This window comes from Morchella sextelata (assembly GCF_020137385.1).
Source record: "Morchella sextelata strain SCLS chromosome Unknown scls_4, whole genome shotgun sequence".
In the NCBI taxonomy this organism is placed as follows: domain Eukaryota; kingdom Fungi; phylum Ascomycota; class Pezizomycetes; order Pezizales; family Morchellaceae; genus Morchella; species Morchella sextelata.
In genome coordinates, this window is record NW_025408619.1 from 5,174 (window position 1) to 118,134 (window position 112,961).

The 112,961-nt window shown below is 47.0% G+C and overlaps 25 protein-coding genes across 25 annotated transcripts; 15 read left to right on the plus strand and 10 right to left on the minus strand.

Annotated features, from left to right (window-relative positions):
- Positions 1–3,604: 3,604 nt before the first annotated feature.
- H6S33_009930 (uncharacterized protein) lies at positions 3,605–7,191 on the plus strand (the record flags this gene model as incomplete). Its single annotated transcript, XM_044841368.1, has 1 exon — positions 3,605–7,191. A coding segment is annotated over one exon (3,587 nt), but the record flags the coding sequence as incomplete, so codon positions are not given.
- A 528-nt stretch (positions 7,192–7,719) lies between these two features.
- Positions 7,720–8,199, plus strand: H6S33_009931 (uncharacterized protein; the record flags this gene model as incomplete). Its single annotated transcript, XM_044841479.1, has 1 exon — positions 7,720–8,199. The coding sequence occupies one exon, from the start codon at positions 7,720–7,722 to the stop codon at positions 8,197–8,199; it is 480 nt and encodes a 159-aa protein (XP_044697074.1).
- A 30-nt stretch (positions 8,200–8,229) lies between these two features.
- H6S33_009932 (uncharacterized protein) lies at positions 8,230–9,284 on the plus strand (the record flags this gene model as incomplete). Its single annotated transcript, XM_044841590.1, has 1 exon — positions 8,230–9,284. A coding segment is annotated over one exon (1,055 nt), but the record flags the coding sequence as incomplete, so codon positions are not given.
- An 85-nt stretch (positions 9,285–9,369) lies between these two features.
- H6S33_009933 (uncharacterized protein) lies at positions 9,370–12,436 on the plus strand (the record flags this gene model as incomplete). Its single annotated transcript, XM_044841701.1, has 1 exon — positions 9,370–12,436. A coding segment is annotated over one exon (3,067 nt), but the record flags the coding sequence as incomplete, so codon positions are not given.
- A 1,288-nt stretch (positions 12,437–13,724) lies between these two features.
- On the plus strand, positions 13,725–14,099 carry H6S33_009934 (uncharacterized protein; the record flags this gene model as incomplete). The annotated part of the gene is made up of 1 exon (XM_044841812.1): positions 13,725–14,099. A coding segment is annotated over one exon (375 nt), but the record flags the coding sequence as incomplete, so codon positions are not given.
- A 1,107-nt stretch (positions 14,100–15,206) lies between these two features.
- On the plus strand, positions 15,207–15,485 carry H6S33_009935 (uncharacterized protein; the record flags this gene model as incomplete). The annotated part of the gene is made up of 1 exon (XM_044841903.1): positions 15,207–15,485. A coding segment is annotated over one exon (279 nt), but the record flags the coding sequence as incomplete, so codon positions are not given.
- Positions 15,486–18,442: 2,957 nt separating this feature from the next.
- On the plus strand, positions 18,443–22,608 carry H6S33_009936 (uncharacterized protein; the record flags this gene model as incomplete). Its single annotated transcript, XM_044841914.1, has 10 exons — positions 18,443–18,502; positions 18,584–18,711; positions 18,769–18,831; positions 18,892–19,120; positions 19,183–19,242; positions 19,311–19,622; positions 19,690–19,894; positions 19,974–20,648; positions 20,716–21,042; positions 21,119–22,608. The coding sequence occupies 10 exons, from the start codon at positions 18,443–18,445 to the stop codon at positions 22,606–22,608; spliced, it is 3,549 nt and encodes a 1,182-aa protein (XP_044697079.1).
- Positions 22,609–23,376: 768 nt separating this feature from the next.
- On the plus strand, positions 23,377–24,909 carry H6S33_009937 (uncharacterized protein; the record flags this gene model as incomplete). The annotated part of the gene is made up of 4 exons (XM_044841925.1): positions 23,377–23,801; positions 23,935–24,501; positions 24,569–24,630; positions 24,683–24,909. The coding sequence occupies 4 exons, from the start codon at positions 23,377–23,379 to the stop codon at positions 24,907–24,909; spliced, it is 1,281 nt and encodes a 426-aa protein (XP_044697080.1).
- Positions 24,910–29,076: 4,167 nt separating this feature from the next.
- Positions 29,077–31,205, minus strand: H6S33_009938 (uncharacterized protein; the record flags this gene model as incomplete). The annotated part of the gene is made up of 3 exons (XM_044841936.1): positions 29,077–30,857; positions 30,958–31,089; positions 31,187–31,205. The coding sequence occupies 3 exons, from the start codon at positions 31,203–31,205 to the stop codon at positions 29,077–29,079; spliced, it is 1,932 nt and encodes a 643-aa protein (XP_044697081.1).
- A 1,967-nt stretch (positions 31,206–33,172) lies between these two features.
- On the plus strand, positions 33,173–34,078 carry H6S33_009939 (uncharacterized protein; the record flags this gene model as incomplete). Its single annotated transcript, XM_044841369.1, has 1 exon — positions 33,173–34,078. The coding sequence occupies one exon, from the start codon at positions 33,173–33,175 to the stop codon at positions 34,076–34,078; it is 906 nt and encodes a 301-aa protein (XP_044697082.1).
- Positions 34,079–37,398: 3,320 nt separating this feature from the next.
- Positions 37,399–38,213, minus strand: H6S33_009940 (uncharacterized protein; the record flags this gene model as incomplete). Its single annotated transcript, XM_044841380.1, has 2 exons — positions 37,399–37,844; positions 38,165–38,213. 2 exons carry the CDS (start codon positions 38,211–38,213, stop codon positions 37,399–37,401), a joined length of 495 nt encoding a protein of 164 aa, XP_044697083.1.
- A 1,473-nt stretch (positions 38,214–39,686) lies between these two features.
- On the plus strand, positions 39,687–42,833 carry H6S33_009941 (uncharacterized protein; the record flags this gene model as incomplete). Its single annotated transcript, XM_044841391.1, has 4 exons — positions 39,687–39,973; positions 40,005–40,242; positions 40,394–41,691; positions 41,786–42,833. 4 exons carry the CDS (start codon positions 39,687–39,689, stop codon positions 42,831–42,833), a joined length of 2,871 nt encoding a protein of 956 aa, XP_044697084.1.
- A 30-nt stretch (positions 42,834–42,863) lies between these two features.
- On the plus strand, positions 42,864–43,683 carry H6S33_009942 (uncharacterized protein; the record flags this gene model as incomplete). Its single annotated transcript, XM_044841402.1, has 2 exons — positions 42,864–43,589; positions 43,663–43,683. The coding sequence occupies 2 exons, from the start codon at positions 42,864–42,866 to the stop codon at positions 43,681–43,683; spliced, it is 747 nt and encodes a 248-aa protein (XP_044697085.1).
- A 27-nt stretch (positions 43,684–43,710) lies between these two features.
- H6S33_009943 (uncharacterized protein) lies at positions 43,711–43,999 on the plus strand (the record flags this gene model as incomplete). The annotated part of the gene is made up of 2 exons (XM_044841413.1): positions 43,711–43,752; positions 43,814–43,999. 2 exons carry the CDS (start codon positions 43,711–43,713, stop codon positions 43,997–43,999), a joined length of 228 nt encoding a protein of 75 aa, XP_044697086.1.
- Positions 44,000–55,452: 11,453 nt separating this feature from the next.
- On the plus strand, positions 55,453–55,752 carry H6S33_009944 (uncharacterized protein; the record flags this gene model as incomplete). Its single annotated transcript, XM_044841424.1, has 1 exon — positions 55,453–55,752. The coding sequence occupies one exon, from the start codon at positions 55,453–55,455 to the stop codon at positions 55,750–55,752; it is 300 nt and encodes a 99-aa protein (XP_044697087.1).
- Positions 55,753–55,823: 71 nt separating this feature from the next.
- Positions 55,824–56,288, plus strand: H6S33_009945 (uncharacterized protein; the record flags this gene model as incomplete). The annotated part of the gene is made up of 1 exon (XM_044841435.1): positions 55,824–56,288. The coding sequence occupies one exon, from the start codon at positions 55,824–55,826 to the stop codon at positions 56,286–56,288; it is 465 nt and encodes a 154-aa protein (XP_044697088.1).
- Positions 56,289–59,085: 2,797 nt separating this feature from the next.
- H6S33_009946 (uncharacterized protein) lies at positions 59,086–60,527 on the minus strand (the record flags this gene model as incomplete). The annotated part of the gene is made up of 9 exons (XM_044841446.1): positions 59,086–59,375; positions 59,427–59,560; positions 59,616–59,813; positions 59,869–59,997; positions 60,050–60,063; positions 60,134–60,158; positions 60,215–60,298; positions 60,348–60,394; positions 60,489–60,527. 9 exons carry the CDS (start codon positions 60,525–60,527, stop codon positions 59,086–59,088), a joined length of 960 nt encoding a protein of 319 aa, XP_044697089.1.
- Positions 60,528–68,900: 8,373 nt separating this feature from the next.
- H6S33_009947 (uncharacterized protein) lies at positions 68,901–72,403 on the minus strand (the record flags this gene model as incomplete). The annotated part of the gene is made up of 5 exons (XM_044841457.1): positions 68,901–69,130; positions 69,212–69,827; positions 69,898–70,617; positions 70,676–70,741; positions 70,814–72,403. 5 exons carry the CDS (start codon positions 72,401–72,403, stop codon positions 68,901–68,903), a joined length of 3,222 nt encoding a protein of 1,073 aa, XP_044697090.1.
- A 1,976-nt stretch (positions 72,404–74,379) lies between these two features.
- H6S33_009948 (uncharacterized protein) lies at positions 74,380–76,083 on the minus strand (the record flags this gene model as incomplete). Its single annotated transcript, XM_044841468.1, has 3 exons — positions 74,380–75,067; positions 75,126–75,646; positions 75,724–76,083. The coding sequence occupies 3 exons, from the start codon at positions 76,081–76,083 to the stop codon at positions 74,380–74,382; spliced, it is 1,569 nt and encodes a 522-aa protein (XP_044697091.1).
- Positions 76,084–76,965: 882 nt separating this feature from the next.
- H6S33_009949 (uncharacterized protein) lies at positions 76,966–78,460 on the minus strand (the record flags this gene model as incomplete). The annotated part of the gene is made up of 5 exons (XM_044841480.1): positions 76,966–77,311; positions 77,376–77,704; positions 77,760–77,912; positions 77,989–78,209; positions 78,268–78,460. 5 exons carry the CDS (start codon positions 78,458–78,460, stop codon positions 76,966–76,968), a joined length of 1,242 nt encoding a protein of 413 aa, XP_044697092.1.
- A 4,882-nt stretch (positions 78,461–83,342) lies between these two features.
- H6S33_009950 (uncharacterized protein) lies at positions 83,343–85,252 on the minus strand (the record flags this gene model as incomplete). The annotated part of the gene is made up of 6 exons (XM_044841491.1): positions 83,343–83,563; positions 83,628–84,026; positions 84,084–84,506; positions 84,564–84,758; positions 84,826–84,906; positions 84,970–85,252. The coding sequence occupies 6 exons, from the start codon at positions 85,250–85,252 to the stop codon at positions 83,343–83,345; spliced, it is 1,602 nt and encodes a 533-aa protein (XP_044697093.1).
- Positions 85,253–86,886: 1,634 nt separating this feature from the next.
- H6S33_009951 (uncharacterized protein) lies at positions 86,887–87,542 on the minus strand (the record flags this gene model as incomplete). The annotated part of the gene is made up of 5 exons (XM_044841502.1): positions 86,887–86,902; positions 86,989–87,076; positions 87,151–87,305; positions 87,360–87,381; positions 87,527–87,542. The coding sequence occupies 5 exons, from the start codon at positions 87,540–87,542 to the stop codon at positions 86,887–86,889; spliced, it is 297 nt and encodes a 98-aa protein (XP_044697094.1).
- A 3,205-nt stretch (positions 87,543–90,747) lies between these two features.
- H6S33_009952 (uncharacterized protein) lies at positions 90,748–91,161 on the plus strand (the record flags this gene model as incomplete). The annotated part of the gene is made up of 2 exons (XM_044841513.1): positions 90,748–90,981; positions 91,042–91,161. The coding sequence occupies 2 exons, from the start codon at positions 90,748–90,750 to the stop codon at positions 91,159–91,161; spliced, it is 354 nt and encodes a 117-aa protein (XP_044697095.1).
- A 422-nt stretch (positions 91,162–91,583) lies between these two features.
- Positions 91,584–92,121, minus strand: H6S33_009953 (uncharacterized protein; the record flags this gene model as incomplete). Its single annotated transcript, XM_044841524.1, has 3 exons — positions 91,584–91,656; positions 91,743–92,051; positions 92,111–92,121. The coding sequence occupies 3 exons, from the start codon at positions 92,119–92,121 to the stop codon at positions 91,584–91,586; spliced, it is 393 nt and encodes a 130-aa protein (XP_044697096.1).
- Positions 92,122–95,314: 3,193 nt separating this feature from the next.
- Positions 95,315–99,769, minus strand: H6S33_009954 (uncharacterized protein; the record flags this gene model as incomplete). Its single annotated transcript, XM_044841535.1, has 3 exons — positions 95,315–97,290; positions 97,357–99,201; positions 99,310–99,769. 3 exons carry the CDS (start codon positions 99,767–99,769, stop codon positions 95,315–95,317), a joined length of 4,281 nt encoding a protein of 1,426 aa, XP_044697097.1.
- Positions 99,770–112,961: the final 13,192 nt, after the last annotated feature.

The window sequence follows — 112,961 nt, forward strand, 5'->3', positions numbered from 1 at the left end:
GGATTCACCCAATGCGGTAACCCGGGGTTCAGAATCCGAAATTCGTGTATTTCATCGAACCACAAGATGGGGAAACACGGCATGATTCAGTTTTGAACGCCGTCATGATTGTAGGATAGAGAAGGCACGCTCGGTACGGTGCAGTTGTCGATTGTTGTGAGCGTCGGTGATGGAGTGAACCAGGACGGGTTGCCAAGACTCACAGTGAGTTACCCTACTCAACAGCCTCCAACCACCACCTCCGCCCCCGCAATCACGACCACGACCCCCTGTACGCGTATACCTGATGATGGGAATGGACTCGGGTCGTCCTTTTCGACCTATAGCCACGGATCCCGGAATTGTGGGGCGACGGTTCCCGGGCAACCTCAAAATCCTGTCCGACATTCCACTACTAGAGACCCATGTAGGTCGGTTGGGGGTGGACATGGCGTATGGTGCGGATTACGACGCAACGTAATCCTAGGGAGTTGGGTAGCGAGTATTCCGCAGGGTACGGGAGATGGTCATAGGGGCTGGTAGGTTAATCAGCGAGAGGGGTTGGAGAAACTTACAGTAGTTTAGGTCTAGCGGTGGGAAGGTCGGAGAAGTGAGATGGCCTCCTTATAAAGGAAGAGAAAATAGTACTTGAATAGCAATAGCCAGCGTAGATTACCTAAGCCTTTGCGTACCAAAAGAAAGAGAAGAAAAGAGAGGTAAAAAGAATAGAATCGAGGGCAAAGCCCCTTAATACCGGAGAGCGAAGGGTACGATGTGATTATGGTAGTTGTTGACCGGTTAACCAAGATGCGACATCTCCTGCCCTGTAATACCATCGTCAACTCCGAAGACGTCGCCCAACTATATCTGCGAAATATCTAGAAGCTCCACGGGCTACCCACACGTGTCACCTCTGACTGCGGTACGCAATTTACAGCCAAATTCTGGAGGGCTCTTTGTAAACATCTCGACATCGAAGCAAGAATGTCCACCGCCTTTCACCCGGAGACCGACAGTCAAACCGAAAGGTTGAACGCCGTAATGGAACAATATATTCGTGAACTATGGTTTCCACCCCCGGTTCACAGTGACAATTAAATTGCTTGACAGGAGCTCACCAAGCCTCAATGCTAAAGATTTCGCCTCGAAGATGAAAGAACTCCATAAACACCCACGTTGCAATATCAGCACGGCGCAAGATCAACAAGAGCAGGACATTAATACCAAACGAACACCAGCTCCGCGGTATGATATCGGCGATATGGTGTTTGTTTCAGCAAAAAACATCCGAACTACCCGTAACTCTCGGAAGTTGGACTGGAAGAAACTGGGACCGTTCCCCGTCAAAGAAATCATCTCGCCATATGCGTACCGAGTCGACCTGCCTAGGAGTATGAAAATGAACCCCATCTTCCATGTATCGTTGGCAGACTCTGCCGTAAATGATCCTATCTCAGGGCAAATCCAAGCACCATCCCCACCTATTATCATTGAGCAGAAAGAGGAGTATGTAGTTGAGGAAATCTTGGACTCGCGGGAAACAAGAAACAACGGCCTGCAATATTTTGTCAAATGGACAGACTATACCGACCCTACCTGGGAACCCGCCACATAACACGATAATATCGCCGCCGTCGATATCTTTCATATACGTTACCCCGGGAAACCTGCACCGTTAGAAGGAAAGATTAAGGTTAAGGATTGCAGGAGCTCGCGCTTGAAGGGAGGGGCTACTTTCATGGATCGATTAGGGAATGTACAGGGTTACGAGGAATTGGATTGGTCAGGAAGGTTCTATTGGGTTCTACCGGGTTCTGTTGATCGTTAATGTATGAGTCACTTGGGATTTGTCAGCGCTGGGATTTCCTTGCGTATATTAGGGGGGTTCGTTCTTATTTCTTGTTCTTTTCTTTTTCTTTCTTTCCTTACGCAACGTCTTCTGTATCTACTCTGTCTATTGCTCTGCGCTATCTATTACTCTACAATACTAGCCTCCTCTTCTTTACTCGAGAAGACCACCGCTTCGCTGCCCCTTGTCCCGTTGTCCTTTAACGATACTAGAGTCCCTTAAAACCCCTCTTGGGAGTTCTCACACTGATCCCTACTGCACCCTTCTTACCCTGCGGAATATTCGCTACTCGCCCCCTTGAGAATTAGATTAGATTATTCTGTTTCGTAATTGCATTGCTTTTATTTCAAAGTCGAGTCAAACTCCTAGATTGATCTTAGAGCACTCGTTATTGCTTCAGAAAGTACAGTAAAACGAGTGATTACAAATGATATGGTTGAGCGGATCCCTGCCGTAGAAGGATTAGTCGTGCAAATTCTTCTTGATTAGCAGCGCAAATTTTCTCGCCAAGAATTCATTTCTAATCAAAGATACCGCCAATGCTCCTAGAGCACTGAGAATATTCCTACTAGCCATCAGGATTGCTCCCACAAAGCGCTCCTGTAACGGCAGCTAGGCGGGTTGGCTATGTGAGTTGTCTGGGTATAAGGGAGAAGGATTATGTAGTGTGGTTGGGTTTAGCGAAGCGGGTTTCTATTATGTTCTTTCTGTTTCTGTTATGCGAGGGTATGAGTCAGCATTGGGATAGGGTATGGATATATAAGGGGGGCGTTGTCTCGTGATTTCTTGTTTCTCTTTCTTTTCCTTTCCTCTTTACGCAACCTCTGTACTTCACAGTTACGAATACTATTTGGTTCGCGCCACGTCATAGGGTTTACCCGGTATCCTAGACCAGGTATAACCATCCATAGTCCACAGTCCTCGTTCTTGCCTTAGGTGTACCCTTCGGCCCCATAGTCTATAGTCCATAGTCCACGAACCTTCTACATCTACGTCTTCGCCTCGGTTGTATTCCTTGGCTTCATAGTTCCTACGCCCATAGTCCCCGTTACACTTAGGTTGCGTCCTCTACAGCCAACCAATACAATACCACCTCGCTTAGTTCTGGTCGTGACTATGTCCGACACTACCCAGGATACGCTGCTACAGCGTCTTTCAGAATTTCTGATCACCTATGGTCCCCTCCCAGCAGATATAGACTTCGGTGAAGAACTTACCGAGGCTCATGGTCTTATTGCTGAGTGTTTGGAGGCTCTCACCAAGCCTCTCGACACCCCCACGCCACCAGAACCCGTTATCGATACGGCCCAGGAAGAGGTTATTATTAGCTTCACCACAGAACTAGAAGCAGCCAACGAAAAGGCTGCCGATTTTTGGCAAACCTTGTGCGATAACCAGGAAGATTCTACTGAGATCATCCGAGGTCGCGACGAGGTTATCGTTGCTTTGAAGATTGAGTTGGAGGAATCGAAGGCTGAAGAAGAAGAGCTTCGGTTCCGTCTGGCACTACACCAGGGAAGTCTCGCCATTGCTGATGAGAATCTCGCTGATGCTGAGGATGAAATTCTTCACATCACCTCCGTTGCGAAGGCCTGGGAAGTCCAAGCCAACGCTACCATTGCCGATCTCCACTCTCGTATCTCCGTCTCCGCTACCACAGTCAAACCCCAATGCCGCCATGCCCCTACCAAGCCTCGTTACCTGACCCCTCGTTCTCAAGATCCCCGTACCATTAGCAATTAGCGAGAAAAGCCACTTGAAAATGGGTCCCCAAAGCCGGCGTTAAAAGGTCAGCCCCTTTGGTAAAAAATGGCAAACCAAAGGGGCCAGCCCCGCCACCTGTTTCTGTTCTTCCTGCTGCTGCTGTGTCTGAGGATAAGATGTCCGAAGACTCTCTTGTTGTCACCTGTTCCGTCTCCCAGAATCCCGACTCCTTCGTTCCCACCTATGCTCTCATCGATACGGGAGCATCAGGTTATGCGTTCATTGATCAAGGTTTTGTGAAAAAGCATGGACTCTCCTTGGAACCCCTGAAAACATCACGCCTACTCGAGGTAATCGATGGTAGGCCAGTCAAATCAGGAAAAATTACCCATGTTGCTCGCCTCTCGTTAGATATCCATGGCCATCAGGAAACTGCTTTGTTTTTCGTTACCCATCTAAGTCACTATCCGATAGTGATGGGAATGCCTTGGATGCGACAACATGATGTTACCATCCGACCAAAAGAAAATCTGCTTGTTTTCGATTCTCGGAACTGTTGTCAACACTGTTCACTTAGTGGAACGGCAGTTACTGTCCATGGCATTTCGATTCCCTTACCGGAATACCATACGGTTGTCGCTTCAGGAACGGATAAGCCTAATGTCAATGTCGAACAGTTAGTACCAAAGGAATTTCATCACCGTCTCCACATGTTTGAAGAGTATGATGCCTCAGTCCTACCACCGCACCGGCCATCCCACGATATCGAAATTGTTTTAGAAGAAGGAAAACGACCACCGTATGGACCAATATATGGCCTTTCCCAGGTGGAACTAAAAGCGCTACGGGAATACCTCGATGAAAATCTACCCAAGGGATTTATTCGAGCCAGTGAATCACCAGCGGGACCACCCATACTATTCGTAAAGAAAAGTGATGGGACTCTTCGGCTCTGCGTGGATTATCGAGGCCTCAATGCAATCACGGTCAAAAATCGGTATCCGTTACCACTTCTGAAGGAAACTCTGGCTAAACTATCAAAGGCACAGTATTATACCAAGTTGGATTTGCGATGGGGATACAATCAAATCAGGGTAGCAGAGGGGGATGAATGGAAAACAGCGTTTAGGACTCGTTATGGACATTTCGAGTATACTGTAATGCCATTTGGATTAGCGAATGCCCCTGCCACATTTCAGCATTGGATCAATGATATTCTACGCCCCTACCTCGACCAATTTGTAACGGCGTATTTGGACGATATCCTGATTTATTCCGAAACTCTATCAGAACACAAGGAACACATTCAAAAGGTTTTGAAAATACTTGATGAGAATCATGTCCATCTTAAACCTGAGAAGTGTGAGTTTATGGTTCAAGAAACGAAATATCTTGGTTTGATTCTCACCCCGGATGGGAATCGAATGGATCCAAAGAAAGTTGTCGATGTTCTGGAGTGGTCTACACCAAAGAATGTTCATGATGTTCAAGTATTTTTGGGATTTGCGAATTTTTATCGACGGTTTATTTTAGGATATTCAAGGATTGTTGCTCCGCTTACGGCTTTGACCAAGAAAAATATTAAATTCGAATGGACGGATGAAAGGGAGGAAGCATTCCAGACATTGAAAAAGATGTTCATAACGGCACCCATACTAATGCACTTTGATCCGGATCGAAAAATCGTGGTAGAAACCGATGCATCCGACTATGTTTCTGCTGGAATCCTGTCCCAACGTGACGACGAAGGAATTCTACATCCAGTCGCTTTCTTCTCTAAGAAACATTCCCCTGCGGAATGTAACTATGAGATCTATGACAAAGAACTTCTGGCAATTGTACGATGTTTTGAGGAATGGCGACATCATTTGGAAGGGGCACAATTCCCAATCGAAGTCCTCAGCGATCATAGAAACCTCGAATATTTCATGTCAACAAAGCTATTAAACCGTCGACAAGCCCGTTGGTCGGAATTTCTTTCACGTTTCGATTTTGTCATTCAATTTAGACCAGGGAAACAAGGGGCAAAGCCGGATGCATTGACTAGGAGGTCGGGTGACCTACCTAAGGAGGGGGATGAACGATTGACGCATCAAAGCCAGGTGGTTTTGAAGCGAAAAAATTTGGATTCAAAGCTAAGTTTGTTCGCGGGTTCTTTTTCAAATGAATCCGCTGAAGGAATGTCCACTGTAGAGGAGTTGTTTTTAAATGCTTACCAAGTTGACAGTTTCCCGAACAAAGTACTCGCGATGCTTCGGAACGGCGTCCGTCACTCGAATAAGATCTCGCTTGCCGAATGTACGGAAGACAATAACGGTCGGCTACTTTATCGTGGCGCACTCTATGTACCGGATGACAACGATCTTCGGCTAAGACTCCTAAAGGAACATCATGACAACCCATCGGCAGGCCATCCAGGCAGAGCGAAGACTTTGGAACTCCTGAATCGAGAGTACTACTGGCCACAGATGCGAAAATATGTCGACCAGTACGTTAGGAATTGCAATGTGTGTGCCCGTAGTAAGGCACCACGCAATGCACCCTTTGGAGTACTCCGCCCCATGCCAATACCTGATGGACCGTGGACGGATGTGTCAATGGATTTTGTTACAGATCTTCCTGAAAGCAATGGGTACAATGCAATCCTGGTTGTGGTAGATAGGTTGACTAAAATGCGACACCTTATACCGACAACTAAAGAGGCGGATTCAAAGGAAGTAGCGAGGCTATACATTGAAAATGTTTGGAAATTACATGGACTACCTGAAACTATGGTATCTGATCGAGGAACACAATTTGTTGCGGAGTTTTGGAGGTCCCTTTGCGATCGCCTAGAAATATCGCCAAAGTTCTCCACCGCGTTTCACCCCCAAACGGATGGACAGACGGAAAGGATCAATGCTGTAATGGAACAATATCTTCGAAGTTATGTTTCCTATCAACAAGATGACTGGGCTCGATGGTTACCAATGGCTGAATTTGCGACCAATAATCACGCTTCAGAAACAACAAAGATATCTCCTTTCTTTGCCAATTCAGGACGGAATCCAAGAATGACGTTCGCTCCTTCAGAACATGGTAGGACGACAGCAGAGGATCAGGCTAATGGTATCGCACGGGAGATGAAGGAGGTATTAGATTTTCTACGAGATGAGTTGTTCCGAGCACAAAGGATTCAAGAAGAGTCTGCCAATACCAGTCGGACTCCCGCTCCTTACTATCGTGTGGGAGATAAGGTTTTCCTATCAACACGTCATGTCCTTACTAAGCGACCCTCAAAGAAACTTGATTGGAAATGTCTCGGACCTTATGCTATTAAACGAGTTGTTAGTCCCTATGCCTACGAACTAGCACTTCCTCGTTCTATGAAAGTTCATCCCGTATTCCATGTCTCTTTATTGTCGTCTGCAGCAAACGATCCTTTACCAGGACAACAACAGTTACCACCACCACCGGTTGAAGTTGAAGGACAGGAGGAGTGGGAAGTTGAGGATATTTTGGATTCCAGGGATCGTCGGGGAAGATTTGAATACTTGGTAAAGTATATTGGTTATGATGAAGCTTCGTGGCAGCCATTGTCGGATGTCGAATACTCGCCCGATATCGTCAAACGATTCCATGAATATTATCCACGGAAGCCTAAGCCTACCAGGAGGTAGGCTTTAGAGGGGGGAGTGGTCTGTAACGGCAGCTAGGTGGGTTGGCTATGTGAGTTGTCTGGGTATAAGGGAGAAGGATTATGTAGTGTGGTTGGGTTTAGCGAAGCGGGTTTCTATTATGTTCTTTCTGTTTCTGTTATGCGAGGGTATGAGTCAGCATTGGGATAGGGTATGGATATATAAGGGGGGCGTTGTCTCGTGATTTCTTGTTTCTCTTTCTTTTCCTTTCCTCTTTACGCAACCTCTGTATTCTACTCGCTCGCCTCCAGCTCGCAAAGAACTCCCTGATAACAAACCTCGCTTTAAAAACACTTTATTCTATTCCCCTCGGTTTACCCTGGTATACCATACCAGGTTGAGCCATTTCGTCCCCGATCGTACGGTCGCGTTTTGTTGTTCCAAGCGAAAGAAACACTACGAAAACTGGCTTCTAGCGAAGAATTCTCCAGCCTTGACCTCCCGAAGGGAAGGAAAAGAAACCTATCCGAAACTTCACTCTACGCCGCCAGAAGAACTGGACACTCAATTATGTCGCAGCAAGCTTCGCTCCAGTCCTTTTTTACCCAGTCTTCACAGCAAGGGACAGCCCCCTCGCAGATCAGGAACACCCAGGTTCCCGACCCAACCCCATCCGGAGCTCAGGAACAGGAATTCTCCTCGACCTTTGCAACAGAATCCGACTACAACGACCCATACCAACCGAGAATCGACTACCTATACCCGAGCATTGTCCCCCAGGATACTCACACCCAGACGGACCTGAACTACATTACCTGGGCCATTAGACATGCCACCAGCCAAATCTGCCCACCCACCGACAGGATTGAAATCCTCGAAGAGCAAACGACCACACTCCGGAGAACAGTGGATACACTGAGGCACCAAATCGAGGCGCAGACAACTATGATCACCAGTATGCACTCGGCGATCCATCTTCTCCTCAATAAACAACCACAACCGCAGCAACCGCAACAACCACAACAAAACCAACAGCAACAACAGCAATAACAGCGAAAACAACAACCGCAGGGACAGAGAATGCCCCCTCCAGCGGCCCCTCAAATAATTCCCCAAGCAGCGCCTCAGGCAGCCCCTCAGGCCCCCCCACCCGCACCCCCCCAACAAGCCCCACCCCGTGGATGGAAAGCAGGCACCTGGGCCGCCGTGGCCTCGGCACCCGGTCCCGCTCAAGGAAACTTCCAGGTTGTTGAGAGAAGAAAGAAATCCGCAAAGCCAAAAGCGGACCCCCTCTTCAAGCCAGAATATACCAAAATCAACAGAGAAATCATTGTTGAAACCACTGCCCCATCCGACGTCAACCCCTCCGAGATCAGGACCCTAGTCAATGCAAGAATTCAGGACGAATCCTGCCACTTCATTTCAGCAAGGAGAACACCCAAGGATAACTTTATCCTGGAAACAAAGTTCGTCACCCCAGCAACAAAGGCAATGGAATACGCCAAAGAAATTGAGGAGGCTCTCCTCACTCTACAAGTACCAGTCGCCATCATCCGGGCAAACTCCAAATGGTCAAAGTTCCTTATTCACGGAATCCCCACAACGGTCGGAGAAGGCGTCGAGGCAGGACAACTGGTAGCATCCGAAATTAGAAGCAACTATGGAGAGAACTTCCAACTTGCCCAGGTTCCCCGCTGGATCTCCAGAGCAGAGACTCGAATGGAGAAAACCCACTCATCAATGGTCATCGCACTCCCAGGACAAGTTACAATGGAAACACTAGGAGTTAAGTTCCTATCCCTCTTTAACCGAAGCTGCCACATCGAGGCCTTCCTCCCAACCTTCCCAGACACCCAATGGGCGAAGTGCCTCGAATACGGTCACCGCCAGGAGAAATGCAAAAACAACGGGAGATGCGGTCATTGTGCCGGAAATCACCTCACCAGTTTCCACCCATGCAATCAATGCCAGGGAGGATATAGATGCACCCACACCCCAATCAGATGTCTGAACTGCAAAGGAATCCATAAGGCCTTCGACCCAGCATGCCCCGAAAGAGTCAAACGCCGATTCCTTAACAAAGGAAAAGAAAACGCCCCACCCGCTCAAGACCCACCGGCCGCACCCGTCCAAGAGTCGATAGTTCAAGTACCAGCCACCGCCCCAGTCGGAGCCACACCCGTTCCCGAAGATGACCAACCCATGACAAATAATGCTTAGGCCTCGAACCACCGCGCTCGCACACCAACTCAATTGTGCACGGAGCGAACTTATTACCAAGGCGGCGGTAGAAGAAGCGGAAACAGACTCTAGTATTTATTTCCTATTACTACAAGAACCATGGACCTCAGCAGAGGGATACCCACCAGAATCAAATCTCTTTTACATTTTTACAGCCAGCAATACCAATACAAAATGCGCAACATACGTCCGCAAACATGCCAACCTCAAACCAAAACACCACTACACACACGATAATTTCATAGTATCGATTACGGTAGAAATCCAGAACAAGAAAACCCAAATCCTGAACATATACTCCCCAGGCCGAAGTGGCCCCTTCGCTCAAATAGCAAGTACAATCCAAACCCTTGATAATTGTCTAGTAATGGGAGACTTCAACTGCCACCATCAAATGTGGTACGGAGTAAATTCACATGAATACAGAAACAATATTCGAGCAGACAGCGTCAATGGTGCACGACTAAAACGATGGATAACCCGACAGAAACTGTCCCTCCTGAACGAACCAGGCGTCTTTACGCATTTCCCCAGAGACAGAGGGAAAAGGCCCACAACCATCGACCTTACATTTGTAAAAGGCCCAATACTCGACCACAACCTACGATGGAGCACTGAACCCTACGGAGCGGGCTCAGACCATGGGAGAACCTCCGTTCACTTACACCTGGAGAAACCACCTTTTGTACCAAGACGAATGTGGCGACAAACAGACTGGAAGCTATTGGAAAACCACATGTCAAACATTTCCATCCCTGCAGAGGCATGGGAAACCAAGGAACACACGGAACAAACTGTCGATTTCTTCCTAGAACTGGTCAGGGCAACAGTCAGCATAGTAACACCACTCTCGAAGGAGGGGGTAAGAGCCAACTCCTGGTGGTCAGATGAAATGAAACAAATGAAGGCAAGGGTAAACGCAGCAGAAAGGAAGGCGAGGAACACAAGGAAACCCAATCACGTGGAGGAACACCGGAAAGCTTGCAGAGAATGGACAGTCATGATCCGGAAAGCAAAAGCGGACCAGCGGGAAAAGACGATGAACGAGGCGAAAGGTACTGAAGTCTGGAGAATCCTAAACGCAGGAAGGAGAAGAGACACAATCATACCAACCATACAAGGTGAAGAAACGTTTGCGGGGAAGTGTCAAGCTTTAAGAGCCCAACTTTTCCCCTCGAAACGGACGTCCCCCGACCATCCCCCCCTAAACATTAGACCCCTTTCTTTTGACCTCAGCAACACCTTCGACATAGTCACCCCCGAAGAACTTAATAAAGCAATCGACTCCTGTCCAGCGCACTCGGCGACCGGCCCGGATGGCATCCCTTATACCTTTATTAAAGCAATAGTCAGAGCAAACACAACTCTAATCCAAGACATGTTCTCCGCCATGCTCCGGCATGGTGTACACCCAGCGGAATGGAAATTAGCTAAGTGTATCCCGATCCCGAAACCCGGTAAAGCAAACTACCATGAAGCGAAAGCCTACCGGCCCATCTCCCTTCTACAATGTTTCAGCAAAATCCTGGAGAAGATAGTGGCGCAAAGACTCTGCACCGCTGGAGAAATTTTAGGCACACTCTCAGCGAATCAATTTGGAGGAAGACCAACCATCTCGGCAATCGACGCCCTCCTGAGAACCTTGACACCAATACAACAAAACCTACTACTGAAAAACAGTACCGGAGTCGCTCGGCGAGACAGACCAGCGATCCTAACCAACGACATCCAAGGAGCATTTAACTGCGTCGACCACCTACTCCTCGCGGAAATCATGTACCAACAAAAATTCCCTACCTACTTAACAGAATGGTGCAAGGAATTCAATACTGGCAGAAAACTACAGTTTCAATTTAACCATGAGCTAGAGGAACCACAACCTTATGATTCTGGAGTGCCGCAAGATAGCCCCATGTCCCCGGTACTATTCATGATCTATGCTGGAGTAATCCTGGACCCAACAAGTAGCCCGAAAGAGATGGACACCACATATATCGACGACGATGCACTGGTGCAAATATCCAAAACACCAGGCTTCACAATCAAGAGAATGGAGGAACGAATGAGAGAGAGACTAATAAAAGCCGAGCCACTCCAAATCAAGTACGACCCGGATAAATCCGACCTGATCTTCTTCCGGCCCACTACATCATCCACACAACAACTACGACTTTCGGTCAAAATTAACAATACCAACATACACCCCAAGGAGAGGTTGAAATATGTAGGAGTCTGGATAGATCCGACCCTCTCCTTCCGGCCCCACATTGAAGCAGCGATCGCAAAAGGCCTTAAAGCCCTCCACCAGATTCGATACACCGCCCGCCTGCCAGGAATAACGGTTAAAACAGTCCATCACATTATAACACAAGGCTTCCTCCCAAGTCTACTCTACGGATCCGAGGCTTGGTGGACTGGCGCAGACCACATTATAAGATCCCTCGAACCACTATATAATGAAGCGGCCCGGGTTATCACCGGCCTACCACGATGGACCAAAAGAACTAAACTCCTCCGAGAAGCAGGCCTACCCCCCTTAGAACATCTCCTGACATATCGCTCAAGAAAGTACGGAACTAGAATACTCTGCACCGACGCAACCCACCCCAACAACGAATCTCTGATCGAGCTCCTCCCATACAGAGAAGCAAATATCAAAGGAACAGGCTTACACACAATCGCCTCCCTACTACTCCCATACCAGACCCCCGGAAATGCGAGAGATAAGTGGAACCAAAACAAACTACTACGCGACCACCTGTTGGAAGAATGGAACACACAATCAATACCGAACTACCATCATCGGGGGGAATTCCGCCCCCCTCCCAAGATAGCGAAACTCACCCTTACGGAAGCAAAGAAAGTATTTCGGATCCGGTGCCAAACCACCCGAGTCGACAAACACGCAGTATACACAGACTCCGAACCATGCCAGTGTGGGATGGAAAACTCAGCGAAACATATACTTATGGAATGCCCAGCATGGGCTCGAATCCGCGCCCCCCTGATAGAGAAGATCCCCGGAGCGATGACCTGGGAAAACTGAATGTTTACAAACCTGAGAACGGACCCCATCCTACAATTTGCGAAACAATCTCAACTCTCGAAATGGTACGAGTCGGCGGAGGCGGAGGCGGACCTGGAAGAGGGGATGGAAGAAAATGACCGGGAATGGGATTAGGAAGGGGAGTTTCCTTTTACTCTTTAAAATTGTTTTTATTTTTTTGATTTGATGGATCCAGCGCTCGAGTCCGCTGAGATATGTTATTTCTCCTTGTCGTTGGGTTTTCTGGTCGAAGTGTTGTTCTGGATTTTCCCTGTTATTGTTCGCGCTTGTTTTGTTCTTGTTTTTGTTCTTGTTTGTTTGCGTTTGCGTTTGTTGTTTTTTTTTTTTTTCTTTTGTTCGGTTCGGTTCGTGTTTGAGGCGGTTGGGTCGGCGTGCGATAAGTCTTGTACTTCAAAGCAATATAAGTTTCTTCTTCTTCTTCTGTACTTCACAGTTACGAATACTATTTGGTTCGCGCTACGTCATAGGGTTTACCCGGTATCCTAGACCAGGTATAACCATCCATAGTCCACAGTCCTCGTTCTTGCCTTAGGTGTACCCTTCGGCCCCATAGTCTATAGTCCATAGTCCACGAACCTTCTACGTCTACGTCTTCGCCTCGGTTGTATTCCTTGGCTTCATAGTTCCTACGCCCATAGTCCCCGTTACAGCTCCTCCGGTTCAGTACCTCTTGCCCCAAAGCGCCAACGACTCCCAAGACGACCTGAAGAACATGAAACTTACTGACTAAGGAGTCTGAAATAACTTACCTACCATTGACTCTACTGCCAGCCACACTCAGAGTAGTCAATCGACCACCGCCGCCCAAATAGCTCGTAAAGGCTTTCTCCGTTTTTCCGAAACTCTCACTGGAAGAAGCAGTGCTAGAAGTGTAAAATTTCATCTCCCCGGCGATCATACTGATCTTGTTGAAGTGCAGGAGCAGGCTCAAGCAAGAGAGGCACCAGAGGTGGAGGAAATAGTTGATACCAGCTACTCAGAGTATGATGATTCTTCAGAGAACGAGCCCGAGAGTTCTGAGGAGAATATAGATAAACCGGAGGATTAACCTCAGGCCTCCAGCCAGAGGTTTCAGACTGTCGGAAAGAGACCTCGCACAGTTCCACCCACTACTGCCAAAGCACTGGTCAATGCTCGGAGGAAAGCAACTGTTACAGTAGCGGAGGCAATTGCTTCCTCCGACGTGTCAGTGGACGTGATACAGGTTTGACTCTCTTCTGCTCATTTCATTGGTTTTATTCAATAGACTCGGAGGCTAACTGTTCAGAGGGGAGCTCGACCTGGCACAAAGGTAATCCGGAAACAAGGTCAGGGTAGAGCAGCACCCATTTTGCAACCCAGTGAAAATGCATCTCAGAGAGCACTCCCGGCATCCCAGAGAGCACTGCCGGCATCTCAGAGAGCATCCACTTCAGCACCCAGCCAGAATGCATCTCAGAGACCACTCCCGGCATTCCAGAGAGCACCGCTAATACCCACACAGTCTAGGCCTTCTGAACCTGTTTATTCTCATGATTACAGCTCTTCGATGCGCCATATCAATCTTTACTCAATGAGCTCTCGATATGGGGGGAGTCCTCACCTACTTACCGGCCATATCGTTCTTCACCTCCTATTGACAGAATTGGCGAGAGCTCTGTGAGCAGTCCTTGGATTCCTTCCAGCCCTCAAATTCCTTCAGCCCAACCTCACAGCTAAATTTGATCGCAAGGAGTCTACGAAATCGACTATCTTCCCTTATCCAGGGATAACGAGAATGCTCTGACAGTGGAAAATGAGATTCGTATTCCAGAGAGGAGTCACGACGTCTTTGAGAATACTGGCGACATTCCTTCGAGCCAATTGACTCAGAGGTCTGTAATCCCTGACTCTAGGAGTGAAAATGTACTGTCAGTGCAGGTGATTTCCCCTGAAACAATTGTGAGTGCTCTGGAAGCATAATTGAGAATGGTAGGTCAGAAGTCTCCACTCCCGTGTCCGTTCCCACTTGATGCACAAGGTGAAAAGGTGCCTGGTGGACTCTATGATATACGGGCTTGGAAATCTTGTGGGGCTTGAGGCAAGGGCGGCTCAAGTCGAATATCTTTTGAAGAATGATCGTTTTTTGAGCCCCCAGCAGCATTGCGAGGTATGATCAATGCCCAGTGAGTACTTGGAATGCCCACAGAGCACTCAGAAATGCTCAGAGAGCACTTGTGAAAGCCGTTAACAGATACTAGACCTACCGACTGCACTTCCTTGCCCCGGATATCATCGATATATTGTATTTTTAATACTTTGATAGCATCAGGATGCGAGAGGTTAGGGACCCCAAATTCTTACAGCGGATAACTCCTACATTGATTTGCTTGATAGTGACAGCGATCTGGCACAGTATTCGGGCGTAGTCGACAGGGACTTATGTTAAGCCTGATCATTTTCAGTCGCAGAATGAGAGCGTTGTTAGTAAGTATTGCCCAATGCGTTCACTGGTATGACGGGTGCTTTGGGAGCAGTGACGGATGCTCTCAGAATTCTGCGGACTCCCGAGTGCTTTAGGAGCAGTGATGGATGCTCTCAGAGCTATACTGGGTTGCCGAGCTGACATCCCTCCTCGAGTGGAAAAGTTCAACAGTATGAGTGACATATGGAAAGGGAGGAGTAGACAGAATCAGGAGGCAACATTGGAGGTAATCAAGGATAACCTTCGAGAAAACGTATGCTACTATGGCGGCAATGGGTGTTCTATTCTAAATACTTAACTTGATAGATACGAGAAAAGAAGGGTGTAACGATTGAGGTGATACCGGACGATGGGTTTAGCGAGGACGATAAAGCTTTGGCTGCGGATCTTACCACATTCCGAGATGCTCGGAGAGCATTCAGGGGTGCTCCAGGAGGTCCTTCAAGTTCTGACAATGGCCAGAACGAGGTGATTCATGCCCAACTTCGCGGCATTGACAGTGAAGAGAAGGGAGAGGAGGAAGAAGAGGAGCAAGAACTACCAGTAGCGGGAGATTGCGAAGGGAGCGGGGAGGAAGATGTCTAGAACACTCGCGAGTGCTTAGGGAGAATACTTGTAAATGCGTGGGGAGAACACTCCCGAGTACGTCGGGGATAGCTGGAGATTTGTTCCGATTCATATTTTGTATTATATCCAGTAAGGGAGTTCAAGGAGGTATTGTCGTTAGTATTCAGTAATAGACAGGGGATCACAGTCTTGAGTGCTCTGTAAACAGTCTTGAGTGCTCTGTGAACAGTACAGATTGTAAGGGTATACCTGGAGAGAACAGGGCATCGGGGGTGCACCAGGTTCAAAGACCCGATTCCAGGTGCCACTGGAGCACTCGCAGTACTCCAGGAACTACGGGAGTGATACCATAGCAGTCAGGAGTGCTACAGGAGCAGTCAAGAATCCTTCAGGAGCAGTCATAGTGTGTTCAGGGGCAGTCAGGAGATACGAGTATCAAACTGACACTCTCAAGCGAGGGGACTAGCGTCGGGGTAGCGCCGGACGCTCGCGCTCAGTGTTCAGGCGGGGTCGGAGGGCTAGTGCAGGCTGGGGCCAACTAGGATGCACCGGGGCGGAAAGATGCATGCCACACTATGCCAGGAGCACTTGCCGTATCTCTGGAGAGGTAGTTTACCTACCGAGTGTAACGGGGGTCCTTTCTAAAGAGAAATAGAATTGGATAGAATAGAGACGGCCGTGCAAGATAGACAATCAGGTTGCAGATTATTCAAAGATACTATCGCTAGAACTCAATAATCTTTAAGGGCTCTGCTACCGATAAGAACTTGGTTTTTCTTTCTGATGAAGACTGGAGAGAACAGGACTGAAGGGCGAGAATGAACCTGAGTACTTATACTCCGAAGGCCTCTATTCTCTGCTCCTAACTCCTTACTAAGTTCCGGTGGGCCTTCCCTCAGTACCGGAAACAATACCACCGCTACCCCGCTTTTCTCTAAGCGTCAGCAGGTGTTTCCGATACCCAAGGCAACGACCCTTAGTCAAAGCCTTTGTAACACCTGCAGCCTTGGTTGCCACACAACCGAGGACCTGCATGAATGAGCTACCGCTCAGGTGTAAGCTTAGTCATTGCTGTAGAGCTTTTCGCTTATTGTAGACTTCCCTAGCATAGTCCCTGCCCTTCGGCGGACATACAATGCTCAGAGGATACAGAGGATCACCGGACAATCAGAGCTTCACTCTGGCCGGTCTTCTAGTCACTGGCGAGGCATAGACTCGTCAGTCATTGCTCCCATGAATAGATCCCCTTCCTAGCGCCCGGAATGTAGTTACTCTAACAGCTGGTAGCTAACCACACTGCCGGTACTTGCATATCACCGTGCAACTGGCTTCTAACAATAACTCTCAGCATGTAACCGGGCCCTGTGTGTACTCATACACCAGACAGTTGAAATGGCTCCGTTACACCGAGCGCCCTGAACGCCCTGAGCACCTCGGGCGTCTGGTAAAGGCTGCAGGTTTGCTGATGAATTCTGGATTCTTATAATATATTTTTTTTTCTGACTCTTTATTTATAGTTTATAAACCCCTCTCTTAGAAGAGTATCCCGAGTTCTAGAAAGGGAAATATTTGTAGCCTTTGGTGAAATTCCCTGAAAAATAAAATTCATAAAACTTGCATGAAAGAGAATATATGTGGGAAGGAAAAATGAACAAAGAAAAATGCAAAGAATAAAGAATTTCCCAAATCGGAAGAAGAATTCCCGAAATTAATATGAAACTCCTGAAGTGAATACTAAACTCCCAAAGTGAGCTAGTATATTCCTGAAAAGAATAAAGAAAAGGAAAGACTGGGGAGTCGGATTTGTACTGATGGGAACCCTGTTCCAGTATATATTACTTCCAGCACCAGAATTTCAGTTTTCCTAAGGCTCAATAGGCAGCATGATGTAGATGCTACCTGCAAACCCTTGAGTTCAACTTCCCGCCTTTTTCTTTTTGTATTTATTTGAAAATAATCCTTAAAAATCAACATAAGCCTTATAATTCTTATAATTCTTAACAATCCTTATAATCTTTATAATCCTCAATAACTCTTAAAATCCAAAAAAGCCTTAAAATCCGAAATAATTCTTATTTGAGATAATGCTTATTGATTGAAGTTTATTATTGGAGAGGTAAAAACGGGATAAGAAATACGCTGCCAAAACGGTTAAATAAGTGTTACCTGAGCCTTATATAACGTTTATTTTTTTTTACCAAATCGGGCGTTAAAGTATTGGCTAAAGAAAAATGTTGATGACATTCCAGAGGTCTATTTTAGAACCTTGGAATTTCCAGTTTTCGACAGCCTGCATTGTCTAGTACGTCATCCGTTCCATATAAATATATGTACAGCCCGCGCTGCTGTAACATGTTGGGAAAAGTCTAGATATTTAATACGGAATCCTTCACCGACTGCTTTCAGCTCTCTCTCCCTGTGTAACCACTCTGACACCAGACTCCGCCACAGCGATCTTCTGGCTCTTCTTCGCCACGCGCCCAGCTGTTCTTTTTATGGCTAGGGAGGAACAGCAGGAGAAGAATTTGTTGCCAAGCGGCAACAGTTCGATCACCAGAGTCAAATTTACGCATAGTAATCGGATCTACCTACGTACTCTAGTCTCTTGAGTGCGGCAGGGTCGGCTGCAGTCGGATTGAATATTCAGCGTGGCAATTGAGCCGATCTCCACAAATTTAAAAGCAAAATGGCTTTACGACGCTGGGTTGGTTGAGTTTGGAGATGGCCGGCTTTACCTGCATGTGACTCGTCAGGCGGCCCGCATCGAATGTCTCACAAGCCTCCTATCAATTTGTCACAACTCCATTAGCTAAGCTTGCCATTGTTCATTGGTATGAATAGTAGAGTATCTATATATGTACATATAAAGCGCTGGCACCCGTGAATATTGCTTGTGCTTCTACTCTGCCTGGTTCTCCTTTCTATCATTCTTCTCTTATCAACTCCATCATCAGGATCTTATTTAGGTCAGAAATATGCCTTTTTGTGGTTTCCGCTGTTGTCGCGTCCCCTGGCCGAAGAAAAAGCAGAGACTTGTACGTGTCCTCCCGCGTTACTCATTCGAATTCTACCTTGTAGCTACGGTGTATTAACTTCACTGCTGTGACCCGGTTTAGCCGGACCATGAACAGAATGGACTGCAAGAAATCCACAATAACACCCTCGGACCACAGACAGAGTTGGACCAGGAACTTAGCAAGCTCCCCCAACCGCCTAGAAATAACCTTCAAGTCAGGCAGCCGGTGTAAGTCTTCTAATTCAAATCAGAGAGGAATCTGTTCTTTGTCTAACAGATGCCTAGCGTCGATACCGGACCAGGAGTAGGCTTAAAAATATTATATGATCCTAAAGACGCTGTAGTAGAGTAATTAAGCCCAACCTGATATTGGGATGAGGTAGCCTTACTTATGACCTTGTGCCTCAGCATCATCGCGATCCATGGCCTAAATGGACACCGTGAGAGAACATTTACTGCCGATAACAATGTCAATTGGCTCTCATCTCTTCTGCCTCAACAGTTTCCAAAGGTCCGGGTCATGACATACGGTTACGACGCGAAGACCCACAGTTCTGGGACCCTGACACAGGAGTTTCTCCACGGGCATGCAGAGCAGTTTGTGCAAGATGTCACTGAAAGAAGACAGGATACAGAGGTTTGTCAAATATCCAGCTTCGCTATACGAGAATAAGATGCTAACAGACATGTCCGGTATAGACTACGCGCCGTCCAATAATCTTTGTGGCGCACAGCTTGGGCGGCCTTGTGTTAAAGAGTGTAAGCCTCAATATAGTCCTATGTTCAATTGAGATGCATAAAACGGACGGTTAACGGGTAGGTTAAAGGCCTTGAGTCTGTCAAGTGGCTATAACCAGCATCATCGAGAGGATCAGATGAGCTTCAAGATCTCAACCTACGGGATCCTCTTCATGGGCACACCTCATAGCGGTGGCCAAGGTGCCAGGCTCGGTGAATTGGCGGTGAATATCGCATCCATCTGGTTAAACACGAACTCGCAGCTGCTCAAGCATCTCCAAACCAATTCGGAATGGCTGGATCAAACGCAGATGCGCTATCTACCCATCTCCGGTGAATTTAATACGAAGTTCTTTTATGAGGCATATGCGACACCAACCGTTGGGGGAAACGAACTACTTGTAAGTGCTTCTTCCGGGGTTGCCGATACTACCGTCGACAGGTTTCGGTGGTCTAACAGCGTGGTAGATTGTGCCGAAACATTCGGCGTGTATCCCAGGAGCACTTGACGCGAGCAACATCAGGATCCAAAAGAATCACGTTAATATGGTGAAATATGCGGCTGAGGATGACGAAGACTTTCAGAAGATTTGCAGGCAGCTGAAGGTGATGCTGAAGGAGGCGTTAGTGAAGGTGGAAGATAATTGGAGAAATAGTGACATTGTAAAAAGGGGTTAGTAGCCATTTTATAGTCGCTGTATGAATTAATTATTAGTCCCTTACGAATATACATCTCATGTTTTTTTAAATAGCTACCGGCCTTCCACAAGTCTTATATAACATCACTCCAGAAATACCTTTCCCGACCAATCGGAACTTTACGGGTCGGGAGGACGTGTTAAAGAGTATCCACGAGATCCTACAGTGTCCCGTACTGGACGGTGCCCACCGAAATGCTGTCGCCCTTTATGGGATCGGAGGAGTGGGAAAGACACAGATCGCCGTTCAATATGCCCATCTCTATCGCAAGTGCTATACCTCCATCTGGTTTGTGAATGCCGAGTCTGTTGCAAGCCTGATGGAGGGACTTGTTCGCATTGGCCAAAAAATACTACAGTTCCATGCTCGATACTGGGGAACAAACCATGCCAGTATATCAACGCTCGTAGGGGTGCGACCGGACACTATTGATGATACAACGGGCAAGATCATTGACACTGCCGTGGCGATTGAGGCTGTTAAATCGTGGTTGGGGGCGGAGGAGAACCAGAATTGGCTACTGATAGTCGACAATTACGATGATCTAGAGAACGTCAACGTGCAGGAGTTCCTTCCGAATGGAAATAATGGGAAGCTTATTATTACCGGAAGGGAAAGCTCGACAGGTAGGCTTGGAACCGGGATCGAGATCAAAGCAGTTGACAGTCAGGATGGCATCGAGCTCATTCTAAGGTGTGCGCAGCGGAATAAAGCTGAGTTTGAACAGGGTTGGTAGATATATATGTTCTTAACCCTTGATTGCGTCTCGTCCAGCGAGCTGACCTAGCGCCTTAGAACGACACCTTGCTGGCGTTGTAGTTGACAAGCTGTCATGTCTGCCGCTCGCTCTTGACCAAGCAGGATCCTTCATCTTCACAAGCGGCATAAGCTTCGAGGACTTCCTCACTCGATTCGATGACGAGTTCCCGAACATCATGAGTAAAAAGCCTCCGAAGAGTGTCTGGCAGTACGATAAGACCATGTTTACGACCTGGGAGATTTCCTTCAAGGGGCTTAGTAAAGAGGCACAGGAGCTTCTCCTCTTGTGCGGTTTCTTTAACCATGATGAAATCTTGCTGGATGTGCTATTACCAGAGGAGAAACTTGTGGAGTTTGGCATTGGTTAGTGTTTTAACGTCTTTATTTTTAGTTTCCTCAAATTTGGATGGGTGCCTAGCTGACGAGTGGGGGAAAACAGGTTCCGTCAATGTCGTTATCGGCGAAATCTTGTCGTTATCATTGGGTAAGCGGAGGACAGATATCAACGCACTCTGGATACATCCCCTGGTCCACCGTTGGTCGCGCGAGAGGCCGGGAACAAACCACAAAAAGCTGTCCGCACAGGCGATTGCCTTGACCGCTGGAGCAATACGTTGTGCCCCACAGGATCGCAAGCCTGAAAACTGGATCTTGGAGAGACAGTTGATGCCCCACATCCACGCATGTGTAGATCACACTTGCCACAGCAATTACTTCGAAGGCTTCGAGCCAGACACAGTTTTACTGGGAAACTTGTTTTCTCTTGCGCATGCGCTTTCTGAAAATCATGATCTGGATAGAGCCCATGCGCTATTCGATTGGCTTCTTCCTGGGATGGAGAGAACTCGGGGGGCGGAGGCGAATGATACGTTATTCACCATGCACTACATGGCACAAGTGCTTTCGAGCCGGGGAAGATATAAGGAGGCACTAAGCTTGAATCAACGTGTATTGGCTGGGCGGGAAAGGGTACTGGGCATGGACCACTCTGATACCCTTGAGAGCTTGCATGACATAGCATACAACTTGAAGCAACTTGGAAATAGCGTGGAGGCTTTAAAGTGGTACCGCAAAGCACTCGAGGAAAAGGAGCGAGTGCTTGGGAAGGAGCATCAATCGACACTCGGCACCCTGGGTAACATGGCGGCTCTTCTTGATGACCAGAGAATGCATGGGGAGGCCATGGAAATGTATCTCCGGGTACTTGAAGGACAGAAGCGAGAGCTGGGGGACGAGCACCCAAAGACGCTTAATACGATGCATGGTATAGCGTCGGTGCTCGATCGACAGGGAAAGTACACTGAAGCATTGGAGTGGAATCACAAGTCATTGGCCGGGCGCAAGAAGGTCTTGGGCATGGAGCATCAGCATACCCTCACCACCATGAACAACATCGGATTGGTATTGAAGAAGCAGGGAAACCGTCGAGATGCGCTGGAATGGTATCAGCAGGCTCTTGCCGGAAGGGAGAAGGTCCTCGGGGCCAATCACCCTGATACGCTCACCTCCGTAAATAATATTGCCAGCCTATTCCATAGTGTCGGGGAGTACGAAGAGTCTTTGAAGTGGCATCAAAGGGCAATGGAGGGGAGGGAGAAGTCTCTCGGGGAAGACCACCCTCTCACATTTCAGTCGTATAATAACGTTGCAGCGCTTTACTTCACACAAGGAAGATATGCGGATGCTCTTTTATGGCATGAGAAAACACTAGCAGGGAGGGAGAAAGTCTTGGGAAAAGATCACTTTTCCACAATCAATACCGTCAATAATATGGCAGTTACGTTCTACAACGATGGTCAGTACGATGAGGCAATGCGGAAATTTGAAAGAGTATTGGCATGGAAGGAGAGCTCCCTCGGGATTAATCACCCGGACCTGGAGCAAATAAAAAATATGCTAGCAGAGTGCAAGAGGAAAGCCGAGGAGTAACATATTTTTTGTGTCGAAAACGGCCGAGGATGGTACCACCGGATACGACTAGTAAGATCTGATAGTGGTGATCAGATATATATATCTTGCTTTGTGAAGCACTGCATGTATAGGCTCCTCACGGGGGGTGAGAAGAGCATAGATAATATAATGTCAAGGATAAACCTTCAACATGACCATTGGCCTACCTATTCGATCCGACCTCTCTTCTGTATTTGATGTCAGGGTGTATGTGTGCGGTACATAGGAACAAAAATACCTACTCGCAATGAGCGACGTATATACGTCGATTATCAACCCCTCCACCCGCCACCTCTGGCCAGTACGTATCTGATCCCTTTAATGAATCCCGGTGATGCGGTAGCACTCCCACCAAGCATAAATTTCCGTCGCCTTCCCACACCCTGGGTACATACATGTGCATACACCACGGCCACCTTTGGGTAATTGCACCATCAGCTAGCCACTCCCCACCCCACACGACCCCCGCAGGTAAACGATTGAAGTAGAGTACCGCAAAAGCTGAGAATATTCGTTGCGAGACAACAGGGGTATAGGCCAACCAGAGGCAGTCTTTGGACGTCAATATGCAAGTTTTGGTGTAGAATATCCCTGTTGCAGCGCATAGATTTTACGACACCTCATGTTACACAATGAGATAACTAGGCACCACCACGATTACAAACTCTGAGATTCATCCTCACACCTAGCTATATCCCCAAGCCGGCCTTCTCAACTCTCCGAACCTCTCGACTAATCTCAAACAACATGGCGGATCCACTCTCAGTTGCAGCCTCCATAGTCGGACTGGTCATGGCGGGTACCCAGATCACTACCACCGTCGGTAAATTCGTTTCCACAACGATGGGCGCTCCAGCACTCGCGCAAACTGTTCATAGCGAGGTGCATGACTTTGTGATCGTCTTGTCAAGCCTCCAGCCTATCATACTCGGATCCATCAACTCTATCGCAAGGACATCCCTGATCGATGTTGATGAACTGATCGTCACTCTGGCCGCCTGTATGTGCACTCTTGCCGACCTGGAGAAGGAGATAGATTCCCTTGGTTCGGACTACATGGATGTCCGTACCAGACTCAAGTGGGCCTGGGCGGAATCCATACTATCGGGTCTTACGCAAAGGCTTCAGCATCATAAATCCTCATTGAACCTGATGTTGACCATATTGACATGGTGAGTCTTCTGGTAATTAGGTCCCACAAGTACTTTTGACTCCATTTGGTCCATATCCGGCCCGGAGGAGAGGCCTGCATGGCTGAAAAATAGAGAGATTGTACTCATTATTATTCATTGGGCCAATGCATAGCGAAAGCCAAGCCCAGGCGAATCAGAGTGTACAAGCCCTCCAAGCCCTAGTCGAACAGATCGCTCAGCAATTACATCAGATATATATCAATCCTCCCACAATGCAGAATACACCGTCCAGGGAGCATACAAACACTGTGAACGCGTCTGGTGCAAGTATCAGTGCCTCAACCATCAGAGGAAACTACGGCTCCAGTTTCCTGACAATACAAAGCTCACGCGGAAGCTTGGTAAGAAGCGTTGGCTCTATCAGAAGTATCTATAGCATGTCATCCTTCAACTATGAGAGCACTCTGCTCAATACCCGTGTCTATGCTCGAGCGCTGGCCAAGCCTTTGAATGCTGTATCCGAAGCTGCTGGTTGGTCTGTCATGTCGGGCAGGAGTTTGGCGGAAGTATCAAATATATCTGTTCTGGAACTTCCATTCCATGCGGCGTCTCTATCAAATCCTTGGTGGTATGACGGAAGTATTGGTGCGGAAAATGCAAAGGTTGGGGCAGATAATGTCCAGATTGGGGCGGAAAATGTCCAGGTTGGGGCGGAAGTGTCATGGGCAGCTTTATATAGGTGAGTATAAGAATTGACACTCAAGCGCTGGTTTATGTATATTCGAGTACTCACATTGCTATCTTAGGATAACGGCCGATATCAACTTACTGTCTTGGTCTGACGCGATATATCTCATGGCGTTGGATGGTATATCATTATGAAGATCTTTGGCGCTGATAAATCACTGACGTCCGTACAGACTGCATCCCAAACACACCCAGGAACCTAATCCAACCGATCAATGATGTTATTCAGGAGCTCGATAGTTTACCGATAACAGAGATTCGCAAGCCTCCACCAATCGCAATTGATGATATAGGCTGGGTACCGCCGGCGCGGGATTCGAATATCCCCGCGTGGGATCGTATACTATTACGCAGATCGGGGGCGGTGACGTCTAGCGATAGCAGTTTTTCCCTTTTTTAATTCATTAATTGTATGCATAGTTCTAGCAGTTACTATGGTGTAGGATAAAGTGTAGTGTAATATATACCCGGTAAATACATGTATATAGGGAAAGGAATCTCATGATGCATTTACGAAGGCCTTGACAGGTAATGCATCAAATGATGCATTTCCAGCCGTAGTAGAGATTGGCCCTCTCACGACCGCGAGTTGTTCCGTAACTCTGAGTTAACAAAAAATACTGGAGTGAATTTCAAATTGTAGTTATTTATTTAATTTATATATTGTAATTTATTAGTTATAGCTCCCTTGGGCTCAATAAAATAGATATGATAGAGAATTAGTGGTTGCTTGTACGAAATGTGTATTGTTATTTCTGCCGTTTCATCCCACGGACTATTAGTTTTCCTATCTATCTAATTGATGATATACGCTGGGTACGGCCGCGTCGTTGGATGCTCGAGGGGCAGTTCGACTTCATACGGGACGAAAGGAGTGGCGACACAGAGCTAGTTGATCTACAACATCTATATGACAATCATGATATAAACATTGTAACCCATGGGGGGCCAGTAATCAGTTCTGCGGCATGCAAGCAATGACGATATAGGTATGGTAGTGTTAATTTTCAGTCATGGGGTCGGTACTGAGAGGGAAGACCCGCGTGGCAACGCACCCTTGCAACTTGCTTAAGACGAGATGATTATCAAACTGCGGCGCCGATATTACTCGCTGCTGCAGAGGAGATACAAATCTTCATAGGGGTTAGAGCATCTGGTATGCTGCGCCACGGGAGGGACATATGGTGCCGGTCTCGATAAACCTAGATCTATCTAGTCTACCAAGAACCAAGTAATAAAAAATTGAGGAAATAGATTGTATAGAGCAAGAGGAGGAGGGCTACAAGCCCTATTTGTCTGAACGATTCATTAAAGCGTTAGGGTAGGTTATTACTAGCTCTTAACAATTTTGGTAGGTTATTGCTAGGGTTAGGGTTAGTCTATCGCATTTTGAGCTCGAGGCTGGGCTAAAAACCAGGGTTAGGGGTAATTTCCTATTGGCGCGGGTTGTAGGTTTATCGAGACAGGCACCATACCGCGGCCGTTGCCTCTCTTCTCAAGTATTCCGATGCCTCCACTATCCTCAAAATCAGCGGGACATGTCAGCGCTCTCCTGTTGGGGAATGCATCACACAGCGTCATTATGAGATTGTGTGTGTCATTGGGTTGTCGTTTGCGAATCATGGTGGACCAGAGGAGATAATGAGCAAGCTGATAACTGCCGCAATCTACGGGGAAGAGTACTTTCTGGCAAGAGTGCTAGTGATATATAGTGAGTCTGCTGATTTACCTCTCCCCAAAGACCCCTTGATGTTCCATTCAGCCATCAGGTCAGGAAGCATGGAGCTGGTCGAAGCCTTTGCGGCGTCGAGGCTGCTAGACAAGACATGCTTGATCACAACGGTCAAACGCTACTAGAAGCTACCGCTAGACTAGGATTCTCGGCGATCACGCGGTACATTACCCCCTTGGGGGTAAAAGAATAAGCCTCCAGTAACGATTCACGCCTAGATAAGCGTTAAATAAGGCCTTATTGACGAAAAATGGTGGTATTAGCCTTAATTTGGGATAAGAGTCTTTTTTGCGTAAGGGCTTATCCAGAATAAGGCATATACAGGCCTTATTCTGTGTATATGCTTTGAATCTAGATAATTATTATCAAATAGCTTAAGCCTTTATACCTGATCTCACTTATTCATCACATAAGCCTTTTTTAAGGCTTTTCGGTGGATAAGGTTTATACAAGGATTATATAAGGCTTAAAATTCGCATTATATTGACCATATATTACTTCCAGCACCGGAATTTCAATTCTCCCATGGCTCAGTGGGTAGCATGAGGTATATGCTACCTGCAAGGCTCTGGGTTCAACCCACCCCGCTTTTTCTTTGTGTCACCAACAAGTACATGTCATTAAAATCCAATAAGCCTTATAGTCCAATAAGCCTTAATCCGAAATAACCCTTAATCCGAAATAACCCTTAAAAATCGACATAATCCTTATCAGAGATAATGCTTATTGACCCGAGTTTATTACTGGAGACTTAAAACATCAATAATCCTTATGCTACTAAAAACCCTTATTTGACCCTTATTTAAGCCTTATCTAACGCTTATGTTTTTACCCCCAAAACCGGTAAAGTATCTATTGGAGAATGGCTTTGGTTCCAAGGAATCGAATTGCCTTGAACACCCATCGTTTTTGATAGCCATAGAGAGGGGGAACGATCTTTGGGCGCTAGAATTATTAGACCATCAACAGGTCCAGGATAAGAATGATTGCAACACATACCTGCGCCAAGCCTTTTCAAAGGGTCTTCATAGGGTTGCTGCAAGGCTAATCGAACTTGGGGCTCCAATTGGTCGAAGGGACGAGATGGGATTAACAGTTCTGCATGTCGCAACAGCATCCGGTGACCCAGATATCGCCAAGTCACTCTTAATGTATGGTTAGAATCGGGATGCCAAGGACAAGTGCGGAAGGACCGCTCTTATATATGCTATTCGCGCTGGCAATCATGAAACCTCCAAAGTCCTCTGCACACCGAGGCGATATATATACTAACAGGTTGTACATTTCATCACATCAAAGGCGTCTTTTCATTGACGGTTAGCAGATCTTAATGGAATCATCATGGTTGTAATTGCTCCATTCACCTTTACCATTGTGGCATATATGCCAGGAGGATTTCCACCATGCACGCCATAAAGTGGCAGCGAAAGTGGTATCGCTCGTGCAAGAAGCGGGACATGGCATATGCAGGTATCATGCATACAATGAGGGTGATGGTACATGCGTTCGTCCTAGGAACCACTATACCATAGAGAATATGCGGCGATGCATGTAGCTTTCAATTTCTAAAGAATATTCAAATCGGGGTCGCTCTCGTAGTCCCAGTGTGCAACCCACGAGATGCTGGCCTTAATGACGCGATTCGATCCCGAACCCATGCATGGTCGATCTGTGTGATCCTGTTTCTCAGAAAAGGCTGTGGGGCCAGGCTGGTCAGCTAGTCTGAATCTGACTTTATCAAGCAACACACGGGAATACGTACCTAAGACTCAGTGAGCAATCTCGGGAGTTTTGATTGCCGGTTGCCATAGCCACAAAGGACTTGAGTTTTGGTGTCTTTATAATGTATTGATGTGATGTGCGGTGTAGATGTGATTAAACGGGGAATTTATCCAGGATCTAGCCCGGCCCCCCTCACGAGACATGATGAGGCTCAAGGGTTGACCTGCATGGGTGCGGGTGCGGAACTCTCCGGGCGATCTCCCGCGGTGACACAGCCATATACTCTCTGTATATGCAGGAACAGGCTTGGCGTACTGGGGTCCCCTGGCGAAGTAGAGTACAGCGGTAGAGTACATGTAGCTTGGTACATATACTCTACCGATGTTGCGTGCAATTGATTACATGCACTTAATTGTCAACTACATGAACATGTGCTGCATGCCACGATCCAAGACATATGTACTTCTCTGAAGATACCTGTATGATTGTTAGATTTCCTTACTATAAATACCGGGAAAAGGCCAATATCTTAATGGATCAGGGACTAGCTTTCCAATACACACGAGGTGTCAGAGTATACGGTGTTCGTGAACCCCAATTGACAGATATCAATATCTACGCCCCTTGCTATGGGTATGTACATGCATATATCACTGCAGCTACTACAACCTTATCTAAGCACTTTATCACGCCGACAGGGGAGACCATCATATCCTCCGTTCAACCATCGATTAATTTGTCGCCAGGTGCAAAGACTGGGTACAGATAATCTCTAGTACTACTTTGATAGATCTTACAACCTAGATAGACGCCATGGGATCTTTCGTTTTAGTCTCAGAACAGTTCAGTTTCATCTGACTGACAGATAAGACATCATATTTATGATATGAGCTGCTAGGCGTCTTATGAATAATGCCGGTGAAGCGTACATATTTTCTCCTCGACCCTTCCTAAACTACGTCATGATCGACCCACTGACCATTCACATAGCCTTAGACATGTATACATGGATCCAATGAAAACTCCCCCACATAACCCCCCCCCCCCCCCCCACGGCTGCCCCCACGTCGCTGCATCTACATTCCTCCTCTATACTCACCCCTACGCGCTTAACTAATCGGACACTCGACCAAACCACCCCTCCTTTGTTACAATCTTTGGAGTGCAACCAACGACATGCAGAACTATCCTACCCAGTGTCCAGTCGGCATCCTTGAGACTGGAGTACTTGGTATTGTCGTTCTGGTTATTGTACGCCTCCTCCAACTTTTGGTCTACATTTTCGCCGTTGCAGATTCTCTCCTGCATACGGGTAATAGATCTGTTTTTCGTTTTTGCGCGGAGAAGCTTGTCGTACGCCTGTTTTGCCTCATCTGCCGCCTTCTTCCTGTCACTCCTTGCCTCTTTGGCCTTCAGTTTGCAATCTTCAAGGTGATCGCCTGCTCTCTCGGTGTCTTGCAAGGCGAACATGAGGTCCTCTCTATTGGGCTCGTTGGGTATGGCCAGGAAGATCTCCTTGAGTTCCTGGATATCCGAGTTGATTTCTGCCTGTGAGACCGATCCGTTGTCCCTATCCTTCTGCTCCTTTGCCGCCTGAGCCTCGATGGCCTTTTCCTCCGCTGTCTCCGCCGCCTTCAGTTTGCGCTCGAGAGCTGCGTAGGCCACTCTTGATCCATCCTGTGCATCCTCCTCCGCATTCTCTGCGGCCATCTTGGCATACTTTACTCTCTCGGTGGCGAATTCGCGGGCGGCCTTCACAGCCTGTGGGGGCATGGGGATTCCGAACCCCAGAAACAGCGTACTCATCACCATCGCCGCCGTGAAGAATCCACGTCGGAGGTGCTTGTAGTTTGACTCGCGCTCCCTGGGCCTGTCGGCCTTCAAGGTTTCCCAGTCCTTCTTGGAATAATCCACGACAGTGTCCCAGAACGCCTTGAAATCTTCCTTGTCGTTGTTGTTCGAGCTGCGAAAGATGCCATGCGTGGCGTGCCAGTACACAGACGCACCACTGAATTTCTCCTTGTCGAACTCCAGCAACGGGTGTCCGGTGCTTTCGTCGCGGAGGAGACATCCCACGGACTCTGGGCTGTCGAGGTCCCCGCCGGCCTTGCAGCGATAGATGCACAGATCACCGTCACGGCAGAGGGGGTCGGGACAAGTCAGGAGCGAGAGGGCCTCCTTCATGCACGCGGCAAAGTTTCCAGTGCCCATCACGATCTTGTCACATCCCGACAGACGATACGAGTATCCTTTGGGCAGGCACGGGTCAAATGGCATTGCGCTATCACTTGCGCGCAGCTTCTCGAGGTGGCGCTTCCACGCGCTGTCATTCCCGATTCCCATCCAGGTCTTGACATAGACGTCGTAGGTCTTGCCCCAGATATTCACCAGACGGAGGGGGCCATTGTATTCACCGTGGTTCTCATCACGTTTGAGGGACACCGCAAACTGTGCACTCTCACCGCCGAGCTCCATGAATCCGTGGGGGGTGCCGTCTGGCTTGAAAGACTTATCGACAAAGTTCGCAGCCACCCAGCCATACATTGCCTCGTCCTCGCCGGATATTGTGGCATACGTGGTCTCCTCAAAGGGCGTGCTGGAGAGGTAGGTGTTGATGGCATTGAGGAGGACCTGATAAGACTCGTATTGGGTGAGCTCGATACGCCGCATGCCACCCGTTGCCAGTATAAACAGCGGAGTGGTCCTAATCTCCAACTTTGGAATGAAAGTACAGGCATGGTCGAGGAGTGGGCCCAGGTATTTCTTTACTCTGTCGAGTGTCTCCGCAGATATCTTAGCAGTTGTCGCTTGCGGAAGCTGTTCAGAGAGATGCACAGGGGCATCGAGGTCGACTGCCTTGATGGGAGCGATCACAGGAGCCAAGGTGGCAATACCTGTTGGAGAGAGGTGGACGATGTTAGCACTGCGATGGACTGTTCACCAGGATGGTGGCTTTCCCAGTACTGGTGAGGGCAGATGTGAACAAGAGCGTACCAGGATTCGTCTTTTTGCTGACATAGCCAGGGACTAAATCAATCTCAGTGTTATGCATTTCTCTGCGATTGACTACCCATTGATAGACATAGACCCGAGACCCGCTAGATCCTGCGTCAATGAGCACGGCATCTAGATCTCACATGTCAGCGATCGTCCCAAAGCTTAAAGAAAAGGGAGAAGGTCAAGGAGGTTATGTGTCTCGGGAAAGGAAACAGAGGTACCGTACACTTCGTTCCTTCGGCCATGGTTATCAGTATTTCCGGCGTACCCTTCTCCGACCTGAAGCGTGAGATTCGAAATGGTAGAAGCACCCGTGGTCTGGTAGGATCAAGCTATCACTTCAGAGTGGATGTGGATAAGCTCTTTTCAACTTGGATATTAGTTTGTGAGAGACATTAGGGAATATTATATCTATTTGAGTGGCTCCTATTGAGGCACGATACCTCTGCATGGAAGAGATAACATCCTAGACTCCCATAAAGCCTTGGGAATAAAGAATGGGGCCATACTTGAATGCCGGTCTAGGCCATAGCCATATGGCTGCTCTCCCGGCAGTTGTGACCGGTGCTATGTTACAATCTAACTCGGAGAAGAGCATTCATCCTGTCTCCGTCAGGCACACAAAGATCGAGTCATGCGCTCAATTCATGGCTCAAAAGGTGATGTAACACCGAGTTTCCTCCCGGTCATGCATATCATGATGATATTGAAGAATACTACTGCCTGTTTTCAAGACGGCAGTTTTTCCCTTTTTCGGCATTGATATCGAACCGACAATGCATGTTTAGAGGTTTATCCAGTTGAACGGGATTCTAAATCTGTTTGAAGACGCAGGTTGGAGTTGACAACGCAGCCCGTAGTACTGCATACACATTTCAGCTCGACTTTGATAGAAAATGAATGCAATCCGGCATTAGTATGCGGGGTAATTGCGACATAGTACGTGCAATACACTCTAGTTTAGATCGACCCTTACGCTTTGACACAATCTTGAGATGATGTCGATCACCGCCCACGTTTATGGTCAATTGCAGATTTTTGTGGTGGAAGGGCACAGCCGGCCCAATCAAGATGAGGCTTGGCGGAAGATTCTGCATTCACTCAGGCACCGGAACCCACCCATCGAGGCCATATTGTATTTCTTCCTGTCTAACTCGGTGATCTACATAACGCGCGAGTAAAAGGATCCACTATTGCATACCATACAAATGCGCGCCAAGTCCGCAATTTAGTAGAGTATGGTGCTGCAAAATCTGAGAATATTCGTTGCGAGACAACAGAGGTGTAGGCAACCAGAGGCAGTCTTTAGACGTCAATATGCAAGTTTTAGTGTAGAATATCCCTGTTGCAGCGCAACGAAATTTCTTAGATTTTACGGTATGCCAGAGCGGTTAACTTCCTTTTACAAACGTCGGGAAGATACGAGTGTGTATTTGATCAGCAGAATGCATATGCGGGAGAGGAGCTGAACATTTTATCCTAGTGTGCGAGAATTACACTCAAGCTACGGATATACGGTATGTGAATATCTAAGGACATGGAGTATCTATACATTGTGACGGCGTATAGTCAGTTCTCATCCAATGGGTAGTTTCGAGGCGCCCTGGGGAATTATTTCGAAACCGCCCGCAGTCATATCCGTGGGCTTCATAGCTTAATATCATTGGATGCCACATTCCATTTGTGTTTTATCTTCATGGTTCAACGATCATTCGATTACACCGTCATCGTGATATTCAGCAGAATTGGAGTGCGGGGTTGATCAGGGAGGGGAATCCCATTCACTATTCGGCGGTCCAGTACCATTTCTGGGAATATGAGCTCATGCAGGCGCGCGTTGTGGTGTTCACGGCAGTTTGGGTCCAACAGGCTCAAGGACACCCGATATGACCATAGAAATGAATCCCTGTGGGAATGGAGTCTTCTACTGTCTCAATCTTCGCAATTGTGCCATGCCGATGAGGAGTATATCCTCTCTTGTGACGGCCGTACAGAGTACCTATACTAGTACGGAGGTAAAGGAGCGTAAACAGTCAGGATATAAACAGCTTCTTCGGCCCATCTTGATCTCAGCTAAATTACAATCATTCTCCTATAAAGCCAGCGGTTTTACGAATAACAGCCCACAAAGTTCCGTCAATCTTACACAGACGTACCATCTCAACTGCATTACCCATCGCTTCGTCTTCTCAGGATCACCCCAGCCACAGCAATGACGCAACATCCTCCCAAAGTTTTCGCGGGAGTAATCGACAGAGAATCTGAGCGTGCTTGGTCAGATATCAAGGACCAGACCGATCTTATTTTGACACAAAACCTTCCCAAGAAAGCGTACCTCGATGCTCCAAACGTCGTCATTGCATTAAAGCATTTTGACCTCTCCATGCACGACGACCACTTAAGTAAAGCCATCGGCGTCAAGGCAACTACCGAATGCATTGAGAGAGACTACTTCCATACCCGCCTCAGTGTCTGGGGAGATGGTCAAATGAGCTCTTCTGGCTGCGCCTGGCTGGCATACCAGGCCACAGACAACAGGTTTCGATCCGGCACGGTCAGGACGTCACGCCGCTCCAAAATGCCCTCAAAGTTTCCGATCGAGTTTGAGACACCCTTTGAAGGTGATCACCTTCCGACAGTCCTTGTGTGGATTAGTGGCTTCCAGATGGGTTTCGAGGGCACTTGGGAGCTGAAGGCGTTTGCCACAGAGAGGCAGAAGACCGGCTTCACGTTGGTAGTCGAGAAAGGGACCGAGACAAACCTGAACCAAGGCCTGTTCTCATGGCTCGCTTTCATGCCGGAGGAAGATGGAGTTGCCGGTGGGAGGGTTGAAAATATCAAAATAGGCGATGGAGAGGGCACGGTTGCTGCGGATAACAGTCACGTTTGGACTGACCCACAGGACGTCCCATTTGGGAAGACATTGGAAGGGGTGACCAAGGACAATGTGATGGTGGGAATATCCGCCATCAACTTCGACGAGAAGGTTGGGGGAATGAGGTTGTGTTATAAGCCAGTAACGGTCAATGATGATAAGAATGGTATGAAACTTATATCGGGTACTTGGTGGAGGGCCATCGTACGCTCTGCTACAATGTCATGGGTTGCGGTGGCTTGATATAGAGGTATTAGTGTTAATAGGCGTGGGCCTTACGATCCGTGTATCATACACGCATGGAGTATACATGTACCTTTTAGTGCCTCATTGAGTTGAAGGCTAGGCAGCAATATATGTACCTCCTGGATTGCAGAGCTAGATCAACCATGCATACATTATTTTCCATTCTATTCTTTCTTACTTTGTATCAGCCTGTAGGATACTAGAGTTTCCCAAATACCACTTGCAAGGGGTCTACCCAATTGCTAAGCGTCTGCTCCTTGTTTTGTCACATCATCTACCAAGTCATCATATCAGTAGCATGTATAGAGTATACATATATGGCTTTGACATTATAATATTCCCAAACTCTACCAGGATCCCTCGGGTATCTCCCTCGACTTGCTGCGATTGTCATTAGGGACCCGGAGTTGTATACTCTAGTTTGAATGATCGAGGGACCCTGCGAAAGAAAAAGACTTTTATCAATAACATTGCTGATTTATTTGCAGAGTAATTCGAGATTCATATACTTGTACAATTGCGGAAACCCAGTAAGATATTATAATATATATATCATGAGTACCCATCTAACTAACTTCGAATTGAATATCCTGTGTTTTGGCACTAGTTGCCGCTTGCAACTGGGAGCGTGACGTTCTGGATCTTATATACTAGTATTTACATAGGTCGATATCTGGGAGAAGTACTGCCGAAAAATCGATGACAATAAAGCTCCTTTCGTATCCTGTAGAGTAAATCTAGATAATAATTCTTTCCAGGCAGCGTCTGATGTGTGCACCACCACCACCCGCCGATTAGTGCGACACTGACAGTTCACCAACCTAACCCTAACCCTAACACACATCTCCCGTAACAAGGCTTTACCCTCTTAGGATGAGCCTAGCTATAACGAAGGGGCTTGAGCCACTCGGGACTTGGCCTTCCCATACGGGGACACACGTTCCTGGATGGCCAGGGTTCTCAGTCGCGATCGTGCCATCTACACAGAGCACATCCGAAAGCGCTCACCTCCCGTTAACTAAGCTACTCTGCTCATCTATTCGACTTGTTCGAAAGCCTCTCCAAGTCCCTGATATGTATCCACAAAACCTCCTGTCTCTAGACCGGTATGTCCACGACAAAAGGACATTACAACGAATAAAATGTTATTGGCGGGGTCAGTGTTCGTGCTTGGTTACAGACAGATTTTCAAGCTTTGGGCAATTGGCCACATGTCTTTGGTAGGACTTCTGCGATGGAATGAGGCGCCCCAGTGGGGCTCATCAGATACTGGTATAATGATAAGCAGATGTTGATACGGTCTTGTACGTAGCTAATGTTGGAACGATTACGCTGGTGGGGCCGGACCTCCCATTTCGCTTTGCATATCTCACACTTGAAAATACTCCATTGAGATAACACTCTGTGATTAATGCAAAATGTATCTTTGCCATCCTCTCTTGCACGTAGTCCTTCAAGCTCTCTTGGCATAGTGGTCTATGCATTGGAAAGGAAACTTAGTACGACAGCCAGTAATGTGGGTTCAATTCCCCGGTGGAGCATATTTCAAATCTTTTTTTTTACCCGAATTTAATTCCTCGAAATGGAAACCCAAGGGCGAAGCAAGTTGTGAAGCCGGCCAGCAACTTTCTTTTGAGTATATTCATGTTGGAGGTGGTGGGGGTCAAAGCGGTCTCGTATAATAAATGGTGGATCACAGGCTATCACTCGATCACAGCCTATCACTCGGTCTTGGTCATCCGAGTACTCATTTTGTTGTTGCGGGCCCAGGAGGCGGGGCTTGACTGCATACGTCTCGTGTTTGGTGTCCCTGAAGCATTTTATGTTAAAGCGTTTGCTCATCCGCTGGGTGGGAGGGCTCATAGAGTACCGTCCTTATCTCTCCACTGTTACTACAAGATCATATCAGCACACTCAAACTACGAGAGCATGGGCCTACTTTTGAAAGTGTGAACCTTATCCCCCCGGTCAAGCCTATAATTAGACTGTAAACAATACATCCAAACAGCATAGCAGTTCTAATTACGAGATGGGCATATCCTTTAGGCGGTGTGTCCAAATATAAATCGTGACCGCACCGGCAGATATGTTGGGCGCGGTTACTGTTCAATCTCTACCCACCTCTACAGTGGAACAAGTGAAGGTTTCTACTAGCGTGTGAGATCTAAGAAACTCGATCGAGGAAAGAATAAACATGAACTGCGTTTAGTAGAGCATTGCGATCGAACATATCTACCGGTTCGGTCACGATTTCGACTTCGATTTGGACTGAAGGCCTAAGAGATATATATCTCAGTTACTATACCACCAAACAGTTTAGCAACGTGATCATTTGTGAGTATCACAAGTCAGAAAGCTCCGCACGATAGTCTATTGGTATTTTATTGTTGCGTCTGGTGATTATGTACTACGTCGCATAGTCTTACTACTTGTCCTCCTATATATGTAACGAGGAAGCTGTGTCGTCCAAATTTAAAACCACCGAGAGCAGTGATTCTTCGCGAAGAAGAAATACTCTCGCCGTTCCCTGCACACGAGAAGAAAAGGAGGAACGAAGAAAGGAATGAATTGTTTGAAAACAAATCTACAAAAAAAAAAATGAAAACCAAAAGAAACCATAACCCACAATATATCGCCTTCACCGGCCCGCGTCATGTAAGATTGGATACGGGGGAACCGGAGTAACGAGACATGCCCCAAATCCGGGGAAACCCCGGGCTGAGAGAAACCACGGTGCTCTTTAGAGCTAAGTCAAGTCAGGAAGCAGCACAATGAGGTTTGGAAGAGATGAGCATGAGGCAAGGTACTGTTTGGATTTATTGTAGCCAGGAACTATCCCATGCAAGGCCCGTTAGATATTGGGGGCTGTGCCGCTCGCATACTGAGGGGTTAGGTGAATGTCAAGCTATGTTAGCAATAAAGGTTTTGGGAATTGGTGCTTATCCACAATTCTAGCCTATTCTGCAGGTGGACCTCTCGGGCCTTTAGCGGGCACTCACACCTCCGCATATCAATATTAAAATCTCAGCTACTCGCTGTATACCCACGACGATCCTGCTCGATCTCTGGTCTATCCACAGCGCATCCCTTTAAAAAGGTCCCGGCGGTAATGTGTATACCATATCCCAGCCCCCAGAAAATTCAAAAGAAGAGACTCGTGAACCAAAAAGAATCTGATATCGCCCCGATTTAGAACCACAGCGCACTCGAATATGTCTTCAAGCCAGTGAACTCCACCACCTATCACCCGCCGGCCTCTTACTCGGCATCTCCCCCGTCGGCGACGCCAGCTCCCTCAACCTCCCTCACATTCGCGATCAAAGCCGGCTTTTCAACCGCCACCTCGATGCCTCCTCCTCCTCCTCTCCCTCCTCTCCCTCCACATCGTCATCCACAAGTGTCGCCTCCGTGATACGCACCATCACCACCTGCCTCCCCCGCCCTCTCCTGCGTACGCTCATAGAGTTAATTTGCCAATCCCAGAACGTGTTCCACCGGCAGTCTGCCTCGAGCGCCATGTTATCAACGCTCCGCACGGAGAAAAACCGCAGCTTCACCTTGCGGTACAGCACGGCAAACACCTGCTCCTCCTGCGGCTTGTACGATAGCTGCTGCGTGTCCCCGGAGCTCCTCGAACCGCTCATCTGCCGCGCCACAGGCGCTGGGGCTTCAGGGTTCGCCGGTGCTTCACCCTGCGCGGCACCATCCGTCCTTTTCGAGGTCGACGTTCTGTCCACCTCGCCGTCGTGCAGCACGTGGAAGCCTACGATGAGGTACACGGTGTCGCGGCCGGAGATCGAGGTGTCGAGAAACACCCGCGCGCTCGCCTCGGAGTTCTTGAGCTCGTAGGAGGTGACCTTTGAGCCGGACAGGGTGGCGGTGGTGTCGTCGTGGCGTGAAGGCGAAGGAGAGGGCCTCGCCGGAGTAGGAGCGGAGGTTGGAGGCGGCGGTGAACTTGCGGGTCTCGGAGTAGGGGGAGAGCGTGGTGGTGAGGATGTCGGTGGCGTCAGGGCGGGGCGGGAGCAGGTCGTGGAATTGTTGGTGCGGGCGTTTGCCGTTGAGGACGAGGCGGCCGAGGCGGACGGAGTCGAGGGGGGAGGAGGTGCTGTAGGATGTGCGCGGTGGCTGTCATTGTGGGCCGGCGCTGTACGTACTGTGAGGTGGTGAGGAATGACTGACTGTGGATTTATATATGTTTGGTTATATATAGGCTCTTAATTTCTGGAGGTGACGATGGGAATTCGAAGGTGTAGAGAATTTGAATACTTGAGTGCTTGCACCTCGATCTGCGTTGAGCTGAGTGAACTGTTTCTGTTTCCTGACGTGTGTTAGATACGGTGTAGATCCTAAGCAGCGTCGAATCAGAAACGTCTGAACGTGAAACATTCCACGGGCGTGTGTGGTGCTGGAGTGGAAATCGACATGTCATATATATGCAAGTCAATCAATCCAGCCTGCACGGGAATATGTGCGCAGCCCAGCCTGCATGAGACGCAGGTAGATCTTTCCGCTGCGCACTTGACACAAACCACCACAGCAGGTTGGAGGAATCATGCAGCAATATGATGTGTTGTCGGGGTGCTCGACGTTGGGATTATCGAGTGTTAGTCTGAAGCTGTCATTGACTTAGCTGAATTGTACTACGTTCGCGGTCTACAAGAAGGTACTTGCAGCTTCGAGGTGAGTGATGTGTGTCGGAGGAGTCCTGAATTTTACAAAGTATCTTAGGCTACTTTTGCATTGAAAGAGAGTGCTGTCTTTCAAGTTTCAAACTCGTAATATTGTTAAATTGGGTAGGATGTTGTGCCTTTAGTGGCATTGGCGCTCCCCACCCCCGGCCCGGACAAGGCTACATATTGTGCGTTTTGCAATTGGCAGTGGAAGTGTCAGCCTTGCATCAAGTTACATGGCAGTGACCTTCTCAGATTGCCGAAAACTGATGGATCTCGAGATCTCACCTATTCGGATATTTAACAAAGATAGTCTGACTGAAGCCCACATAAACCTGAATTTGCTCATACGGTACCACCGTGACGAATTGATAATTGAGGCAACGAGGTGGAAATAATGATAGCATGGTCGTGCATGAACTAGCTCTCCTTTATACGAGTCCCTCAAGCCATGTGTCCTTCGCACTGCTTGTAGACTATCATCATCATGTGCGTAGTTTCCGGACGAACTCATGGTTCTCCACCCCAGGCCCCACCAATCATTACCCCAGCGCATCGAATATGAGTCAACGCTCCTCGCCAGATCCAGACATCTCCGCTATTAAAACCCGCAACACGCGCAAATAATCGGTCATACGCCCCCACGGTGTTACTACGTGTATGAATCTGGAATAGCTTCATGGATAATGTGCCCACAAACGCAGGGAATAACGCATATATATATACCATGCTCACCCCCGGAGGTAGTGATGGGTGAACATAAACCGTGAAATTCTCGGTCAAAGTGTTTCTTGCAGGTAAGTCGAAATAGTATATCCTCCTCCACAACCTCCATCCCCCACAACCTCCATCCCCAACAACCTCAACACCACCACATACACGCCTCGTCCGCCCACTCCTCCTCTCGGAGACCTCACCCCCACCCACTTCCAGCCATGGATAACCCCCACATGGGCGATCCAACCCCCACCCAGACCACCGCACAATGCATCCTAGCCCTCCTCAACGGAATCAGAACCATCGAGAGCCTCCACCGCATGTTCCTCTCCGGCGGCAATGCCATGCATCTCAACATCGCCATCAAGATGGCCGAGCGCCTGATCGGGTCGGAGAAGTCGGTTGAGTCGTTGCTGGCGAAGATGCGTGGGGAATTGGCGGGGGCGGAGAAGGAGGGAATGGGAAATGGAAATGTGGAAGACCCTGTTCTGGCGTGTGGTGTGAGGTTTGGGATTGTTGAAGTGTGGGAATTTTAGTGGGAGTATCGCGGGGATGCTGCTGCAGAGAAGTAAGCCGGAAACAAGCAATCGATCGCCGATGTATGCGGGGAATGCGTGTCCGGAGGGAGGCGCGGATAATGTTGTTGATCTGTTTCAGCAGCTGGCGCTGATGTTTGATACGACGGGAGGCCAGGTGTACCTGGATGGCGCTTTGGAGTGGCCGAAGGGCTGGATTTGGAAACCATTGATCCGAGAATTAGAGCAGACGTTCAACGTCTACAATCAGCACACAAGGATATAATAAATACAGAGGGAAACGTGGAAGACTTAATGGAGGGGTTAGTTATAGGCTCTCATTCTCCGTTCTGGTCGAAGGTTATTGCTTCAAGACTGACACCCCCGGATGACTACCAAGGGTCGAACAGATTTATACGGGAAGCGTCCCAGGAGATGGGACAGAAAGCGGCGGACAGCATGTGCCAGAAGCTAGTGCTGATTTCAAAAAGGAAATTATTCGTCTATCAAGCATGTTCTCTTTGGAAACCATACGCCCGGAGAGCGCCGCTGCGCAGCATGATCCTGGCCCACTTGGTAGTGCACTGACCGTGAAAGAACTCATTCCTTCCTATTTTTTCGAAAAGAATGATGATCAGAATCCGGAATTCGTCGCTGATCTCGACGAAGGGCTGTATGTAACTCTCACAGCGGCCAGAAAACTACCATTGGATAATGTAGATCGTCCAGAAAGACTCTCGAAGGCAAGCATGATTCTTTTCATCAAGTACCGGAGACTCAAGCAACCAGAACACCTCAACCAGGGAATCGATCTGAGTAAAGAGGCAGTGGCGGCAGCTGATCCAGCGAACTCATATCGACTGAGGGTAACGCAAGTGCTGGTAGGGCTTATGCAGGTGCGATATGAGCTACTGGGCGCAGATGATGACCTCTCAGAGATGATTCGCTGGAATAAGGAGGTGGTCATGGAGATGTGGGACGAGGATTCTGATAGAGAGGTCTGGCTCCAAACGCTCGCCATCTCAACAGGCGAGAAATATTTGAAATCCAAGACAGTGAAAGATCTTGTGCAGGCGCTAGTTTATGCGAAAGAATTAGTTGATAGAACCGACATTGACAATGAGGATCTTCCAGTACGGCGAGATACCTCGGTCAATTTACACATTTTAAAGTATCGGCAATCCGAAGATATCAAAGACCTCGAGGGGGCTATTGAAGCTCTGGAAAACTCAATAACCTCTCCAGACCATCGATTCCGGTTAAGGCATATTATCCTTTTGAGCAATTGCCTTGAGATCATGCAATTCAAATTCAAACGCAAAGGATGTCGTTACAGGGCAATCAACATATTGGAAGAAGCCAGTCCAGCCCCGACTGATGATGATCCTATCCGTCTCACGCGCTGGTTCTGCCTATTTGAAATGTCAAGTGCGCGGTTTGCCGACCTACAGAATTTCAATGACTATGAGCGGAGCATCCAATACGCCAAGAAGATATTAGCTCTTCCAAAACCTGGTGCTTCAGAAAGGGCAATAGCCTTGGCAAACATGTCAAGGACCCATTGGGAGTACTACATGCTCTCGGCAGACATGACGATGCTTGAGGAGGCCATTACAGCGGGTAAAATGAGCGTAGAGATAGCTTTAGCAGAGGGATTCAATGACCCTAGATACCAGCTCAGTGACCGACTGCGCGACCTTGGGGGCTTGTACACAGACCGATATATATAATCGATACGGCGAATTTATAAACCTTGAAACGTCAGTCGGATATCTTGAGAAAGCTATATCATTGGATAATAGCAATCCGTCAGTCGAGCTATTGATGCGTCTTTCCTCGCATTACAATACGAGATTCGAGCTCCTTGGAGGTCTTGACGACTTGAACCGTTCCATTGATCTCTGCGGGCAGGCACTGAGTATCATAGCAGCTAGCCACCGGGGCCAAGCTGTGTTTTCAGCCTTTTTGGGCTCACTCCTAATCTCGAGGTACGATCAGCGGGGAAATAAAGAGGACCTTGACACAGCTGTGGAAATGATTCAAATGGGTTCCCAGCTTGAACCGCAAGTAGTAGATCACCTTTCCGAGTGTCTGTCGCTTCTATCAGTTGTCCGTCGGGAGTACAAGAAGTCCAATAATCAGCAAGAACTGCTTGACGCAATTCAAGCATGTAAGACAGTGCCGGTTGACGCAGTTGATAAAAACAGGTCGTTGCGGCGTAGCGGAATAAGTATGTTCATGAGCGTCTTGCTCTTGGACTCTTATAACGAGTCCCAAAAAATGCAAAACCTTGAAGATTGCATAAAATATGCCGAAGAGGTAGTGGCACAAACACCCCGAAACAACCCACGCAGAGCAGCCAATCTCTTGATGCTTGGTACCGCAATACATAAGCGTTACTCGGCCACTCAGTCCAATCACGACCTCTACTACGCACTGAGTACGTTTTACGAAGCCTGGCACTGCCGCCTATCCCCGGTGGAGGAACGTATCCGGGCAGCGTCCCTGCTGTGCACGATTCTTGCAGAAAAGCACATGTGGCAGGAGCTGCGTCCGATTCTTCAAAGTGCTATTATGCTTCTTCGGAACGTCAGCAAACGGTCCTTGCGCAGAAAGGATCAGCAACATCACTTGGCAAAGTTTAGGGACCTCGTAGTGAATACTATACAGTTATTATTCAAAGCGGGGGAGGAGGACGTGGCGTGTTGCCTTAGGATCTTGGAATTTGGTCGAGGGGTGATTATGGGCATGGTGATGGATTGTAGAAGCGAAACGGATATATCAAATCTCAAAGAAGCACATCCGGATCTTTTCACAAAATTCAACAGGCTATGCAAAGAAATCGACTAACCTCTTTCAACTGAACCACCAATGGCGGAGATGCTTGACCAGTTGAGACACCAGAGATCTAAGCACCTGCAAGACCATCGGGACCGAGCGAATTCAGTCAGGGGTATGGAGGAACTTGTCGCAGATATTCGAGACCTGCCTGGTTTTGAAGGCTTTCAGCTCCCCCCTCGGTCCGACGAATTGATGGCTATGGCTATTGAAGGGCCGATTGTAACTTTTCTTTGCACAAAGTTCAGGAACGACGCAATTATCGTGACCGCTACCTCAATCAAGTCTCTTATGCTACCGCAATTGATTTACGAAGATGCCGAATCGTGGATGAGAAAGATACCGACACTTGTGCGCATTGCAAGATCCAAGTATGGAGAAAACAATTCCCAAATGGACAAACTTCTGTCGTGGTTATGGGATTCTGCAGTAGCGCCTGTACTGAACGAGCTGCAGCTGAAAATGTCGGGCGACAAGTTACCGCGGGTTTGGTGGATTGGCACCGGAGGTCTAGCTATGGCTCCGTTTCACGCTGCTGGTAGACACTCGCGCCGCTCCACTGAAAACACCTACAGCCACGTTATATCTTCCTACATCCCAACCATCAAGGCATTATCCTATGCCCGCCGGAGAAAACCGCAACTGTTGAGCAGACCCGGCTCATCCCTCCTCGTGGTTACTATGCCAACGTCCCCAGCACAGAATACATTATTAGGAAGCTCCCTGGGTACCAAGCAGTTCACTTTGCCTGTCACGCTGTTTCTGACTGTAAAAGCCCCTCCCAAAGTTGCCTACTCCTGAACGATGGCACAGGAATGCTTGATAACCTAACAGTCGAAAGAATCTCGGCTGCGAATATTGAAAACGCGCAGATAGCCTATCTCTCTAGATGCTCGACCGCCGAGAACTCTTCTCGCCCTCTTGCGGACGAGTCAATACACATTGCGAGTGCTTTTCAGCTTGCACGCTTTATCTATGTCTTGGCTACTCAGTGGGTTTCAAACGAAATTGCGCGTCGTGAAGTTGCGGAAGAGTTTTACAAACAGCTATTCAAGGGCAGCGGCGGAGGTGATCGCGGACATGTCAGCCTTTCGTTTCATCTTGCAGTCAAAAAGCCACGAGACAGATCCCGGAAAGAGCCCATCAAGTGGGCGTGTTATATTCATACGGGCGCTTGAGTGCTATTTGTCGGGACCTTTGGTGACTGCTTTTGTCCCGCAGCCTAGCTTGTTATTTTCTGTCTTTTCCGACGTCGTTGCATTGCGAGTTGCACACCTAAACCTGTTTGCTCTTTTCCCGCCATGTAGGGTAGCTTCCTTTGCTTTTTCCTCCTTTTGCTTTTTTCTTTTCTTTTACTTTTCATGATCGAAATCTATCAAGCTGTGCAACTCTCAAAGAGATAACCGACGGACCCGGTAACATTACTTCCGGCCTGAGAAACGGGGGGTCTGTTTCGAGCATGATCAGTCAGTTCTCAGGTATCACCCCACGCCAATTATCATGTTGTGACGTCCTGGAATACTGTTATTTCTGGGAAATAAGCCCATGGGCTTGTAGCAAAATGGTGGAAGGAAAGTCAATGAAAACCGGTGGTGTATGCATATTCCCGTGACTTAAGCCAATCAGCAAGCATTTTTCTACCACTACTTTGCTTTAAGCCCATGGGCTTATTTCCCAGAAATAACGGTATATATACACCGCCTTACTATTGTTCAAAAAGACATTGAGATCTTACCCGTGTCCTTCCCAGGTTTTGGTCGTGTGTAATCTGGGACGGGGGATCCGCAGTTCTAGGTACCTACACTCCGTCTCCCCAGTGATTGAGTACGGATCCGCTTCTAGCCGCGGAGAAACACCCATTGAATGCACCGATATGCAGCGTTGCAGGAGCGCGCCCAGTATATATAACCATGGGTGCTATGGGCGCCAGAGAAGACTCTTGGGTTCCAAAGGCCAGAGAGGAATGAACTGCTGCTGGCCGGAGATGCGTAGGGGGGGTATGTGTCCTGTGCCCTTAATTGTCTCCGTCAACTGGAGCGGGTGGGGGCTCTTCTCGGGGCGTCGTATCGCTAACCCGAAACGTCTGCCTCCAAAGCTCAAACTCACAGCACCCTCGCTGTACGGATGCAGGGCGCGGTGATCTCCTAGGGTTAGGGTTCCTAGTTAATTTCAGTGGGACGCCTCAAGGGCATCGGTGATATTTGCCGGGGTGAACGAGGAAATAACTTTGAAATTCAATACACGTGGAATACGCGTATAGAGGAAACTTAGTTACGTCTCGCTGTTTCTTCGACTGCGCTGCAGACCTCTGGCAACAATTGAACTCGTAACAGCATGTACATATGTAGCCGATTCGGCCACATGCACCATTCTACAGTTGTCCGTCCCCGGGGGGGGGGGGGGGGAGTTAGAAAACTGCTCACAATAAATGGCGTCTACAATTGAAGCCACCTCCAACCTGGTTTTTTTCAAGTCGAGACGCCTTCCCATTCGCACAGTTCGTCCTGCGCGTAGAGTAAGTGTATGTACATAGTCTTCCAGCCAAACGGTTGATGGCCTGGCGTTGGATGATGGATCCGTATTTCCCGGGAGGGTGCTTGTTGTATATGTATGTAGGAAACAAGTGATCAAAGCTCCATATCTTCGCCCGAATCCCCCAGCGCTGATCAGGCAGCCATCACTGGGTTTGGCTGTGTACCGGCTGCATGCAGTAGTATGTACTACATGTATGTTTTATCAGAGCTCTACCATACATGTATGCATAGGAAAGAATACAGTTGGGTCAAGTGCTCTAACACAGTCTCTTCGTGCATTACATGTATGTCTGCCCTCTCTTGCGTTCGCAAGGCAACGGAGACCCCAGTTCGGTATCTGCACGATTCGTCTCCACAGCAGTCGCTCTTGGGGCCTGATCGTTGGTTACATGTAGAGTAGATAGACGACAGCGTAACATTAACAGCGGATTTATATTTATTTCCCACCACTCAGGACACGCGCACGATCATCTACCAACAACGTCTAGAACTGTGCTTGCTAAGTATACGTATATTGTACCCACCACGTAGAGTCCTCTGCACACAAGGCCAGGTGTATCAGACCTACGAGTATACATGTATATATATATATATAACCAACAGGACCGCGCTTCTATTCTTCTTCTTCTTCTTCTTCTTCTCCACAACATCAACAACCACCATGCCTAGCACAGCCATGCATGCATGGGAGGAGTGTAGGAGTGTAGCCGGTTGGCCATCGAACCTCGACCACTTCAGCTTCTTTCCATACGACGGCGGTTCTTCTATAGTTTCAGTGTGCCCCCCCCCCCCCTCGATCCTCAACCGAGCCCCCCCCCCCCCCCCCGGACTCTTGCAGCGCTTCTTCAACAGTGTGATTCCGGTTCGCCTCGATCCTCAAGCACAAGAACATGCCTCCATCTCGGAGCGTTTGTCTCATGTGATTGTACTCCACCACACACACCGAGAAATATTAGATCTCCAGGTGTTTGTAGCGTGCTGACCCCCTCTCCCTCTTTCCCTTCTAATCTGGAACCTGAGCCAAAGTACTGACTATCTCCTATCGCGCTTAGCTCAGCCCAGCCTCCATATGTGACGCCCGCTGGCCAGGGGATCTGATCCGTATGGCGCGCCAGCCTCACACAGTCACGCTCAATGCTCTATCGTTGCCAGGACAGCTGCACTCCTTCTCGTCTGCGCTGCGAATCCAGAATGAAAAGATGGCTGCCCGCATATTTCGAGCCAACTGGTGGGTCCATATGAGTGGGTGCAAGATGGATTGCTGATGCTCCCGGGTATATCTTCGGTTCACCCGCCGGGATCCGAATATTCCTCCGTCATTCGTCCTGGCCGGGTCGTTACCATTTTCCATTGGAGAGCCGCGCCATCAGCTACCATGGGTGGCTGCATGCAGCGCTACTGTCTGCGAAGCATCAACGAATGGTCACTGATCCTGGCTGGCGCAGTGTTGAAGGGATTGCATGGCTGAATGGAACACAACCACTGTTTAAGCGATACATGTAACTGTGGGGGTTGCGTTGATCTGGTTAGAGGGGATTGCAATACATGTAGTGGCAGTCGTTTTGGTGAAAAATATACGAAAGGGCGGATGTGTAGGGTGCAGACCGAACACTTCCATCCCCCCGATTTCATAATAACTTACTCATATTATCTTCTTCTCTCATGTGACTGCAACCTCAACCCGACCAATTATAAAGAAACGGGCATCAGGGTAGCCTTGGCAGTTTTGGTAATCCTCGCGAAACAAGTAGTAAGACTCAAAAGTTGAAGGACTGCAAGAGGTGTAATAAGGCAGCATGAGAGAGAAGAATAAAGACAGCACGAGTAACCCCTAACACCCGATTACTTGACCTGCTACAAGCCACCGCGTCAGCTTTGCGATTTATCATTTTAAGGTGCTATTTCTCACATCAATACTCCTGTGCAGAGTTTCTTTGCAAACACATCTTAGGCGTCCCCATCAATCCACCCCGAATAGACGGATGTTCTTTGCCATCCTAAGCCTAATCGTGGATAACGGCCCGCCATCCCACATGATGAGCCCAGATACAAAGCCCTACCCATACTCATTCCCATCGCGCAGGCCCATACCTCATCACGGTTCCTCGCAAGGGCCATTAACGGGTAAACTAACCCCAGCAGGAACAAGTGATATGATTCTGTGCTTCCCGGACCTCAGAGATATATGTCGTTCACAACGTGGTCATCATTGAACGTTCACTCATCCCCTGCAACGTACAAGAAACCAAGACTGACACCCCTGATCACGGGTTAGGTACGACGCGAGTGATATTCTGTGAGCGAGCCTAATCGTCGAGTGATATTCTATGACTCACTCGCAATACCCGACGTAGGGAGCCGACTCGACGTGCGGAACTACATGTACTGTCATTCACAAAGCCGTACGTACAAATACACAAAAACGTGCGACAGCACATCGCAGGACCTTTTAGGTTCGCTGGGCACTCGGGTTTTTTGAGCACGTCGCGGTCATGGAGTATCACTCGATGTCGGGCTTGGCGGGTGTCGGTTGGGTGCGGGTTGATTAATTGATTGCTGATTCATTGATTGGAAGCCATTCTGTTGATATTTTTGAAGGTTTCTAGGCGTTCAAATGTGGTCTGTAGATCCGTCCAGGGTGTGTCTACAGAGTTGGTAGCCGTTTCTATACAAGATCTGTAATTTATCTTCAAGGCTTCAAGTTTGAACACTTTCAGAATATCCACGGGAAGCCTTCCATTGGAACGAGCCTGGAGGTTACGACAAATATCTGAGAATCCAAAGTATAAAAAAAAAAAAAAAAAAGAAAATGAAAATAATTAATAAGATAACAGAAACGGGAATTTGTAGAAAACGATTCCTTTCTTTTCCCCTACTATTTCCTTTCTTACAGCAATTAATTCTCTATCTTTTGCTGAAGATATTTTATTCCATTTTCACTTCCTTTGTTTCACTTGATGCGTCGATATTGGGTACAGATTTTCATTCCGATTGGGAAGTCGGTACCAATGAATATTGGCTTTCCTACTGTTTCGTGCAAGATGTTAACTTCACCAACCATATCTGTTGCGGGAAATTCTATAAGGATATGTTTCACATTTTTTGTATCTAGTCTGTTCTCAAACCCATGTATATATTGTTTTTCGAGTAGATGAGAATACTCGTTGTGGACAATATACTCAATTCTCAATCATACCATTGTATCTTTTTACTTTCTGTTGCAGTATTTTAAGAATTGTCCTTGTTTTCGGATTTTAATAACTTGAAGAATGAAAATAAGTTAAGAGTTTCATTTGTTATCATTTTTCTTTCGGGATTTCTTCGATGAGTCATTAGATTTCACGGGTCATCTGTAACGGCGTCTTTGCATAATGGTCAGATACTCTATTAGGGCATAAAGAGGAAGTACTTCGCAATGAGGTTAGGATTAGTAACATGGATTTCTTTTGGGTTCTATGAGTTTCCGTTATAGGAGTGTATAAGTCATATTCGTACTGAGGTTATTGGATATATAAAAGGATTCTGGCTTTCGTTGATGTTCTGTTTCTATCTTTCCTCTTCAAGCAACCTTCTCCATTCTCCTCGCTCGCCTCCAGCTCGCAAAACTTCAAAACATCGTTCAAAACCTTCAGAATAAGATCCTATATGCCTTTAGAATGCGTACTCTACTGGTATCTAATCAATCATTACTTCATCAGAGAGGTTGTTTATACCCTCGTTTCTGAGTTGTAATCGTTCTTGTTCATGCAACCTGCTTTGTTCTCCCAGCTCGCTAAAGCTTGCAATACAAATTCTACCTCTGAATAACTTTAAAACTTCATCCTCCTACAAGTACTATCTCCTCAATTCGGCTCATCGCTAGAGCAGTTGATTTTCCTGCTGGAGTGTCGTGTCCGCTAAGTGAGAGAAACACTTCCGTGACCGCAAGTTCAAACAAACTAGCATCACCAACACCCTCCTGACTGTCCACCCCACCCAATCTACACGGCAGGAAAAGAACCCTATCTAAAGTCTCCCCTGCTATAAATCGCAACAGTGGAGCGATCATATCATAGGTTTCTCTGAACTCCCTATGGGCAACTCAGGCCTCTTCCAGCCGTTCTCCACCTCCAAAGTTCAGCGAAACTCAATACACTCAATCCGCCACTATCGAACAAACAGACAAAGGATCACTCTCCGACTTCACCGACACGGCCTAATATGGTCAATTATACACCCTCAAACACGACTATATCCAACCCAGCATCATCCCACAGGACACCTATACCAAAATGGACCTAAACTATTTGATATAGGCAATTCATAACGCCCTCTCACTTACGTTCGATCACCTGAATATCTCACTACACCAAATGTAATATGACACCACTACAAGTAAGGAACATCTGATCCAACAAAATGAATCACTCAAACTCTCAGTCATATAAAGGTCTTAAATTCCTCAGGCTCCTAGGGTAATCAGCGAGAATTAGAGGAGATTCACGAGATACAAGAAAGGTCTCAGTTCAACTTCATCAAATTGCGCATATTAGCATACTATCGAGGACATGTCGAGCGGTTTGTTAGCATTCCCCAGTACTCTACCGATATTAGCAAACTCACGCATGTACGTCAGATAAAAGAGTCATACAGAGCATCCATCAAGGTCGATCCTGCAATGTAGATACTGGATTATTAGGGGTGGCAGTTGGCGTTAGATATTCGAATGCTGAATCTGAAAGATATTGTTGGAGGTCCTGAGAGTATCGACGACATCCTTTGGAGCCATCGAGATAACCTGAAGAAGTTACTTGAGATTTTTAAAATTGAAGACTGGAAAAAAACTCCAAATGAATGATCCATAGTAGAAGGAGGGTTGCCTTCAAGGCATCTTTGCAACCCCTCCACAAAATCGGGAAGGCTTTTCAATATTGCGGGTGGACTGTAAATAAGCCATACCAAATTATATCGCCTGATAAAGTAGTATGCAGAAGATGCAGAATACTCTTAGAGCTTTGCCGGAAGTTCTGAGAGCATTTTAGAGCATTGGATAGAGATGTTCATATGTTTGCAGGTTACGGTACCAATCTTCCAAAAGCCTGAGGGGTATGAGGTTCACAATATTAGGTGTACGGGAAACGCAGCTTTTAGAAAAGGAAAATATTACAGGATTGAGTATGGGTGTCGGTAGCATCCTCAGAGGAGTGGGGAGTATTTCAGGGATGCTTACCAGGATTTATGAAGGCTTTGTTCAAGCTGCGGGACAGTGGGGGGTGAGCACCTAGACTATGTATAGTGGAGCTACTCAAGGCAAAGGATCGTGATATCGCTGATAGCTCACATAGGCTCCTGCAGATTGGTAGGAGGAGGCGGAAGAGAATGTGGATCATTTTAATGGTGTATCGTGAGTAAAGAAGAAGTTCAGGAAGGAGAGCGATGAGTAATTGGGATTTCGTTTGTCGTTTCTCTTTTGAAATTCTGGTTATATTTGGGTTTTCTTTCTATGGGTTTCCATTATGTGAATTAATCATTGGGTTTTGAAGGATATATATATAGCTGTATTTTCCCTCTGTCTTCTCTTTCTTCTCTCCTTATCTGAACTTTCTGTTACATAAAAATATATTCTATTTTTCTGTTTTCAAACCTCTACGAACCCAAATCGCGTAACCTCTTGATTGTGCCTCTTGATTCCAGTCCCAGTCTCGCTCTCGATTTGCATAACGTAAAATGTTTGATCCTGTTCTCGTTCATTTCCTTCGGTATCCTACCGTTAAGAAACCTCGCCTAATATCTATCGGTATCAAGCCCAATAATCCCGAACACTGATTCTGACCCCACATGGGGTGAACAGTTTTCACCTATATGACTCTGAGTCAGCTTCCACTGTTCTCTTATCGAGAACCTCTGAACCCCTTACTAGGTTCCCTGAATCAGCCCATAACAGTCGTTAATATTCGGAGTATATTGGGAATCGCCCATTTATTTGAGGTGGAGATAAGTAATTGGTTGGTAAATACTAGGATAGACTTGCATACATGGAATGAATATAGTTGAATACTTGCAAAGCCATGAGGGCATTCGTGAGTACTCTGAGAATATTAGTCCCAATTGGACTCTCTAATTCAAAATCCGTGTTGTTCTGCTATGCATGCAGATTGGAAGGAGGAGGTAAAGTTTTGGCCACTCAGTATCTGAGTTTGGTTATCCAGCAAACTCGCTCCAGCAGGGCAATGCCAGTCTATATTTGCTGCTTATGCATGGACATTGAGCTTTTCAGATGAGCTGTACCATGGCCTCAACCTCAAGGCTAATTATGCCTTTCACGAATTGACAGAAACATACATCCATATCAAAGATTAGCTAGTTGTCACAAGTGTACAGGACAAGGCTCATATCAGTATCCCATGACTGACCATACAGCGGCATTGAGGATACCCACGGTAGATATCATTTGAGGGACTGGTGCCTTTCTATCCTTTTATGACAGCGTATCAATACAAAGGGGGCAAAGTAAGGGTTGCCTCACCTTGAGTGGATATGACAAATGCCTCAGCTCTGTGAGCATTTTTGAGTACTCTTTGAGCATTGGTCGATACTCTGGTAGCACTTGCGGGAGCACTCAGGTGAGCATTTGGGGGAGCATTCGTGGGAGTATTCGCGGTGCCGTGAGAAAAATCGCTGTGATGTGAGAGTATTCGTCGTACCATAAAAGCATTCAAGAAAACTGTGAGAGCATTAGAAAGTACTCAGATGATACTACTGATGTAATCAAAAGAAGCAAAAGTTTCATAGGCACTGTGGATGAGGTCATTCCATCCTAGCGTCTCCAGAGGTGGAGGTAATCTCATGGTGGCCGAGGTGAGCAGAGCATTGGCGAGTGCCCTCCAGATATAAGCTATATCTCCTGGCGGTGCCGGAAGGATAGGCCCTCCTGGGTTGGAGCCGCGCTCGAGCGGTATACATGGGCAGTGACAGACGCGCTAGATGCTCAGAGCACGGAATGTCTGACATGATGAAGGGGATGCGCCCTGGGTAATACACCAGCTTGCTGATGGATCCACCTGTACTAACTGCCGCTATCAATCAACTCCCATCATGAAACTATCACCTTCTTCGACAGCAAACCTGACTCCTGCCCACTCATACTCAGGATCCCTTGGCTTCAACTACATGACGTCACACTATGGTTTAAAGACAATAGCATACTGTTCGACTCCGAATACTGCAAGCACAAGTGCAACTCCTCGGCAATACCTATTCCCATTAAAGGAATTGTACCACCACCCCACTTCCACCTCACCAGTTCAGCCACCCTCTGCCCTTTTGCTCGAAGGGACAAACTCCAAATCTTCAGCATAACTATAGAGGAAATCGACCAAGCCATGGGCAAGGCCCCCAAGGAATACTGGAGAAACTGAGTTCCAACCCGATACAAGAGGTTCCACGAGATAATGGACGAGAGGTTCGCTAACGGAATGCCACCACGCTGTCCCTATGACAACAAGATACCGTTCAAGGAAGGAAAAGAGCGCCCATTCGGGCCACTCTATGGTATGTCCCGCGAGGAACTCATCATGCTCAAGCAATACATAAAGGACAACCTTGAAAGGAGCTTCATACAGGCCACCTCTTCTCTCGTCGGTGGCCCTATCCTATTTGTTAAAAAGTCCGATGAAACACTCCATCTCTATATCGATTATCGTTGCCTCAATGAACTTAATGTCAAAAACCGCTACCCACTGCCGCTCATCCGGGAAACTCTCGACCACCTCTCTAAAGCTAAGTAGTACACAAAACTCCACCTTCCCTAAAGGTATAACCAGATCTGAATAGCTCAGTGTGAGCAATGGAAAACAGCCTTTTGTACGTGTTACGGGCATTTCGAATACACGGTAATGCCTTTCGGCCTCACCAACGCGCCAGCCACTTTGCGGCACTTTATCAACAATTGCATCCGTGGCTACCTCTACATGTTCTGTACAACCTACTTTAACGAAATTCTCATTTATAGCAACAGCCGCGAGGGACATCAGGTACATTTCGGAAAAGTCCTGGAAGCCCTACAAAGAAATGGAGTACTGGTGAAACCAGAGAAATCCGAGGTTCATACGCAAAGCACCACCTACCTCGGCCTCGTAATCGAACCCAACGGCATTAAAATGTATCCAAAGAAATTGGGTATAGTGAAGAATTGGACCGTCCCCAAAACATTTAAGGATGTGCAAGCATTTCTGGTATTCACCAACTTTTACCGCCGATTGATACCTGAGTTCTCTGAACTGGCTTCTCCCCTTACCAGACTTACACGCTGTAACGGGGGTCTCTTCTAAGAGAAAATAGAATAAGATAGAATAGAGACGGCCGTGCAAGATAGAAAATCAGGTTGCAGATTATTCAAAGATACTATCGCTAGAATTCAATAATCTTTAAGGGCTCTGCTAACGATAGAAACTTGGTTTTTCTTTCTGATGAAGACTGGAGAGAACAGGACTGAAGGGCGAGAATGAACCTGAGTACTTATACTCCGAAGGCCTCTATTCTCTGCTCCTAACTCCTTACTAAGTTCCGGTGAAGCCTTTCCTCGGTACCGGAAACAATACCACCACTACTCCGCTTTTCTCTAAGCGTCAACAGGTGTTTCCGATACTCAAGGCCACCACCCTTAGTCAAAGACTTTCTAACACCTGCAGCCTTGGTTGTCTCACAACCGAGGGCCTGCATGAATGAGCTGCCGCTAAGGTGTAAGCTTAATCATTGCTGTAGAGCTTTTCCCTTATCCTAGACTTTCCCTAAGCATAGCCCCTGCACTTCGGCTGACTTACAATGCTCGGAGGATATAGAGGATCACCGGGCAATCAGAGCTTCACTCTGGCCAGTCTTCTAGACACTGGCGAGGCATAGACTCGTCAGTCATTGCTCCCATGAATAGATCCCCTTCCTAGCGCCCGGAATGTAGTTATTCTAACAGCTGGTAGCTAACCACACTGCCGGTACTTGCATATCACCATGCAACTGGCTTCTAACAATAACTCTCAGCATGTAACCGGGCCCTGTGTGTACTCATACACCAGACAGTTGAAATGGCTCCGTTACACACGCAACGACATATCGTTCGAATGAATACCTGAATACCAAGCTGCCTTCAACGCCCTGAAGAAAGCCTTCATAACCGCTCCGATCCTCATCCATTTCGACCCCGAGAAGGAAATTACTGTGGAAACTGATGCATCTGTCTATCTCTCTCCCAGTGTACTCTCCCAATACGATGATAATGGTACCCTTTGACCCGTCGCATACTTCTCAAAGAAGCACTCCCCCACCAAATGCAACTACGAGATTTATAACAAAGAATTACTGGCGATTATTCGATCCTTCGAGGAATGGTGACCGGAACTTGAAGGGGCTGCATACCCAATTGCTGTCATATCCGATCATGAGAATCTCGAATACTTTATGAGTACTAAACAACTCAACTGGAGACAAGCATGCTGGACGGAATACCTATCATGATTCAATTTTGTCATCAAGTACCGACCAGGGAAATAAGGAGGGAAACTGGACGTGTTGAAAAGGAGATCAGGAGATCTCCCTGGAGAGGGAGATGAACGGTAATTACACCAGAGTCAAGTCATACTGAAAAGGAGAATCCTGAAACAAAGCTAAGCTTCCTGGCGGGTTCTTTCTTAAATGAACCTGCTGAAAAGAACGCCTCCCTGAGCACACTATTTTATGAAAGATACAACACTGACCTATTCCCATAGAAGATACTGGACATGTGGAACAAAGGTAAACGACAATCAAAAGACATATCAATCGCGGAATGCACCGAGGTGGAAGGCCGATTGCTCTACCGAGGTAACATATATGTACCTGACTACGACCCTCTTAAACTCTGGATCCTCATATTTTACTACGACGCTGTCTCCGCCGAACACCCTGGACGCAAAAGCATATTTGAGCTCATTAGTCGAGACTACTACTGACCCCTTATACTGAATTATATTGCGCGCTATATTCGGAACTGCCTCACCTGTTGAGGAAGTAAACCCAACACCCATTGAAAACTCGGTGCACTTCGACCTTTACCGATCTCTGAAAAATCATAGCAAGAGGTATCAATGGACATCGTTATTGGTCTACCGGAGGGCCAAGGATACGATGCAATCATGGTAATTGTTGACCATTTAACAAAGATGCGAAATCTCCTACCCTGCAACACCACCGTCAACTCCGAAGACGTCGTCCAGTTATACCTGCGAAATATTTGGAAACTCCATGGGCTATCCACACATGTCACCTCCGATCGCGGCATGCAATTTACAGCTAAATTCTGGAAGGCTCTCTCTAAATACCTCAGCATTGATGCAAGAATGTCCAATGTCTTCCACACTGAGACCGACGGCAAACTGAAAGACTGAACGCCGTGATGGAACAATACCTACGCGGATACGTCTATTATCAACAAGACGATTGGGTAAACTGGCTGCCTATGGCAGAATTCTCCGCCAACAACCAAGTTTCCGCATCTACCAAATCTACACCATTATTCGCAAACTATGGCTTCCACCCCCAGTATACAGTTACGATTAAGCCACTTGATAGGACCCCACCGAGCCTCAATGCTAAGGACTTTACTTTGAAGATGAAAGAGCTCCACGAACACCTATGTTCCATTATCTGCACGGCGCAAGACCAACAAAAAGAAGCTGTTAATGCCAAACAAATGCCTGGCCGGTGCTATAATGTCGGCAATATAGTGTTTGTTTCAGCAAAAAATATCCGAACTGCCCGTAATTCTCGAAAGCTAGGCTGGAAGAAGCTGGGCCCGTTACCTGTCAAAGAAATGATATCGCCATATGCATACCGAATCGACCTGCCTAGGAACATGAAAATGCACCCCGTTTTCCATGTATCGCTGCTAGACCTCGCTGCACATGATTCCGTTCCCGAGTAAACCCAACCACCATCAACTATTATCGTTGAATAGGAAGAGGAGTACGCGATCGAAGAAATTCTGGATTCACGGAAAACAAAAAATAACGGCCTGCAATATTTTGTTAAATAGACAGGCTACACTGACCCCACCTGAGAACCCGACATATAACACAACAATACCTCCTCCATTGATATTTTCCATACACACTACCCCGATAAACCTGCATCATTGGGAGTAAAAGTTAAGGTTAAGGCTCACAAGAGCTCGCTCTTGAAGGGAGGGGCTAGTGTCATAGATCGATTAGTTAAGACACTAGTTTACGAGGAGTTGGATTAGTCAGAAAGCTTCTATTGAGTTCTATCGGGTTCTGTTGATCGCAAGAGTATCAATTACTTTGGATTCGTCATCGCTGAGATTTCCTTAGGTAGATTAGGAGATTTCGCCCTTGTTTCTGTTCTCTTTCTCTTCTTTCCTCTGATACGCAACGTCTCCTGTACCTACGCTGTCTATTACTATATAATATTATTTCCTATTCTTTACTCAAAAAGACTACCGTGCTGCTGCTCCCTTTGTCTCGTTGACCCTTACTAGTGCTAGAGTCACTGAACACCCCTATCACAAGTTCCCCCACCGCCCCCTACTACCTGGATCGTACTCTGCGGAATACTCGCTACTCGCCCCCTTGAGACTATATGAGAATTTTGATCACTTATCCGGAATGATGTACTTACGGAGCTAAAGTATTTAGAAGGAGAATTTACAGGGGACACTAGCAAATTGTAGATAAATCTCAATAGTAGAATAGTAGAGAAATTAGAGAATGGATCAAAATGACTTAGCAGAGTACCTTCCTAATCCGGTATCAAGCGTTGTAATTAGTCCTTGCTTCTGGCTGGAATAGGCAATTTTTCAGCGACATTTGTACTATTTCTCTCCAAAAAGACGCATCTTTGAGATGAAATAGGGTCTCCACCAAATACCTTTTTACCAAATTCCCACCTGTTACATCCATATACACTATTTTCTCTATGAGTCAAGAGAACGACTTTTATTTTTACTCATTGTAGTAGGTTGCTATTAAGCCCTGAAGTTGTGCATGTTCGGCACTCCAGGTCAAGGCATTCCTAACTATATAGTGCTTGCAATCTATCCTCAATTTGTATGGACCAGCTTGACGTGAAAACTATAGTCGACTATAGCCCATACAGTATATCCAACCCTCTAGAATTCGATTGTTTGGCACAGTCAACTGCAATCACCTGTAGTTTGATTGGAATACTGATATAACTCCGACTCCAACTCACTTTTCTGACTAGATACACGATAACTCAATGACTAATGAGTTGAACAGAGCACCTAATGTTATATCTACTAATTATAGTCAATCGTTGCTACATTGTCATGTTGTTCATTGTCAACAATTCTATTGTTAAACGTTTCATTGTAAAAACTAGACATGCTTCTATGCTATATGTGCTATTACACTAGCGATAGTTTGACCTTTAGCTTTGTAACTATAAAGAGAGAGTTTTCGATTGCTCTCCTTTGTTTTTTTCTATCAGTTATACTATACATTCTTCGCTCTTCATTTTCACTCTTTAGAAGTACTTCAACGTCGAAACGGGGAAAAAATAATGGTTAGTACAAGCTTAAATAATCGATACTGATAGATAACGCTTATTTCCTATATAATTGTTTACTAAGCTCTTGGATTGGATAATTATTAGCTACAAAAATGATTATTTGATAATAATAATTATGTCAATAATAGTTGAAAAAGAAAAAGGGGGAGTTGAACCCCGAAACTTGTAGGTAGCATATACCTCATACTACCCACTGAATCATCAGAGGACTGAAATTCTGGTGCTGGAACTCATATACACGCTAGATAACTAATAAAATACTAGTAAAATTTGAATTATAAGCATTATATAAGCCTCATTCACCAAAAAACCATGTTTAATGAATATGAGAGATCTGGTATAAAGGTTTATTATAATCATCTAAATTTAATGCAGATAGGTAAAATGAGGCTTATACAAGTCTTATTTTAGGCAGATCCTTCGAAAAAATAGAGCTTTATATCCAAATAATACTAAATCTACCAAAAAATGTTTATTCAAGCCTTATTTGTAGTAAATCGTTACTGGAGGATTATTTTTTTCCCCATTTCGACGGTGATGTATCTCAGAAAACAATATCACGTTTGGTGACGGTTTTGATTTGGACTGACGGCCAAAGAGATAGTCACGTCAGCGTTACTCGCTGCGTCGACGTCAGGATCAAAGTAAATGCCACTTATTGAAAGCCTTGACTCCGCTTAAAGTGAGAATTCCTAAAACTCTGCTTATTAAGAAGTGGTATTTTAGTCCTGGCACCATGAATAGATGTGGATCAAGCATCGTGGAGCTGAAGAGTTCGGGAGCTGTGTACAATCTTGGTAAAAAGTTGACGTTTTTACCTCTTCGCTTTTTAGTCGGAGCTATGTCATGTGTCTCATTTCTATTCCCTATTTCCTATCACACCTCATTTACCATACCATGCCCATGTTCCATAGAACGCTAAGTGGTCCTATTCCACTCAAAACGCGATCTGGATATCTTCTTGTAATCAACGAATGTGGTATTGAATAACCACAACACTATAAGAACTCATATCACACACAAGACCTTTAACATTCCTTCCTAGACCCTAATCTTCTCCCGAACGCCCCCCTAACATTGCGTTTCCGGTTTCTTCGCCCACCACAAATGCCTACACACCATATATATTAGCCTCCAATTCCTTTTCCCCCCGAGCTGTATTGAAGGAGCACTTACTGCTTAGAATATGCGTGGATCTTCTTATTTCGGGAGTCCTTCTCGGCACCTGTCACGATCTCCCGAGCCTCTTCCACCGTCATGCCCAGCTCTCTCGTGAAAAGCGCCATACCAAACGCATCATACGCCGACTCGGCATTCAGCAGTAGGTATGCACCAATCTCCTTCATCTTTGGGTCCGCGGCCCAGAGGCCAAGCGGCAGTTTGTACATTCTGTAATCGGGCTGTTCAAATCTTGCGCTATTAAGGAGGGACTCGATGTTCGATACTATCTGGAATGCGCGACCTGTAAACTGTCAATACCGGTGACTAAAGGGCAGGAAGGAGTAGAAGATACCGTTCTTGTTAGCGGCTTTGTTGACAAGGTCATAAAACTTCCATAACCACAGATCCTCCGGCAATGTTCCGTCGTCACTGAATAAGCCCATGTCGTACTCGTGAATCTCAATGTAACCACCAGGCTTCAAGAACCTATCCACGGTAATCAGCACCAACCTAGTCGAAATAATAGAAGAGACCAACCTACTTGAACGCCTGTTCCATCAATTTCTGCCAATCTTTGATTGCCCCACTAAGATGGCGCAAGTGAATAAAATCGAACGAGTTCTCCTCCCATGTCCAGTCTGACTCGGCATCATCGATCTGGAAATGAACGTTTGGTGGGACCCAGCTAGGTTGAATCGGGCTGAGATCTGTACCGATCACTTCTGCCGATGGGTATCGTCTGCATGGTATTAATGACTTCCTTCACAGGGTCAAAAGGGTTATTGTGGACTTACTCCGCCATATCCATGGCCCAGATACCGGTTCCAGTGCCAAGATCGAGAATGCGTTGTGGGTTTTCAAGGGGGGCTAGGTGTAGCTCATCTTTTAACATGAGAAGATAGATATGGTGAATGATGTCAAGACTGAGTATTCCGTTAATATTTTCTAAGGTGTATTATTATTTTGAGGACTTACCGATTTTGTTCCTTCTATAGAATAATCAAAAGAAATAGTTAGTTCATCTGCTTACGCGCCCCTTCGAGCATATTGGATCTTTACCTCGTCGTTCGGCAGAATATAGTTTCTATCCACCTGTCAGTTTGTATCTCTTTCAGTACGAAGTCGTGAATAAACACATACCCGTCCTTGTAAGCATGGTACCGACGACCATTCTCATACCGATACTCGAAGATTGACGATGAGAGAGATTCTGTTGAGTATTCACTAAAGATTCAGTACCTCTGCTAGTGCAGATACAGAAGAGGCAGCTTACGATCCACTCAGATAGTCGGAGCTTTCGTCGTGATCACCTTGGGCTCTCTAGTAAAAGACAACTTGTTAGACCGCGGCAAAGCAAATAACATAAAGTAAGGAGAGAAATAAAAGACTACATGTGAACACAAGGTTAACTTACAGGGTCGACGGCGATTCTTTGCGAGTCACCAGCTGGCATTGTTAATGATGCAAGTTTCAATTGTTGGTAAACTCAGGAGTCGATTTCTTTATTGTTGCTTCTCTGGTTCAGAACAATTGGATTTTCATGGGCTGGGGAGAAGAGAGAAGCTCTTATTTATGAAGCAAAAGATGTGAGCAAGTGGGGTGTGGGTGGAAATACTATGTAGTTCAAGTTATATGTGTTATGTACATGCCCAACGTGAGTCGAGCGCGTTGTTACACGACCATATGCTGGTAGGCGGCGAAAGGAGACGTGTATTTCTTTACTTTGCCCAATGAAACCTTTCTTTCGAGGGTGAGGGAGATCCACAAAGTCCCCGTGCTTTAAGGCTTCCCGGAGCCAAACCCAGCCGGTGGGCGTTGTGAAACTTGATATATACTCCCGCGAGCAGGGAAGGGTACTCTGTTGATCTACTTAAGGTAGAGTACCTAAAGTATGGTTTAGTGTTCTCTAGTACGATAAGCGGGGTGCCGGCCGCCGTGGAATAGCGATATTGAACTGTTCCTCCATATAGGCACGGGAATTACTCTTCTCTAAGAGGAGATACACTGAAATGTACGTACATAGAGTACATAATGCAATTAATGCAAGAAACGTAATCTACCTAGCGTACTATAGATGCTTAGACCCGCGGACCCCACAGGTAGAGTAACATATTATGCAAACGCCTCTGCCCAGAATAGACATTGAAATTTCACTATTACAGAAAGGCAGAGTACCTACATAAACTTGCGGATCGAGCCGCCATTTAGGTACATACATATTAATCTTTTCGAGGATTACCCAGGCGTTACTTGTTGCTACCATTACTTCTTTAACTTTAGTGAAGGAAAAGCTTTTCGATATATCGAGATAGCTTTCACAGAAAATATTAAGGAATCCCACTCGAGGTTAAAAACTCTGTGTTATGTACCTACATACATAAGAACTACTCTACAGTACTTACCACCCAGAGATCCAGTCCCAGCAATAAGGCACCAGATCATTGGTATTCCCAGCCTACAGACAGACGTGACAGGTCACATCTTACTCCTGGTGCATGCAGGCGTGACCTGACTACATGTACTTCACATTAAATGCTCGCTTCAGCATTTCAAGCCACCGATCCTGCACGTTGCTCGGCTCTTAGCCTGATTTGACAGTCGCTGCAGAAGACATTTTTTCTCTTCACACGCTGCCCCAGTGAGAGGGATAGCCGCGAACCGTCTCGCTAAGTCAATGTTCTTGGTAGAGACATGCAGGCTCTTTTGAAAACGTTGATGTGATCACTAATTTCTGTATGCCCAGAAATGGCCAGAACTGACACCCGGAGATGTCTTTTCTCTTCTCTTTGCCTTACTGACACACCAGTATCACTTCTCCCGACTCCAAATACATAGTGGTCAGCGCCTCCTCCCAGGCTGACCAAGGTCCCCGAGACATCAACATCGTGAACTTCACGACATGAGACAGGTAGTATCTCGTATTTAACTTTGACGACCAGGGGTTGAGCACTTGAGTTGCCTCGTTTTAAGTTCATCTTCCGCAGAAATAAGTAGGTGTGTATGTACCTACCTAGGTGCTCTGTCTAGATACTTTCAACACGTATTTCGAGACGCCTTCCCGGAAGTAGAGATATTTGCGGGATAATAGCGCATATATTTTGATTATGGAGAGTTTAGAGTAGGTAGTATGATACTCGTCTACTCTAGAAGACACTTTCAACGTGTATGTAGTGAGACCGCAGCCCGCGAGGCTATCCCTGTAGGGAATAAGCATATTTGCGGACAAGATTCACTCTACACTCTGGTTGTCTGGAAGTGTAATCCAACCTGCCCCCCCCTGGGCCATGGGCGTTCCCAGATTCCACTACTCAGGAAATCGGTGCCAATATGCGTCGGCATATCCCCCGGCCTACAAGTCCCGTATTTTCGGTCTGGCATATGTGCTGTCCCGAGAACCACTTATACGGGTTACCAAGACGTACAGCAACATACCTACCTTCAGTTATCACGAAAATCTCAACTAGCAGAGGCTGTTGATACCTAGGTAGCTGTCCACGATGATGTTGTGGGTGTCGATGATCCCCTAGGTCGAGAGCCGTTCCTAGCTCCCGCACCCCTCCGCTCGGCAACATGGCCGGCAGCTCCACAAACTTGGCGGTGAAAAGGTGGTTAGTTATGCTCCATGCAGTCCATGCAGATCAATTCTCATCAAGGCGATTTGATTTTTTCTTTATACTCCGAGACCTCCTCGTTCCATATCGACATTCACTTGACTGACTGGGTCCGTCAAGAGAAGATCGCTCATCTAGAGCAATCCACATGAATCTTTTAGGATCAGGAAGTATGAGCTCTAGGTTGTATTTATTTTATAATTCAGTGCTTAATCGGACAGCCACAGACTTGAATTTTGAGTTTCTCCTCACATTTTCGGTGGTTTCGGAGACTTATATAACGCGAACATCTGAAAATTACGTGGTGAGGCATAATGCTGGTGGTGGTGGAGATCCAGTCAGAAGTTGATCTCAGATCAATCAGGCGCCGCTAAGCTATCAAACGCCGGGATCAGTACTCGAGCAAAAGCCTGCATCGCAGGGAAAACTGATCTGATGATATGATTAGGATTAGGATCGATGGTAAAAAAACTTGTAACGATATGATAAGGTTGCTTTCGCCCGTACCAGTTGGGGTGCTGCAAGCTGTGGCCACACAGCAGGCGTGAAAGAGTGTACCTACGTGTAAGTACATGTACTCGCGCGGCCAAGTTCAAGTTTCGACTTCAGTTGATTTTCCCATACGCACTCTTCCACTGCAGGGTTAGGGTTAGCCACCTAACTCATCATGCCCCATCACTCGTAGAGTATATGTATATGTACCTACAGTTATCAGCTTTCTTACATATATAAAATACATAGAAAAAAGAAAAAAGAAATACTCGCGGATATTTCTACAACGTGGATCCATTCGAAAACCGGTTTTGCATCGGTCCGATCCTTGGTTCGGTTCGGGACCTTTGCCTTGTCGCAAAAGGAAATGATGTGAGCTGTGCCCCGCGTTCCCCCGCATATGGCTGGTTGCATTATTTACTTTGCCCAGCGCACGCTCACGGTTACCCAGTAGGGGCGTCTGCCGCTGCAGTTTAAGTTGTACCTACGGTCATTTCCTCTGACGCTGATGAATAATAGTGTCGATGCCTTACCGCCGACTCACGCGCCACAGTAAAACTGTACTGTCACACCAACCGTTGCGACTGTTACACCTGGTGTTATCGTAGACACAACAGTGAGCCGGATTCACACGGGCAACCTACTACTTCTGTTGATCACACCGCTATCCGATGCCCCTGTCTAGAAATTTCCTCGTTTATTATTATAACATCGGCTTAAATTTATATAAGAACCTTCAGTAGATATATTCAACGGTAGGGTATCATATATTCGACTTTGACCTTGTTCGCAGAGGCGGGTTTCCTAGAGACCCTATTATCGGACGGATTGTGCGAGAAGAACTCCGATGCATGTATCAGCTTACTATGCAAAATCCTTCGAACGTACTGCGCCCGTATCAACCGCTCCCTGTGCGTATGCTTGATTAAGTGAGCACAAGCGGACACATTAGGATAATAAGTGTGAAATATATCCAGCTTTCCATGACGAATGGCTAGGCGTCGGATATATAGAAGTGAAACCAGTTCCATTTGTAGTCACAACCTTCCACAGCTGTTTCAGATTCCGTGCCTTAGACACATTCGTATAGTATAGGTGTGGTAATTGGCTTCTGAGGCATTCGGTCTCATAGGTCCCTGAACTAGGATTGGCGACATCTATCTTTGTTGTAGAAAAGTATTCGACGGCTCTGTGACTACATCAAATGTTATATTCAGCTTCCGGGAGCGCATATGATACTTAGTATTCTAGAGTTCCACAATGGTAGTCAGAGCAAGTTCGAGAAAAGGTTCTAGGTTTTATAAACTGAACTAAAGGCTTGATACTTATACCTGAATACTGACACTCTGAACCTAGACCACCTGATAGGTTCTCGCGTGCGTAGATATTGAACCTAATACACATTGTCAGAATCAACTTCCGACAGTTGTTTTCAATGGCCGTATCTCCAGTGCCACTGTAATCCTCCTTCTGCAGTCCGTCTGTCGTCGCGTATGCAATGCTTCCTACTCATACAGCTATACAAGCAGCTACTTCGGTTGCACGTGATGTTCATTTCACACCAAATATGTAGTCGAAATAATCAACATTCTTTATCTTGAGAGGAATAAAACCAAGCTCACAAACGGTCGTTAGTAATAATAACAATCCAGTCTATACATCGTCACTGGTGACGTTAAGAATAGCGCGGTATTCGAAGCGAGCTACCACTGGTGAGCCACAACTCCAAATTATAATTATAGGTTGATGTATTCATACATATCGATTGCTAGAGGATTCTGTGACAAACAGGAACGGAAATGAAGACTGGATACCTGGATGCATGTGGTCACGATGGCCCAGCTTTTGCGCCGAGAGGAGAGACGACGGGAGAGGAGAGGTTGAGTGGAACAGGAGACGCGGATCAATAGTCGGGACAAACAGAAGCGGGTAAAATAGGTACTAGCGTGAAAGGTTATATATTTGAGAGGCTCAATAAACTAGAATTCACATCTACAATTGAACCCGGTAGTGATACTCTAGCATATTACAACACGTATGCCAGTGTCTCAACCATAAAGCTAGGTGGCGATGGCTTCCCTCTTCATTATTCCTCACGAACTAGATCAGAATTGATCCCTTTTATATATGACGCCTCCAGCGTAAATGGAGATGAGAGAAAGCACATAACCATGACCGGGATACAGCAGTCATTGTAAAAATTCTGATGTTCAGCCAGAACCTTTGACAGACACACCAACATGGAAGGTGCTCCGGGCTCCATGATAACTGCACAAATCCATACCGGGTCATTTCATCATCATCATCATCATCATCATCATCATCATCATCATCATCATCCCCATTATCATCATCATCATCATGAGTGAATCAACATCATCGATTACCAACTCGCCTCAAAGAAGGCATCCTAATTATACGTTAGCTTTGAGATAGGTGATAGCCATATATATAGTACTTTCATATATATATATGCATCTCAATGGCATATCATATTTTATGGGGATTGTGAGGATGAAGAGTCGGAAGGTTCGGAGACTTCATCGTGCTCAAAGATATATAAAACACAAAGTGATATCCAAAGGTCATGAGCGTCTTGTTCGCCTTAAATTAACTAAGACTGTGTGTGAAAGGTATTGGGAGCAATCGATACGCGGTTTCCCTCAGTAGTAGTGGCCGTAGTCATTCACAAATCGACCCATCAATCAGGGATATATATCTCTGAATAAACGATGTTTGCCACCGGCGAAGACTCTGATTGCAGTCTATGCCACAAAGCATGGGAGGATGAATAAGTCTATAATCTAAAACATAGTTTAATCTACTGATCAGTGTAATGTAGTGCGTATTTTGTGCTACCGTAGGACTGTATTCCCAAGGAGCCCTTCGTCGTTTTAAGACAGTGGGCAGATTTGGCCTTGCCATACTCGAAGACAAAATCGCCAAACTTGAAGGTTCAAATGATTGGATAGATAACCATTCACTTTACCCAACGCTTCCTCTCCCAGCAGTGGAGACCAGGGCAATCCTGTGGATGCTATCGTGCCAAGATTTGGTAAGAACGTCCGTATCCTCAATGGATATTATTCACCGTTCTAACATGTGTCCGAAAGCTTTTTCCGAGTAAAATTACAGGTACTGTTGCGCTGTTTTTGATGTAAGTCGGTATCGAGAAGAGAAATTGAGGAAACAAAGGGTTCAGGAGACTCTATATCTCTGGGATATTGGATGGAATGAGGGGGTCTTTCAATACGAAGCAAGACGTGCCATGTGATAATTGTATAAAAGACGGTCTCGCAGCCCTCAAAGTTTTGAATAGCCCCCAGGATTAAGGTACCGGAAGTTGATAAGGTGATTTCAGGGGCGCTATTCTAGCTAACCTCGTCGTGAACACCGATATTTGCGAATAATCCGGCCCACACTCTCGAATGGACTATTCGATTCAATTCGTCGACGATCCACTTTTGTGATGCGCCCGTCCGTTCGTGGACAGATGGGAACACCATGTAGATTACATCCTTGAATCTACTGTAGCGACCACCCAAGTTCGTACAGCCCCTTTTACTGTCAGTAGAGGATCATTCGTACAGTACTGCTTGACAAGTCTCAGAGTACAAGCTCGTACAGTGGGTTGACTGACAATATACAAAGTTCGTACACTCTGTCCGGGTGGCCGAGGATGAATGGGAATATAAGTTGCAAAGTTTGTGGCAAAAAATAGAATTTACAAATGACAGCCCTGGAGCTTCGTACAGAGTCTGTCCTGACGTATAATGAACTCTTTACACTCCTCCATTTCCCTGGCACATGTTCGTACAGAACTACTGGAGCTGACACCTAACGTACGAACTTGGGCGGGCGCTACAGTATTTGCAATATCGCGATCGGTAATGATGATTCTGAGGATTTCTCTAGGGTATTTGACTAGAGAGCAGCAACCGCTCCCATTCATATAAAATAAAATATTATATCTCAAATCACATTTCTAGAATAATCCTACTCTTTATTATATGCAGCTTGTGTAAAGTACATACATGATAAAAGCCTTCACTCGCTTTCGGCCGGAGCTGGGAGTGATATCGCTTAAACAGCATTTGTTTACCAACTCAAAGATTACAGAAAGCCTAAAACTGCGCTGTGTGCCAATATTCGACAGCTCAAATAAATGATATTGAAATGTCAATATCTAGCCTAGAGAGATCAGCTGAGTGGCTAAAACTGATGGTTTAGTATCAAAAGTACGTCATACATGACTGACTCAAGTAAACAGGCTCGATGAAGCAAATATAACAGAAATAGGATAAAAAAGAAAGTTTTTTTCAAACTCGGCTAATAATAAGCTATAAAACGGATATTGTGCATATGTATATACCCTCGGGCATATCTATAAGTACATATTATATGTAGAGCATACTCTTTGAGGGTACAGTCACTTTTGGAGTAGTTAACGAGTGATTAAACAACGAATAGGGGTACGTGGTAGGCAAAGAGAGTGACGCCCAGGCCGATATCTGTCCAATTCCATCCTTGTGAAGTATCGATCTCATCCTTCCTATCTATAATAGGATGTTCTTAGAATGTTCACGCTAATGTTTTTAATAATCCTCTCATCATGCGAGAGGAGAAATGCACACATCCTAAGTTTACTCTACCTACACTAATAAGAAATCTATTGTCGCCCATTGATTCAAATCACAAAAGCGGGGCGTGGTAAGTATCTACCAGGCGATCTGAGGGGGCGATTTCGTCCCGAAAAGACACTGATCTTCCAGAAAGAGGTCGAGTACCTCTCTACATGATTCTTGCCAAAAATGATAGGTAGATTCGCTACTGAAACTAAGTCGCCAGCGTTACCGAGTGATATTCTATGATCGGTCTGGCCCGATGACTCAAATTCATCGCCAACAAAACGCGTTGACTAGAGCCTCTAAGACTCACCAACATGCATAGAGGTAGTCATAATCTCTGCGCAAGGTCCAGGGATGCCTCAAAAATCCTCACCAACGAGATAGTTATATTTTCTCGATCAATACAATGTATGGTAGATGGCATTTTAAACGGCACTACACACTTTTAAATTATTGAATGATCCCTATGAGTGTTCCCTCCCCTCTCTAGTCATATATGATTCTGTAACTGTTGAGCGCTACGACTAACATTTTTTACGTGGTTTATACATAAATGACGACGTTGGTAGAGGTTGACTATTGAAATTTATGAGCTATCATTTCGATCCCGAATAGGAAAGGTTTGGTTGCATTGGGCGTCATCATACTTGATCACTCGTCCGTCTTTAGCGCCCCCAGGCCGGGGAGAGCATCACTTGATAGATGGTTAAGGGACAAGTCCCATTTTGGCGAAACACTTGGTTTGGGGGGTCTGGTAAGACAATATCGTGGTATATCGCCTCTTCCTAAGCGTTTCTTTATCACAAGTTCTATAGTTAAGTAGTTATATATGATTTGTATCCGGCCTGACGGCCCAAAGGATAATTTTCTCGAATATCGACATATGAACATGACTACCTCTCCTCGTGAATTCCTCCCCAATCCCAACAAGAAATACTTAAACGAAATAAATGACTATATCAGTACAAAAACCTTATCTGTGTGTCCAAATACCAAAAGCTTTCAACCTCCAGGCCACTTAATTTGCTCGTTTGGCGTTCGGCGATACCCCCCACCCCCCCCCGCAGAACTATATCCCTTATGAAGTAAAAGACCCTAAATAATAATGTACGTGGGTTCGTCCATATCTTCGACCTGAGCGGCCGCGGCGGCGGTTGGAAGACATACGCTCTCTGCTTGTAAAGTTTCCTTGATGTCTCGTAGTAACAGCTCCATCGGGTTTATGTATGCAACGATTTTATTATTAACGAGATGACCAGCGATGATGTGACCACATACACCCCCGCAGAGATTATCGACGATCCATGCTCCAGAATCACCGTGATCTTTATATAGAAATATGGTCAGACAGTCAGAGTCAGAAGTCATTACGTCGAGTGTTGAGTAAAAGATGCATGTGAATATACCTCCAATTTTACCAGTGACATTCCAGCTCCTCGAAAAGGTCTTCCGATCAGAGAACTTGATTGAGCTAATGGCCTCGCTTATCTCACCCCTCTGTAGTCCACTCGTACGACCTCTACCGTGCACCTCCAGGCCGCTGAACTGACCCATCGGGACATAAGAACACGGCTCCGAGTCTTGTTCACCGGATGATGACCTAAGGAATCTCCCACCGCCCTGTATCAAATTACCCTGTCCCAACCGGTCGGTCGATATGTCAATCAATGCCCAGTCAATCTCGTGCTTTTCTGATTCGAACACAACCCTCCTAATACCCGAAGAGGCAAGGAATGTTCCTAAATGGTAATCCTCAGTGACCGACTCGCCCCCGCCCCTTTCTTTCTCAAGGAGGTCCGTTTCGGCCGGTTGAACTGCCACAATTTGTTTGTCATGATTCCTTTTAAGTCCGGGTATATCTCCGATAAGGTCATCGCCTTCGATAACGGTATCTCTTCCTTCATTTTCATAATCAAATTCACACACTAAACTTCCAGACATACTTTCCTCATCGTATTCAACATCGCTTGCGCTTGCGCTACTTCCCCCCTCCGATTCCGAATACAGAGGCGAGTTTCCTATCTACATATGTAACCAATGAATTGTTTAGCGCGCCCTAAACCGGATATTAACGTACATGTATTTTACTTACATCTACATGACTATGAGGTTGGTCCTCTTCCACGCAGGTGCTTTCATCAACGGCCAAGTGACAACCAGCGTAACTCTCTACCAGTGTACGAAAGCGGCTCCGAGTATTTTGCTCCTCCGTCTGATCATCAATATCCACTAGATGATGTACGGTTAACCCGTATGGCTTTTCATCAACGAGAACAAGCCCGCCATAGGTTGCAGCGGGTAAATGCTTCCCATCGCGACAGGCTCCTATAGATGCACCTGGCAAAGGCCTTTCCTGATGTTTAGAATCTCGGTCCCTTCCTGTGCCAGATGACCTTTGAATAGATCCTTTTCTGACTTTCAGGCCAAATACAGCCCAGTCGTAAACGAATTTCTTGAGAAGACGCTTGACCAATCGGCTACTCTTACAGGTTACCACGATTGTTGGTTGAGATTCTTCCCGACAGGTTCCGATCCCGAGCAGATCAATAGATACTGACTCTTCCGCGGGTAGGTGTTTCTCGAGAACTCTTTCAAGTCGTGGAAGCACATCCTTTCGCCATTGCATAATTTGTTCATGAGTAGCCGTTACCGGGAATACCTCGTCCTGTGTTTCTTGTCTCCCCGACCCCCTGGGAAGATCAATATTCATGTGCAAAGATCTACCCGTACTTGTACTTTGTGTATCAAATCCTTCCATATCTTCCCCAGATTCTGCCGTCTCTAGAGACCGATCTTTCTCATAACCTTCTAACTGTAGTGTTCCAGTTTGTCAGCTAAGGATGAGTATCTGAATGATGGGGTGTACTTACACCAAAACTAGGAATCGCTGACCATGTACCCTTATATTTATATGAGCGTTGTGTAATGCGATCTCTCTGGATGTTACGACCTGGTTAGTTATATATATGGGGGGAGCTAGATAGATATAATATTGATTGTTCACCCACCGAGTACTTGGTGGACCTAGGGGAGCAAAGATTAAGTATCCTTGTGAGTTTCCAGTACATCCCTTGGCGGCTTATGTAGTCATCATTACTCCCAAGGTTACCCTCGAGCGTACTACGCCCCATACCACTATCTCCCGACCACTCGGATACGTATACACACTCATTGATCTCGGCCCATTTACTCAGATCATGTTTGGCCCCAAAATATCCCAGGTGTGAGTCAGGAGAACCGTTCGCAGCGACAGTCTCTTTCTCGAATATTACCAATAACACAGTCCGCCAGATGCTTTCGGTATCAGCGTTTCTTAGCTTAACATCGTTCCCAAATATTGCATCTGCAGACTCCTTCGTTGCCGGTACAGCCTCCAGCGCGTCTTTGGAAGAAGGGATAAATCTACAAAAGAAGGGCTCTTCAAAGTTCAAATTATGCTCGGAATCCTCAAAAAAAATGATATTTCGATCATCAATATTTCCGTGAATCCACTGGCAAGCGTGGAAGTAAAGTATAGCGCATATGAGTTTGCGAGCAATCGAAAATCTCACCCCGATGTCGTCCGGTAACTGTTTTTCGGCGATAAGTCGACGAAGTGACACTGGAGGGGACTTTTGTGAGGCCCAGTGCGGAAAGTGGTACAGGAGCTCCACCCGACCTGTAGTTAAATTTTCGAAATAACCCCCGAGGACCAAAATTCGCATCTCATCTGGCTTTGGTAACCGCAGCCTTTGCTGATATTTCGTCCTAATATATACCATATCCCCCAAATCTGTCGTGGCTTGTTCCACCGTCCACTCGGTGCGGATGGAAATCAAACCACCCATGGTAGGTCCATCCATACCACTCTTTTGAGAATATACCCCAATTCCATCGTATGAACCGGATGAAATAAGATTATCGGGTGTCAATAATGGAACTGGCGAGGTAGCTTTACTTTCATCTATCAAGTCAAGCATATAACTGAAGTTTTGTTTGATTTGCGAGGAGCCAAGTGACGCAAGGAATATAGGATCACAGTCGTTAAGTTGGATCTTCTCGTTGATCATGGTTGGAGCAGTGGTCTTCACCAAAGTAGCGGTTAAAGCCCATTCTATAGTGTCGCGCCATGTTCCCGGAAGATTTGAATATAGAGAACCGAGGAGAGGAAGCAACTCCTTCTTGAATTTTTCCGAATAAGAGTCCCGCTCGAGAGTCTGCATACCATACAGGACACGTTTGATCCTGTCAAGGGTTTTAATTGTGTGCGCTTGAATGCGAATTAACGAAGAATGATCCTTGTAGTCGGAAATAGTTGCACCCCATAATAACAGTCGCTGCTCCACAACTTGCATAGACTCTCGCCTCACTAGTCCGCGTTTGCCTTCAGTAGTCGGATTTCCTGAAATTCCTTCAACTGCTAACATGGGCGCAATCTTCCGACATAAATTGGAGCAACTGGCGATTAGATCATGTTGTACCCTGATTAGTTGAGCATGAGGCTCTGGCCACGACTCGTCACTAATGGTAACGGTAGCACGGGGGACGATGTGCCTTTCTTCTCGGAACAACTCATTGTTCTCAGGAATAAAGCCGGTGTTGATGTGCCTTTCTCCCATATTTGTTTGATGTGTGCACGTGTGTAAGCTAGGGGAGATGTTGATGTTGACGTCGATAGAGCTAGATATAGTTGAAGGCTGAAAATTTCGGGCCCCCGCACGGATAGATAAAGGGGGGACGCCGGACGCATGCACCACGCATACCAATATGTTAATGTATACAATGTAGTAAGACCCTCCGCGGCTCAAAAAATCCGCATCTTTGATTATGGGGGTTCTCAGTTTCGCCTTGATTGATTGCTAGTAGGGATGACCAATTAATCACGCCATAGGTTGTTTCACAGGCTAGTTGCAGTGATCAGGCCTTGTACGTATGGCACTGTATGTAGTACTGTAGTGGATAAATAACATCTGGAATAATCATGAGGGTGGATCTAGAATAGTATAATATCCTATTACTGTGATACCACACAGAATATACCTCTGGTGACTCTGTGTAGAGGTTCAGAGATAACGTGATCCAGCTTTGGCGGTCTGTCAGCTGGAGAAACAACACCAGTCCCCAGTCCGTATGATGGCAAAGATAGATTAGAAAAGAATTCGGTTGGAAGGCCAACTGATCGATATTGGTTGTTGGTTATTGTACTTGAGGCTCAAGTACACGTAGGTGAATATGTACTTCTACATGCATCGATTCGACAACTGTGTACATCAAATACCACAGGGCCACGTGACAGGTTCCGAGAGACACAAAAAGCCGAGTATTCTAAAAAGCAATGATCGAAGTGATTGGAGCCGGCACTGAGTTCTGATCTAACAAAAGTAAGCATATAATTAACGCCTAAAGGTCTTTACCAAAATACTTTACTCCGATACAGAAATCGTATCTATGTCATGACTTCATGACTTCAATCAAGAACAGGAATCATGAAGCCCCCTCAGAACCTGTTCACTGTTCAGGCCCTCCTCTTATGCAAACAGGAATATATATATGCATGCACGTCCATCATGCGGTCCGTCCCGGTTGGCGGTGACACAAGACGTTGAAGTTTCCTATCTGGTTATTATAGATATCCGCGAACGGGCAAAGGCATATTGGCCCGCGTAGTCTGACCAGTACTCTGGGTGTTGGATATATTTCCAGCTGCAGGCGTATACCCTAGTCGAAAATATTATATCACATCCTACTTGTTCAATTGCGAGCTCTGTCTAAGACTGTGCCAGCCAAACTTCTTGGCGCCAAGGCTCATATCCTACATCCGGAAGGCTCGAATAAAGATGCATATGGTGTTAAAAGTCTCCCCCTAATTTTAAGAGATTGCGATATTCAGCCCACAACTTGATAACTGAACACGTGTAAAATGTTTCCTTCATTTTGTCCCTTTCATGTTATTCGCGTTTCATACATACACACGATACAGATGTAGATGGTGAGACCAGTATGAGGGAGGGTTAGGGTTATCACACTACATCAACAGCGAGTGATTTGGCATGAAACTTTCATAATTCTTCTCTATCATCATTCCTTTCTTAACCGTTAGGTCTTTATCATATTTAAGGCTTATGATCATTAGAGAAGTAGGTTGAGGTGCTTGGCATTGTTTAATGGAGGATTTTATCCGGCTCTACAGTCGAAAATCCCAGGTAGCTTCAAATGTCTTGAACTTCGGAGTCTTGAAGTATTTCGTTGATATCATAGGCTAAGTTCAGTTTTGGAAAAGGGCTGGGATTCCATAACTCTAGTGTCCGAGTATCGAATGCGATTCATTCGTTAACCGTACATGTAACACTTGATTCAAGCGTGCTATGCAACTGGCACAGTAATCAAACACTCCCCCAATCAGTCCGCCCATATTAAGTCCCTTGAATCTTACATCATACTCTTCGTAAACAAACCCTTCCAATTGAGAAAGCGACTCCAAGGCCAATAAATTGTACTTGAATCAACACATATTCTAATTGCATCTTTCTAGCGAAATTCATACGATCCCCAATTTCCAACTACCTCCATTGCAATGTACTCCACTCATGAATCATCAATACTCCGTTGGTATTAACCCCGACCTCAAAAGATAAGCAGGAGTGCAACTCCAGGCATGACAATACGAGTTATTCAAATGATCTCCATACGGACTAAACATTGAATCCGCCGGATCGTACGCCTCCCAGAACGTATCCGCACCCTTTCGGACCATCCCACCCCAATAGTTCAGCAACAAACTCATTGCCTCCTCCTTCGCTCCTACTCGTGCAAAAGCCTCCGTAACGTAGTGAAACAGATACGGTGTCATCGCTTTCGTCGCCGATGGATCATTGTAAGCCTTTACTAAGGCAACTTTTGCCCTTTCCGGCGGAACGATGTCCGCAAGTGCTATCCAGGCTTGAGAAGCCCAAGAAACTTGCCTTTTGGGACCACTCACGAAAACTCCTTTTTCCGCGTCAAAAGTAGAGCTAAGAGTCTCGGATGATGCCGCAATGATATCGGTATGGATTGCGCACGGGTATCCGAGAAGAGAGGCAAGCCGATTTACGGCTTTCAGTGCGAAGACGATAAGTGCATGAGCACCCGTAGTTCGATCCAGACCATCTTGCCAGTCGAGAAATACCCAAACATCCTTATTGGGTGTAAACTTCCCGTCGGTGGATATTGAGGAAACAGAGTTCCTGGTACTGTTAACCACGGTCTGCCACAGATCATGTCCAGTAGTCTTGTCGCCAGATGCCCTGAACCCCTCGAGTGGTCAGTGCTTATTAAGCGCAAAGAATAATGAAAGAGACGAACTCGACATAGTCCAGGACTGTCACCCCAAACAGCACATCATAATCCAAGATATAGTCCCCCGCCCTCCTGGTAACAGGCCTCTCGAATATCGCTGCAGGGACACTCCCATCCTCTCTCGGAAACCCTGCAAACAGATAAAGACACCTCTTCACCAGATCATAATTCTTGAAAGTGTAATAATTTGCCAACGCCTGCAGCCTAAGGTCCCCAAGCCACAACCGCCTATCCCTTCTTGGTCCATCTTCAAAGATAGTGGTCATACAGTCCCTCAAGGTGATCACTGAGATCTCATCTATCTTCTTCAGTAGATCGTCCGCGGCCTGAAACGGAGGTGGTAGAGACACAGTTGACGATATTGCCGTAGCCTTCACATTCAAGAACCTTATCTTGTAAGACTTCGATCCGCACAGCACCTGCACACGCACATAACGGAACGCATATCGGCGCGGCAGTTTCACACTCGAAGGGCATTCATCGATATTGATAATCTCATCTGGATACCACGACGTTGAAATCCACGACTAAACCAGTTGTCAGCGCCCCATCTTCTGGACTCCATTAAGATCAGCTAAATTATAAATTTAAACGAGAAACTAACTTTTGATTTCGCCGGATCCAGCTCCTCAACCACATCTCCAGGCACCTCTCCAAACACCAATCTCAGCCTAGTCGGCGCATCGCCAACCGAGTCGCCCTCCCCCGCAAGGTCGAAGGAGAAATATCCAGTGCGGTGGCTCTCAAAATCGATGATGAATCCGTCTCCCTTCCCCCATAGCCGACTTTCGAGCTCTTCTACTGGAAACAGACTCGAAGGTTTATAGCGGAGATAGGTAGTGGCGCAGGGGTCGAAGCGGATTATGCTCTTGGGGGCCTCGTGCCTTTCAATGAGCTGCGGTATAAGAGAAGCCGCGGTTTCACGGAAGCGCTGGAGATCGGCGGTGGGTATTGGACTCGACATCTTGATGCGGTGTTACAGAGTCGACAGCTTTACAAGTCATTATTTGAACGATGAATATATCCAGTCTACCGAGTTTAATATGCTGATATTGCGGGGTCTCGGTACTATATTTAGGCGCGGCGGGATAGCAACTGCAAGGATACCCCTAGTCCATATAGTAGGCATATATCTTCCTCACAAATATTATTGAACCAAGCCCTAAGGGTTAAATCGACGCGTATATGAGCGTAGCTATGATTTTCTATATAAATTCTCATATTAGCTCATATCTTCAGTCATTCGATCGGAAACCAAAATTCATTGAATCCTGCACAAATAATTCTGGCCGCAAACCCTGCAGGAAACACAGAACGATACCCTGAACTACGTCAATTCAACATCCCAATAATGTCGTTGATTAGAACTTTACAGATCGAAGAACATGTGTGGTGTCTATCGATGACTTGAACAGTCAGAACTCAATTTAAGTCGTGGGTCATCACTCGGATAGATACCTCTAGAAAATGTTGGTTTTGTGCTTCAGAGCCTAAAAGAAGGCCCGTACGGGGCGTGGAGTCGGAAACCAGTCCCAATTCAAGACTTTTGTATCGTGCCTGCTCAGACTGTTTTATATCCGGGGCGTATGGACTTTATGGGTATAAATAGGCTCTATATTACACCTCTTATATATTCAGGTGATCCAACAAAGCCTTTAATTATCTCCACTTTCAGCTCCTATATTCAACAGATAATTGTGAAGCTCCTTATTCGCATCCAAGACCGATGATCGATCTTCCACTCGTAAGCGTATACTCGTTAGTCGTTATTTGAATTCCAATTTTGATCCTTAAAGCTAAGGTATACATGTTCATTATTTGCGCCCATATATCTCTTCGTGTCCGATCACTCCCTGAGCCAATCTAGCATCTTTGTTTCCACGAAAACTCCCGCCTTTTCCAACTCTTTGAAATATCTCTCTGTCGCTATTGTCGACGGCGTTAGCACACCGCCACCCATCTTCCTTGCTACTGTATCCTCATCGAACAAGATCGCCATCGCCGTCAACGCCAACAAGATACCAGTTAGCATATAGCAGTCTTTCTCTGCGCGGAAGGAGACAAATGCTCTCTGGTGAATAGCCCTTCCGTCATCTGCCTCGGCGATGCCACGCCACTCAACTCGGTGCTTTAGTGCTTGCTCGGCAGTGGGGCCATCGCCGGGTTGAGTTACGAATTTTCGGGCGAGCCATCTAATGATATCAGCTATTCTGCCGTCCCCCTTCCAGTTACAATATTCAGATAGCGAGGATATACCGGATAGGCGAGAACAATGGCAGGATCGACAGGGCACTGAATATAAGTACCCAAAGTATCGCAGTAATAAGGTTCTTGGTTTTTTTGTACTCCCTGAACTCGAAGTTCTTTCCATAATACTCGCCCTCATTATGAAGTCCCCATCCGCGCAAAACAAGGGTAGTGTCTGGTATGGCCTGTATCCACATCGTGAGATAGCCAAATGTAGGATGACGTCGGAACGGGAGAGTGTAGGGGAGAGGGCGTCCTGGTACTGGAGAAAGAGAGTAATGATTGGCAGAAGTGAGAATCTCAGAGAGGGAGCAATGCTCGAACATAGATAAAGCAGTCTGAGGAAACTGTCAGTATATGACAACAATCTTTATAGAAGTAGAGAAATAATACTTCTGCAGTTCCACCGCTGACACTACCTTTGAGGTCATCAATCGTGTAGACCATTTCCCTCACCCCACAGTTCAATTTGTCTCTAACAAACTTCACAAGCGCATACGCCGATAACTCTGCCGGCGCAGACTCAACACCACATTGTGGTATCAACTACGAAGATAAGTCAGGTTCAGCCAGTTGAAAACATATACAATAACTAAGCAATGCCAAGGAATCGGACACTTACGATGGCTCCATTTTTTTTTGCTTCTTCATGATATTTTTCGATAATCCTCTTCACCCACGGGGTCTCGCCCGCGGAATCCACATAATGTGTCCCATTTCTCACGCATGCTGCGACCACAGGTGTCCCGTATTTCAAATACGGGCCCACTGTCGAAATCAAGCAGCGGGTTGATTTTGTCAGGTTGTCTAGTGCCGTTTCACTCAAATCGGAGACGAATACCTCTGGAATATACCCAGTTAGTTGGTTGATAAAGGGCAGAGAATTTTCATGATGACCCACCGACTGGTCGCCTATCTGGGTATGTGATATTGTAGTCAGTCGCAAGCAGTTCGAGTTTTTGAGATGATCTGCCAGCAATGGCCCACTTGAGAGTAGTGGGGCTGTGGAGGAGTATTTGCTTGGAGGTGAGTTTTCCGGTGTAGCCGGTTGCACCGAAGATGATAAGATCGTACGTTCGAGGTGTAGAAGACATTGTGTGTTCAAATCTCTTGCTCTGTTCAGAGCTTTTGGGGGTTGATGAGGAGATATCAAGGTACTGGTTGGTTTAGAGTTGATCCGACGATAGCCAAGAAACTAAGCGACGCTATCGTCTCTCAACTTATTAGCGTGGAGATATTCAACAAGCTAGCTGTTATTGGGGCGGTAACGCTGCCAAAAGAAGTAGAATCTGTTCCAAAAGAGAATGAATCTACTGAAGGAGGGGTGACAGACGTGACTTTCGGCACCAATAATCTAGGTTAGGTATATTTAAGCAGGATTTGCAAGAAAACCTGCCAGACCGAGTTAACCCTCCTCTTAGCGTCCGGTCCTGAAAACAGACGAAGGGATAGGTCAAAACACTAGGTATGAGTATCGTCATTTCAATAGGCAGCTTTCATTTTTCTACAGATCTTCAATTCGCCATTAAATTAAAAATCTACAAATGTCAATTTTGGATGTTCGCTTGTCGGAATAGTGGTAAAATAGAGAGAAATGATACAAGATACGCCTGCTAGCGTACTACTTAGTATTTCTGGATTCCCCACAAGCCAAGCCAAATTGCTTGGACTAGCCTCAACGAGCGGAATTATTGCTATCAGGGTTAGGGTCCATATAGGGTTAGGGATCTCAAGGGTTGTGCCAAGCTTAAGGCTACACGTAGGTATTCTTGAGCGTAAAATCTATTCCCGGCCACAATCCTGACCCCAGACTCTGAGAGGTCTAGTTATTGTTTTTAACTATGAAAGGATTATGATATCAGTACATTTATTCAGTACATTTATTTGAATACATAGTCAGTCAGGAAATGTATCATTCTGTACCTTGACCATGGCCGCGTGTCGTGATACATGTATCTTATCTCACCGCTGTCTTTTTTTTGCATTGAGATCATTGATCATCTTAACCACTTCATTCGTAAGAACTCTGCGAATACATTTAGAATCGACATTTGTCTAGTGTAAGCTCTTTACTCACGACTCATGTGCTATATGCTATATGCTAGGAACGGCATTTTTTTAGCAACTGTGCTTGATCGACTAGAAGAGGTTTTGGATGCAGTAGCGGTTGAAAGTAAGCCATCTAACCATTTTTCCGCATCCTAAATTATAAACGGCGCGTTAATATCGGTTCAGGGGTGGTACTGAGTCTGAACAAAGTTGAAAGAAGAGTCCCTAGTATGACCAAGTTTATAAAATGGAAGTCGACATATACCACTTATAAAGGCTTCTGAAAACGCAGAATTGCACAATCACGCGGGATTTATAGTTGTCAGCGGTTTTATTGCCGTGTTGTATGTTGTTCTTGGTTCAATGATTTTCGGCTCTGTTAGCAGCATCGAGTGATATCTGGTGATTAAATCATCGAAACCCAAATACCCAAATATTACACAGGCTCCAAACGCCGTCTACTATACCTAACGGGTTACTATAAAGTAATACTTGATCCAACTACACCGTGATTAACAGAGAATCGCTTTCTTGTTTTTCTCACACACGATTTCACCGGGTTGGATTTCGTTGGTACTGCATTCCCAACCTCCTTAATATACTAGCACTAGACATAGAACTATGAAATTGCACTTATTTCCATTTTCCCAAACATATTAGGCACTTTTCCCTGCGGCATTGGTCGAGTATCATATAATGCCCGGAGGAATTCCCAATCATACAAAAGCAGGGGACGGGAACGAGACTACGTCTCCTTCTTAGTGGGGTATAATATAAACCGACTCTCGATGTTGGGACCTCTGTTATATCAGTTTCTCTCCCTCCTACTCCCTTCTTTCAACACCATATCACACTATATAACGTCAAGCATTCATTGACCTCTTATCCGCTCTTACTATACTATTTTTCTTCGTCATTCCGTGCTTCCATCTCTCTTGCTCCTGTAAACCCAGATCCTCCATCCTACGTGATCTGGATCATCTAAAGGGCATAGTCTCCCTCATTGTCAAAGGCATCTTTGTTACCGCGACTAACCGTCACCTTTAACCTTTCAGTACTTCCAGAGATATATATATGCTCACAACACTTCAAATATCAACCTATTTTTACAGCGAGAGAGATTATTTTTTACCGTGCGTACCTTTGTGGCTAGTGTCGCAACTTAGAGCTGAGGTTTGAGTAGGCGGTTCGATAATTTACTGCTGTTTTTCCCCAGTACATCGTCCTCTGACAAGCTAGGTGCTTGTTCGCGGCCTTTGGGCCATTGAGAACGACAGATTCGAGAGATGTGTTTGTGGTAGTGAGGAGTAGCCACCTATTTTATATTTCTGGAACTGATGCTAGGCTTGGTGATGGGTGATTACTGCGTTGTTGCAGGAGATTAAGGTTGTAAATATGTTGAATTATATACTTATACTATTGGAGTGTAAGGTAATGTTATATGCGATATATATGTGTGACAGTCACTGTCACCGTCACGTAATGTGGTCTACGAGGATAAGCATCCTTGTGTCCTTTCCTCAAGGACACCTCCTCGATGACGTACAAGGACAATGGCCCCAAAAGGTCAAGGAGCCTCAAGAATATGTTACTATATGTCCTTACCTCGAGGACCTTCAAGGTCCTTCAAGGGTGCGTCGATCGATTCTTAGCTATAATACATCCGATTAATTCGATGAGTTCATGGGTGGAATGTACTTTTTATGCTAAAGAAACATCACTTTTTACTCTCACGAAACGCCTTTTATTGTCCTCGAGGACAGTAGTGTTGGATAGACGCGGGCAGACAAGGGTGAAGGTCAACGAGGACGAGGCATCCCGAGCACCCCCGTAGACCACACTGGTACGGAGGATTTAACGTACCAATGGGGACTAATTTGAGCGCCCCATAGCGGTATTTACCCATTCTGATACTCTCCATAGAGACGCAACTAACGACAATATATGAAATAGCGCCCCGTATTTCCGGCCTGCAAGCGCCAATCAGAGAAGCTGGGAACATAAACTTTAAAGTTACATGTGGAAGGTTTATCTGGTTTGCGCCTCTTGCGTTTTCGTTTGACGTGGCCGGCGATATGGAACTAATTTGATAGGTTTATAAATTTTCCCTAGCTCTGGCTTGGTAGTAAGTGCCCTGGCTACGATTGTCTGTGTTTACAATTTGTATTTACCTCATGCTAGTATGGATAAACGGTTCCTCTTTTTTCTGTTCGACGTCACGATATCAACTTCTCAAGCCTACTAATCGTCGTTTCAATACCATGGGTACACGACATAGTCACTAGGTCAACACAACTGGCTATTCCGGAACCGCGCTAAGTTGCAAACGAATCGAATCGCTGCGTACTCTCGCGCCAACCCGTAGCTCCAGTCTCTTGCAGATCACCTGTCAAATACAGGCATTCCCCTGCCTACCTACAGCAAGCGAGGAACAAGTGCCCGGAGGCGACAAATTGATCCGAATAGCCGGAAGAAAATTGCCGCGGCCGGTTCTCACCGCGGCAAATATGTATGGGTGAGCTGATGAGCCATCTCCATACATAGTGGATCGAGAGGACCCACTTTACTAAACTTCAGGTACCTACTCCGGATTTTCTACGGGAATGAATGGGGGGTAAGCTGTGGGGTGTGGGATGTGGAGAGATGGATATGTTTATGTTGACGGTACTTCTACATGTGCTAACACCGTATGTATCTCAATCTACTCTATTTTGGTTCCGTGGAGAGAAAGATAGGGTAAACTGGGACTGGGTTTCTAGACACTCTGTGCACTTTCAGTATCAGTATCTATCAGAGAGCTCTCGAGAGCTTATCTCACCAACCCACCCACAACAATAAAACGCCTCTTGTAGACCAGGTACATCCACACACACTCTCTAGAAACAACCTGAGACAAATCGACATCCGCATATTCTTCCCGATCACTACCGCCCCACCACCACCAGCGCCACTAGCCTACATGTAATTAAGCTTCCATGGAGTTCCGATGAACCGCATGCACCTCACTTCCCTTCGCTCTTGGCATCAGGAACGCCGCGGTTACATTACTCTAGGTCTTCCCCCTGACTGGGTGAGGAGTATTTGCGCGGATTCCGCACGGAATAATAACATGCAGATCATAAGACATTTGCGACTGAGATTGGAATATTTTGCCTGTCTGTTGACGTCCCAGATCGATCGGTGATTCGGAGAAACAAGTTTACAGGTATGTAGAGACATGTATGTGCTACCTCTAGAGTACTCTACTACGCTTGCTTGATGTAGAGATATTGACTACTTATCTCCGCATATTTCTAGTCTATTTTGACGTTGAGTAGCTTCCTCTTTGATTTAGTGCTAACTTTTGCAGCTCACCGCTTAGCTCCTAGCTGCGGTCTGGTATGAAGCTAGAGTATAGTAGCTTATGGGCGGATCTGGGGATTATGGGGACTGGGGAATGTGGGACTGGGGAATTGGGGAATAGGTAGGTGGGCTCTGGGGTAATATAGTAGGTAGTGGGGTAAGAGTCTGGTGATGTAGTGGGTAGTTGGTACGCATTTGTGCTTGATATCCGTGAACACCCGCATCTAATTTAACTAAAGCATTTGGATACCCTGGTTTTGACCCTGACCCTGCCCTTTACCCTCGCCCTTGTCCATACTCTACTCTACGTAGCTACTCTACGTATACTCTTCCCTAGGTGGGCACGGTGTGTACGGCGTCTCCGTTCGCTTCGCTTCATGTTTGCATATCGGGAGCTAAGTAGCTAGCGAGCTGCTTTGTTCACATGCGCACACAATTAACACCCCACAATTATACACTCCGCTCAATGTAAGGTATTACTTCATTTTTCACATTCCCGCCCTCATAATCAAAGTAACTACATGTATGTATCAAACAAGAACACCTTAAAAAATATTACAATCCTTTGCCTCTCCCAGTAGAAGCTTAAACCTTCACCTCAATCTCCTCAATGATATTAGTAATACCCTGTGTTCCTTCGACCGCAACAACGGTCTTCTTCAAACTCGCCGCCTTCGGGAAGGGAGCGTTGAAGATCTCGTTGAGCTCCTCTAGAGTGCGGTCCTTGGTCTCGACGTAGAAGAAGTAGATGAAGAGGGCTTGGAACGCGTCCCAGGCAATGTAGAGGAAGTAGAATTTCCATTTAACTGTCATTGGTTAGCTATAGTTCTATCAAGATGTAGAGAATGTAGTTTAGAGGGGAGAAATTACCATCACCAAGTCCAACTGGCGTAGCATACTGGTTGAAGAAACTTGCAATGTTGACCCAGAAGTTGTACACGGCCATACCCTTAGCTCTGGTCTCGAAAGTAAGACACTCGACGGGGTAGAGCGCCTGGAAGGGTGTGAACCCGACACTGAAGGTGAATCCAAACATATAGATCATGGCAATGGTAGCGTTTGAGGCGGCTTTGTTATCACTTCCGGCGAACTTGGCGGAGAGACCAGTGATGATGGCAAACCACATGACGAACAGACAGGAGGTCGTGAGCAACATCTTTCTACGTCCGACGCGGTCGACTAGCGTGGATCCAATAATGGCACCAAGGAAGGAAATGACGGCGATAACTCCCGTGAGCATGAGTTGCGTGTTCACATCAGCGATACCAGCTATATGATTGTTAGAATTAATCGTTTATTACGCGTACGGGATGGACTGTTACTGACCCTGCTCCAACATGACTGGCAAAAAGTAACTGATAGCAGCGTTTCCTGACCATTGACCAAAGAAACTCATGGAGACCACCATAGTCAATCTCCATCTGGCTGATCTGGTCGAAACCAATTCGCTGTAATCCCACCATCTCTTATCTGAACCGGTCATGGAGATCTGCTCGTGCATCTCGCGGTAACTGAGCTGCACAATCGGGTTCTGCGGGTCATCTTCACCATGGTACTTTGCCAAGACCGCGAGGGCTTCTTCGTGGCGGTCGTTGGCCATGAGCCAACGTGGGGTCTCAGGAACGAGGAGAGAACCGACGAGGACGATTCCAGAGAAGGACATCTGAAGCCACAATGGGATCCTCCAGGAGTTGTTGTGGGTCGGGTAGTGAAGGTTAGTTCCGTAAGAGATCCATGATGCGGGGATAGCTATTAAAGTGAATTAGTTTCTATCTTTAACCCAGGAGTATCGATGGGGTGACTTACATCCAATGAACCAGAAACTGTTGAAGATACCAGTGAGAATACCACGGTACTTGGGGTGGGCAATCTCAGCAACGTAACTAGGTCCGGCAGTAGCACTCATGGCTACTCCGAAACCAAGAACGAAACGTCCTCCCTTGAACTGTGGCATATGCTGTGAAGGTGCCTGAATACATGTACCGATGATAATGAACAAAGCTATATGCCAAGCGTCAGCCACAAAGCTTGGTAGGGCAGGCAATTCGTTAGTTTAAAGGTAGCTTACCTCCAGCGAACATTCCCCACCGACGACCCCAGGTGTCAGTAAGCGGACCCGCAACAAAACTACCGCAAAGATTTCCAACAGCTATTTCTCCGAATTAGTTCTCTTCCCAAAAGCTATCATCGCTCGGATTGCGGAAAAACGTACTGTAGATTGCAAACACAAAACCTGTCGACTCTCCCGTTGTGGTCATTCCAAATTGTTTCTGGTACGGTTTCATCGCATTGATAGATCCCATTAGGGAACCATCGTAACCGTTGATGCATGCATTCAGTGTTGCTAGAAGACACAGTCCATACATTTGGATCATACGCTTCGACCATGGTTTGACAGGGGCCTTGAGAAGTGCGTCTGCGTAGGCGACATTCTCGACAACCACGACCTTTTGCGTGGCTGCCTCCTTCTCGTTATGATAGGAGGTATCTGACATTGTACTCCGTGTTTAAGTTTGTACTTTTGGTGGGGGGTGCCAACGTTGGCCGGAAGTCTGGAGTTGTGGGAGAAAATCAGATACAAGAGTAGCGTTCAAGGTGTATTATATACTGTCCTTCTCGTGGTCCGGTTGCTCTACTTCTGTCTACTCTATCAATCCTAGAAGATGTGGGGCAATAGCTACCACAGGCAGAAAGAAAGGGTTTCATTATCGTTTGGATATTTTCGATGTAGACACCCATGGCCGCATATGGTTGCACGAGATATTTGCACACCTACAGAGATGATATTTGCCGTTGGGGAAGTTAGGGCGCTCCAGCTTCCCAGGTCCTGCATGCAGCTAGTAATCAAATCAATTAATCCATAGCTATTTCTAACCCACTTGGCAGGCAAGGAAGGAACTGAGGGAATGAAGATTAGTTGGTGGAATGGTTATTGGCCGCGACGCCCTATTATGAAGGCGTTAGATAGGTAGGGAGTTAGGCTATTGTTAATTTTTTATTGAGGCGAAACCGGTAGCCGAACAGACGCAATTGACAGAGGCACGGGGGCAGCTCACGTTCCAAAGGTAGGTGAATCGAATCGACGCTGCTATAGCTATAGTATCGCTCGTGATATGACATCCAGGAGTCAAGCATCAGGAGAGGTTCTCCAAGAGAGGTTCCTTAGGCTAGGCAGTTGTGTCTTGTGTCTTGCGGCCAAAATAGTAATAATAATTTTCCGTTTTTCTTTTACCCTTGCTCGGAGGGGGAACTATAGGCACGATCTTTCTTTGTTCCGTACCGCGGACCAAAATACTTTTAACTGCGACACTCCCTTCTGGGACGCATGTATGTCTATCACAACGTGCAACCCGGCCCAAAGGAATAGAAGTCTCGGAGAGTAGATTCGTTGAAGTCATTTTTACCGATCTAATTCAATTGATCCTAACCTTGTATCCATACGCGTCTAGAAAACTGCAAACCTCCCAGTTGATTCCCTCCTCCTCAGATATTTGGAATCCGCTAGTGGCCATTTGGCTACTTACCTACGAAATGTAGCATGTCCATGTATACCCCGCAAGAAAGAAAATATTTATTAGTACCATAGGCCATGTAAGTTGGCGAGTAAAAAATTCCAATATCCGGTCTTTATTAATCGAGATAGTGGCGTCCTGGATAGTTTAGCTCAGTCTGGGGTTGTGGGGAAACACAACACTATCCCCAATTTAATTTCGACCTCAGTACGACAATCGGTCACGGTAGGTACCACATACCTCTTTTTGGAATTCTCTGACAGATGTAATAGTCCCTCTCTGTCACGTAAACTCCCTGGGGGACGTAGGTACACCTCAAAAAAATAGGTATACTCTTGTATGATGGGTGCCACCGGGAGAGAGCATGTAACACCGCACAACACGGGCCGTTGTCTTGGGTGGCCTTTTCCTGGATCTGAGTTACCTGCTGTATGTACTCGTAGAATAGCGTGCATACAGTTTGCACATGAAGCCTGGAGGGCGTCGGCCCTCTTATCCGTGAATGGAGATCGCCGACGGATTGCGGACCGTCAGAGCCGTAGACTTCCTAGTTGCCAGGTTGAATTGCGTGTGGCACGATGAACCGAATGGAGGGGAGGCTCCATATTTCATGAACCCTATCTCCCCACATATCTGGTTATTTAGCTGTGTGTTTCAAGTTCAGGATGTATATGAGTGGACGAGGCAGCAATGAAACTAAAGTTGTAAGGTTTTTTTACTCTGAATTTTCATTCCGGGGATGCGGAATTGTCAGCGGGGCTGGCTTCCATTGGAGCCTCGATCGAAGGAACAGAAATAATCCTGGCACTTGTCGAATAGAAGGAAAGGAACACCGGCAATTAACCTTTTTGACCCTTGTAAGTGCGGTAGGTATCTCTCACCCTCACAGGTTCCCATAAATTCAACTTCATCCTCTTTTGCCTTCAAACTTTTGGAAGAGAAAAAAAAGGTTCCTCGTGATGTTCCATTATCCCCTGTTCCTTCGCTTTTTAATCGCAGTGGCGTCTTTCTTCCAGGAAGATGTGCTTTTGCCTTTCTAAAGCCTTATCGGCAATTAATGCAACAAGGCAATGGTTAAATGGCCATCCACCCTGGCCAATTGACAGCAAGATCTAGCACGATAAATCAGCTACTAATTGATACAGAGGTGAAAAGAATTGCGGCAGAGAAAAAAGTATGTATGTACGTGGGATGAGGCTTTTAAGAGTGAAGTTAAGTTAGGCGAAGTAGAGAACAACAAAGCGCAGATTACTTTACCTTTGCGATATATCATACACTCGCGAGATTTCTTTCCCTTGGAGTTGTGTGCATGATCGAGCAGTCCATATCGTGATGATTTGAAGAAGGATGTGCATGTGGCCAGTTAAAGACCTCAGGTATCAAGCGAACTCGATGAATGGCAGTCTAGCTGACGAGTAATGGAAGCTTAGCTAGTTGGTTGGCAGATGTCACGAACCTGTTTTGTTTGGACCCCACTAGTAACTACCAAGCGATTTTGTCAGAAGCTCATCGATTAAACTTTCCGATTGGGTGAATGGTAGATTTTAAGCTTGGCGTATGGCTAACGTCTACTGAGGTGGGATATACTTTATGTGCGCGGAACTCAAAACACGCTGTAACAGAGTTTTATTCAGGCGACAGAATGATATAAACATCTACCCATGGCCACAAACAAATTGCGCACTGACATCCGTGAAGTCTACTATTAAGCGACGACTAGCCCTTCAGTGCTCATTCAATTTTCAAGGACCCAGGATTCTGCAGGCCACATGGATTGTGTGGATATAACCTACGTGTAATTATGTAACATAGATCACGTAGAATAAATCGTTAGATTAGGAGTTACATCGTATGGAGCAGAATAGATAAATTATGCAACAGGGAACGTTAATATATGATCTAGAACTTGAGTTAGAAAAATTTCCCTGTGGGTATGGCTACGTAACATGTACATACATGCCTCATAGCTTAAATTCGGCGAGACCCGTACTTGTACTACGCGTATCCAAGTGGGGGCCCGAAACTTGGGGATACACCTGCATTCCAATGGTTCATTCGACCCGAAGAAAGACCCTAGTTTGTTCGTTAGCTGACATGCTTAGAGCTCTATGTATGTACCTACAGGAACACACGATTCGCCTGCAGGATTTGGAAACGAGTGATCGTGGGTGACCGGTGTCGCACACTACATGCCAGTAAGCTGTATAATATCTTGGCTACCAATGTTTTCAACGATAGGAGGAGAACCAAGTCCCACTAGCGCAGGTACGGTATATATATAATGACATTATTCTCACGGTTCAGCGATCCCGGTGGACCGCCACTAGTGACTAAATACATATACACATAGTTTACCATGATCTAAACATATGACATTGTAAATGATTTACCACCCATCCATTTCTGTAGACTATATACGGACAATTCTAATCTTTACAAACCAATAGGTAGTATGTACATATTAGCATACTTCTAGGTTAATCATACGGGGAGTAGCACAGAAGGATTAACCCGCCCTTAGTAAGTTAACATCAAGCTTTTCCAGAATGAGCGAGCCTTTTTAATCGCGCTTAAACCTCTGGAAATATTGGTGCATTTCCCGTGCGCGATAAAACCCCTTTTCTTGAATAGCCGCCCTCTCACGCATAGAGGGGGGAGGAGGGGGTGCCTCCAAGAACTGATAGGCTCTCAATAGGACCCTAAAAAGGACTGTTTTGCGTTAGTACGTTCTATATTCCTCGCAGGTCGAGGCTTCTTATTCAATCAGAGGTTTTATTGCCCAATGGGATCTTGACTTAATTACATAGACTCTCACTCGGTTTCTCCACTGCTGCGAATGTTGAAAAAGTAGGACGAGAACGAGAGAGGATGAGGACGAGACAGTTAAGTGACTTAATTCTAATCTCGACAAAGAAACTGACTAGCTATATAGTCACGGATCGGACAGCTGTCATTAAACATGACAAGGACAGGTCTCAACATGACATCTCACTCGTACCCGTTCGACCACCAGTGCTCTTCGTCATCTGCACCTGCACCCGTTTGACATCATTTGAAATGCCAAATATCCAACAGCGAATTCAGCGCAATTTGGGAAATATTTTAAAATAGCCGTATTTCATAGTCACCTAGACCATGTGGGAGGACCTTTAAAGTTTAGCAGATGATTTTAGCTATTTATGAGCATTTATACGGATGAACTGAGCCACATATATATAATGTTGAATTTTACTTATCAGCAAAGTCGATTTCCAGCCGAAAATCAATCACAAGGTATTAATTTATTCTATACCAAAAAATTCCTTATATTAAGGTACTCTAGATCTATCATTTTACTCGTTATACATACATGTATCCAACCTTTTGGTCTTCAAAGAACCTATAAATATAAGTTTGAACACGTACACTTCAATAAGCTATGTGGCCTTTCGGATTTCTCTAACCTGTTACCCTCCTATGTTTCCAAATATCAAAACCCATCAAAACCGCTTTCTCGCCCCCACTTCTACTCTTCTTTTTTCTTCTTTCCTTGGGGGCGGTGGTGTCGCGATCGTAGAGTGAGTACTTTGGAAAGATGGCAAACAAATTGCACATTTTGCTTTGTTTATCTAGGTCTTTCCCAGCCAGGAACTACATGTAGATCTGGATGCTGAAGGCCACAAATAGACAGGATAGGTGGTACTTAGTCTAAAGTCCGGGTCGACATTCGATTAATGTAGAGTTCAAGACACCGTGTCCCCTTACCCCCATATGTCACTAAGCGTACACGTACACATACAGTTTCACGCGAAGGGCATCATCTATATATCGACGACCTCGAAATGGCCAGCCATATGAAGAACAAAGTCTCAGAGGCCCCAGACCGGGCAAACCCCCACATTTGGCGTTATTGGTCGTTAGATCATGAACGCTACTGACGAAGGCCACTCTCTGACTTCTAGTATGTGGTACGAGAGGGGCAGTAACAGATACACAGGCACTGAAACCCTTTGGTTAGCTGGCCGACAGAATCAAACGATATATATTCGAAGCACAGATGCATCAATCAGTCGATACACACAACCAAATCTATAACCTAGCCAAAATCATAAATTCGATATCTATTCCCCATATCCAGGACGGGTGGGCGGCAGAGTGCCTGTTTCAGTCCCTGCGAGTGATAGTCTATGATTGCACGCGCCAAACACCCTGAGGAGGCCTCTACCAAGATTTCCTCGGTCAGATTCTTATAAGTTTGACCCACTACTTTGAACACTAGGTTTTTTCTTTTTATCCCATTGGCATTATTGGCACTGACACCAAAAACTACAGAATAGTATTTTGAGCCCGGTCTGGGCCTTTCTTTGTTCCCACCACCACCACCACCACCACCACCACCATATAACCAACCACACCTCCCTCACTCGCTCGCTCAATCGACCAAACCCCGCGGAACAACGCGCGCGCCCAACAGAACTCATTTTCAAGCAATCGAAGAGATGGCCGATCCGCAGAAGCACCCCGACGAGGCGACACCCCAAGAACCCACCCCCGCCAAAGAAGCCGCGGTCTCAACCTCCTCAACACCTCATGAGCTGCCCACGCCAAAAAGCACGCCCCAAGAAAGCATACGCAGCAAGACTCCCGAACTGAGTGAAGCGGGCTACCAGAGGCTTGCGGCGTTCCTGGAAAAGGTGTTTGGCGAGGCGGAGGCGGGGGCTGACGGTGAAGGGGTGAGTATATGCGGTTTGAAGGAATGAATTTGAGGGGGCTGGGCTAATAGAGGTTCTCAGGAGTCGGATAATAGTTCGGCGCTCATAGGGCTTATAGGGCGGGAGTCGGCGGTTCGGGCGAGGAGACATCAGGCGTGGGTGGAGGAGGTGCCTGAGGATGGGGATGGTACGGGGCGTTAGGGATTTACATGGAACCTATCCTCTGTATGTATGTACGGGCGAGGTTACGTTGGTTTGATGTTTGTTATGATCAAGATAGATTGGCTACGTCATAGTCTTCAGGCTGACCACAATAATGAGATCATATATTGTTTCATGAATTATCACTCGGGTGTGCTATTCGCCCAACCAACTACAGAAGGGAAATTTGTTCAATTGTGGTAGTTTCTCTGAAAAATATTCAAGCACATGTACTATCTACCACAAACTCCTAACTGTTCAGAAATGGCGCGCTATGATATCGGCCAGAGCAGATTGCTTATGAGATGGCCATCCCTAGATGTGGGATGACCCCGAAATGACGAGCTGTCAGAAAAACAAGAAATGATGCACAGATTTTCGAAACCCGCTACTGACGCTTCCACCCAAATGAAAAAGACCCCTTAACCCTCCGTCTCCTCCTCCTCCTCCTCCTCCTCCACCGTTCCCTCCCCGAACGTCTCCTCACCCGTATACCTACACGCACCGCCCGCACCGTCAGCCCACTGCATCCACCCCCAACACACCCAGCCCAGAGAGAGAGAAGAACTTACACCACATACATAAACCCATCCGCATCCCTCCTCTCCTCAAACAGGACGCCCAGCTCCATACTCGTCGGCGGCAGCACCCCATCCACAAGCAGGAACAGCGCCTGCGTCGGCGCAATCTTTGTGCGGCGCCGGATCAGGTGCAGCAGGTACGCCACCTGCCGCTCCGGCGGGATGAGCACCTTGATGAGGCTCGGGCCCTCCATCTTGGACTTGGGCGCCTTCTCGCAGATGACGGGGATGTGGGAGGGGCGGGAGAGGAGCATTGCCGCGGAGGCGCGGCGGCGCTCGGTGGATGTGAAGGTGGACTTGAAGTCGGTGCTGTGGGGGGAGGGGAATTAGTGGGGTCTGTAGAGAGGGCAGGGGGGGGGAGGGCTTACGTCTCGGACATGGTGGGGGGGGGGGGGGTGTTTGTGACGGTAGTAGGTGGCGGGGTTGGTTAGGTGAGGGTTTATAGCTTGAGCTACAAGTCGAGATGTCAGAAGTGGCGAAGACTACTTTTTGGAGATAGAGGTATCTCCAGCTAGCTATAGATTCCGGAGGTTGCGAATATTATTGTGGTGAAGAGATCTCCCAGCTAGAGACCCAATTGCAATATAAGTAACCCCCTCGCCGATGTCGGCGGCCCCTCGCCATACTATGTCTCCGGTACCTCTCTGTCTGTATCCCCCAAGCTGCGATTCAGGTCACCCGCCTAGCTAAATACACACACAGTCAACGCCGCCCCGATGACTCCTCGGCCAAACAAGACAGATACTGCATGCAATATCCAATGGCGTGAGTCGACTCTGATGGCATTTATAGAAACAAACACCCACCTCTCAGTTACAACCCGAACCCGAACCCCCCCTCCGCTGTAAGGTGGTCTTGGTATTAACGGTGTTCCCGGCGGTCTAGCCTATAGCTAACCAGACGTGCCACCCTGATGGGTGTAATTAAGTCGACAGCCTTCGATCCTCGTTTGTAACATGTAGCATCATCCTATTACCCGTCGAGTCTTCCTGCATCCACAGCCACAGCCACACATAGCTAGCAAACAACGCTCTCCATAGCTTGCATGGGCTGCTCGATATGGAGGGCCTGACCTAGCTCCCACCGCACGCCCAACCGCTCGCTCTCCACCCGCAACTCTTTCCCCAGTTCTCGCCACTCCACGGGCTGGCCTCCGGATCGTCCCTCGCAGCACGGCGCTAGGTACTTATATTATGACTGTGCAAGCCCCACGACTCGTGTTCGCATTTATCGCACTTGTCACCTCGTGCGCAGCCATCCACTCTGCAGTCACACCCGCCCGTTAGAGTACCTACTCAGGCCAGGGCCGGAGGAGGGCAAGGTGGTGGTGGTGGTGGTGGTGGTGGTGGTGGTGGGGCGTGGGGAGGGGTGCAGAGCGGAGTCAGAACCCTATCGTCCAGCCCCCACCAGGAACATACATGTAGATACCGACAACTCTAATCCAACCAAGCTTTCTGACATGCCGCTGCCTGCATGTAGCTCTGTAGCCCAGCAACACGCTCAGTGTGTGCATAAGCTAAGCTACATACATGTGTAAGGATGCTGCAGTACCTGTTCCCTAACCCTGTCCAAGCAGGATCCCTAACCCACACCCACACCCACACCCACACAGCCAACCCTAACCTTGCCACGCTCACGCTAGCTATAGCTAGGGCCGATCTCAACCCATCACTCGCCCCCTCAATGATAAAAAGCTCTACTTTTTTTTTGTGCCTTCCCTTTTTTCCTTCAGCAGCTGAGCATTACTGTGTCTCTGTGCCTGGTGGGACAATAAAATTCTTCTTCCCCCCTCCCCCCCCCAAAAAGCAGCAGATCACATGATTCGAACCACATCTCCCACCTGCATGAACATATACGTCGAACCAGGCTAGCTAGCTGAAGCTAAATATAATATTAAACAAGACCAGGCACGCAGCAGGCAGCAGGCAGCAGGCAGGCAGGCGGGCGGGTGGCCGTGAACACGAAACGAGGATGAGGGGGGGGGGGCCTCCTGCGTCTGATTCAGGTTTCTTTTGCACAGGATGCATGGCCGGCCGGGCCCCATGGATGGATATTGCCATCCCTGGCTATACGTACGTCCTGCCTTTCTCACGTCTCTTTCTCTCTACTCCTCTATTCCCGCGCTCGAGCTCCTAGGAAGGAGAGCTGGTCAGATCATGATCAGGGAAAAAAAAAAAAAAAAAAAAAACGAGCTGGAACTGGGAATAATTTTTTTTTACAACAAAGCCTTTCTTGAACCATGACATGAATCTAGAAGCATCCGTCCGGTCCATGAGACGGCGGTGGAAAGGTGGAAAGGGTGGACATGGGTATACCTCAGCTCACACCTCCTGCCTGCTCCATGATCATTCACCAAGATCACATATCTGTACCGGCATCACGAAAAAACTCTCGGAATCGGAAACAATCTCTCGCCCCCCCCCCCCGCCCCCCCCTACCTCCCCCTATTTTTCTTTTTTTTTTTGCTCGATCCGTGGTCAGAGGTCAGATATGCAAGTTTTTTTCAAATCTTGCTGCTGTGTGAACTAGTACTATACCAGTGGTGGCTACAGCTTTTTCAGAACTGGTAAATAATATGTGGTGCAGCCATGGGAGGGGAGGGGGCAGAAAAAAATTATACCGCGGCCGTGACTCAGTGATGAGATGGTCTGGTTCTTCATATCGATATCGGGCCTAACTATCCTAAAAAAGAGCCTCCCCGTTGGGGACAAAAGCTCCCAAGAAATACAGAGAAAGGGATTGGGGGGGGGTTTTTGGTGAAAATAGACAATAAAGTAAAGGTAAAAGTAAGAGGTAAGTTTGAAAGGAAAAAAAAAATAAAAGTAGAAAAGAGAGAAGAAAAAAATTATAAACAAAAGAAATCGATCTCCCTAACGTACGCAGCAAGCAGCAACAAACAACAACAACAAAAAAAGAGAAGTGAAAAAAAAAAATACAAAGTAAAAACGCCCCACCTCCCAAAAATAAAATAGAAAAAAACCTTCGTCCGGCCCTGTAATATGTATGTATGCCAATCCCAATCTGTTCCTTCCTGCAATGTCATAAAACTGTATCCTTTCCCCCACCCCCGGCCCTTCTTTCCACCCCCCCCCCCCTCTTCCCCTTCCCCTGCTGCTGCTGCTTCTGCTTCATACTACCTGCCCTCCCTCCCTCCCAGCCCCCCCCTCACTCGTCCCAGCAACAACGACCGCTCGAGCCAACATATAAGTAGTAACCAAATTGTGTGTAAGTTGCGCTTTAGGAGAGCAAAAAAAAGATGAAACGCGAGCTTGCCACAAAAGAAATGCGTGTCACGACCATAAGAGAAAAAGATCAGAAAATCAAAGAACAATCCGAAAATAACACACACACAACCGCTAAAATAACAAATCACAACTAAAAACACAGAGCAAAGCAATCAAAAAAAAAAAAAAAAAAAAAAAAGAAACCCACGCTATGCAATTTACAGAATAAACAGAAAAACATCGTCAAAAACGGGAATAAAGGAAGAAGGAGGGAAGGTACTTCCAGCTTCTTCTCGGGATCGAACTAACTAGAAGGTTCAACCAGCCAGTATCCAGCAAGCAAGCAGATCAAAAAAGCTCTGCCTCCCCGCCCTGCACGCTCTCATTCGCACACACCCTACACATGACAAATCCACAGCTGTCCAAACACACCCACATATTTGGAAACGGCCCCCTCCTACAAAACCTGCACTTCCCCGCATCACCGCTCCCCTGCATCCCCTTCCGCGGCTTCAACCTGTGCTCCTCGATAATCAGCTCGCCGTCCGCGCTCTCGCCACTGCGCGCAGTCTTGAGGAAGATGGTGCCCGGCATGCGTGCGAGCTCGGAGCGCTCCTCGTCCGTGAGGGCCACGGCCTGCACCCCAGTGCCAGTAGGCGAGGAGGTGGTGGTGGCAGACAGTGTGGGGCTCGTGGGGACGGTGCCTGGTGGGGAGTAGTAGACTGGCTGATGCAGCTGCTGCTGCGAGGGCGGCAGCACGGGCGGGAGGTTCGACGGGTTGGACGACGATCTTGCGTGGCCTGATTTCCAACGTGCAAAGGACGAGGAGGACGACGGCAGTGTCCCACCAGAGGTTGCGCGGGGTCGAGACGACGACGATGATGATCCACTGTGGTTGTGACCCTTCTCGCAGGCGTCGTCGTTGTTGTCGAGGGAGTGGGAGATTTCGGAGGAGAGCGGATGGGGGCCGCCGTACTTGATTGCGTTTGAGGGACGCGAGATGATGTCGGGCGTGATGGGCGGGTGGTTTGCACCGCGCTTGTTGACGTGCGAGTTGAGCCGGGTGAAGGCATGTCGTAGGCTGACGGTCTTTGAGCGGCGGGGCGCCTCGGCTGCCGCTGCCACAACCGGTACTGCTGTTGCTGCTGCCTGTGGCGCTGCATGCGCGGGCGCCACGGGGAAGAACGGGATCGAGACGTCATTGTCCGACGTCTCGGTGTTGAAGACGATGGGCCGCATGTTCTGCATGTCGTCGGGTATCCTCTTTGGCGACAGCCCCGCGGTGAAGCTGTACTCTGATGCGGCCGTGGGCGAGACAGGGGCCGTCCTGAACGAGCCGGCGTCGAACTGGGGGGGTATGACGATCTCGTGCAGCAGCGAGCTGGGCTTGTTGTTGCCCCGCGAGCCTCTGGACGCGAACTTATCAGGATTGAAGGCTGATGCTGATGCTGCTGCGCCTGGGCTGTGTGGGGGTGGGAGCACGATGTTCTCGTCTACATCAGCAAGGTTGTCCATGGGCATCCCAGGCGACTTGGGACTATGCATATGCATGCTCCTATTGGAGTTCATCGACATGGCCGAGAACGATGTGCCAGGACGGTTGGCTGTCGACGGCCGAGTGATGGAATTTGTCCGTACCCTGGGTGTCAGTGATAGTGGTGCCTTGGCCTGGTTGACTGCCGACGATCTTGAGCTCATGGTGCTGGTTCGCAGAAGCTTCGACCCACCGGCCGAGGGATGCAGGGCAGGCTTTGCAGATCCCGCAACTGGGATTGGGATTGGTGCAGGTCTCGGTGCCAGGAATGACGGCGTCTCCCGACCAGTAATCTCTTCCCGGATCGAAGCCGCAAAGCTCGGGGCTCGCTGGGGTGCTGGGCTCGCCGAGCGTGACCTGGAGGACATGGGCCGAGGAATTCGGGATGAGGCTGTCACTGCCGATGAGTGACTGGAGTGCTTGTTCACCGTGGGCGTTGGGGCCTCGATATTCACCGAGGGAATGCCCTGGTTAAGCATCAGGTTGCCTTCGTCGAGGCAAAAAAGCACCTCCTGCGACCTGCCGTCATCATCATCAAAGCTGTTGCAGGGGTAGTAATTATCGCTTCCGGTCTTTTCTGGCGAGCTCCTGGCAAACATGTAATCACCGTCCGGAGTGATGGGGCTCGACGGAGAATCCGAACGCCTCTTCTCATCGTGGAAGCTCTGGAACGAACTGCGACCACTCCGGATGCCGGTGGAATCGGTCGTTGTCGACGAGTCTTGACTTGTTGTCTCGGTCCGTGTTGTGGGCGAGTCCGCAGACCTATACGAAGAGTGACCTGAAGCGGCTTTGGCACCAGAGTGTGAATAATCTTTCCGCGACAAGGGGCTCGGGTTTGAGGTGGGGGTGGTACCATATCCGACATACTCCTCAGTCGAGTCCCTCGACAACTGGCTTGGATGAATCTCGTTCAGAGGCAATGGGTAGTGCGCAGTGGTGCGCGGCGAGGAAGGCACCGACGCAGACACAAATTGGGCCTCGTGGATACTTGAGGCAACATTGGGGGGGCTGAGAGGACTACTTGCCCGCCTATCACGACTGTGCAATAGACCACGTATTTTTGTCGAGAACATACGCCCAATGCTGTGGGTGCTGTGGGGCGAGGACGGTGCTTTTGGCACATTTGCACCTCCAAAACTGGTAGGGCGGAGAGGGTCGGGGCGTGTGCGTGAACTCACACCGCTATCCGATGACCGCAACTTCGGCATCGCAGAGTCGGAAAAGAATTGCTCGAGTATGAGGGTGGGTATCACTAGTGCCGAACGTTCCTTCCCGGACTGAGGCGCCACGGAAGATGACGATGGAGAAGGTGGAGGCGGGAGCGGAGGGAGAAAGCGCTGAGCTGGCGTGTATGTGGGGGATGCGAGGGGATCCGCTTCGGGGCCGGCTGCACACCAGGGGAATTCAGCCAAAAGATTGACGTTGACAGTTTCTTCTGCTGTTCTCACTCCTGCTGCTGCTGCTGCTGATGATGATGCTGCTGGTGATGATGCTGATGATGATGATGGTGGTGATGATGTCGACGATGGAGACAAAGATGATGATGAGGCGTCGCCAGAGAGTTCTGTCAACAACTCCGATGGCCGATTATCGGTATCTCGAGGCTCGACAACCGAAGTACCGGACGACAACAACAACAACGACGGAGGTGTGCTGAAGAGATCGTTTACGGGAGAAACGTGGTGGGTACGAGGAGGAGGGGTGGAGAGAGAACGATCGTGTTGTTGCTCGGAGAACGAAAAGGTTTCGGGGTCAAACAACAAAGACGGAGTTGGTTTAGGTGATGTGAGGGACGAAGAGGACGACGTTTCATGGCAGGGCCGACGTCCAGGACTGGCAATTGCGTCTTCGGGGCTGAGTGGGGAGATCTTTTCCTCGCAGGAGAATGTTAGGGGTGGACCGAGTGCAGGTTTAGGTTTTCCCTGCTGGGGGGGAAGGAGAGGAGCACTAGGAGGAGGAGGAGGAGGAGGAGGAGTGGTGGGAGAAGCTACGACCACCACGGCGGGGGAAATTTCGTGGTTGAGAATTGAGTGATTCTCATCAGTCGGTGTGTGAGTGTGAGCGTGAGTAGTGTGGTGGAGGTCGAGATTCTGGTTGTTGTGGTGGTGGTGGTGGTGGTGGTGGTGGTGGTGGTTGTCGGACAAGGCTGCCACCTGGCCAGCTGTGAACGTGTCTGCGTGTTTGCAGGCGTATTGCTGGCGCGACCCCCAAAGGGAGGGAGGGATAGGCGGGAGGCATTCGTCGAGTGGGAGAAAGAGAGACAGGTCGTTGGCTGACCTGGACTTGTGGAGGGTGATTGGGTCCGGATGGCCAAGAGAGCTTAAGTGATCGGAGAAGGTGTAAGAAGCACTTGCGGAGGGGACTGCAGTAGTAGGCCTAACGGCTGAGTGGGAGCTGTGGTAGGTTGGTCTCCCGCCAAAGGTGGGGCCTGCCTCACGGTAAAAACTGTGCTGCAAGGTGAGGCTCTCGCCATTTGCGTCGTTCACCTCATGACGAAGGGCCAGAGTGTGGCTGGAGTGGGATACAAGAGGACTCGATATTGAGAAACTGGCCAGCACCGGCGAGGTCACCACGGAAGAAGCAGCAGAGGGCGAGGGCGATCTGGTGATTGCGGTCGACAATTTTGTTGCAATTAGCCTGAGCCTGAGCTTTGTTGGTGTGGCACTATTATTACGACTATCATTGAGATCGAGGTTGGCTGGAGTAGTAACACCAGTATTAGGACGAGTATTAGTAGCAGAATTAGTAGCCGTAATAGTAGCAGCAGCAGCAGCAGTAGTAGCAGCAGTAATACTGGCAGTATTACTACTAGCAGTAGTGGTAGCTGTCAAAAGATTAGAGGTGACGTCGTGACCGAGTTTGTTTCCCATTAGCATTAATTGTTCCTCCCCAATCCCCTCCACACCAGCTATCAATATTGCTGCTTCTGCTGCTGCTGCTGCATGTCCCAATTCATTCTCATCTCCCCCCAGCAGTAGCTTCCCTAATTCTCCGTTCCCCGACCACAGCAACGACGACAACGACGACGACGACGACGACTTCCCCTCCATTTCACCCACCACCAACCCCCCTCCTACTCCTCCGTCTCCTCCACTATCACTTCCCCCACTCATTGATAAGTCCTCATTACTATTATTATCACCACCACCACAACCACCATTGCCGCCGCCGTCCAATGCGCTGTCCTGCAAATCCCCCCGGTCGCCCTTCTTCTTCGCACCAGCGTTATTATTGCTCCAAATGGACCACTGCGTGATGCCCGCCATGTGTCTGTACCACAAGTAATCCTGTACCTTCCTTTTACTAGAAAGGGAAAGGGACTGGGAATCACTGCCCAGTGGGAAATGTGAGGTGATGACAACACAAACACCTTCCTGGGGCCAAAAAAAAAAAAAGGTAAAGGAAAAGAAAAAAATTATGTATTATGTATGTAGGGTATGTAGGTATGTATGTATGAGGGGAGTTGGATGCGACGTCGTCGATTTGGTACTGTAGGTAGTTTAAGGTATTATTGTATGTGCCGGCCGAATATGACGAACGGAGATCTGATCTGAGGTACGTCGGGGTTTCTTTTTGTTTATGCCGCCGCCGCCGTACGTCGTGATGGAAGGGGAAAGATTATTCACAACTAAGTCTTCTCAAGCTTCTGAAGGAATGAAGAAGCTGGTACGTCGACGAGTGAGCGAATGAATGGGTTGAATGGCCTGGGGAACAAGAACAGAAAGTTAAAAAATAAAAAAGGCCAGCTATGACCAGACAGACGTCTCTCTATACATATTAAAACCTAAACCGAAGTCTAAAACCAGAAAAGAATGTCTGTGTCTAGCTTCCCCTTCTTTTTCTTTCCTTCCTTCGATCCCTTTCTCCTGAGAAGAATTAATCCGGCCGGGTTAGTGTTCAATTGCTATGTTATGATGTTTCTCTCTTTGACCTCCTCCTGCTCCTCCTCCTGCTCCTCCTCCTCCTCCTCCGGCTCCGGGGGTGGTGGCAGGCAAGGCAGAGGGAGCGAGAACAACATTCCCATGTTCGACGGGCTGTCTACCTAGGTAAATTGGAGGTGTACCCTATATGTGAAGAAACCCGTAGAGTAGGTACAATAATAACCTACTATCCCCTGCGCTGGAGAATTTTTTTTTTTTTTTTTTTTGGTTACCCCTGTCGATGTTCGCGGTACTCTCCACGACGAGGATGGATGATGATCTACTCTATGTACGGCGCCCACTTATGCAAATATCAATCCTCCCCAATTAATTCCCCTAGCCTGCCAGTGCCCTACCTACCCTACTCATGTACCAACGGGAGCGCATTTCTTTTCTTCAGCTCAATTAATTCTCCTCAAGCAAGCAGAAGCTCAATTCATCTCACCTTTTTTTGATCTTGATCAATTTCTTTGTGGGTGTGCAGCACCGTACCACATTCACTCACCCGCCCATCTCGTAACAAGCTCGCATCCGAGTCCCGACATGGACGAGCTACGGACGTCCTCCGTCCTGAGACCCTGCGGTGGTGGAGGTGGAGGTGGGTATGTAGCCTGTAGTTGCGGTAGCGGTACTCTAGGTTGTAGTTGATGCAACTTGATGGACCAGGACCTACCTACAAACCTACCTCCTCCGTTCAAGCCACCGAACCGACCCAATCCTTGGCCCCCAGCAAGCCTCCTCCGAAGGAACAGGCCCGCCACAAACATCCCATAATCATCATCATCAGTCCTTTCGTTTCCCTCATCATCATCATGCCCACCCCACCCCTCCCCTCGTCCGAAGTAACCGACCAGCCAATCGAGTGGATGGCAGCTGCTATTTCGAACGTCAATCATTCACCCGGGAGCTTCGAGCGGTGAGTGAGTGAGTGATCAGTAGTGAGTGAGTGAGTGAGTGACATGTCTACCGCCTAGCTATCTACATACATCATAACCCAACCCCAACCTACCGCGATGTCATATCGTAGGTAAAAAAAGTAGGTACATAACCGATGATGTAAACACACACACACACACACACACACGCACCTCACCCACACTCACTCACACACACACACACCGGGAGAGAGAAAGGGAAAGAAGACAGAGAGAGACTCGCCTACCTATGCACACCTCTCCCCCCCCCCATTCCTGCATTTCACCCCATACCGTAATCTGCATCACTCCCATAACGTCCACCGACGTGGCAGTCTGTTTAGAGGGCCCCCTCCCCTCCTCCCCCCCCGGGGGGGGGGGTTTGGTCCCACTCTTCCTCTTTCTCTCTGTGTCTGTGTCTGTGCCTGTCTTTTTCCCCCCCCGTCTCTCCCCACCACACACACACACGCATAGAAAAGAAAGAAAGAAAGAAAAAACGAAAAAACGAAAAAATAAAAAAATTTCCTTTCTGTAGCTGTCGTACCACCGTCGCGTGCCACGTGCAGGGGTGCGGTTGTTTCGTTTCCGGGTTGGACGTCGCGTCGGGAGGCCTTGCTGGGTGGGACTCCAGGTGTGGTGTGCCGGTCGGTCGGTCGGTTAGGTAAGCGCTGCTGCTGCACAGGGACATGGCCAGGGACAGCAGGGACAGACAGGCACATCTTTTCGAAGCAGAATGGGGGAAAGATGTGACTCTGCAAGGAACTCAATCACGAACTATCATCACCACCTACCTAGATTACCTACTCAATGTACCCAAGTACCTATTTCTCCCGCGGGAGAAAACAATAACCTCAGGATATATATAATAAAGTATATCAATCTTATATCTATAAGCTCTACGTACTCTTTTTCACCCACTCTACTCCAAACTACCCCCCATGCGTGCTGTACCCCCACCCCCCCCCCCACCGCCGTCCTCCGTAGAAAGGCGCCCATCTCGGCCACTTCCGGAAATTTCAACATCACGTGACCTGTGATCCCCCCCGTTCCACCGGGCTTCCATGAGATGCTTCCACGGGAAGGGCAGATCCAATTAGGATGGGGATGGATGCTACCCGGTCTCCTCTCCTCTCCAACTTCCCCATTACCTAAATTACCTGTCTGGGATAGAGAGAGAGAGAGAGAGAGAGACGCTCCAGAAAATTCGAACCCTACTCTACTTACTCTAGGGAGAACCCTACTAGAAGCTCTGTCTCATTTAATTCCCCGTCCGTCCCGGTTCCCGTCCCCTGATCTGAAGAAGAAGAAAAAAAGAAAAAAAAGAAAGAAAGAAAAAAAAACGAAGAGGTACGTGCATGGTATCTGAGCGCATCGCATTTGCGCGGGTCTGCTTGGCTTCAAGCAATGGGTAGGAATGAGATGGAGGCCGCTGGCGCTGGCAGCTAGGGGAGGACCTACAGGATGTAGGTACGTACATGTATGTGATGTAGGTACCATATGGATGGGGGGGAGCCTCCGGATGGGGGAGGGGCAATTCTGGCCAGATATGAGGCGCGATGGAGATGAGTGGGTTATGGGGGGCCGACACACAGCAGCGTCATGTGGGTAGAGCGCTCTACCGGCCTAGGTACATACATGTATGTACTGTACATACATCGTACCTGCTACCTGGCTACCAAGTATGTGTGACTCTGCTGGAACGTGCTGGTCTGCTGGTGGAGGAGCGGAGTGGAGTGGAGTGATGATGGGTGATCATGAGTGAGGGGAGGTGATGCGCATTTGCAGTTGCATGGCCATCTCCAGGTATGTAGCTATAGTGTATGTATGGCATAGCATACATGTATGCATCAGAAGTAGGCGGACAGCTAACCTACTAGCTAGGCGGCGGCCACCACATAACCTACATGTAGGTACGTGGTGGTGCTAGAAATTCTACGATTGCCTACAGCAGAGTTTCCGGTACCTTGTACACCCTGCCTGCCTGCCTCCACGTCGAACTCCACCACCCACGTATATGAGATGAGATGGGAGAGGGGGGACGATGAGGGAGGGGAGGGAGGGGCACAGTACAGCGCAGTACAGCGCAGTAGTAACAGCACACCACCATCCACATCCACATCCACAAACGTACCGGCCCCATGGCTCCATCCACATCCACATATTCCATCCACAACTTACTCCTCTACCCCCGATCCCAAATCTTGGAATCTCGGAATCTGCGCATGATGTGGGTTTCATTCTTTTTTTTTTTTTTTTTTTCTTTTTTACTTTTCGATGCCGGCTCGAGATGGGGTCGATGGATGACTTGTCACCCACCCTGCCTCCCCTGCCAGTACAGTGCGCTGCTATAGCTAGCTGGTAGCTGGCCGCTTGGGATAATCCTCAATCACACTGGCTCGCACTCTCTGCTTGCCAGCAGCTTAATGTTGCTGAACGTGTGTACTGCAGGATGAGATGAACCCGCGGCGCTTCATTACCCAGATCTTATATTGAGCGCTGTGGTTGGCCTGGGGGCCCGGGGGGACATCCTTGCGTGGTGTATGTATGCAGGTACGCTTTTTCCCCCCTGGTCTAGTGGTCTGGTGGTGGGGAGTGAGGGGTAGCCTGGCCAGTCTAGGCACTCTACTTGATAATAGATTGCCCCAGCATCCCCCCATATATTACCCCCCTCGAGGTACGGTTTATATATTCTGTGAATTTCCCATGAGCTCTTAATTATTATTTTTGATTTCTGTATTTCGGCATGGAGATTACAAACCATTTCCCTTTTCTTGATCTAATGAATATGCAATATTTATCTCCGCCCTGGAAATGAAACGATCAATTTCAAAATTGTGCTTGTCGATTCACTTAGCTGCCTTCACCCCCGCCGTTTTGGGCCCAGCGGACGTGGCTGTCTCAGTATGTGTGTATCGCGCGCGCGGGTCATGAATTATCACTCCCCCCCAATATCCACTCCCCACCGCCCATAATATGTGACCCCAACCCACCAACCAATTCGACCCAACCCCAACCCCAACCCCAACCAACCACAACACTGGACCAATGAGACCACTCCTGCCACATATGCAATTGCCACACATCAAACTGATTCGAGATGCTTTCCTGGGTGGGCGCTGAGCCTGAGTTGTTCATGGATTTCAATGGGAACTGGGGATCGACTTGGTGAGTATGTGGCAAGATGGAGGTGGTGGTCCTAAGGTGACTTTGGTGATGAAGTCTCTGCCAGGTCTTTTTCTTTGTTCACCGAGTTCTTTTTATGTATGTATGTAGATCTCCTCGCCATGTAATGCCTACTTTTACACGTGTGTGCGGTGGATGTTTCATTACTCGACATGGCAAGTACTCTCGCGAGGAGCAGGAATAGAACCTGGATTAAGGTTCCTGGGATTTTTACCTCTGCCTACGTACCTACTCTAATTCAACAGCATTTTACCCTCTACTCTACCTTAGGTACGCTATGTACTCATGTAGATCTACTTACAAACTACCGTCCACCTCTCAGAGTACCTAGTGACACAATGACCCAAAGACCATCATGTCGGTCCAGTGCCTCAGACCAATCGTTCTGTGCCACTCCCCTACTTTTGGCTGGTCGTCGAATCGGCAGATGCTCTGCATATCATTCAGCTGGCCCGTGCGAGCCCGTATGAGCACGGGGGGTGGAGAGGATACATGTCTCCCCACCCAGGCAAGTAGCTTGTAATCACCGAATATCCTGTCAATCCCTCGCTTTGGCTCAACCAGTCTTTCTCCGAGCCCAAAACCGGCGAGAGGTCGAGATAATCTGCTGGAGTGCAAGATCGATCGATACTAGATCGAGTGATCTACTTTTGGAACTCTTCTTGGGTGGACGTTGTGCTTAGTTATTTGCAATTGTATCACTGTACTCTCCTCAAAGCTCGAGGTGGAGGTAGAGTAGAGGTATTATTGCGCCAACAGTCACCTGTTTCCCATCTCCCATCTTTCCTTGGTTCCTTGTCTGGCTCCAGAGGTAGAGAGGGGTGGAGGAGGAGCAGCAGGAGGAGCAAACGGAGTTGCAAGAGCGGATGCTTTCCATCCAGACCAACCAACTCCAACCCTACGTACAGGGGAGGGGGTTCGGTTAATTCTGGCACTTACGATCTAGATTCGAAACGGCCGCGAGCCAGTGGTTGTTTGCGAGAGCATAGCGTGCTGTAGATGACTGGTTGAGTTGCGAAGAGAGGGGCGGACGAGTTATGGGGTGCCGCTTAGCAGCGAATTATATATCAGTGGTTTTGTTTAGTAAAGGGAGGGAAGTGGGGTGTGATGGGTGGTCTGGATTGCCGACCTCTGAGGGGTAAATGGGGATAGAGTACTAGGCAGGTATCAACTACATGATCAGTTCGTCGGTGCGAGGTTTATTGCAGCCGTGTCGATGTTTGCTTTTGTTTGTTGGCGGGTAATCTAAACGGAAATGATCACAGTGCCAGTATCTTCGGCTCTGACAGAATATAGAGACTCTTCCGCCGAAACTGGTTGGCGGCTTAATTCGCATACGTTTATATTTTTACTTTTGATAGCCAAGGACCACGGGTATGAACGAAGTGATGCCAGTAGAGTATCTGCTTCTTCGTTATTCTCTCGACGTCGGCATGGAACGTTCAAATGATTATATTATATAGCTCTCAAAACGGAAATGATCAGAGTAGCTCGGCTCGTTGTCAGGGGAACTCGGTAGACAATGATTGGTTGGCTAAGAGTTTATATCCGGATCATGGAACCGTTGGGTTTAATTTTATATAGAGGCTTGTGGGACAGGTCCCAAACTCAATGGAACAAGCAATCCCTTGTGTTATGTATCACACTGGAATGTATTGACAGTGGTGCTGGGCTGAGCTGGACTGAACTGGCCCGGATACTGTGGCCATCTGGACCAATGTCGATACGAAACAATGAAGGGTTAGCCTGGTTCAGAATGTGGATAAGAAGGTAAATTAGACCTCATTGTGATACTTCAAGAGCCAAATTGATAAAAACCTCGAGGCTATCCTCATTGGTTCAGCTCGGAATGTAGCTGTGAAAATATGCCTACTTTTGTATATGTACAATTACCATGCCTTTGGCGTACGTTCCCCGCCATGAAGTTCGGATTATTAATTGAAGGCGTCCTGTAATTGCACAGGAATGCGGAAGATAAAGATTAACCTGGTAATAGCCTTTCGTATAGTAAGTGGCTTGTTTGCTTCCTAGGCCTGCGATTGTAGGCTTTTACAAGCAAGGTCTTTTCTTCTGAGTGATAACCGATGGATATGCGAGTCATTGAACTGAGGAATAAAGAAGGGTAATGAATAAAAGCTTGTTTTATGGTGCCAAGGTAAGGACAAGTATTCAAAGGCAAATGTAGTACCGTGTAATGATATAATATACCACTTTCATGAACAACGTTCGGCCTGCGTTTGAGACAACGTTAAACTTACGAAAACGAACTGGCAATCCGAACAGCAATCGTCCATCGACCTGCCAGTTTCAGCATAATGAAATAGTACGTACCTAGATCATGGTCGGCGGCAAACAATGAACACCCTTCAACGGTAAATTCTCTAGCTCTGTATATTACTTCTACCCCGAACACAAGGAATCGAGCTAGGTCCGATCCGTTTTGACCACATCTCCTGTATGATTCCGACAAACTTCGCGGCAATGCATGCTGCTAGCATATAAGTTCGGTCTAGCGACGATAATGAGTGAGCTATTGTACAATTGTGTATTTGGCCTGCAGAACCGCTTTCCCAACGTGTTCGGTCATAGAACAAGGAAAGTGGAGCATCCCGTCAGCTCTACTGTACCCAAGCCTTCTATCGCTTCGTCAGTACTGCATTGGGTGACTATGTAGGGGCCCGGGGTACTAAACTCTCTCTCAGCATTTTGGGGGTATACTTGATTTTTAACTTGATTTTTAATCAGTGCGATGCATGACTACGCGCTGAAGATATTTATAGTTCAAGAATGTCCACAATCAGTCATTATATATGTACAGAATTAAGGCTTCGGTGTGACTTTCAAGGTAATACGAAATTCATGTAGGGGAAGCGTTTACGGGGCTGCGGTACCTCGACGTATCATGAATGACACAAGTATATGCACAGCGGATGATTCCTAAGCTTTGGTGTAACTGCAGCACTTATAATATAACCGAGGATTGAACTGCAGATACCGGAGTCGTGAGACGGCCAATTGGGGAGGATTGACGGCGCATCGACCTAGTTGTAGTCACCCTTGACTTGCCGGATATAAGCCCTCCTTATGCCATGTTTTACTGCTACTCGGTACCGTTAAATACGTGAGTCTACTTCAGAACGCTCTCCGGAAGTATACGTACATATATTTTTAATGGGTAAACCACATATTTCAACGGTACGTACAGCCGCATTCGAAAAGTACTGGCACCCTACTATATTGAGTCGTTCATGAATTGTAGCCCACCAACAACCATGGCACTCACGCATACTCAACTTATTGACAAGTATGACCACAATAGAGACATTGCAGCTCTCTCTGACAACGGTCTCGAATATGAGAATCGCAAAGCAGAAAGGACTGCCTCGTGAGTTTGGCCGGAGGTGCCAAAACTTTTCGAATGCGGCTGTACATGTATTGCGGCACAACCGAGTGATAATACATGAAGACAGACTCAAACCCCGATCACACGTTACCTGGCGAAGCATTGCTATTCAAGTTAGAGTTGTATGTGGCTTAGCTATAAGTCTTTCGGTATTGCTTAAAAACGCTTCTAAATCGTGGACAATAATCGAGTGATAATCTATGAATATAATGTAACCTAGGTCCATGCAGCTAAACCGGTATCGCTCTTAATGAAAATGACCCTGGTGCTTGTTTGTGTTTAAAATCCAAGACTAGACACGCTATTAAAGCCATGCATATATGTCCTCTAGACTCATTGGACTCGTGGGGTATGTATCTGGACCCCCGGCAACTTCCGGTAATAATATTATATGTACTTTACCACTTTAGAACTTTTGAAATAGCCTGGAACACCAACAACCTTCCGCAAGAGTGATCCGATAGACAATTATATATGGCATGCATATATACATACATCATCATATCTTTACACACTCAGTCAGTCACTCTTTGAATTTGACATGGCAAGGCTGAGACGGTATTGTGCGTACAGTGCATACTGCATACAGGAGCGCACATTTTCAACCCACTCAGCTTGGTAGGCCCATGTGACATGATTATGCAAGTTTTTGAGGCGTGGTTATAATTAGAACTTTGTACTCTATCTTAGATTATCTATTACTTGGAGCATATGATCAGCATGTACCTACAGCCGTGCTCGCATTAGCCCTAACCCTGGCTTCGGGCCAAGGTGTTCGAAACGGATATGAGGAACAAAGGGAAGGGGGTGATCTCGACGCTCACTGAAGGGCGCTTGGCGAGTTTTGTAACTGAGGTATGTTGTGTATATGGATTATGGATGATAAGACTCCGAGGGCAATTTTGGCTACATATATATAGGTACATGTATATGAAACCTAGACAATTATTAAGACATGCAGGTCAGACAAGATCTACACATTTTTTGGATATTATAAGCGACTTCAATTGATAAAGTTAATGTGTTGGATACGGCGATCAAACAATTTCACGTGCCATATCGAGGTCGTGTTCTCAAGTGACTTAATAGTGGCCCAGTACACCAATTTATAGAAACGACATATAATCTGCCTCTTTAAGATATGATTATTATGACCATTCTAGCTGGAATTAGTGGTTAGATTTGGTTAGATTAATCAGGCACGGAGCCCGTGGTTTGTTTTCTTGCCACTTCACTATCACAGTTCACTGGTTGCTGATTAATATTAAGTACATTATAATGTTAGTTCATGGATTACTGATTGTCAATGATTCTGTTATGGGTTTGAGTCAGAGCGCCTAAAGCTTTCATGTTCATAAATCTTGATATGATATGCACTGTGAGAGTAACCCAGTCCCGCTAGTTAATGCTCAACACCCCGGGTGTGTCTCCCCCACCGACGCTGGATCATCTTCATGGTAGAGGGGCCAACATGATTAAATGTTACGCCCTTGTGGTGTTGAACAAACTTCTGAATGGTGGGGTAGATCTTGATACATATTATTAGATAAATGGGTGCTGTCTATCTCCTGGATCGTAGGTGGTTGATTTGACTGACTGGAGTTGCCATGTTGAGTTATCATTGACACAATATATCCTAATAAGTTTGTTCATGTAAGCGATAAACTGCGAGAACATTCTCTAGTGCGGGAGTGAAAGCAGAACCTTTACGAATTTATCGGGGTCTATGAGGCCGCTTGATGCAAACAGATGTAACTATATCACGTATGGGCATGTTAACCCTTACTTTTTCTTGAGTGAACACGAAACGAGTGTAGGGCAATTATTTAGTACAATACTAAGGCGTTTAGTAAAAGGTCGTGAAAACAGGCGTTGCAACGGGGCGATTTTTCACGACCCTTTACTGAACGCCTAAGTATAGAGAATGGTATATTGGCCTTAATTCCAGTCTTTATAAACTATACACGTACACTACGATGAGCAATTACATGGAGTTAAAATATGGTATAAACTTATTAAATCTAGCAAGAATATTAAGACTTCATCAGAATCTCGGTTGAGCCTTTGTTCAAGATGGACCTCTTCGTCGCTAGGAAAAAATAGAGTTGGTAATAGAGACATGAAATATCACTCGGACATGACCATTCACATGTTATGAAGGATATATCCGACTAGAGTCTGCAGGTTGACAAGGATATTATTTAGTAGGAGTATAAGTAACTATATCGCTGCCTATATTCTGGATAACCAAGTCAACATGGAGGATGCCTTAAGCCGCCCTATTAATCACAATAACTTTTGTTACTATCAATATCTCTCGATAGGCCTATCCCATAGACCGTCAGGCCGAATTGTAATTAGAGGCATCTAACGCAAAGTGGAAATCGTGATATGGTAAATGCAAGATTTACATGTATGTCTGTGTTACAACGTATCCCTTAAGCCGTCAGGACCGATTTCAATCCTGTTACTCAAACCCAATACGGAAGTCGTGATATAAACATCGCAGAGAAGTGATCATGATGAATAGCTCCTCACACTATTTCTTATCGGTAAACCGTGATAGATCACCTCATCATGATCACTTATCTGCGATGTTTATATCACGACTTCCGTATTGGGTTTGAGTAACAGGATTGAAATCGGTCCTGACGGCTTAAGGGATAATTCATCACACACAAACTCCTTGATGGTTTCTGTCGTTGCTAATCTTATAAGGGTGCCTTATATCACGATTTCCACTTTGCGTTAGATGCCTCTAATTACAATTCGGCCTGACGGTCTATGGGATAGGGGTTCGGATAATATATTTATAGATCTCTATTAGATCGTGGCGCTTAGTCGCTAGGCCCTTAGACACCCCTATATATCTTGGGCCAAGAGCAAGATAAATAGTTGGTCTTAAAAGGCCACAGCCCAGCGACTAGTGTCGCAACATAGTCGATCATAATAATAGAACTATAAGAATTGCTGTAACGTCAGCTCTTCTCTATTCACCTAATATATATACTGCCTCTTTGTAGTGATACATGAGGCGAATGCCTTCGAGGCTTATCGAGCTAGAGTACTCAAAACTCCGCCATGCAAGAGCACTGTGAAGGATAGAGATTCATGAGTTCAATAAATTGATATAGTTAAGATACCAAGTGCCTTAATGCGCAGCTGCAACGCTACGTTGTGGGCGCTTAAAGGCGTGCCGTTTTGAGACAGGGTTTTATTTATTTCCCAATTTGAAGGCATCGTAATCACCGGCATCAACAGAGATCCGACATTCTCTTCTGTGGGGAGAATTCCGTGGGAGGAAAGGTGACTATTTGAGCGAGAGCTTCCCCCCTTAGCTATCTAGATATATCGCCAGACGTACTTATGAAAACAGGAATAACAGTTAGTACTGTTGACGTTGTTGACTCCACTAGTATAGAAAGAGACGCAACGTGTTACCATGCATCAACGGCGTACATGTGAAACCGCTTTATTTAAGCTTTGGCGGCTCAACTGACATGACTTTAGTCGAACCTATCGCGCACCGCCCTGTTACTTGTCTAAATCCTTCTTAGCCATAGAAACACCACTTCACTCCGGATCACATTGAAGGAATCCTGCTTCAAAACTTCAGAATAGAACCTCATACCAATGGTATTCGTCCCGGACCCCGGCCCTCTCAGTACTAGCTGATGAAATCTCATTGTTTTCATAGTTTTTCCGGGGGGATCCGGATCGGAGAGCAATAGCACTCTAAACTGTGGGCTTAGCGCCCAAGAAGTTCCAATCTTCGATAGCTTCACACCGGGGTAAATGCTGCCGAGAAAGCCGATAACGACGGGTTCAAATCAAAGGTTAAGATGATGACGTATGATGCTATCTAAGAAAATACCACCTTTATACAGCAGAGACACGCGAGATAGCATCTCTGTGACCTTCAACTGAACAGCATCCCGTCAAAAAGGAACAAAGTTCACAGTTATGCGGTTCACGCAAGACTAGGACCCAAAGAACTATAATGAAGGTTGTAATTTACAGTCGTATTCATTCGTTGGTCTCTTCTTCTTTGAAGTCATGTTTGTTGTACATGTCTGGAGTAACTTGGAGTTGGGTTAATATCCTATAGCTCTCTAGAGCTCTATAAGCTACAATTGGTCTAATGTTGCCGTTGCCTTTGAGCAAATGGGACTAGCTTTATCCTCCGGTAACCTGGTCAGCTAGTTGGTTTCGGCCTTATTGTATAGTCATAATAGGAGTCTGATTGGGCACAGTGCCGGGTTAGCAGCTTCTACGAACATTTGAGGCCTAGAGGGCGAAGCGGACCGGTGCTAATAAGGCGGAGATACATACCTCAAAGCCAATAACCGTTTGCAAATTTGTTTATAACTGGAGTACTTCGATAATCTTTGGTTTTATATCGAAGCATGTGCAGGTAAAATATACTATCATCGACGCTGGACAATTAGTGAATTAAGTCAAAGGTGAGCTAGGCCATATATTAACATCTCGTGATTAATTAATTCTAAAGTCTAGATAACTGTGAATAGCACAATCGGTTTGTAACTGTATATAACCACATTTGCGGCGTGTTAGTCGATCTTGATTTCAAACGCTTCTAGGAAAGTCGCTCCTGATCGGCGGTCGGATCCATGGGACTAACGCGAAATTTAAATCAAACCTAACTATCCCTACCCTACCCGGTTCCAAATAGTTACCGATCTTACTACCAGATATTGATATCCAGTAGCATGCACGCACAGAAAAAGCCGTCGCCCTATCGAAATTCCACCCCTACGAAACCTCCAGCGTTTAAAGAAAACAAAGCCTGTGTTTTGCTAACTAACACCTCTCTCTAAATTCTACCTATACGATACCTCTAGTAAAATACGGACGCCGTGGAAATAGAACTATGGCATATTCTTGCTATAAGCGAATGCCATATAGCTGCAGACGCCTCAAGTGCAAGAACAATCGTATCTACCATGCAAGACTGTTTCACCTAACAGCCACATAAGCTTATCCGCGATATCCTGTTTCAGATACCCCTTACTTTCAG